This window comes from Oncorhynchus nerka, linkage group LG5 (genome assembly GCF_034236695.1).
Source record: "Oncorhynchus nerka isolate Pitt River linkage group LG5, Oner_Uvic_2.0, whole genome shotgun sequence".
Lineage (NCBI taxonomy): Eukaryota > Metazoa > Chordata > Actinopteri > Salmoniformes > Salmonidae > Oncorhynchus > Oncorhynchus nerka.
Genome location: NC_088400.1, coordinates 16,260,433 through 16,404,611, shown reverse-complemented (window position 1 = coordinate 16,404,611; position 144,179 = coordinate 16,260,433). Strand labels below are relative to the sequence as shown.

Below are 144,179 nucleotides of genomic sequence, written 5' to 3'. Positions count from 1 at the left end.
CCCAAATGGTAGCCTATTCCCTCCCTATATAGTGCACAATTTTTGATGCGATCCCTATGAGAATAGTGTTCCATTTGGGACTTAAGCCTAACAAATCTCCAATCAGTAGTTATCTACTGGCCTCTACTGCTCAGCTGTCGTCATTTTCCCAGGATGTTTCAACTCTTCTAAAACAGACATATTAATGTTAGAGCTGCAAAGTCACCTTGTTGAGGCTCGGCTCTGCACGGGTAAAATATTTAGCATATTCGTTTGCTTATTAGCATGCCTCTGACATATTAACCAACCCCAGGGGACCATATCTGCTCTTTTTGAATATATGCAAATAGAGGTTTTATTTTTGTTTGGTTCATTTTCAATGAATATTATAAACAGTGTTTGGATAATTGATAATATAATGAGTGTGTGCATGCTGATTCAGAGTTGCGGGCCCTCTTCATAAAAACATGACGATAAAGTAGATTAGCATACACATTTCAGCTGGTTGTTCAATCAACTTTCTCTTCCTCAACCTTGACCAGTTTGAACCAGCCTCTGTCTGTTCCCCTGGCCTTGACCAGTTTGAACCAGCCTCTGTCTGTTCCCCTGGCCTTGACCAGTTTGAACCAGCCTCTGTCTGTTCCCCTGGCCTTGACCAGTTTGAACCAGCCTCTGTCTGTTCCCCTGGAGAATGTAAACATTGTTCCAGCTTTTAATTGATATGACTCGATTGATATTGTCCTTCGTTCCAAAACTGGTTCCTTGTTACTTTTCAATTTGTCCTGGGTACTTTAATTAACATAACCTACTTTCTACCTCTGTCTCCTCTTTGTTTTTCACTGCCATCCCTCCTTACAGAGATCTCTCTTCATTCTGTCTTTGCACGCCACACCTGTAGCTCCAAGCCAGATAAAGTATCACCTTATTTATCTTATAAAATAGGAGAGAGAGAAAAAGAGAGAGAGATAATGAGAGGGCGACAGAGACAGAGACAAATAAAAGAGAGAGATAATGAGAGGGAGACAGAGACAGAGACAAATAAAAGAGAGAGATAATGAGTGGGAGACAGAGACAAATAAAAGAGAGATAATGAGAAGGAGACAGAGACAGAGACAAATAAAAGAGAGAGATAATGAGAGGGAGAGAGAGAGACAGAGACAAATAAAAGAGAGAGATAATGAGAGGGAGAGAGAGAGACAGAGACAAATAAAAGAGAGAGATAATGAGAGGGAGACAGAGACAGAGACAAATAAAAGAGAGAGATAATGAGAGGGAGAGAGAGACAGACACAAATAAAAGAGAGAGATAATGAGAGGGAGACAGAGACAGAGACAAATAAAAGAGAGAGATAATGAGAGGGAGACAGAGACAAATAAAAGAGAGAGATAATGAGAGGGAGACAGAGACAAATAAAAGAGAGAGATAATGAGAGGGAGACAGAGACAAATAAAAGAGAGAGATAATGAGAGGGAGAGAGAGACAGAGACAAATAAAAGAGAGAGATAATGAGAGGGAAACAGAGACAGAGACAAATAAAAGAGAGAGATAATGAGAGGGAGACAGAGACAGAGACAAATAAAAGAGAGAGATAATGAGTGGGAGACAGAGACAAATAAAAGAGAAATGAGAAGGAGACAGAGACAGAGACAAATAAAAGAGAGAGATAATGAGAGGGAGAGAGAGAGACAAACAAATAAAAGAGAGAGATAATGAGAGGGAGAGAGAGAGACAGAGACAAATAAAAGAGAGAGATAATGAGAGGGAGACAGAGACAGAGACAAATAAAAGAGAGAGATAATGAGAGGGAGAGAGAGACAGACACAAATAAAAGAGAGAGATAATGAGAGGGAGACAGAGACAGAGACAAATAAAAGAGAGAGATAATGAGAGGGAGACAGAGACAAATAAAAGAGAGAGATAATGAGAGGGAGACAGAGACAAATAAAAGAGAGAGATAATGAGAGGGAGACAGAGACAAATAAAAGAGAGAGATAATGAGAGGGAGAGAGAGACAGAGACAAATAAAAGAGAGAGATAATGAGAGGGAAACAGAGACAGAGACAAATAAAAGAGAGAGATAATGAGAGGGAAACAGAGACAGAGACAAATAAAAGAGAGATATAATGAGAGGGAGACAGAGACAGAGACAAATAAAAGAGAGAGATAATGAGAGCGAGACAGAGACAAATAAAAGAGAGAGATAATGAGAGGGAGACAGAGACAGAGACAAATAAAAGAGAGAGATAATGAGAGGGAGAGAGAGAGACAGAGACAAATAAAAGAGAGAGATAATGAGAGGGAGACAGAGAGACAGAGACAAATAAAAGAGAGAGATAATGAGAGGGAGACAGAGACAGAGACAAATAAAAGAGAGAGATAATGAGAGGGAGAGAGAGACAGAGACAAATAAAAGAGAGAGATAATGAGTGGGAGACAGAGACAAATAAAAGAGAGAGATCATGAGAGGGAGAGAGAGAGACAGAGACAAATAAAAGAGAGAGATCATGAGAGGGAGAGAGAGAGACAGAGACAAATAAAAGACAGAGATAATGAGAGGGAGACAGAGACAGAGACAAATAAAAGAGAGAGATAATGAGAGGGAGAGAGAGACAGAGACAAATAAAAGAGAGAGATAATGAGAGGGAGAGAGAGACAGAGACAAATAAAAGAGAGAGATAATGAGAGGGAGACAGAGACAGAGACAAATAAAAGATAGAGATAATGAGAGGGAGACAGAGACAAATAAAAGAGAGAGATAATGAGAGGGAGACAGAGACAAATAAAAGAGAGAGATAATGAGAGGGAGAGAGAGACAGAGACAAATAAAAGAGAGAGATAATGAGAGGGAAACAGAGACAGAGACAAATAAAAGAGAGAGATAATGAGAGGGAGAGAGAGACAGAGACAAATAAAAGAGAGAGATAATGAGAGGGAGACAGAGACAGAGACAAATAAAAGAGAGATATAATGAGAGGGAGACAGAGACAAATAAAAGAGAGAGATAATGAGAGGGAGAGAGAGAGACAGAGACAAATAAAAGAGAGAGATAATGAGAGGGAGACAGAGACAGAGACAAATAAAAGAGAGAGATAATGAGAGGGAGAGAGAGACAGAGACAAATAAAAGATAGAGATAATGAGAGGGAGAGAGACAGAGACACATAAAAGAGAGAGATAATGAGAGGGAGACAGAGACAGAGACAAATAAAAGAGAGAGATAATGAGAGGGAGAGAGACAGAGACAAATAAAAGAGAGAGATAATGAGAGGGAGACAGAGAAAAATAAAAGAGAGAGATAATGAGAGGGAGACAGAGACAAATAAAAGAGAGAGATAATGAGAGGGAGACAGAGACAAATAAAAGAGAGAGATAATGAGAGGGAGACAGAGACAGAGACAAATAAAAGAGAGATATAATGAGAGGGAGACAGAGACAAATAAAAGAGAGAGATAATGAGAGGGAGACAGAGACAGAGACAAATAAAAGAGAGAGATAATGAGAGGGAGAGAGAGAGAGACAGAGACAAATAAAAGAGAGAGATAATGAGAGGGAGACAGAGAGACAGAGACAAATAAAAGAGAGAGATAATGAGAGGGAGACAGAGACAGAGACAAATAAAAGAGAGAGATAATGAGAGGGAGAGAGAGACAGAGACAAATAAAAGAGAGAGAGATAATGAGTGGGAGACAGAGACAAATAAAAGAGAGAGATAATGAGAGGGAGACAGAGACAGAGACAAATAAAAGAGAGAGATAATGAGAGGGAGAGAGAGAGACAGAGACAAATAAAAGACAGAGATAATGAGAGGGAGAGAGAGAGACAGAGACAAATAAAAGAGAGAGATAATGAGAGGGAGACAGAGACAGAGACAAATAAAAGAGAGAGATAATGAGAGGGAGAGAGAGACAGAGACAAATAAAAGAGAGAGATAATGAGAGGGAGACAGAGACAAATAAAAGAGAGAGAGATAATGAGAGGGAGACAGAGACAAATAAAAGAGAGAGATAATGAGAGGGAGAGAGAGACAGAGACAAATAAAAGAGAGAGATAATGAGAGGGAAACAGAGACAGAGACAAATAAAAGAGAGAGATAATGAGAGGGAGACAGAGACAGAGACAAATAAAAGAGAGATATAATGAGAGGGAGACAGAGACAAATAAAAGAGAGAGATAATGAGAGGGAGACAGAGACAGAGACAAATAAAAGAGAGAGATAATGAGAGGGGGAGAGAGAGACAGAGACAAATAAAAGAGAGAGATAATGAGAGGGAGACAGAGACAGAGACAAATAAAAGAGAGAGATAATGAGAGGGAGAGAGAGACAGAGACAAATAAAAGATAGAGATAATGAGAGGGAGAGAGACAGAGACACATAACAGAGAGAGATAATGAGAGGGAGACAGAGACAGAGACAAATAAAAGAGAGAGATAATGAGAGGGAGAGAGACAGAGACAAATAAAAGAGAGAGATAATGAGAGGGAGACAGAGAAAAATAAAAGAGAGAGATAATGAGAGGGAGACAGAGACAAATAAAAGATAGAGATAATGAGAGGGAGACAGAGACAAATAAAAGAGAGAGATAATGAGAGGGAGACAGAGACCGAGACAAATAAAAGAGAGAGATAGCGCTGTAGGCCAAATGGCTAATGATAATTAGCTCCAGCTAATAGAGCTACAGGGGTAGTGCATGCAGGGTTGGGGAGTAATGGATTACATGTTATCTGTTACATGTAAGGGATTACATAAAAACGGTAACTGTAATCCGTTGCGTTACCAACAAAAATATTGTAATCAGATTACAGATACTTTTGAAAACCTATATGATTACTCCAAGGACGACTTTAATATTCAGAAAGGATGTTTGCGGGAAAAAAAATATTTGACACTTCTCAAATCAGCATTGAAAAAAGGCAGGTGTAAGTTTGTTCCACCTGAGAGAGTCTGACCACAAGTCAGAGACCACTGTGATGACACACCAAATGTGTTTGATGGATCGCGGGAAAAGAGACGAAAAAGGTTTTTGTAGGCTACAGTCCAAACTATGTCTTCCAATGGTGCGACTGCTGTCGGAATCCAAATAATATCCAACTTGAATAAACGCTTGGAGGTCAGGAAGCCAGCAATGGTGTAGTCTATGGCGATACAGATATCAATTCTCTTCAGTGGCAATTTTATCATGTAAATCTTGTTGGGACAAACAAAAAAATGTGGGATGCATGTCAGCAAAGCCACTACACAACACTAAACAATATATTAATTACACTATAACGGTGACAAACGCTGCCCACAAAGTGTTAGGGCCTACAGAAAGCTGTCCCAACAGCAGAGTCCCAACACCTTACCACTGCTACACCTGTCTATCAGCAGAGTCCCAACACTTACCACTGCTACACCTGTCTATAAGCAGAGTCCCAACACCTTACCACTGCTACACCTGGCTATCAGCAGAGTCCCAACACCTTACCACTGCTACACCTGTCTATCAGCAGAGTCCCAACACCTTACCACTGCTACACCTGGCTATCAGCAGAGTCCCAACACCTTACCACTGCTACACCTGTGTATCAGTAGAGTCCCAACACCTTACCACTGCTACACCTGTCTATCAGCAGAGTCCCATCACCTTACCACTGCTACACCTGTCTATCAGCAGAGTCCCAACACCTTACCACTGCTACACCTGGCTATCAGCAGAGTCCCATCACCTTACCACTGCTACACCTGGCTATCAGCAGAGTCCCATCACCTTACCACTGCTACACCTGTCTATCAGCAGAGTCCCAACACCTTACCACTGCTACACCTGTCTATCAGCAGAGTCCCAACACCTTACCACTGCTACACCTGTCTATAAGCAGAGTCCCAACACCTCACCACTGCTACACCTGTCTATCAGCAGAGTCCCAACACCTTACCACTGCTACACCTGTCTATAAGCAGAGTCCCAACACCTTACCACTGCTACACCTGTCTATCAGCAGAGTCCCATCACCTTACCACTGCTACACCTGTCTATCAGCAGAGTCCCATCACCTTACCACTGCTACACCTGTCTATCAGCAGAGTCCCAACACCTTACCACTGCTACACCAGTCTATCAGCAGAGTCCCAACATCTTACCACTGCTACACCTGGCTATCAGCAGAGTCCCAACACCTTACCACTGCTACACCTGTCTATCAGCAGAGTCCCAACACCTTACCACTGTTACACCTGTCTATCAGTAGAGTCCCAACACCTTACCACTGTTACACCTGTCTATCAGCAGAGTCCCATCACCTTACCACTGCTACACCTGTCTATCAGTAGAGTCCCAACACCTTACCACTGCTACACCTGTCTATCAGCAGAGTCCCAACACCTTACCACTGCTACACCTGTCTATAAGCAGAGTCCCATCACCTTACCACTGCTACACCTGTCTATCAGCAGAGTCCCATCACCTTACCACTGCTACACCTGTCTATCAGTAGATTCCCAACACCTTACCACTGTTACACCTGTCTATCAGCAGAGTCCCAACATCTTACCACTGTTACACCTGTCTATCAGCAGAGTCCCAACACCTTACCACTGCTACACCTGGATATCAGCAGAGTCCCAACACCTTACCACTGCTACACCTGTCTATCAGCAGAGTCCCAACACCTTACCACTGCTACACCTGTCTATCAGCAGAGTCCCAACACCTTACCACTGCTACACCTGTCTATCAGCAGAGTCCCAACACCTTACCACTGCTACACCTGGCTATCAGCAGAGTCCCAACACCTTACCACTGCTACACCTGTGTATCAGTAGAGTCCCAACACCTTACCACTGCTACACCTGTCTATCAGCAGAGTCCCATCACCTTACCACTGCTACACCTGTCTATCAGCAGAGTCCCAACACCTTACCACTGCTACACCTGTCTATCAGCAGAGTCCCAACACCTTACCACTGCTACACCTGTCTATCAGCAGAGTCCCAACACCTTACCACTGCTACACCTGTCTATCAGCAGAGTCCCATCACCTTACCACTGCTACACCTGGCTATCAGCAGAGTCCCATCACCTTACCACTGCTACACCTGTCTATCAGCAGAGTCCCAACACCTTACCACTGCTACACCTGTCTATCAGCAGAGTCCCAACACCTTACCACTGCTACACCTGTCTATCAGTAGAGTCCCAACACCTTACCACTGCTACACCTGTCTATCAGCAGAGTCCCAACACCTTACCACTGCTACACCTGGCTATCAGCAGAGTCCCAACACCTTACCACTGCTACACCTGTCTATAAGCAGAGTCCCATCACCTTACCACTGCTACACCTGTCTATCAGCAGAGTCCCATCACCTTACCACTGCTACACCTGTCTATCAGCAGAGTCCCAACACCTTACCACTGCTACACCTGGCTATCAGCAGAGTCCCAACACCTTACCACTGCTACACCTGTCTATCAGCAGAGTCCCAACACCTTACCACTGCTACACCTGTCTATCAGCAGAGTCCCATCACCTTACCACTGCTACACCTGGCTATCAGCAGAGTCCCATCACCTTACCACTGCTACACCTGGCTATCAGCAGAGTCCCATCACCTTACCACTGCTACACCTGGCTATCAGCAGAGTCCCATCACCTTACCACTGCTACACCTGTCTATCAGCAGAGTCCCAACACCTTACCACTGCTACACCTGTCTATCAGCAGAGTCCCAACACCTTACCACTGCTACACCTGTCTATAAGCAGAGTCCCAACACCTTACCACTGCTACACCTGTCTATCAGCAGAGTCCCATCACCTTACCACTGCTACACCTGTCTATCAGCAGAGTCCCATCACCTTACCACTGCTATACCTGTCTATCAGCAGAGTCCCAACACCTTACCACTGCTACACCAGTCTATCAGCAGAGTCCCAACATCTTACCACTGCTACACCTGGCTATCAGCAGAGTCCCAACACCTTACCACTGCTACACCTGTCTATCAGTAGAGTCCCAACACCTTACCACTGTTACACCTGTCTATCAGCAGAGTCCCAACATCTTACCACTGTTACACCTGTCTATCAGCAGAGTCCCAACACCTTACCACTGCTACACCTGGATATCAGCAGAGTCCCAACACCTTACCACTGCTACACCTGTCTATCAGCAGAGTCCCAACACCTTACCACTGCTACACCTGTCTATCAGCAGAGTCCCAACACCTTACCACTGCTACACCTGTCTATCAGCAGAGTCCCAACACCTTACCACTGCTACACCTGGCTATCAGCAGAGTCCCAACACCTTACCACTGCTACACCTGTGTATCAGTAGAGTCCCAACACCTTACCACTGCTACACCTGTCTATCAGCAGAGTCCCATCACCTTACCACTGCTACACCTGTCTATCAGCAGAGTCCCAACACCTTACCACTGCTACACCTGGCTATCAGCAGAGTCCCAACACCTTACCACTGCTACACCTGTCTATCAGCAGAGTCCCAACACCTTACCACTGCTACACCTGTCTATCAGCAGAGTCCCATCACCTTACCACTGCTACACCTGGCTATCAGCAGAGTCCCATCACCTTACCACTGCTACACCTGTCTATCAGCAGAGTCCCAACACCTTACCACTGCTACACCTGTCTATCAGCAGAGTCCCAACACCTTACCACTGCTACACCTGTCTATCAGTAGAGTCCCAACACCTTACCACTGCTACACCTGTCTATCAGCAGAGTCCCAACACCTTACCACTGCTACACCTGTCTATCAGCAGAGTCCCAACACCTTACCACTGCTACACCTGGCTATCAGCAGAGTCCCAACACCTTACCACTGCTACACCTGTCTATAAGCAGAGTCCCATCACCTTACCACTGCTACACCTGTCTATCAGCAGAGTCCCATCACCTTACCACTGCTACACCTGTCTATCAGCAGAGTCCCAACACCTTACCACTGCTACACCTGGCTATCAGCAGAGTCCCAACACCTTACCACTGCTACACCTGTCTATCAGCAGAGTCCCAACACCTTACCACTGCTACACCTGTCTATCAGCAGAGTCCCATCACCTTACCACTGCTACACCTGGCTATCAGCAGAGTCCCATCACCTTACCACTGCTACACCTGGCTATCAGCAGAGTCCCATCACCTTACCACTGCTACACCTGGCTATCAGCAGAGTCCCAACACCTTACCACACCTGGATATCAGTGGAGTCCCAACACCTTACCACTGCTACACCTGGCTATCAGAGGGGCCTTGTCTGGCAGTGAAACAGTTCATTCAGCCTCATTTGCTGCCTTTAAAACAAAACATAGCTGATATGACTGACTTGCTTAACCCTCCTGTTGTGTTAGTTTCATGTTAATTCCTTCTGTGTTCCCGGCCCAAAATGACCTCCCCATTATAGCGGATTATAAATCCATAATAATACATATATTATCACCTAATGTTGTGTTAGATCTTTTTATAACTTAAGTTCTTGTGAACATTACAAGTTTTGAACTTCTATTTGCTGTTTATGGCCTGTAGGCCTCATTGACCAGAGCTCATACAACTCATTTTTGAGTAGAAAACACATAATGTATGGATTATTTTGACTATAACAAACACTCAGATGAAACATATTGTGCTATTTATCACAGACTACTTTGTCCAAGTTTAACAAGGACTCTCCTCCTCACCACTGTCATGATCAAAGATATAATCAAGAGCCTCACATACAGTATATCATTTGATCATTGTGCTGCCACAGAATTAATTGTGAACAAGGCCTCAAAAAAGCTTTCTATACCAGAGCTGCAAGAAAAGTTCTAAATATTATTGAAACAATGGTGTGGATGTCTGTGAGAATGTGTGGTCCCCGTGGGGAAAGATTCTATTGGGGAAAGGTTCCCGTGGGGGTTGCCATGGAAGCCAAGAAGGGGAGTGAGAGGTGTGTGTGTGTGCTGTGTGTGCGTGCGTGCGTGCGTGCGTGCGTGCGTGGGGGGGTCTGGGAGAGGAAGTGTGCCTGAACTCAATGTTCTACACTAATTGTAGTCTCACCCATTCATTTGTAATGACCGGACATTTTGACCAGGAACACCACAGGTGTACAGAAGTTAAAAACACCCAACATGTAATGAAAATCATCAACATGTATTTTGTGTGTTCAGATGCCCTGTGTGGACAAAGTCATGGAACCTTATGACAATCAGATTAAATGAACTACATTTTTTAGAGAGAGAACTTGTAAATCAGTCCAATTTGACCGGAACACAGCAGGAGGGTTAAACAAATGTGGTTTCTACCAACAATTGAGATGTACAACTATGGCAAAAGGGGATGACAAGCTAATAAGAGGCAATCCGTAATTTCGATTAAGACATTAATGAGCGAGTGACAATGGACGTAGTCAATATAACTATTTGTTCAGCACTTTTGAAATGTACAGCGACAGAATTCAGAACATGGGCCGTTCTTACAGTGTACTACTATCAGTAACACTGTCAAAGCTGTACAAAAAAAAGTTTGCAAACAAGCACACACCGGCCACAAACGATGTGTTTACACTACTGCGTTGGTGAAAATAAACCAAATTATTAGGGTGAGGCACATTGGCTACTAACAGCTTACCAAAAGGAAAGCGCCGCGCACCTTCGCGGGAAAATTTTAATTTGACGTAATTTCTGTGGAAAATGACCTTGAGCCTTCTTGGAAGGGCAGTTCTAGACACTCTAATGTACTTGTCCTCTTACTCAGTTGTGCACCGGGGCATCCCACTCCTCTTTCTATTCTGGTTAGAGCCAGTTTGAGCTGTTCTGTGAAGGGAGTAGTACACAGCGTTGTACAAGATCTTCAGTTTCTTGGCAATTTCTTGGATGGAATAGCCTTCATTTCTCAGAACAAGATTAGACCGACGAGTTGCAGAAGAAAGCTCTTTGTTTCTGGCTATTTTGAGCCAGTAATCGAACCCACAAATACTGATGCTCCAGATACTCAACTAGTCTAAAGAAGGTCGTTTTATTGCTTCTTTAATACCTACTTAAGGCTGCAGGGGCAGTATTGAGTAGCTTGGATGAAAGGACACCCTACTGCCTTTATAGAGCCCTATGGTGGACACCCTACTGCCTTTATAGAGCCCTATGGTGGACACCCTACTGCCTTTATAGAGCCCTATGGTGGACACCCTACTGCCTTTATAGAGCCCTATGGTGGACACCCTACTGCCTTTATAGAGCCCTATGGTGGACACCCTACTGCCTTTATAGAGCCCTATGGTGGACACCCTACTGCCTTTATAGAGCCCTATGGTGGACACCCTACTGCCTTTATAGAACCCTATGGTGGACACCCTACTGCCTTTATAGAGTCCTATGTTGGACACCTTACTGCCTTTATAGAACCCTATGGTGGACACCCTACTGCCTTTATAGAGCCCTATGGTGGGTATTTTCTGTGTACAAAATGGTGAAATTAAAGTTTGGCATTCTATTGACACACACTCACACACAAACACACACACACACAAAGACAAACACACAAACACACAAACACTGTGAGCTTTAGTCTCCCTTCTGTCTCTCTTTCCTTTGCTCCCTCCCTCCAAGCCTCTCCCCTCTCTATCCATCCTTCTCCAGTTATCAAGGAATTTTCCACAGAAGCATTTCACAGGACCTAAACATTGTTGTCTTTACTGTTATGTATCTATCACTCTATCCTATATGTATCTATCCATCTATCCTATCCTCTATGTATCTATCCATCTATCCTATCCAATACTTATCTATCCATCTATCCTATCCTCTATGTATCTATCTCTCTATCCTATCCTCTACTTATCTATACATCTGTCCTATCCTCTACTTATCTCTCTATCCTATCCTCTATGTATCTATACCTCTTTCCTATCCTATGTATCTATCCCTCTATCCTATCCTCTACTCATCAATCCCTCTATCCTATCCTCTACTCATCAATCCCTCTATCCTATCCTCTACTTATCTCTCTATCCTATATTTATCAATCCCTCTATCCTACCCTCTTCTTATCTCTCTATCCTATCCTCTATGTATCTATCCTCCTATCCTATAATCTACTTATCTATCCCTCTATCCTATCCTCTACTCATCAATCCCCCTATCCTATCCTCTACTCATCAATCCCTCTATCCTCTATTTATCTATCCCTCTATCCTATCCTCTATGTATCTCTCTATCCTATCTATGTATCTATCCTATCCTCTATTTATCTATCCCTCTATCCTATCCTCTATGTATCTCTCTATCCTATCTATGTATCTATCCTATCCTCTACTTGTCTCTCTATCCTATCCTCTATGTATCTATCCCTCTATCCAGCCTCTATGTATCTATCCCTCTATCCTATCCTCTATGTATCTATCCCTCTATCCTATCCTCTATGTATCTATCCCTCTATCCTATCCTCTATGTATCTATCCCTCTATCCTATCCTCTACTCATCTATTCCTCTATCCTATCCTCTATGTATCTATCCCTCTATCCTATCCTCTATGTATCTATCCCTCTATCCTATCCTCTATGTATCTATCCCTCTATCCTATCCTCTATGTATCTATCCCTCTATCCTATCCTCTACTCATCTATTCCTCTATCCTATCCTCTATGTATCTATCCCTCTATCCTATCCTCTATGTATCTATCCCTCTATCCTATCCTCTACTCATCTATTCCTCTATCCTATCCTCTACTTCTCTGTCACTCTGTCCTATCCTATCCTCCTCATTTTTTCTTTTCTCATACATCCAACCATTTCCAATGCTATGACTTGCTGGTTTAAAACCTCTGGCAAACCTTCACCCAATTAGCAGATTGGACACACTGTCCTATCCTTGAGAATCTCCCTGTGGCTGATGTTCCTAATGTGCTTCCCAAATGGCACCATATACCCTATATAGTGCACTACTTTAGACCAGAGCCATATCCCATATATAGTGCACTACTTTAGACCATAGTCCAATTCCCTATACAGTGTACTACTTTAGACCAGAGCCCTATCCCCTATATAGTGTACTACTTTAAACAAGAGCCATATTCCCTATATAGTGCACTACTTTAGACCAAAGCCCTATTACCTACAGTGGGGCAAAAAAAGTATTTAGTCATCCCCCTGCTTAAGCCAGTACATGTCCAGGTCCGTCTGAAGTTTGCTAGAGAGCATTTGGATGATCCAGAAGAAGATTGGGAGAATGTCATATGGTCAGATGAAACCAAAATATAACTTTTTGGTAAAAACTCAACTCGTCGTGTTTGGAGGACAAAGAATGCTGAGTTGCATCCAAAGAACACCATACCTACTGTGAAGCATGGGGGTGGAAATATCATGCTTTGGGGCTGTTTTTCTGCAAAGGGAACAGGACGACTGATCCGTGTAAAGGAAAGAATGAATGGGGCCATGTATCGTGAGATTTTGAGTGAAAACCTCCTTCCATCAGCAAGGGTATTGAAGATGAAACGTGCATGGGTCTTTCAGCATGACAATGATCCCAAACACACCGCCCGGGCAACGAAGGAGTGGCTTCGTAAGAAGCATTTCAAGGTCCTGGAGTGGCCTAGCCAGTCTCCAGATCTCAACCCCATAGAAAATCTTTGGAAGGAGTTGAAAGTCTGTGTTGCCCAGAAACAGCCCCAAAACATCACTGCTCTAGAGGAGATCTGCATGGAGGAATGGGCCAAAATACCAGCAACAGTGTGTGAAAACCTTGTGAAGACTTACAGAAAACATTTGACCTCTGTCATTGCCAACAAAGGGTATATAACAATGTATTGAGATAAACTTTTGTTATTGACCAAATACTTATTTTCCACCATAATTTGCAAATAAATTCATTAAAAATCCTACAATGTGATTTTCTGGATTTTTTTTTCTCATTTTTGTCTGTCATAGTTGAAGTGTACCTATTATTAAAATTACAGGCCTCGCTCATCTTTTTAAGTGGGAGAACTTGCACAATTGGTGGCTGACTAAATACTTTTTTGCCCAACTGTATATAGTGTACTACTTTAGGCCAGAGCCCCTGTATAGTGCACTACTTTAGACCAGAGCCTAATCCCCTATATAATGCACTACTTTAAACCAGAGCCATATGGGGTTCATGCACCATATAAGGGATAGGCTGCCATTTGGGATGCTGTCCTATTTCCTCCTCTCTCTGATCAATCCAGTCCACTGGTAATGAGTCCAGATGTTCTGCTCTCTCTGGGTTTTACTGGTCTTACTGTAATTGATAATTGAATCTGTCTGTAAAGGAACAGATGCTTTCAGGGCCAGTGCAGACTGTGACTGGGTACACACACACATACGAAACACACACACACACACACACACACACATACGAAACACACACACACACACACACACACACACACACATAGGAAATGTTTTCACATGCATTCAAACAAACACACCCACACACACATAAACAGGGGCCTGTCATGCAGACAGGGTCAGAGAGTATGTGATGTATGAGGGGTTATATCTCCAGGGAAAAGGACCTGGGAAAAGGACCAAAAAAAGGTCTCGCTGTGGGCTGCATCGGGGCCAACAACGGCATTAATTTAACAGCAGAGACACATACACACTAATGCATGTGTGCATGCATGCACAAAATCACACACACACACACACAGGGAGAGGGGCCCAGGAACTACATGGTGGACACACAAACAGAGCATTAAGTAAGAGCCAACAACCACACATTGTTGCTGTGGATTGGAAATATATGTCCTCAGTGAAAGAATAATGTCAGGAAGAGAGAGACAGAGAGAGAGAGAGAGAGAGAGAGCCAGAGAGAGAGAGACAGAGAGAGAGAGAGCCAGAGAGAGAGAGCCAGAGAGAGAGAGAGCAAGAGTTGAATGCATTTATTTATTTCTGTATTAGTTTTTCCTTTTCAATTACAGGCCCCCTGATGATGTTCTGACCACTTTAGACCAGAGCCCTTGTCATGGAAACTTATGTGTCAACACACTCTCTCCCCTCTGTCATCAACGACACTCACACACTCAGACACACAGAAGCATGCACACACACACAGGCACGTAAGCATGCACACACACACACACACACACACACACAGCCTCATTGTTCCGTTTTATCTAGCTTTAGGCAAGTCTTCGGCTTCGCAACTATAATTTCCATCCACCTGAACAGTGACATTGCCCCCTAGTGGTAAAACTTCCCACTACATCTCTTCACTCTGCATCTATTTCTCCAGTTCAATGAAAATGTCATTCCTGAAAATGTCCCACACATTGACAGGAACGTCAGATAAGATGTTTTAAACAATCTTACAGCAGTTTTCATTCTCTGTGAAGTCTAAAAGTTATTTGTGCTCACATATCGAAGGACGTCACAGGGAGATTTGGACACATGTCCAAAAGCAGTGTTTTGGGGAACAAAGAGTCTTTTCTGAAGGAGAAACATTCTGAATGCAGATTTGACTTTGAAGGCAGTCAGGATATTTGGGCTGTTTACATTTAGAACATGGGAGCTTTGCCTTCCTTCTCTCTGTACATCAGATGTGGATCTGATTCATCCACGTCCAGGAATAATAGGAACTGGAGGGACATTAGTGTCTTCAAATGTTTTACTTGAAATGCGACACCTTAGTATATTGGGTTGATTTCTCCATTATTTTCAAAAAATATTATGTGATCAACTTTTTCAGCACATTTTTAGGATTCAATAGACCCCCCCCAACCCTAATTCCCAATACATACACGCACTCATGGGTGTGCACATACTCACACGCACACACACCCTGAACAACATCCCTTCCCACTTAGAACCTCCCAGAGGACTATAGCATGGTTTAGTGATGGTTGATCTCTCTGTCTCTTTCTCTATGTCTCTCTCTCTCACACACACCTCCCCCAGCCGTCTCCATCTCAGCCATCATTTCTCGCAGAGTTCTCCTCTTCAGACGTGAGGCGGTAATTGAGGTGGCTCCCTTGGGTGCAGTGCATTCTGGGTTGTTAAGTGCTGTCTCTTGTTTTCTCTCAAATGTGTTTTCTCTCCATTTTTTTCCTGTCTTATGGTTAGTTTTCCTTTTCTTTCATTCTTTATTTATTTTCTCCTAATAGAGAGAGAGAGAGAGAGAGAAACAGACAGAGAGAGAAAGAGAGTTGTAAGATGTTTTCTACTTTCCCAGGGGTAGGATGTCATGAAACATAGAGGGGCCTGCTGCTGCATTTTCACCCAAACAAACTTGACAGGGCAGTGCTCTTTCACAGTGCTCTCTCACAGTTCTCTCTCATAGTGCTCTCTCACAGTGCTCTCTCACAGTGCTCTCTCACAGTGCTCTCTCACAGTGCTCTCTCACAGTTCTCTCTCACAGTGCTCTTTCACAGTGCTCTCTCACAGTGCTCTCTCACAGTGCTCTCTCACAGTGCTCTCTCTCAGTGCTCTCTCACAGTGCTCTCTCACAGTGCTCTCTCACAGTTCTCTTTCACAGTGCTCTCTCACAGTGCTCTCTCACAGACACACGTGTGCACGTAATCACAAGGTTGAGGCCAGGGTTGAACCAGGATGTGGAAATGAAGCTAGGGTTAGGGTTGTGGCTTTAAAAAACATATATTTAACTAGGCAAGTCAGTTAAGAACAAATTCTTATTTACAATGATGGCCTACCCCAGCCAAACCCAGATGACGCTGGGCCAATTGTGCGCCGCCCTATGGGACTCCCAGTCACAGCCGGATGTGATGCAGCCTGTAATCAAACCAGGTACAGCAGTAATGCCTCTTGCACTGAGATGCAGTGTCTTAGACCACTGTGCCACTCAGGGCTAAACCAGGATGTGGAATGAAGCTAGGGTTAAGGTTGTGGTTGAGGCTCCTCTCCTTGTTCGGGCAACGTTCGGAGATCGAAGTCACCGGCTTTCTAGCCATCGCTGCTTCATCTTTCATATCCATTTGTCTTGTCTTGTTTCCATACACACCTGGTTTACATTTCCCTAATTAAGCTACTTGTATTTAACCCTCTGTTTCCCATCATGCTTTGTGTGTAATTGTTTTCATGTTAGGTAGTGTTAGTTCACACGCTCTACTTTTATGTTCTGTTTTTTGAGTGCGTTTGTTTCCTGTAGTGCTCTCGTCTTTGGAACTAGAATAAAAGTGCGCCTGTTCATTGTATCTGCTCTCCTGCACTTGACTTTGCCTCCAATACACCATCCTGACACAGGCACAGCCAGTCCCCTCATTAGGCCTTTTCTTGGCTAAACTGACCAAGACGCACCTCCAACAACAACACATAAAACCTCACAGAATTCTGCCCAGAAACAATGACAACTTCTCTCAACCAGTGGCATATGTTTTTTTTAGGTGAGCGCTGATGCAGCCCTGTGATAAGCAGGCAGGGGCGCAAAATATTTTGCTTGTCCATTCCTAGCGCTTCTGTCCAGGGTGCTGTCGGGGAGACGCATCTAACATAAATCATGTCGCACATACAGTATCCGGAATAAAGGTAAGACCTAAGTACAGACTGTGTAAAGTAACAATGTTTATTGTAACCACAGGGGCAGGCAAATGACATGTCAAGGCAGGCAGGGATCGATAATCCAGAGTAGTGGGGCCAAGGTACAGGACGGCAGGCTCAGGGTCAGGCAGGGATCGATAATCCAGAGTAGTGGGGCCAAGGTACAGGACGGCAGGCTCAGGGTCAGGCAGAGGTCGGTAATCCAGAGGTGGAGCAAAGGTACAGGACGGCAGGCTCAGGGTCAGGCAGAGGTCGGTAATCCAGAGTAGTGGGGCCAAGGTACAGGACGGCAGGCTCAGGGTCAGGCAGAGGTCGGTAAACCAGAGGTGGAGCAAAGGTACAGGACGGCAGGCTCAGGGTCAGGCAGAGGTCGGTAATCCAGAGTAGTGGGGCCAAGGTACAGGACGGCAGGCTCAGGGTCAGGCAGAGGTCGGTAATCCAGAGTAGTGGGGCCAAGGTACAGGACGGCAGGCTCAGGGTCAGGCAGAGGTCGGTAAACCAGAGGTGAAGAAAAGGTACAGGACGGCAGGCTCAGGGTCAGGCAGAGGTCGGTAATCCAGAGTAGTGGGGCCAAGGTACAGGACGGCAGGCTCAGGGTCAGGCAGAGGTCGGTAATCCAGAGTAGTGGGGCCAAGGTACAGGACGGCAGGCTCAGGGTCAGGCAGAGGTCGGTAATCCAGAGTAGTGGGGCCAAGGTACAGGACGGCAGGCTCAGGGTCAGGCAAAGGTCGGTAATCCAGAGTAGTGGGGACAAGGTACAGGACGGCAGGCTCAGGGTCAGGCAGAGGTCGGTAATCCAGAGTAGTGGGGCCAAGGTACAGGACGGCAGGCTCAGGGTCAGGCAGAGGTCGGTAATCCAGAGGTGGAGCAAAGGTACAGATCGGCAGGCAGGCTCAGTGTCAGGTCAGGCAGTGGTCAGGCGGGCTGGTACAGGGTCAGGACAGGCAAAGGTCAAAAAACAGGAAGACGAGATATAGAGAGACTAGGGAACACCAGGAGCTGAGTCAAAACGCTGGAAGGCTTACACAAACAAGACAAACTGGCAACAAGACAGACAGACAGAAAACAGATATAAATACACAAGGGATAATGGGGAAGATGGGCGACACCTAGAAAGGGCTGGAGACAAGCACAAGGACAGGTGAAACAGATCAAGATATAGTAGAAAGATTATGTGGCCTTTTGTGTAGCTTACAGGCTGGAGATACAATGGATGACAATGTATTGAGACAGACACTTTTTACATCATGCAGCTTCTCCAATCAAATAGCCTAACCTAAATGGCGTCCAAACAATTTTTTTTTTTTTTTCCCCCAATCAAATAAAAATGCATATCAAGTTAACATGATGTCCTAAAAACAGCACAGGTCAAAGTAAAATGGACAATATGGAATGGACAACCACAACTGTTGCCCAGGAGTTTCACCCCATTGTCATGATCAGTGGTTTCAAGTTCGTATCCATACATTTTTGACAAGCTGATCATAGTAATAAAGAAAATATTTCTGCATTTCCTGATGTGTAAAGACATTGCAAATAGGCTCACGATAACTCCTAAAAAGTTGGGTAGCTGGTATAGTCCGGCACAGTGGACCCATCATAATACCCATAAAACCTAGCGGTAAAACCCAATAATGGTTCCAATCATTCTTTCCTTATTCATATTTGCGTCTGGGATTTTCGAACTACTTCATATAAGTTTTGAGTTTTGTGTAGGCTTAGCTTGGCGTGATGTTTTGATAGCCATGTAATTCTCTCTGGGACAAGGTGAGTTTTATAGGTGGGCCTCAATTTACTAAAAAAAAGTGAAATGCTAATTAGCAACAGAGAAGACCTCAGCAAGACTACCATTTCCTGCAGGAAGCTCTTGCATGTCATCTCTAACTGACACTGTCAGCTACCGTTCACTAGTGCCATCATTGACCGATGTCCAATCCATTAACTTCCTCCATCCCCTGTCTCTGTTTTAGCTAGCGACTGACAACACTTTAGTTATCTAGTTAGCAGAGCAGATATTTTTTTATGGTTTTACTTAGCCTAGATAATTGTTAGTACAGTATGTCGACTTTGGTGTCTATTTCAGACCATATGGCATTTTTCAAGATTTGAGTATAAGAGCATTAAAAGTGGAGAAGACCACGTACGTACATATCCCAACCCGAAGCCATGGATTACAGGCAACATCCGCAAAGATTGAATCCTACTACACCGGTTCTGACGCTCGTCGGATGTGGCAGGGCTTACGGACTACAAAGGAAAACCCAGACGCGATCTGCCCAGTGACGCGAGCCTACCAGACGAGCTAAATGCCTTTTATGCTTGCTTCGAGGCAAGCAACACTGAAGCATGAACGAGAGCACCAGCTGTTTTGGATGACTGTGTGATAACGCTCTCAGTAGCCGATGTGAGCAAGACCTTTAAACAAGTCAAAATTCGCAAAGCCGCGGAGCCAGATGGATTACCAGGACTTGTACTCATGCGCAGCCCAACTGGCAAATGTCTTCACTGACATTTTCAACCTCTCCCTGCTGAGTCTGTAATAACTACATGTTTCAAGCAGACCACCATAGTCCCTGTGCCCAAGGAAGCGAAGGTAACCTGCCTAAATGATTACCGCCCCGTAGCACTCACATCGGTAGCCATGAAGTGCTTTGAAAGGATGGTCATGGCTCACATCAACAGCATCCTCCCGGATACCCTAGACCAACTCCAATTCACATACCGCACCAATAGATCCACAGGTGCCGCAATCTCAATCACACTCCACACTGCCCTTTCCCACCTGGACAAAAGGAACACCAGCGTTCAACACCATAATGCCCATGAAGCTCACCACTAAGCTAAGGGCCCTGGGACTACACGTCCTCCCACTGCAACTGGATCCTGGACTTCCTGACGGGCCTCCCCCAGGTGTTAAGGGTAGGCAACAACACATCTGCCATACTGATCTTCATCACTGGGGCCCCTCAGGGGTGTGTACTTAGTCCCTTCCTGTACTCGCTGTTCACCAACAACTGTGTGGCCAAACACGACTCCAACACTATCATTAAGTTTGCTGACGACACAATAGTGGTAGGCCTGATCACCAACAAAGATGAGGCAGCCTATAGGGTGGAGGATAGAAAACTGGCAGTGTGGTGCCAGGATAACAACCTCTCCCTCAATGTGAGCAAGACAAAGGAGCTGATTGTGGACTACAGGAATAGCTGGGTCGAACAGGCGGAGCAGGTCGAGAGTTTCAAGTTCCTTGAAACACACGAAGACAGTCGTGAAGAGGGCACGACAAAACCTTTTCTCCTTCAGGAAACTGAAAAGATTTGGCATGGGTCCTCAGATCCTCAAAAAGTTATACAGCTGCACCATTGAGAGCACCTGACCAGTTGCATCACCACCTGTTATGGCAACTGCTCGGCATCTGAACGTAAGGTGCTACAGAGTGTAGTGCGTACAACCCAGAACATCACTGGGGCCAAGCTTCCTGCCATCCAGGACCTATATAATAGGCTGTGTCAGAGGAAAGCCAATAAAATTGGCAGAGACTCCAGTCACTCAAGTTATAGACTGTTTTCTCTGCTACCGCACGGCAAGCGGTACAGGAGCGCAAAGTCTAGGACCAAAGGGCTCCTTAACAGCTTCTACCACCAAGCCATAAGACTGCTGTCAGCACCGTTTTCAGGGAAGACGATGGTCCAAAAATATTCCACATTGCTCCCAGAATAGGTTATATTACATACAAGTTTTGCTCAAAATAGCCAAATAAAGTAATGTATACTGAACAAAAATAAAAACGCAACATGCAACAATTTCAAAGACTTATATAAACTTATATAAACTGAGTTACAGTTTATATAAGGAAACCAGTCAATTAAAATAAATAAATTAGGCCCTAATCTATGAATTTCACATGACTGGGAATACAGATATATATTTTTTTAAAGGTAGAGGCGTGGATCAGAACCTGTTAGTATCTGATGTGCAGCGCAGCATCTCCTTCACATTGAGTTGATCAGGCTGTTGATTGTGGCCTGTGGAATGTTGTCCCACTCCTCCTCTTCAATGGCTGTGCAAAGTTGCTAGATATTGGCGGGAACTGGAACATGCTGTCGTAATCTTCGATCCAGAGCATCCTCAACATGCTCAATGGGTGCCATGTCTGAGCAGTAGCGTGCCGTGGTTCTGGGGCCTGGCCCTTCAGTGAAGTCCTACACAGTCCCACCCGAATTAATCCACCTCTTATTACCATCATTATGATGCCATGGCTCTAGACACTATACATTTAGACAGAAACGCAGTATAACCAGGCGTTGCGTCACCTTGAAATTGACATTTTTATTCAGAGAATTGCAGGGGAAGAGTACAATACCTTTTCATTGTGCAGCTTCGTTCCCTGCGCGCTTGTTCGTTGAGCTGTAGATCCACTCGGGTGTCCGCAAAAGTTTTCAAAAGCACCATTGCTTGTAAGTGCCCAGCCGTGTCTCATTGCTGCCTTGGTTAGACAACTCAGGTTTGCAAAGCCAGTGTGGCTCCAAACACCAAATCGATCACTTGCAAATAATAGGCATTCCCAGCAGTACAGTTTGCAGTGCTTCTCGGAGCCTGTGAGTCATTGATAGCGCCCATAGTTGAAAGTGGCGAACAAACCCCTTTCCCGCCTGTGACAGGCTTTGTAGCGTCGGCGTCTACCTCTCCTGACAATGTCTAACTTTTCTTGAAAAGTTTGTCTTGAGAATGGCGTTATAATTATATCCTCGACCAAATCGATATCTTCTCCTTCCGCCATTGTGGGTTGAAAAAACTCGTTGATCAATTTCAGTTTCCTAGTTCTGAGACCTGCCCATATAGGACCTGCCTCTCAATATTGGTAATCCAATCAAAAGACGTGCACGCACTACGCCTGCTAGCTGGCTCCTGTGTAACACTAGAGCCAGCCAGCAGGCGTACAATAGCCAACTCTAAAGCTGATTGGTTGACACTAAATTTTAATTTCCATTCACTTTAAGCTACAAGCGCCCGCACTGTCGATTCTGAAGGCCTGAGGGCAGATATTAGACCCCTGGCAACACATGATGGCTGAATATGATTGAATAAAAGATCTAACATAAAGACCAGCCCTCCAAATCTCAACCTGGGGCTGGAAGCAGTGCAACCAAGAGGAACGCTATGGAATGAAGAGTGTAACTCTTACACTGGGGAATCATTTAATACATATTTGTGGGAAAATATATATATTTTTTTAATTATATTCTGATGATGTTTAGGCCAGCAGAGAAGGCCTTGCTGGCCCTGACGGCCCACCACTGTGTCTGAGTATGCAGGCTATGGAAGAAATGGGACATTTTCAGCTTCCAGGAATTGCGTACAGATCCTTGTGACATGGGGCCAATCATTATCATGTTGAAACATGATGTGATGGTGGAGGATGAACGGCACGACAATGGGCTTCAGGATCTCATCCCAGTATCTCTGTGCATTCAAATTGCCATCAATAAAATGCAATTGTGATCATTATCCATAGCTTATGCCTGCCCATACCATAACCCCACCGCCACCATGGGGCACACAACATTAACATCAGCAAACCACTCGCCCACATGACTCCATACACATGGTCTGCATTTGTGAGGCCGGTTGGACGTACTGCCAAATTCTCTAAAACGACGTTGGAGGCGGCTTGTGGTAGAGAAATTAACATTAGATTCTCTGGCAACTGCTCTGGTGGACATTCCTGCCAATTGCATGCTGCCTCAACTTGCAATTTCTGTGGTATTGTGTTGTGTGACAACTGCACATTTTAGAATGGCCTTTTATTGTCTCCAGCACAAGGTGCACCTGTGTAATGATCATGCTGTTTGATCAGCTTCTTTATATGCCACACCTGTCAGGTGGATGGATTAGCTTGGCAAAGGAGAAATACTCACTAACAGGGATGTACACAAATTTGTACACAAAATTTGAGAGAAATAAGCTTTTTGTGCATAATGGAACATTTTGGGGATCTTTTATTTCAGCTCATGAAACATGGGACAAAAACTTTACACGTTGCATTTATATTTTTGTTTGGTATTGTTAACTTTATCATGGGCACAGTGGGAATTTATATCTGTGATGATCAAATGATTTCTTACCCCCTGTATCTTACTTGCTGAAGGCCCCAGTAATTCCTGTCTGTACCTGACATTGTTGAAAAACAAGTTAACAATGAATAAAGATCATACACAAACAATAGGCTCCTATAATAGGCTCCTATAATAGGCTATATACATCCAATCTATTCACTTTCGTTCAGTAATACAACACAATTCACATTGCATTTTATCATGGCACAGTCAGAATTTATATTTGATGTTTAAATGATGTTTTACCCCCAGAGTGAGAGAGACAGTACATCACCTCCAGCAGATCTCCTTGCTGAGGGTGGCGTGGATCATGCACGGCTTCCCATGGGGTGAGCCTGATGTTCAGGATGTCACGCCTCATGTCTAAAACATGGGAAAAAGGGGGCATAAAGTATACAAATTCAATGTTTTACACAATATTGTGTCATATTTGATGAGTTTGTTTAGTATGGGGAAAACTTTGAGCACACAAGTCCTTTGTGTTTTACACAATATTGTGTCATATTTGATGAGTTTGTTTAGTATGGGGAAAACTTTGAAAACACAAGTCCTTTGTGTTTTGCACAATATTGTGTCATATTTGATGAGTTTGTTTAGTATGGGGAAAACTTTGAGCCCGCAAGTCCTTTGTGAGCTAGCTAGCCAACGTTAGCTAATGTAGCTGTAATATATTAGCACACTGAGGCAGGGATGTGGGTAGAAGAACAATGTTTATCCGATGTCATGTGTCAAGTGCAAGTACAGATGTACACATGAAGTAATTAGTAACAGCGCCACCCTCAGGCACTCCAGGTACATACACATGACACTCCAGGTAAATACACATGACACTCCAGGTACATACATATGACACTCCAGGTAAATACACATGACACTCCAGGTACATACATATGACACTCCAGGTACATTCACATGACACTCCAGGTACATACATATGACATTCCAGGTAAATACACATGACACTCCAGGTACATACACATGACACTCCAGGTACATACACATGACACTCCAGGTACATACACATGACACTCCAGGTAAATACACATGACACTCCAGGTACATACACATGACACTCCAGGTACATACACATGACACTCCAGGTACATTCACATGACACTCCAGGTACATACATATGACACTCCAGGTACAATCACATGACACTCCAGGTAAATACACATGACACTCCAGGTAAATACACATGACACTCCAGGTACACATTTACATTTACATTTAAGTCATTTAGCAGACGCTCTTATCCAGAGCGACTTACAAATTGGTGCATTCACCTTATGACATCCAGTGGAACAGTAGTGCATCTAAATATTTTAAGGGGGGTGAGAGGGATTACTTTATCCTATCCTAGGTATTCCTTAAAGAGGTGGGGTTTCAGGTGTCTCCGGAAGGTGGTGATTGACTCCGCTGTCCTGGCGTCGTGAGGGAGTTTGTTCCACCATTGGGGGGCCAGAGCAGCGAACAGTTTTGACTGGGCTGAGCGGGAACTGTACTTCCTCAGTGGTAGGGAGGCGAGCAGGCCAGAGGTGGATGAACGCAGTGCCCTTGTTTGGGTGTAGGGCCTGATCAGAGCCTGGAGGTACTGAGGTGCCGTTCCCCTCACAGCTCCGTAGGCAAGCACCATGGTCTTGTAGCGGATGCGAGCTTCAACTGGAAGCCAGTGGAGAGAGCGGAGGAGCGGGGTGACGTGAGAGAACTTGGGAAGGTTGAACACCAGACGGGCTGCGGCGTTCTGGATGAGTTGTAGGGTTTAATGGCACAGGCAGGGAGCCCAGCCAACAGCGAGTTGCAGTAATCCAGACGGGAGATGACAAGTGCCTGGATTAGGACCTGCGCCCCTTCCTGTGTGAGGCAGGGTCGTACTCTGCGGATGTTGTAGAGCATGAACCTACAGGAACGGGCCACCGCCTTGATGTTAGTTGAGAACGACAGGGTGTTGTCCAGGATCACGCCAAGGTTCTTAGCGCTCTGGGAGGAGGACACAATGGAGTTGTCAACCGTGATGGCGAGATCATGGAACGGGCAGTCCTTCCCGGGAGGAAGAGCAGCTCCGTCTTGCCGAGGTTCAGCTTGAGGTGGTGATCCGTCATCCACACTGATATGTCTGCCAGACATGCAGAGATGCGATCGCCACCTGGTCATCAGAAGGGGGAAAGGAGAAGATCAATTGTGTGTCGTCTGCATAGCAATGATAGGAGAGACCATGTGAGGTTATGACAGAGCCAAGTGACTTGGTGTATAGCGAGAATAGGAGAGGGCCTAGAACAGAGCCCTGGGGACACCAGTGGTGAGAGCACGTGGTGTGGAGACGGATTCTCGCCACGCCACCTGGTAGGAGCGACCTGTCAGGTAGGACGCAATCAAGCGTGGGCCGCGCCGGAGATGCCCAACTCGGAGAGGGTGGAGAGGAGGATCTGATGGTTCACAGTATCGAAGGCAGCCGATAGGTCTAGAAGGATGAGAGCAGAGGAGAGAGAGTTAGCTTTAGCAGTGCGGAGCGCCTCCGTGATACAGAGAAGAGCAGTCTCAGTTGAATGACTAGTCTTGAAACCTGACTGATTTGGATCAAGAAGGTCATTCTGAGAGAGATAGCGGGAGAGCTGGCCAAGGACGGCACGTTCAAGAGTTTTGGAGAGAAAAGAAAGAAGGGATACTGGTCTGTAGTTGTTGACATCGGAGGGATCGAGTGTAGGTTTTTCAGAAGGGTGCAACTCTCGATCTCTTGAAGACGGAAGGGACGTAGCCAGCGGTCAGGGATGAGTTGATGAGCGAGGTGAGGTAAGGGAGAAGGTCTCCGGAAATGGTCTGGAGAAGAGAGGAGGGGTAGGGTCAAGCGGGCAGGTTGTTGGGCGGCCGGCCGTCACAAGACGCGAGATTTCATCTGGAGAGAGAGGGAGAAAGAGGTCAGAGCACAGGGTAGGGCAGTGTGAGCAGAACCAGCGGTGTCGTTTGACTTAGCAAACGAGGATCGGATGTCGTCGACCTTCTTTTCAAAATGGTTGGAAGTCATCTGCAGAGAGGGAGGAGGGGGGGAGGATTCAGGAGGAAGGAGAAGGTTGCAAAGAGCTTCCTAGGGTTAGAGGCAGATGCTTGGAATTTAGAGTGGTAGAAAGTGGCTTTAGCAGCAGAGAGAGAAGAGGAAAATGTAGAGAGGAGGGAGTGAAAGGATGTCAGGTCCGCAGGGAGGCGAGTTTTCCTCCATTTCCGCTCGGCTGCCCGGAGCCCTGTTCTGTGAGCTCGCAATGAGTCGTCGAGCCACGGAGCGGGAGGGAGGACCGAGCCGGCCTGGAGGATAGGGGACATAGAGAGTCAAAGGATGCAGAAAGGGAGGAGAGGAGGGTTGAGGAGGCAGAATCAGGAGATAGGTTGGAGAAGGTTTGAGCAGAGGGAAGAGATGATAGGATGGAAGAGGAGAGAGTAGCGGGGGAGAGAGAGCGAAGGTTGGGAAGGCGCGATACCATCCGAGTAGGGGCAGTGTGGGAAGTGTTGGATGAGAGCGAGAGGGAAAAGGATACAAGGTAGTGGTCGGAGACTTGGAGGGGAGTTGCAATGAGGTTAGTGGAAGAACAGCATCTAGTAAAGATGAGGTCGAGCGTATTTCCTGCCTTGTGAGTAGGGGGAAGGTGAGAGGGTGAGGTCAAAAGAGGAGAGGAGTGGAAAGAAGGAGGCAGAGAGGAATGAGTCAAAGGTAGACGTGGGGAGGTTAAAGTCGCCCAGAACTGTGAGAGGTGAGCCGTCCTCAGGAAAGGAGCTTATCAAGGCATCAAGCTCATTGATGAACTCTCCGAGGGAACCTGGAGGGCGATAAATGATAAGGATGTTAAGCTTGAAAGGGCTGGTAACTGTGACAGCATGGAATTCAAAGGAGGCGATAGACAGATGGGTAAGGGGAGAAAGAGAGAATGACCACTTGGGAGAGATGAGGATCCCGGTGCCACCACCCCGCTGACCAGAAGCTCTCGGGTGTGCGAGAACACGTGGGCAGACGAAGAGAGAGCAGTAGGAGTAGCAGTGTTGTCTGTGGTGATCCATGTTTCCGTCAGTGCCAAGAAGTCGAGGGACTGGAGGGGCGCATAGGCTGAGATGAACTCTGCCTTGTTGGCCGCAGATCGGCAGTTCCAGAGGCTACACATGACACTCCAGGTACATTCACATGACACTCCAGGTACATTCACATGACACTCCAGGTACATTCACATGACACTCCAGGTACATTCACATGACACTCCAGGTACATACATATGACATCTCCCTTTCTACCTCGTGAAACTGGTTGTGAGAATGCCAAGAGTGTGCAAAGCTGTCATCAAGGCAAAGGGTGGCAACTTTGAAGAATCTCAAATGCAACATATATTTTGATTTGTTTAACACTTTTTTGGTTACTACATGATTCCATATGTTATTTCATGGTTTTTATGTATAAAATAGTAAAAAATAAAGAAAAACCATGGAATAAGTAGGTGTGTCCAAACTTTTGACTGATACTGTAAATGTGCATTCCTAGAATTCTACTGCTGGCCTACATGACCAAATCTGAACCAATCCTATAAATGACATATTTTCAACTTTCCTTCAAGCCAGGGTTGGGTTGAACCCGGAGGTGGACATGAAGCTAGGGTTAGGATTGTGGTTGAGGCCAGGGTTGGGTTGAACCCGGAGGTGGACATGAAGCTAGGGTTAGGGTTGTGGTTGAGGCCAGGGCTGGGTTGAACCCGGAGGTGGACATGAAGCTAGGGTTAGGGTTTGTGGTTGAGGCCAGGGTTGGGTTGAACCCGGAGGTGGACATGAAGCTAGGGTTAGGATTGTGGTTGAGGCCAGGGTTGGGTTGAACCCGGAGGTGGACATGAAGCTAGGGTTAGGATTGTGGTTGAGGCCAGGGTTGGGTTGAACCCGGAGGTGGACATGAAGCTAGGGTTAGGATTGTGGTTGAGGCCAGGGTTGGGTTGAACCCGGAGGTGGACATGAAGCTAGGGTTAGGGTTGTGGTTGAGGCCAGGGCTGGGTTGAACCCGGAGGTGGACATGAAGCTAGGGTTAGGGTTGTGGTTGAGGCCAGGGCTGGGTTGAACCCGGAGGTGGACATGAAGCTAGGGTTAGGGTTGTGGTTGAGGCCAGGGTTGGGTTGAACCCGGAGGTGGACATGAAGCTAGGGTTAGGGTTGTGGTTGAGGCCAGGGTTGGGTTGAACCCGGAGGTGGACATGAAGCTAGGGTTAGGGTTGTGGTTGAGGCCAGGGCTGGGTTGAACCCGGAGGTGGACATGAAGCTAGGGTTAGGGTTGTGGTTGAGGCCAGGGTTGGGTTGAACCCGGAGGTGGACATGAAGCTAGGGTTAGGGTTGTGGTTGAGGCCAGGGCTGGGTTGAACCCGGAGGTGGACATGAAGCTAGGGTTAGGGTTGTGGTTGAGGCCAGGGTTGGGTTGAACCCGGAGGTGGACATGAAGCTAGGGTTAGGGTTTGTGGTTGAGGCCAGGGTTGGGTTGAACCCGGAGGTGGACATGAAGCTAGGGTTAGGGTTGTGGTTGAGGCCAGGGTTGGGTTGAACCCGGAGGTGGACATGAAGCTAGGGTTAGGGTTGTGGTTGAGGCCAGGGTTGGGTTGAACCCGGAGGTGGACATGAAGCTAGGGTTAGGGTTGTGGTTGAGGCCAGGGTTGGGTTGAACCCGGAGGTGGACATGAAGCTAGGGTTAGGGTTGTGGTTGAGGCCAGGGTTGGGTTGAACCCGGAGGTGGACATGAAGCTAGGGTTAGGGTTGTGGTTGAGGCCAGGGTTGGGTTGAACCCGGAGGTGGACATGAAGCTAGGGTTAGGGTTGTGGTTGAGGCCAGGGTTGGGTTAGGATTGAACCATCTCTGTACTATCGTCCCCTGTCTCTCCAGAACAGGGGGTGGTCATTCTGATCATGCAGTATCTGCTGAAGTTATGGAATGTATCAATTATGGCAATTATCTGGTCAGTTTCTGTCATTTTAAATGATTTGGGGACTAATTTAGGCTACAAATGGTGTTCCTGGGTTTAATTTGTTAGGGACAAAAATAGCAACGGTAAATGTATCTGTTTACGCAATGGAGTTGTTGGCCATACTATTGGCTGCAGAGTGGGTGGAGGTGAGGCCAGACAGAGTAGTCATCTGCTCCGACTCCTGTGCAGCACTGATGAGCTTAAAATAATGTGCGTATCAGAGCCGACAGGATGTATTGTATGAGGTTCTGCAGTGATTGTATAGGGTGAAACAGATGGAGGTATTTGTGCTGTTCCTCTGGGTACCAGCTCATATGGGAGTAGAGTGGAATGAGGAGGTGGATGTTATCACCAAGCAGCCTCTCAAACATCCTAATGTTGAGATGGAATTCATCAGTAAAGCAGAAGCCAAGGGGTTTTAATAAGAACAGTGGTTAAAAACAAATGGCAAGAGTTGTGGAACAGGGAGAGAAAGGGAAGATACACGGATAAAACCCAGGAAAAGGGAGGTCCTCAGGCCGAGAGAGAATGGAGGAACGTGTATTCTCAAGGCTGAGACTGGAACACACAAGGCTCAATAGTACATTGAAATTGGTGGGGAAACATCCGTGTGTGTGTGTGTGTGTGTGTGTGTGTGTGTGTGTGTGACTGTCAAGAGGAGATGAAGACAGTGAAACATGTTCTATTTCAGTGCCAGAAATATGTAAGAGAAAGGGGGCGATTGTTATTAGATTTGAAGAGTAATGAAGAGTCCGGATTAAGTGAACTGCTGGGAACGTCTTCAGGGGAGGTAGTATTTATGTATTTCGTTTCGTTGGGGAGACGAGAATATCGGGTAGGATTATTAGAAGCTCACTGTCTCTGGCCCACACTCCAGTCCAGTTGGTGGCGGTAATGCAGCTTTAAAATGGTTGCCAACCGCCATATAAAACCCACAGATGAAGAAATACTGTACACTGTCTTTGGTTCAAGGTTTGATTTCGGTGACAGCGCTCCGCTCTATCGGGTTTTGAGAGCTTGGAATACGGTTACTGAGGCGGACAGCCCCGCTGTAGAGAGCCAAGATGATGAACATGTGGAAAGTCCGGGAATTGGTTGATAAAGCGTAAGTATTCTCACTCTATCCGAGCTAAACTCTTGAGTGTACCTATTTGAAAGAGACACGTACCCAACACTTTGACGTCACGTAGCAGCAGGAAGCTAGTTAGCCAGTTCGCTTCAATAGAAAGTTGTGACAATCAAACACAGGACAAAATCAACTTTTTTGCCATTCGACTATATTCCCATTTTAATCTCGTCTTGAACTATTCGACGAGCGATTGATAACTCAACTTTCTAGCCGCGTTTACTGCCTTAGAAAGTTGAGATGGCTAACGTTAGCTAGTTAGCTAATTACCTAGAGTAAATTATGCTGGGTTAATACGAATTTCCATTTGTTTTTATCTCCGTCTTTTGTGTGTTCAAAACAAATGAGAACAGGGAAAAACGAGCTCCGAATGGGAAAATCGTTTAACGGGAACTCGATTAATCTCGGGCCTCTTTCTAGAGCTCCGACTTTTCGACCTGAAGATCACTGACGTCATGATTTGACCTCATATTTTCAGAGTTCCCATTGGCCAATATTTAACGTTGTCTTGGGTCTTTTTTCTTATCAGCTTGACAGCCACTTGTCAGTTGTTGTTTTTTTGGTTAGCTAACTAACTGAACTAGGTAGTTAGCCAGATCAAAAAACACACGTATACTTACGTGAGGGTACATTTGTTTGTAATTGTAGCTACTGTTAGTTGTAGCAAAAGCCTTGAAAGTTAACTCGATATATTCTGACAATCCAACTTCCGGGTGTGAAAGTATCTAGCATAACAACCAGAACATGTAGCTTTTTTCATGTCACAGGTCTATCAAAGCTGCCACAGCTCAGTTGACTTGACTATAATGTATTCGTTTTTGTTGCTGTTTTTTAGAGTATAGGATGATCCAAGTAAACCTAGAACACCTGGATAACTCATCTTCTGCCTAACTACCTGCATACTTATTATAAACTGGGTGGTTCGAGCCCTGGATGCTGATTTGGCTTACAGCTGTGGTATACCACGGGTATAATGAAACATTTATTTTTACTGCTGTAATTGCGTTGGCAACCAGTTTTATAATAGCAATAAGGCACCGTGAGGGTTTGTGATATAAGGCCAATATACCACGGTTAAGGGCTGTATCCAGGCACTCTGTGTTGCGTAGCGCTTAATTCAGACCATAGTCGTGGCATATTGACCATATACCACACCTCCTCGGGCCTCATTGCTTAAGTATACTATAGGCTAAATTATCAAAACAAGTACAATATATTTGACTGTAGTGTATGTCTGATATGGCCATATGGGCCTTTTGCATTTGCAAAATGGAGGTACCTGGCATGCAGAAGCAGAAAGGTGTAGCCCAGACCATGATCAACCACAGTGACTGTTGATACAGTACAAGACAGTGTTGTAATGTATGACTCTGTGATAAACAATGACTTGCTGAATGCAACAATAGATTGCACAATTAAGAGGCAATGTCACGCTGCATACAGTTGCGCTGTGAAGACATTGCTGTCACTGCCCTATTAGCCAGAGTATCTGGATTCAAAATAAAGTCATTATTTATTTATTTTAATTCACCTTTATTTAACCAGGTAGGCTAGTTGAGAACAAGTTCTCATTTACAACTGCGACCCGGCCAAGATAAAGCAAAGCAGTGTGACACAAACAGAGGATATGGGATAAACAAACGTACAGTCAATAATGCAATAGAAACATCTGTATACAGTGTGTGCAAATGTAGTAAGGAGGTTAGGCAATAAATAGGCCAATAGTGGCAAAGTAATTACAATTTAGACATTTTACACTGGAGTGATTTATGTGCAGATGAGGATGTGCAAATTTAAATACTGGTCGCATTTGGGACACACCCTACACTACCATGGATAGTACACCCTACACTAGCCTAAACATTAGCCTAAACCTGTACGGTCGCTGTCAGCAGAGATTGAAACTAAAGTATTGCATGAATGGCTGAATGTTTCCACCTCTGAGTGAGAGCCACACCTGGTTTAACCGGCTTATTGTCGTCTTTTGTCCTCCTCTTGTATAATTTACTGTCCTAGTCCCTGCTGAGTAATGACCTGAGAGGCCATGCAACACACACGCACACACACAGGCCTACTGTAGAGCTATGGGAAGTAGTGGGATTGCGCAATCTCCACTTCAAAGCTTTAACGGTTGGTTTGGCAAGCTGTGGCAACAGCAGGAGCACACAGTTCCTGTCCAAGAATGCATTCCTGCTAAAAGTCAAGTCCCCTCTGCTCGTCTCCCCTACTGGGTGACCTCTTCAGAGAGAGAGAGAGGGGGGCAGAGGTACAGCGAGAGGGTCAGGAAGAGAAAGACCAAGCAGGAAGAGGACTGGGCTTTGCGCTGTAATGGGTGAAGGAAGTAGAGTTGGGACTCCGTTTCCTCCCTGTTGTATTGAAGTCAGTGGTTTTAGTGTGTTGTAGAGGACCCGGGCCTTGTTTCCCAGTTGTATTGAAGTCAGTGGTTTTAGTGTGCTGCTGTGTTGTAGAGGAACTGGGCCTTGTTTCCCTGTTGTATTGAAGTCAGTGGTTTTAGTGTGTTGTAGAGGACCCGGGCCTTGTTTCCCAGTTGTATTGAAGTCAGTGGTTTTAGTGTGCTGCTGTGTTGTAGAGGAACTGGGCCTTGTTTCCCTGTTGTATTGAAGTCAGTGGTTTTAGTGTGTTGTAGAGGACCCGGGCCTTGTTTCCCTGTTGTATTGAAGTCAGTGGTTTTAGTGTGTTGTAGAGGACCCGGGCCTTGTTTCCCAGTTGTATTGAAGTCAGTGGTTTTAGTGTGCTGCTGTGTTGTAGAGGAACTGGGCCTTGTTTCCCTGTTGTATTGAAGTCAGTGGTTTTAGTGTGTTGTAGAGGACCCGGGCCTTGTTTCCCTGTTGTATTGAAGTCAGTGGTTTTAGTGTGTTGTAGAGGAACCGGGCCTTGTTTCCCAGTTGTATTAAAGTCAGTGGTTTTAGTGTGCTGCTGTGTTGTAGAGGAACCGGGCCTTGTTTCCCAGTTGTATTGAAGTCAGTGGTTTTAGTGTGCTGCTGTGTTGTAGAGGAACCGGGCCTTGTTTCCCAGTTGTATTGAAGTCAGTGGTTTTAGTGTGTTGTAGAGGAACCGGGCCTTGTTTCCCTGTTGTATTGAAGTCAGTGGTTTTAGTGTGTTGTAGAGGAACCGGGCCTTGTTTCCCTGTTGCATTGAAGTCAGTGGTTTTAGTGTGTTGTAGAGGACCCGGGCCTTGTTTCCCAGTTGCAATGTAACTTAAGCATTACAATGATGAGTCATTATTTATGAGACAACTTTTTAAGTGTTTCCCAAACACGCACATAGAGAGAACGGTCACTAAGTGTGTCGCTAAACCATGTGTTGATACTAATAGGATCCAAAGAACTGCACTTCTCTCTGATCAGATTTCTCCATTCAAATTTTACCTTAACATTCAAATTATTGCACAATACTGATGACGGATCAGCTCCTAGAGAGATATTACCACCTATGGCTGCAAATACACTATTGAGGTAACTTATTATGCTTACCCAATAATAATTAATTAAATGACAGATTGGGCACATGTTGTCACACATAACACATTGAGGCAAAATATTTGACAGTAGCTTAGTTGCAAAATGGGAACTCATTTAATTGAACATGAAATGGCCATTATAACCCCATGTAGCCTCTATCTTTTAATGAAGTCATCTTGGATTTCATTTGAAGCATCATATTATCCTTCACTTGTTTGCAAAAACAATTGCAACTTTGTAGTCAACTTTGTTCTGACCTACAGTACTTTAGGCTCTGACTCCAGAACCGCGCAGGGTGTGTCCTCTCCTCTCAGCTGTGTGGCAATGCTGCTCTGTCTGACAGTGAGGGGAAGGGGGCTGGGGGTGATGTGGCAGGGCACAGTCAGAGGAGGGGCCAGTCAGAGGAGGGGCCAGTGAGTGGAGGTGCCCCTTTACCTGCTCTATGCCTTCAGCCCTCTGCAATGCTAAGTCTATGCACCTTCTCCTAGCTCTGGGTAGAAGTTGTAGGCACAGATCTAAGATCAGCTTACCCTCTCTTAATTAAAACTTTAGACATAAGGGCGGGAAAAACTGACAGACTTTACTGCCTCCTGCGTCGTGCTCCGTGGGGTTGTCTGAGCTGAGTCGTGCTCCGTGGGGTTGTCTGAGCTGAGTCGTGCTCCGTGGGGTTGTCTGAGCTGAGTCGTGCTCCGTGGGGTTGTCTGAGCTGAGTCGTGCTCCGTGGGGTTGTCTGAGCTGAGTCGTGCTCCGTGGGGTTGTCTGAGCTGAGTCGTGCTCCGTGGGGTTGTCTGAGCTGAGTCGTGCTCCGTGGGGTTGTCTGAGCTGAGTCGTGCTCCGTGGGGTTGTCTGAGCTGAGTCGTGCTCCGTGGGGTTGTCTGAGCTGAGTCGTGCTCCGTGGGGTTGTCTGAGCTGAGTCGTGCTCCGTGGGGTTGTCTGAGCTGAGTCGTGCTCCGTGGGGTTGTCTGAGCTGAGTCGTGCTCCGTGGGGTTGTCTGAGCTGAGTCGTGCTCCGTGGGGTTGTCTGAGCTGAGTCGTGCTCCGTGGGGTTGTCTGAGCTGAGTCGTGCTCCGTGGGGTTGTCTGAGCTGAGTCGTGCTCCGTGGGGTTGTCTGAGCTGAGTCGTGCTCCGTGGGGTTGTCTGAGCTGAGTCGTGCTCCGTGGGGTTGTCTGAGCTGAGTCGTGCTCCGTGGGGTTGTCTGAGCTGAGTCGTGCTCCGTGGGGTTGTCTGAGCTGAGTCGTGCTCCGTGGGGTTGTCTGAGCTGAGTCGTGCTCCGTGGGGTTGTCTGAGCTGAGTCGTGCTCCGTGGGGTTGTCTGAGCTGAGTCGTGCTCCGTGGGGTTGTCTGAGCTGAGTCGTGCTCCGTGGGGTTGTCTGAGCTGAGTCGTGCTCCGTGGGGTTGTCTGAGCTGAGTCGTGCTCCGTGGGGTTGTCTGAGCTGAGTCGTGCTCCGTGGGGTTGTCTGAGCTGAGTCGTGCTCCGTGGGGTTGTCTGAGCTGAGTCGTGCTCCGTGGGGTTGTCTGAGCTGAGTCGTGCTCCGTGGGGTTGTCTGAGCTGAGTCGTGCTCCGTGGGGTTGTCTGAGCTGAGTCGTGCTCCGTGGGGTTGTCTGAGCTGAGTCGTGCTCCGTGGGGTTGTCTGAGCTGAGTCGTGCTCCGTGGGGTTGTCTGAGCTGAGTCGGTGCTCCGTGGGGTTGTCTGAGCTGAGTCGTGCTCCGTGGGGTTGTCTGAGCTGAGTCGTGCTCCGTGGGGTTGTCTGAGCTGAGTCGTGCTCCGTGGGGTTGTCTGAGCTGAGTCGTGCTCCGTGGGGTTGTCCGAGCTGAGTCGTGCTCCGTGGGGTTGTCCGAGCTGAGTCGTGCTCCGTGGGGTTGTCCGAGCTGAGTCGTGCTCCGTGGGGTTGTCCGAGCTGGGTCGTGCTCCGTGGGGTTGTCCGAGCTGGGTCGTGCTCCGTGGGGTTGTCCGAGCTGGGTCGTGCTCCGTGGGGTTGTCCGAGCTGGGTCGTGCTCCGTGGGGTTTGTCTCCGAGCTGGGTCGGTGCTCCGTGGGGTTTGTCTCCGAGCTGGGTCGGTGCTCCGTGGGGTTTGTCTCCGAGCTGGGTCGGTGCTCCGTGGGGTTTGTCTCCGAGCTGGGTCGGTGCTCCGTGGGGTTTGTCGCCGAGCTGGGTCGGTGCTCCGTGGGGTTTGTCGCCGAGCTGGGTCGGTGCTCCGTGGGGTTTGTCGCCGAGCTGGGTCGGTGCTCCGTGGGGTTTGTCGCCGAGCTGGGTCGGTGCTCCGTGGGGTTTGTCTCCGAGCTGGGTCGGTGCTCCGTGGGGTTTGTCTCCGAGCTGGGTCGGTGCTCCGTGGGGTTTGTCTCCGAGCTGGGTCGGTGCTCCGTGGGGTTTGTCTCCGAGCTGGGTCGGTGCTCCGTGGGGTTTGTCTCCGAGCTGGGTCGGTGCTCCGTGGGGTTTGTCTCCGAGCTGGGTCGGTGCTCCGTGGGGTTTGTGTCTGAGCTGAGAGGAAGTCAGTATATACTGTAGAGGTTGACCGATTATGATTTTTCAACGCCGATACCGATTATTGGAGGACGGAAAAACCCGATACCGATTAATCGGTCGATTTTTAAAATTTTAAAAATAAAAAATAATAATAATAATAAAAGTAATTTAAAAAACGTAAAAGTGCAATATGTGCTATGTAAGAAAGCTAACATTTCAGTTCCTTGCTCAGAACATGAGAACATATGAAAGCTGGTGGTTCCTTTTAACATGAGTCTTCAATATTCCCAGGTAAAGTTTTAGGTTGTAGTTATTATAGGACTATTTCCCTCTATACCATTTCTATTTCATTAACCTTTGACTATTGGAAGTTCTTATAGGCACTTTAGTATTGCCAGTGTAACAGTATAGCTTCCGTCCCTCTCCTCGCTCCTCCCTGGGCTCGAACCAGCAACACAAGGACAACAGCCACCACATGGAAGTAGTGTTACCCATGCAGATCAAGGGAAACAACCACTCCAAGGCTCAGAGCGAGTGAAGTTTGAAACGCTATTAGCGCGCGCTAACTAGCCAGCCATTTCACTTCGGTCACACCAGCCTCATCTCGGGAGTTGATAGGTTTGAAGTCATAAACAGCGCAATGCTTGACGCACAACGAAGAGCTGCTGGCAAAACGCACGAAAGTGCTGTTTGAATGAATGTTTACGCGCCTGCTTCTGCCTACCACCGCTCAGTCAGATACTTAGATACTTGTATGCTTGTATGCTCAGTCAGATTATATGCAACACAGGACACGCTAGATAATATCTAGTAATATCATCAACCATGTGTCGTTAACTAGTGATTATGATAAGTTTAATGCTAGCTAGCAACTTACCTTGGTTTACTGCATTCGTGTAACAGGTAGTCAGTCTCCTTGTGGAGTGCAACGAGAGAGAGGCAGGTTGTTATTGCGTTGGACTAGTTAACTGTAAGGTTGCAAGATTGAATCCCCCGAGCTGACAAGGTGAAAATCTGTCTTTCTGCCCCTGAATGAGGCAGTTAACCCACCGTTCCTAGGCAGTCATTGAAAATAAGAACATGTTCTTAACTGTTCTTGCCTCGTTAAATAAAGGTGTAAAAAAAAAAAACGGGGTCCAAAAAAACTTGAAATCGGCCCTAATTAATCGGCCATTCTGACTTAATCGGTTGACCTCTATACTGTGGATAATCTTTGTTCTGGGTAACTGTAGGCCTATTGTAGCCTATGCTAGGCCTCAGCCTGTGTTGAATATCGGTGCTCGATCTAGGCCTATTTCTCTGTGGTTTGCTTTCATAGTTAGGCTACAAAATGAACTGCGTTCCGTTGCAGCAGCTGTCCTTGATTGGTGACGCTCATGCTTAGTGGAGTTTTTCAGGTCACTAAACCTGCTTGACCTTGTTAAGTTTCTTGCGCAAGGAGGGTATTGTGGTGGGTGTGGTGGTGGGTAATAACTGATTCTGCCTGTTGCAGCTTGTGTTTGTTTACACATTTACATAGAAGCCTGGAGAACCAGTAGAACTGTATAGTATACACTATAGTCAGTCTCTATGGACCATAGGTATAGCAGAGACATTGATACGACGCTGCTTGAGGCGACCCACCCTTCATTCACCTTCATCACGACCACACCCACCACTCACTCCACCTACGTTTTCTCTGTGTCTCTGTCTGCCTGTCTGTCTGGTTAAGAGCGTTGGGCCAGTAAGCGAAAAGGTCGGTAGTGTGAATCCCTGAGCCGACCTTCAGCCAAGCACTTAACCTTCATTGCTCTCTTCTGTCCCCTCTACTCTGCTCTCTCTTCTGTCCCCTCTACTCTGCTCTCTCTTCTGTCCCCTCTACTCTGCTCTCTCTTCTGTCCCCTCTATTCTGCTCTCTCTTCTGTCCCCTCTATTCTGCTCTCTCTTCTGTCCCCTCTACTCTGCTCTCTCTTCTGTCCCCTCTACTCTGCTCTCTACTCTGCTCTCTCTTCTGTCCCCTCTATTCTGCTCTCTACTCTGCTCTCTCTTCTGTCCCCTCTATTCTGCTCTCTTCTGTCCCCTCTCTTCTGTCCCCTCTACTCTGCTCTCTACTCTGCTCTCTACTCTGCTCTCTCTTCTGTCCCCTCTACTCTGCTCTCTCTTCTGTCCCCTCTACTCTACTCTCTCTTCTGTCCACTCTACTCTCTCTTCTGTCCCCTCTACTCTACTCTGCTCTCTCTTCTGTCCCCTCTACTCTGCTCTCTACTCTGCTCTCTACTCTGCTCTCTACTCTGCTCTCTCTTCTGTCCCCTCTACTCTGCTCTCTCTTCTGTCCCCTCTACTCTGCTCTCTCTTCTGTCCCCTCTATTCTGCTCTCTCTTCTGTCCCCTCTACTCTGCTCTCTCTTCTGTCCCCTCTACTCTGCTCTCTCTTCTGTCCCCTCTACTCTGCTCTCTCTTCTGTCCCCTCTACTCTGCTCTCTCTTCTGTCCCTTCTACTCTGCTCTCTCTTCTGTCCCCTCTACTCTGCTCTCTCTTCTGTCCCCTCTACTCTGCTCTCTACTCTGCTCTCTCTTCTGTCCCCTCTACTCTGCTCTCTCTTCTGTCCCCTCTACTCTGCTCTCTCTTCTGTCCCCTCTACTCTGCTCTCTCTTCTGTCCCTTCTACTCTGCTCTCTCTTCTGTCCCCTCTACTCTGCTCTCTCTTCTGTCCCCTCTACTCTGCTCTCTACTCTGCTCTCTCTTCTGTCCCCTCTACTCTGCTCTCTCTTCTGTCCCCTCTACTCTGCTCTCTCTTCTGTCCCCTCTACTCTGCTCTCTCTTCTGTCCCCTCTACTCTGCTCTCTCTTCTGTCCCCTCTACTCTGCTCTCTCTTCTGTCCCCTCTATTCTGCTCTCTCTTCTGTCCCCTCCACTCTGCTCTCCACTCTGCTCTCTACTCTGCTCTGTCCCCTCTATTCTGCTCTCTCTTCTGTCTACTCTGCTCTCTCTTCTGTCCCCTCTACTCTGCTCTCTCTTCTGTCCCCTCTACTCTGCTCTCTCTTCTGCCCCCTCTACTCTGCTCTCTCTTCTGTCCCCTCTACTCTGCTCTCTACTCTGCTCTCTACTCTGCTCTCTCTTCTGTCCCCTCTACTCTGCTCTCTACTCTGCTCTCTCTTCTGTCCCCTGTATTCTGCTCTCTCTTCTGTCCCCTCTACTCTACTCTGCTCTCTACTCTACTCTCTCTTCTGTCCCCTCTACTCTGCTCTCTCTTCTGTCCCCTCTACTCTGCTCTCTACTCATTTACATTTACATTTAAGTCATTTAGCAGACGCTCTTATCCAGAGCGACTTACAAATTGGTGCATTCACCTTATGACATCCAGTGGAACAGCCACTTTACAATAGTGCATCTAAATCTTTTAAGGGGGTGAGAAGGATTACTTTATCCTATCCTAGGTATTCCTTAAAGAGGTGGGGTTTCAGGTGTCTCCGGAAGGTGGTGATTGACTCCGCTGTCCTGGCGTCGTGAGGAGTTTGTTCCACCATTGGGGGCCAGAGCAGCGAACAGTTTTGACTGGGCTGAGCGGGAACTGTACTTCCTCAGTGGTAGGGAGGTGAGCAGGCCAGAGGTGGATGAATGCAGTGCCCTTGTTTGGGTGTAGGGCCTGATCAGAGCCTGGAGGTACTGAGGTGCCGTTCCCCTCACAGCTCCGTAGGCAAGCACCATGGTCTTGTAGCGGATGCGAGCTACAACTGGAAGCCAGTGGAGAGAGCGGAGGAGCGGGGTGACGTGAGAGAACTTGGGAAGGTTGAACACCAGACGGGCTGCGGCGTTCTGGATGAGTTGTAGGGTTTAATGGCACAGGCAGGGAGCCCAGCCAACAGCGAGTTGCAGTAATCCAGACGGGAGATGACAAGTGCCTGGATTAGGACCTGCGCCGCTTCCTGTGTGAGGCAGGGTCGTACTCTGCGGATGTTGTAGAGCATGAACCTACAGGAACGGGCCACCGCCTTGATGTTAGTTGAGAACGACAGGGTGTTGTCCAGGATCACGCCAAGGTTCTTAGCGCTCTGGGAGGAGGACACAATGGAGTTGTCAACCGTGATGGCGAGATCATGGAACGGGCAGTCCTTCCCCGGGAGGAAGAGCAGCTCCGTCTTGCCGAGGTTCAGCTTGAGGTGGTGATCCGTCATCCACACTGATATGTCTGCCAGACATGCAGAGATGCGATTCGCCACCTGGTCATCAGAAGGGGGAAAGGAGAAGATTAATTGTGTGTCGTCTGCATAGCAATGATAGGAGAGACCATGTGAGGTTATGACAGAGCCAAGTGACTTGGTGTATAGCGAGAATAGGAGAGGGCCTAGAACAGAGCCCTGGGGGACACCAGTGGTGAGAGCACGTGGTGAGGAGACAGATTCTCGCCACGCGACCTGTCAGGTACTCTGCTCTCTACTCTGTCCCCTCTACTCTGCTCTCTCTTCTGTCCCCTCTACTCTGCTCTCTACTCTGCTCTCTACTCTGTCCCCTCTACTCTCTCTTCTGTCTACTCTGCCCCCTCTACTCTGCTCTCTACTCTGTCCCCTCTACTCTCTCTTCTGTCTACTCTGCCCCCTCTACTCTGCTCTCTCTACTCTCTCTTCTGTCCCCTCTACTCTACTCTACTCTGCTCTCTCTTCTGTCCCCTCTACTCTGCTCTCTACTCTGCTCTCTACTCTGCCCCCTACTCTGCCCCCTCTACTCTGCTGTCTCTCTGCTCTCTCTTCTTCTGTCCCCTCTACTCTTCTGTCCCCTCTACTCTGCTCTCTACTCTGCTCTCTCTTCTGTCCCCTCTACTCTGCTCTCTACTCTGCTCTCTACTCTGCTCTCTACTCTGCTCTCTCTTCTGTCCCCTCTGCTCTCTCTTCTGTCCCCTCTGCTCTCTCTTCTGTCCCCTCTGCTCTGCTCTCTCTTCTGTCCCCTCTGCTCTCTCTTCTGTCCCCTCTGCTCTGCTCTCTCTTCTGTCCCCTCTGCTCTGCTCTCTCTTCTGTCTGCTCTGCTCTCTCTTCTGTCCCCTCTGCTCTGCTCTCTCTTCTGTCCCCTCTATTCTGCTCTCTCTTCTGTCCCCTCTATTCTGCTCTCTCTTCTGTCCCCTCTACTCTGCTCTCTCTTCTGTCCCCTCTACTCTGCTCTCTCTTCTGTCCCCTCTACTCTGCTCTCTCTTCTGTCTATTCTGCTCTCTCTTCTGTCTATTCTGCTCTCTCTTCTGTCTATTCTGCTCTCTCTTCTGTCCCCTCTACTCTGCTCTCTCTTCTGTCCCCTCTATTCTGCTCTCTCTTCTGTCCCCTCTACTCTGCTCCTTCTACTCTGCCAAACAGGTTTTCCCTGACTGTGCAATGATTTTCATAGTGTACACACACACAGAGTATTTCTGTCCCGTGTCAGCGTTGTGTTGACCTTTGACTGGTTATGTTATAATCATTTAATATATGTCATTTAGAAGACAGTTTTACCCATCAACGTATGGGTGGCCCCAGCGGGCATCGAACCCACTATCCTTGGAGTAGCACGCGTCATGCTCTACCAACTGAGCCACACAGGACCACACAGGACCATGTTATATCATGAGGGTTATTTGACTCTGTGTTCCTTGAGAAACAGGAGGAATTAACAGTTTAATGTAAATAGAGGCTGTGTGTCTTGACCGTTACCATAAATAGGCTGTCCATAGCTAGGTCTGGGAGGGGGCCTCGGTCTAGGGCGCCTTTTCTGTTAAGACAATGTATTTTTCGAAAATAAATGTAACTCTTGAGTGCAAACCCTCCTTTGTGTCCTGTTTGACATCATTATTTTCATAAGAGTCATAATATCTCTTACCTTTACCTCCCCCTGTAGAACCAATGTGGTGATGAACTACTCGGAGGTGGAGACTAAGGTGAGGGAGGCCACCAACGATGACCCCTGGGGACCTTCAGGACAGCAGATGGCAGAGATTTCCAGGTAGGGGTGCTGTTCACACAGACAAGTTAGATTGCAACAACTTTTATACAGTGTCTGCAACGTTCTACTTGGATTGAATCATGTTGATTAACTCCTGTACACCTCTTGCTCCGTGTGTCTCTTTTCTTTCTCTCTCCTTTTCTTTCTCTCTTTTCTTTCTCTCTCTCTCATCTTTCTCTCTTTCTCTCTCTTTTCTTTCTCTTTCTCTCATCTTTCTCTCTTTCTCTCTCTTTTCTTTCTCTCTCTTTTCTTTCTCTTTCTCTCTCTTTTCTTTCTCTTTCTCTCTTATCTTTCTCTCTCTTTTCTTTCTCTTTCTCTCTCTTATCTTTCTCTCTTTCTCTCTCTCTCTTTCTTTCTCTCTCTCTTTCTTTCTCTCTCTTTCTCTCTCTTTTCTTTCTCTCTCTTTCTCTCTCTCTTTTCTTTCTCTCTCTTTCTCTCTCTCTCTTTCTCTCTCTCTCTCTCCCTCTCCTCAGATGTACGTTTATGTATGAGCAGTTTCCTGAGGTGATAAACATGCTTTGGAACAGGATGCTCCGGGACAACAAGAAGAACTGGAGAAGGGTCTACAAGGTCAGAGAGCAGCTATAACCTGTCACAAGCATGACAACCTGTCATCGTCTGGTAAAAGGCATGAGCTGACCCACACCCCAAAATGTTTGTAGAGCTGCTGAATAAACTGTAGAAAGACAAAGTAAGTCACTCCCTGTATATACACTTAGTGGACAACTTTAGGAACACCTTCCTAATATTGAGTTGCACTGCCCCCTTTTGCCCTCAGAACAGCCTCAATTTGTTGATGCATGGACTCTACATTGTTGACTCCAATGCTACCCACAGTTGTCAAGTTGGCTGGATGTCCTTTAGCCGGTTGACCATTCTTGATACACACAGGAAACTGTATGTATCAGCGTTGCAGTTCTTGACACACTCAAAGCGGTGCACCCGTACCGGGTGCACCGCTTTGAGTGTGTCAAGAACTGCAACGCTGATACATACAGTTCAAAGGCTCTTCAATCTTTTCTTCTTGCCCATTCACCCTCTGAATGGCACACACACACAACCCATGTCCCAAAGCTTAAACATCCTTCTGTAACCTGGCTCCTCCCCTTCATCTGTAACCTGGCTCCTCCCCTTCATCTGTAACCTGGCTCCTCCCCTTCATCTGTAACCTGGCTCCTCCCCTTCATCTGCACAGATTGAAGTGGATTTAACAAGTGACATCAATAAGGGATGATAGTTTTCACCTGGTTGGTCTTTCATGAAAAGAGCAGGTGTTCCTAATGTTTTGCTTCCAACATTGTAATGGGTAAACCTTGGTTATGGTTGGCAGCATAGTGTGACTCCCTTTCTTTTTACAACCAAGGCATAACCCATGGATATTCAACTCCAGACCTCGAGGGCTGAGGTCTGCTCTCCCAGTCTCTGTTGTTGCCCCAGATCATCAGAAACGATTGAGACTATGACCTGTCATAAAAATGACAGAGGGGCCATCATAAGCAGGTCTAACAATAGTTTTCCATCTCTTCTCCCCCAGTCTCTGCTGTTGTTGTCCCACCTCATCAGGAACGGTTCAGAGAGAGTTGTCACCAGCGCCAGAGAACACATCTACGACCTACGATCTCTAGAGAGCTACCACTTCGTAGGCAAGTAATCTCTCTGGCTGACACTATAGAAACAGAATCCCTACTCTATCTCTCTCTCTTGACTGTAGTGTAGAATCTGTGTTAAATGTTAAGGCTTGTTGCCTGTCCTCAGTACACCTCTGTACACCAGGGTGCGAGTTTGTAATGAAATGTTAGTTTAGAACCAGACAAAAGGGCCAGTGTTCAGTCGGTGTTGTAGCATTCAGGAAGAGCTGGTGCACTAAGAACCGCTTAAACCACAACCAGCTCCACCACACACTGCTCTGCCCTATAGCAGACAACGTGAAAGGTAAATCTCTCCCCTTACCACCATTTAGCCTTGTGAACCCAGACTGATAAGCTGTTTTACAAGTTTGTATTTATTTTATTCACACAGTACTGTGGACACTTCTTCTCCAAACATGTTGTCCCACCTGACATTCTGATTACACTGATCAGCTTCCTACACGTTGAGAAGACGTGTTTATAGGGGAATGGAACACTAACAGCTTGCCAATAACCTTCAGCTACCTCTCCATCTCTCTCTTTTCTCTACCTCTCCCTCTGTGTAGATGAGAACGGTAAGGACCAGGGAGTGAACGTGCGTCAGAAGGTGAAGGAGATGGTGGAGCTAATCCAGGATGATGATAGACTGAGAGAGGAGAGGAAGAAGGCAAAGAAGAACAAAGACAAATACATTGGAGTGTCCTCTGACAGTATTGGGGGAGGGTTCAGCAGATACAGTAAGTCCTCTGATGGGGAGGGTTCAGCAGATACAGTAAGTCCTCTGATGGGGAGGGTTCAGCAGATACAGTAAGTCCTCTGATGGGGAGGGTTCAGCAGATACAGTAAGTCCTCTGATGGGGAGGGTTCAGCAGATACAGTAAGTCCTCTGATAGCATTGGGGGAGGGTTCAGCAGATACACTAAGTCCTCTGACAGTATGGGGGGAGGGTTCAGCAGATACAGTATGTCCTCTGACAGTATGGGGGGAGGGTTCAGCAGATACAGTATGTCCTCTGACAGTATGGGGGGAGGGTTCAGCAGATACAGTAAGTCCTCTGACAGTATGGGGGGAGTGTTCAGCAGATACAGTAAGTCAATCTAGAACACATAAACACTCACTCACACATACAGGGCATTCGGAAAGTATTTAGCTCCCTTGACTTTTTCCACATTTTGTTAAGTTACAGCCTTATTCTAAAATTGATTAAATAGATTTTTTTTCTCATCAATCTACACACAATACCCCATAATGACAAAGCGAAAACAAGTTTTTATACACTTTTGCCAAAAAAACAACTGGAAATATCACATTTACATAAGTATTCAGACCCTTTACTCAGTACTATGTTGAAGCACATTGGGCAATTACAGCCTCGAGTGTTTTTGGGTATGACGCTACAAGCTTGGCACACCTGTATTTGGGGAGTTTTCCCCATTCTTCTCTGCAGATCCTCTCGAACTCTGTCAGGTTGGACGGGGAGCGTCGATGCACAGCCATTTTCAGGTCTCTCCAGAGATGTTGGATTGGGCTCAAGTCTGGGCCCTGGCTGGGCCACTCCAGTACATTCAGAGACTGGTCCCGAAGCCACTGCTGCGTTGTCTTGGCTGTGTATTTAGGGTTGTTGTCCTGTTGGAGGGTGAACCTTCGCCCCAGTCTGAGGTCCGGAGTGCTCTGGAGCAGGTTTTCATCAAGGATCTCTTTGTACTTTGCTCTGTTCATCTTTCCCTCGATCCTGACTTGTCTCCCAGTCCCTGCCATTGAAAAACATCCCCACAGCATGATGCTACCACCACCATGCTTCACAGCATGATGCTGCCACCACCATGCTTCACTTTATGGATGGTGCCAGGTTTCCTCCAAAAGTGACACTTGGCATTCAGGCCAAATAATTCAATATTGGTTTCATTAGACCAGAGAATCTTGTTTCTCATGGTCTGAGTCCTTTAGGTGCCTTTTGGCAAACTCCAAGCGGGCTGTCATGTACCTTTTACTGAAGAGTGGCTTCTGTCTGACCACTCTACCATAAAGGCCAGATAGGTGGAGCACTACAGAGATGATTATCCTTCTGGAAGGTTATCCCAGCTCCCATCTCCACAGAGGAACTCTAGAGCTCTGTCAGAGTGACCATCAGGTTCTTGGTCACCTCTCTGACCAAGGCCCTTCTCCCCCCTTTGCTCAGTTTGGCCGGGTGGCCAGCTCTAGGAACTTCTTAAAAATGGAGGCCACTGTGTTCTTGGGGACCTTCAAAGCTGCAGAAATATTTTGGTACCCTTCCCCAGATCTGTGCCTCGACACAATCCTGTATCGGAGCTCTACGGACAATTCCTTCGACTTCATGGCTTGGTTTTTGATCTGACATACACTGTCAACTGTAGGACCTTATATAGACAGGTGTGTGCCTTTTACAAGTCATTTCCAATCAATTGAAATTACCACAGGTGGACTCCAAGTTGTCGAAACAGTTGAATAGGGTATTGTGTATAGATTGAATGAATGATTGATAATAAAAATAAAAATGATTCAGCTGTAACAAAATGTGGAAAAAGTCAAGGGGTCTGAATTCTTTCAGAATGCCCTGTATACGTTGGAGTGTCTTCTGTTCTTATTGGCCTCTAACACAAACTCACCGTTCTCTCACTCTTTCTCTCTGTCTATTCCCCCCTCCCCCCAGCGGGTGATCGCTATGACTCCAGCAGCTCTGGCGGTAATGAGGGAAGCAGCAGAGGGAAGTGGGATGAGGACTGGAAGAGAGACCAAGGCCAGTTCCCCTTCAGTGACAAACTGGGGGAGATCAGTGATAAGATCGGCAGCACCATCGATGACACAATCAACAAGTTCAGGAAGCAGAGCAGAGATGATTCGCCAGACCGATTCAGGTTAGGAAAGAGACGACTCACCAGACATGATACAGGTTAGGAGAGAGAAGAGTTCCACTGGGTGAGATTGAGAGAAAGAGGAAGGAAATTAATGACTCAAATAGAGAGGGGGGGCAGTACTGAGGTACAGGGAGAAGTTAGAGCTACCCGCTGTCCTCGTATCACATTACAGAATGTTAGAGCTACCCGCTGTCCTCCTCATATCATATTACAGAATGTTAGAGCTACCCGCTGTCCTCCTCATATCATATTACAGAATGTTAGAGCTACCCGCTGTCCTCCTCATATCATATTACAGAATGTTAGAGCTACCCGCTGTCGTCCTCATATCATATTACAGAATGTTAGAGCTACCCGCTGTCCTCCTCATATCATATTACAGAATGTTAGAGCTACCCGCTGTCCTCGTATCATATTACAGAATGTTAGAGCTACCCGCTGTCCTCCTCATATCATATTACAGAATGTTAGAGCTACCCGCTGTCCTCCTCATATCATATTACAGAATGTTAGAGCTACCCGCTGTCGTCCTCATATCACATTACAGAATGTCAACATCCTGATGTTCTGTCATACTTTAGTCACACTATTTGAATTGAACTATCCCCAAAACAAATTGTCGTCTTTTTCACCCGGTTTGCGTCCTCTGGTCTCCGTAGTGACAACGAGGAGGAGCGAAGTCGCCCGTCACGGAACGGCCAGTCTGGGAGGTCGGTGTTCAAAGACGAGGAGGAAACCGTGACGACCAAGAGTGTCCAGATCGTTCAGGCAACAGAAACCACAGCAACCAGGAAGAGAGGCGGGATTCCATCCAAAACTGTGTCCCTGGGAGCCGCGGCCCACTACACAGGAGACAAAAGCCCTGATACCTCTGCCAAACAGGTGTGTGTGCATCCGTGCATATTCAGTCCACTCTGGCTTATTACTGCTATCTGATGTGGACAGTGCAGTCTCACTCCCTGTCTCTCTACTCGCATCTCTCCTCTCCTTCTCTCTTTTCCAGACTCTGTCCGCAGCAGCACCTCAGCCCTCCAGTAGTGGTCTGGCTGACCTATTCATGGTAGATACAGGACCCACCCCGCCTGCAGCAGCCACCGGTAACTACACACACTGAGAGGACATCATGGAGGGTTGGGGGGGGTGTGCGTGTAAGTGTAGTTACGGGACATCATGGAGGGTTGGGGGGTAGTGTAGTTACGGGACATCGTTGGGGGGGGTGGGGGTAGTGTAGTTACAGGACATCATGGAGGGTTGGGGGGTAGTGTAGTTACAGGACATCATGGAGGGTTGGGGGGGTAGTGTAGTTACAGGACATCATGGAGGGTTGGGGGGGTAGTGTAGTTACAGGACATCATGGAGGGTTGGGGGGGTAGTGTAGTTACAGGACATCTTGGGGGTAGTGTAGTTACAGGACATCTTGGGGGGTAGTGTAGTTACAGGACATCTTGGGGGGTAGTGTAGTTACGGGACATCGTGGGGAGGTAGTGTAGTTACGGGACGTCATGGAGGTTTGGGGGTGGGTAGTGTAGTTACGGGACATCATGGAGGGTTGGGGGAAGTAGTATAGTTACAGAACATCTTGGGGGGTAGTGTAGTTACGGGACATCGTGGGGAGGTAGTGTGGTTACGGGACATCATGGAGGGTTGGGGGTGGGTAGTGTAGTTACGGGACATCATGGAGGGTTGGGGGGTAGTATAGTTACAGGACATCATGGAGGGTTGGGGGGGGGGAAGTTGTATAGTTAAAATCAAATCAATCATCAAATCAAATTTTATTTGTCACATACACATGGTTAGCAGATGTTAATGCGTGTGTAGCGAAATGCTTGTGCTTCTAGTCCCGACAATGCAGTAATAACCAACAAGTAATCTAGCTAACAATTCCAAAACTACTACCTTATAGACACAAGTGTAAGGGGATAAAGAATATGTACATAAAGATATATGAATGAGTGATGGCATACGCAAAATACAGTAGATGGTATTGAGTGCAGTATATACATATGAGATGAGTATGTAAACAAAGTGGCATAGTTAAAGTGGCTGGAGTTGAGTCAGTGTGTTGGCAGCAGCCACTCAATGTTAGTGGTGGCTGTTTAACAGTCTGATGGCCTTGAGATAGAAGCTGTTTTTCAGTCTCTCGGTCCCAGCTTTGATGCACCTGTACTGACCTCGCCTTCTGGATGATAGCGGGGTGAACAGGCAGTGGCTCGGGTGGTTGATGTCCTTGATGATCTTTATGGCCTTCCTGTAACATCTGGTGGTGTAGGTGTCCTGGAGGGCAGGTAGTTTGCCCCCGGTGATGTGTTGTGCAGGCCTCACTACCCTCTGGAGAGCCTTATGGTTGTGGGCGGAGCAGTTGCCGTACCAGGCGGTGATACAGCCCGACAGGATGCTCTCGGTTGTGCATCTGTAGAAGTTTGAGTGCTTTTGGTGACAAGCCGAATTTCTTCAGCCTCCTGAGGTTGAAGAGGCACTGCTGCGCCTTCTTCACGATGCTGTCTGTGTGGGTGGACCAATTCAGTTTGTCTGTGATGTGTACGCCGAGGAACTTAAAACTTACTACCCTCTCCACTACTGTTCCATCAATGTGGATAGGGGGGTGTTCCCTCTGCTGTTTCCTGAAGTCCACAATCATCTCCTTAGTTTTGTTGACGTTGAGTGTGAGGTTATTTTCCTGACACCACACTCCGAGGGCCCTCACCTCCTCCCTGTAGGCCGTCTCGTCGTTGTTGGTAATCAAGCCTACCACTGTTGTGTCGTCCGCAAACTTGATGATTGAGTTGGAGGCGTGCGTGGCCACGCAGTCGTGGGTGAACAGGGAGTACAGGAGAGGGCTCAGAACGCACCCTTGTGGGGCCCCAGTGTTGAGGATCAGCGGGGTGGAGATGTTGTTGCCTACCCTCACCACCTGGGGGCGGCCCGTCAGGAAGTCCAGTACCCAGTTGCACAGGGTGGGGTTGAGACCCAGGGTCTCGAGCTTGAGGACGAGCTTGGAGGGCACTATGGTGTTGAATGCCGAGCTGTAGTCGATGAACAGCATTCTCACATAGGTATTCCTCTTGTCCAGATGGGTTAGGGCAGTGTGGTTGAGATTGCATCGTCTGTGGACCTATTTGGGCGGTAAGCAAATTGGAGTGGGTCTAGGGTGTCAGGTAGGGTGGAGGTGATATGGTCCTTGACTAGTCTCTTAAAGCACTTCATGATGACGGAAGTGAGTGCAAATTTAGGTAGTCTTGTTTTCAGATTAGCCTTGTTAAAATCCCCAGCTACAATGAATGCAGCCTCCGGATATATGGATTCCAGTTTGCAAAGAGTTACGGGACATCATGGAGGGAGGGGGGTAAGTGTAGTTACGGGACATCTTGGGGGTGTAGTGTAGTTACGGGACATCATGGAGGGGGTAGTGTAGCTACGGGACATCTTGGGGTGGGGGGGTAGTGTAGTTACGGGACATCATGAGAGTTGGGGAGGAAGTAGTATAGTTACGGGACATCATGGAGGGTTGGGGAGGGGAAGTAGTATAGTTACGGGACATCATGGGGGTTGGGGGAAGTAGTATAGTTACGGGACATCATGGAGGGTTGGGGGAAGTAGTGTAGTTACGGGACATCTGGGGAGGGGGTAGTGTAGTTACGGGACATCATGGAGGGGCGGTAGTGTAGTTACGGGACATCATGGAGGGTTGGGGGGGAAGTAGTGTAGTTACGGGACATCATGGAGGGTTGGGGGAAGTAGTATAGTTACGGGACATCTTGGAGGGTTGGGGGAAGTAGTGTAGGTACGGGACATCATGGAGGGTTGGGGGGAAGTAGTATAGTTACGGGACATCATGGAGGGTTGGGGGAAGTAGTATAGTTACGGGACATCTGGGGGGGGTAGTGTAGTTACGGGACATCTGGGGGGGTAGTGTAGTTACGGGACATCTGGGGGGGGTAGTGTAGTTACGGGACATCATGGAGGGTTGGGGGAAGTAGTATGGTTACGGGACATCATGGAAGGTTGGGGGGTAGTATAGTTACGGGACATCTGGGGGGGTGGGGTAGTGTAGTTACGGGACATCTGGGGGGGTAGTGTAGTTACGGGACATCTGGGGGGGTAGTGTAGTTACGGGACATCATGGAGGGTTGGGGGAAGTAGTGTAGTTATGGGACATCTTGGTGAGGGGGGTAGTGTAGTTATGGGACATCTTGGTGAGGGGGGTAGTGTAGTTACGGGACATCTGGGGAGGGGGGGTAGTGTAGTTACGGGACATCTGGGGAGGGGGTAGTGTAGTTACGGGACATCTGGGGAGGGGGGGTAGTGTAGTTACGGGACATCTGGGGAGGGGGGTAGTGTAGTTACGGGACATCTGGGGAGGGGGGGTAGTGTGTAGTTACGGGACATCTGGGGAGGGGGGTAGTGTAGCTACGGGACATCTTGGGGAGGGGGTAGTGTAGTTACCGGACATCTTGGGGAGGGGGGGTAGTGTAGCTACGGGACATCTTGGGGAGGGGGGTAGTGTAGTTACGGGACATCTGGGGAGGGGGGTAGTGTAGTTACGGGACATCTGGGGAGGGGGGTAGTGTAGCTACGGGACATCTTGGGGAGGGGGGGGTAGTGTAGTTACCGGACATCGTGGGTGGGGGGGTTCGATGTTTCATGGTCACTTTTTAAATGTTTACGTACTGTTTTACTCATTTCATATGTATATACTGTACTCTTGTCAATGCCACTCCGACATTGCTCACTCTACAATTTATATATTTCTTAGTTATATTTGACTTTTGGATTTGTTTGTGTTAGATATTACTGCACTGTTGGAGCTAGGAACACAAGCCTTTAGCTACACCTGCAATAACATCTGTTAAATATGTGACCAATACAAATCAAATGGTATGTCTCTTTCCAGACCTGATAGGAGGATTTGCTGACTTTTCTTCTCCTGCTGCCTCTGTCGGCCTCTCCACAGTACCTGGTGAGTTTAAAGCACTAGAATATTCCGAGAGATGGAGGGGAGGAGGTCTGGCCATGAGGAGCCTGCTAACGTGCGTGTGTGAGAGAGATTTAAGTCCACTATAACATTATTCCTCTCTTTGCTCCTCCTCCAGCCTCTAGTGGGAACAGTGATTTTGGGGACTGGAATGCTTTCCCTGACGGCCAGGCCCCCGTCCCCACCCCTTTCGCCCAGCCTCAGGCCCCCGTCCCGACCCCTTTCGCCCAGCCTCAGGCCCCTAGCAACACTGACCTGTTTGGGGCTCTGGCTCCCAGCTCTGCCCTGGCTCCCAGCTCTGCCCTGGCTCCAGCCTCAGCTGACCTGTTTGATCTGATGGGTCCGGTCCAGACTCAGTCTCTCTCTGCCTCTCAGAGCCTCACCTTCAATATGACCAGCACACAGAACGTGACCAGTACCATGCCACATTCCACATCACTGGTAAGAATATAGGACAGACATGGTTCACGCAAACAGTCAATTAATTCACATTGTAAATTGTCCATATTGTGCCTGCACTGTTAAGGAGAGGAGTGACTGTAACTGCTGTGGTTGAGAGGGACAAAAACACACATTGAGAAGGAACCAGTTTGAGTTAGGAAACCATTCAATCTAATACGAGGTTGTGTTTACATAGATATTTGCATGTTAAAAACCTGACCTACTTTAAAAAATACAAGCTTAGTTTTGCAGATGAATCAAACCTGCTCCTTCCCAACCTGTTCATTCTGGTTATAAGGGATGTGTTTTTATGTAGATTACTATAGAGACTGTAGTTCAACCTTCATATGTCACCATTATATAGGTACCTTCGCATTACTATCTATTGGAACTTGCTACCAAATATTCTCTCTCTCCCCTCTCTCTCTCTCTCCCCTCTCTCTCTCTCTCCCCTCTCTCTCTCTCTCCCCTCTCTCTCTCTCTCCCCTCTCTCTCTCTCTCTCTCTCTCTCCCTCTCTCTCCCCTCTCTCTCTCCCCTCTCTCTCTCCCCTCTCTCTCTCCTCTCTCTCCCTCTCTCTCCCTCTCTCTCTCTCTTCTTCTCTTCTCTCTTCTCTCTCCCTCAGCCCTTCCAGGTGATGAGTGGTCCGTTGCAGCCCCAGCAGCAGCAAGTCATGCTGGGTACCCAGGGTTCCATGGGGTCAGCGATCCCCTCCACCTGGTCTGACTCCTCGGTCAACATCAGTCTGGACTTCCTGGCACCCGGCGTGCAGCCTCCCAAACCCGCCCAGCCCACCCTCAAAACCCTCCAAGGTGAGCCTACAGGGTATAGACTGAGAGAAATAGTACTGTATTTGTCTGGAGAGGGTTCAAAACGCTGCTGAATATCTGTTGACCAAAATGTTGGTTTGAGATCCATTCAACTGTTTGTGGAGTATCCAAGATCCTCAGTGTGTGGGACTTTCTTCCTTTTAATCAGGATGGTCACAAGACAATTCAAAAGGCTTTAGGTTCAGTCAGAATGGAATAGAAGGATGCTTGGGACTACTTGTTCCGTGTGGAATAGAAGGATGCTTGGGACTACTTGTTCCGTGTGGAATAGAAGGATGCTTGGGACTACTTGTTCCGTGTGGAATAGAAGGATGCTTGGGACTACTTGTTCCGTGTGGAATAGAAGGATGCTTGGGACTACTTGTTCCGTGTGGAGTGTGTGTGAACCTGTGTGTGTGAGGTCATGCGGTCTTCTGACTCCACTTCTTCCTGTTTCTGTCTTCTAGGAGTCCAGCCCCTCCCACCTGTCAACATGCTCTCGCAGGGATTTGCCGGCATGGGCCTCGCCCCCTCCCCCATCAGAACCCCTACAACTCCCATGATGTACGCCGGTGCTGGGATGGGCATGGCCCCCAGCCAGGGCATGATGGGAATGGCCCCCAGCCAGGGCATGATGGGAATGGGCATGAACATGGGTGCTATGCCCCAGGCTAACATGACCATGGGGATGAGGATGCCAGCCATGTCTATGGGCTCTGGCATGGTACAGCAGCAGCCCAAGCAAGGAGTGGACGCCTTCGCGGATTTCGGCAACTTCAGGAAGTGAGGGAAGATGTGCCGTGAAGGAAAGGGGTGTTTCTGTTTTTCTCTCCAACAGACTGTCCATGAAGGATTGTAAAAGAGCTGCAAACAAAGAGTACTTGAATGTTGTCAAATACTGACTGCCACCCCTCCACTTCCTGTTTCTTTCCTTTAAGTGATATATAGAGACATGAATATACACGATTGTATGCATCTTTTAATCAGTTGGAACTTGCAATCAAGTACCTTTTAGAGTGTATTCAGTCCAGTAATGGTTGTGTGCTGTTCAGGTTTGAATCGGAGAGAACAACAGAGCAGAAACACTGTGCCAGAATAACGCAGAGATTTTTCACTTTAAAATGTATGCCAAACAAAAACCAATGATTGCAAAGTTAAACGACCCATACAACTCTATGCACAAGGACGGCTTGTAAACTTGTATGGTTTGTTTAACTTCTCAATAATAGTTTTTTGTTTGTATTGCTTTTTAAAGCACCATTCTGTTACCATGGAATTGTTATTGACCATTCTGTTACCATGGAATTGTCCAGGTGAAACTTCAAGAGAATGTCAGCGGGGGTTTTGCTTTACTTAACCAATTCATTGTCAGGAGTAGCAAAAATATAGTTTTATATGATAATCCCACCCCAATAACTCCCCATCCACCTCTTTTTTAGAATGTCCGGTTCTCTCGACCTGTCCCTTCCCTACAACTGTAAATATTACTGGTGCGACAGACAAATAAATTATAAGTACTTGATTATGATATGATGATGTCGTCGTGAAGAGGTGGGTGTCAATTGGACGGAACCAGATGTCAATCAAGACGTTGCTATTGCACGCTACATTGCCACGGAGCCGGTCTTTAATACCTACTTTATATAACAGCGTTCCACACTCCAAATGTGGAGTTTCTGTTCAATATTAGATTTAACAAATCAATCAATCGTTTATTGATGGATGGATTTAATAAGTGAATGAATGAGATGATTGAAAGTTGTTAATTGAAGAAGCTGTGGTAATGATAACACAGATCTCCTTTGTGGCCTTTCTTATGGGTATATCTTTTTTAAAGAACTATAATCTTTTTTTTCCTTGCATCCAAATAAGATGATCAGTAGATGTAGGAACAACCTGGTAGGCTGTGTTCTGTAAGTACAGCACATGGTGCCTGGGTTCTTTAAGTACAGCACATGGTGCCTGGGTTCTGTAAGTACAGCACATGGTGCCTGTGTTCTTTAAGTACAGCACATGGTGCCTGTGTTCTGTAAGTACAGCACATGGTGCCTGGGTTCTGTAAGTACAGCACATGGTGCCTGGGTTCTTTAAGTACAGCACATGGTGCCTGGGTTCTTTAAGTACAGCACATGGTGCCTGTGTTCTGTAAGTACAGCACATGGTGCCTGTGTTCTGTAAGTACAGCACATGGTGCCTGTGTTCTTTAAGTACAGCACATGGTGCCTGTGAGACAGAGGCCTTATTCCTTCATTATACAGGAGACAGACGGAGAGACGATACAACTATAGTGTTCATGACAGTTACTGTTAGGAGTCTACAGCACAGTATGTATGTGTGGTTCTTACTGCTCCCTCTGTCCCCTGGGACCCTTGTGGAATAGGGGGAAGAGATGTCCCTAGATGCTGATCTTGGTTCAGTTTTTCGTTTCCCTCCACTAATGGTTTAGTTTAGGATTGGGGGTGGGGAAGCTGATCCTAGCTCTGTACTTAGGGGAAAAATCACCCCGGAGTGGATCTCTGAAGGAGAGGTTTCTGACAGTGCAGGTCTAGGAGAGGATTTCTCTTGTTTGTTTTGTTTTTTTGGGGGGGGTCATACATCTTCTATGGCACCCTATACACTTTATAGTGCACTACTTCCGACCAGAGCCCATAGGACTCGGGTCAGAAGTAGTGCACTATATAGGAAATGGGTACATGTGATACAAGGTCAGCGAGTACCTCACATGTAAACTAGACTCCTGTTTCAGAGCTGTCCTCGTCCAGGAGTTCGGGTCAATTCCATTTCAATTCTGGAAGTACACTGAAATTCCAGTTTTCTTCAATGCTTTTCATGAGGAAAATGTTGAATGTAGTTTTACTTTCTAAATTGACTGAAATGGAATTGACCCCAACCCTGCACAGATGAAAACACAGTAGCCTTCTGTCTGAGCTGAGGCTTCACCTGCTGGAAATGACCAAAATGTAGCAACTCTTGTTTGTTTTTCTAAGAGATGATGTCCTTAGGGGGTTGTGTTTTATTCTTTCGTTGGTTTATTTTTTTTTTCTACTTATTACAATTGTTCTGAGATCTTCTGTAATGTGGTATTGTTACATAAAATAAAAACACTAGTTTATGCAAATGTATAAAAAGAAAAAGTGACGCATCACCAACGAAAAGAGCCTTGAGAAAATGTTTTCATTTGATTGTCCCATGATCCTTTTATCTACGGCATTAAAACAGTTGATTACAGTTTTCTAACGGCGTGTTTTTCACTTAATACCAATTTAGTGGCAACTTTTAGATGGGATTGAATAGATCAACTTTTAGATGGGATTGAATAGATCAACTTGTAGATGGCCTTGGAACCTGCTGAGACAGACACACACAGTGCAGCCCTACAGACACACACAGTGCAGCCCTACAGACACACAGTGCAGCCCTACAGAGACACACAGTGCAGCCCTACAGAGACACACAGTGCAGCCCTACAGAGACACACAGTGCAGCCCTACAGAGACACACAGTGCAGCCCTACAGACACACAGTGCAGCCCTACAGACACACAGTGCAGCCCTACAGACACACACAGTGCAGCCCTACAGACACACACAGTGCAGCCCTACAGACACACACAGTGCAGCCCTACAGAGACACACAGTGCAGCCCTACAGAGACACACAGTGCAGCCCTACAGACACACAGTGCAGCCCTACAGACACACAGTGCAGCCCTACAGACACACAGTGCAGCCCTACAGACACACACAGTGCAGCCCTACAGACACACACAGTGCAGCCCTACAGACACACACAGTGCAGCCCTACAGACACACAGTGCAGCCCTACAGAGACACACAGTGCAGCCCTACAGAGACACACAGTGCAGCCCTACAGAGACACACAGTGCAGCCCTACAGAGACACACAGTGCAGCCCTACAGAGACACACAGTGCAGCCCTACAGAGACACACAGTGCAGCCCTACAGAGACACACAGTGCAGCCCTACAGACACACAGTGCAGCCCTACAGACACACAGTGCAGCCCTACAGACACACACAGTGCAGCCCTACAGACACACACAGTGCAGCCCTACAGACACACACAGTGCAGCCCTACAGACACACACAGTGCAGCCCTACAGACACACACAGTGCAGCCCTACAGACACACAGTGCAGCCCTACAGAGACACACAGCCAGTGGGATTGTATAGATCAGATTGAGGTATAAGAAGTGCAGACTAATTAAACCCAGATACTGTAGGACAATGGCTTGTCTCAGACGAAGTTTGAGCAATTAACAGATCCTTCACGGCTCTAAAATATTATGGAAATTATTTGGTAGCCTCTGTAGTTTAGAGACAGGAAGCAGAAGCTACACAGAAGCAATGACATGCAGTTAGATCATGCTGTTTAATGTGGGCATTAAAGAATAAAACAATCTGAAATGTCTAGACAAGATTTGCAGCTTAGTGCCATCTGCAATCTGAACATTCCCCATCTCCATTATTCATAACACACATATGAGGTCTTCTGAGATCAGACCACGCTGCCATTTGTGCTCTAGCTGACAGAAGAGCAAGATAATGGGACAAACAGTAGGCTTTCCTCTTTTTAGAGGCAATGTGCCTACGTGTTATCTGGAGTTTGCAGGCTGGGCATAGCATGGATGACATTTATATGGGTTTTCTGCATTGAGATAATCTGCATATTTATAAGAAAAATGTAACGACATTCATTGGGTTAGGTGATCATTTTGATCCTCACTATATCAGGATAATGTGAAATTATACTTCTCTTTAGTTATATGAATACTTTTAGACTTGTTTTCCACAATGATTCATATACATTGTTTTTTAAATTTCAATTGACTCAAATGTCTTAGAATGCATCTACACTGCCCTCTGGTGGTTATTTACAGTGGTGCACTCCATGCCTGCATTCCAATACTGTGTTTCATATGACCCAGATGGGAAGACAGCTTGGTAATTTGTTTTATTTCTTATTGTCTGCGTAAAGCAGAGAATACATATCAATATGATATACAGTAGCAGTGAGACTTCATGGTTCACTCCGAGTTGGTCTAAACCAGTGTAGATACTGTAGTAGGTGTTGATGGGTCAGTATTGGTAAAGCTTCAGCTTGTTTCTTCTGGTCAAGTAACTTTCCTGGAGATTTGTCACTAGCCCGGGTGCCAGTCTTTCTGCTTCTGCTTGGCATGGAAACTCCACAAGGAGTCGGCAAGAGAGCAGAAACAAACTGGCTTCCAGGCTAGGTTGCCACCCCTGCTGGATGAAATACACAACCGGTTCAGAGTGGTTGTAGGTTGACTAGAAGCACGTTCTCTCCCCGTATGAAGAGCTGGTTGACATGGTGCGTGTGAACCCTCCCATCGGGCCGGGACACTACTTTCTTTTGGGACCGTCTTCTCTGGGGCCCCTCAGTCCCCGATTCCTGACCTTTAACATTTGACCCCTGGGTCTATTTTTTTTTATTTTATTTCACCTTTATTTAACCAGGTAGGCCAGTTGAGAACAAGTTCTCATTTACAACTGCGACCTGGCCAAGATAAAGCAAAGCAGTGCGACACAAACAACACAGTTACACATGGGATAAACAAACGTACAGTCAATAACACAATAGAAATATCTATACACAGTGTGTGCAAATGTATTAAGATTAGGGAGTTAAGGCAATAAAAATGCCATAGTGGCGAAATAATTACAATGTAGCATTAACACTGGAGTGTTATGTGCAGAAGATGATGTGCAAGTAGAGATACTGGGGTTCAAAGGAACAACAAGGGGGGATGAGGTAGGTAGTTGGTTGGATGGGCTATGTACAGCAGCAATGATCAGTAAGCTGCTCTGACAGCTGATGCTTCAAGTTAGTGAGGGAGATAAGTCTCCAGCTTCAGTGATTTTTGCAATTCGTTCTAGTCATTCTCAGCAGAGAACTGGCAGGAAAGGCGGACAAATTTGGGGATGACCAGTGAAATATACCTGCTGGAGCGCGTGCTATGGGTGGGTGTTACTATGGTGACGAGTGAGCTAAGATAAGGTGGGGCTTTACCGAGCAAACACTTATAGATGACCTAAAGCCAGTGGATTTGGCAACGAATATGAAGCAAGGGCCAGCCAACGAGAGCATACAGGTCGCAGTGGTGGGTGGTATATTGTGCTTTGGTGACAAAACGGATGGCACTGTGATAGCAAATTGGATGCAGTCTGAGTAGTGTTGGAGGCTATTTTATAGATGACATCACCGAAGTCGAGGATCGGTAGGATGGTCAGTTTTACGAGGGTATGTTTGGCAGCATGAGTGATGGATGCTTTGTTGCGATATAGGAAGCCGATTCTAGATTTAATTTTGGATTGGAGATGCTTAATGTGAGTCTGGAAGGAGTGTTTACAGTCTAACCAGACACCTAGGTATTTGTAGAACTTAGAAAGACAGGGTAGGATAGATATAGATCTGTAGCATTTTGGGTCTAGACTGTCTCTCCCTTTGAAGAGGGGAATGACCGCGGCAGCTTTCCAATCATTGGGAATCTCCGGCGATACGAAAGACAGGTTGAACATGCTAGTAATAGGGGTTGCAACATTTTCTGCAGATAATTTTAGAAAGAGAGGGTCCAGATTGTCTAGCCCGGCTGATTTGTTGGGGTCCAGATTTTGCCGCTCTTTCAGAACATCAGCTATCTGGATTTGGTTAAAGGAGAACTGGTGGGGGCTATGGCGGGTTGCTGTGGAGGGTGCCGGGCAGTTGACCGGGGTAGGGGTTGCCAGGTGGAAAGCATGGCCAGCCGTAGAGAAATGCTTATTGAAATTCTCAATTATAGTGGATTTATCGGTGACAGTGTTTCCTAGACTCAGAGCAGTGGGCAGCTGGGAGGAGGTGCTCTTATTCTCCATGGACTTTACAGTGTCCCAGAACTTTTTTGAGTTAGTACTACAGGATGCAAATTTCTGTTGGAAAAAGCTAGCCTTAGCTTTCCTAACTTCCCTGAAAAGTTGCATATCACGGGGGCTATTCGATACTAATGCAGAACGCCACAGGATGTTTTTGTGCTGGTCAATGGCAGACAGGTCTGGGGTGAACCAAGGACTATATCTATTCCTAGTTCTACATTTTTTGAATGGGGAATGCTTATTTAAGATGGTGAGGAAGGCACTTTTAAAGAATAGCCAGGCATCATCAACTGACGGGTTAAAGTCTATGTCATTCCAGGATACCCGGGCCAGGTCAATTAGAAAGGCCTGCTCGCAGAAGTGTTTTAGGGAGCGTTTGAAAGTGATGAGGGGTGGTCGTTTGGTCGCAGACCCATGACGGATGCAGGCAATCAGGCAGTGATCGCTGAGATCTTGGTTGAAAACAGCAGAGGTGTATTTGGAGGGCGAGTTGGTTAGGATGATATCTATGAGGGTGCCCGTGTTTACGGATTTGGAGTTGTACCTGGTAGGTTCATTGATAATTTGTGTGAGACTGAGGGCATCAAGCTTGGATTGTAGGATGGCCGGGGTGTTAAGCATGTCCCAGTTTAGGTCACCTAGTAGCACGAGCTCAGAAGATAGATGGGGAGCAATCAATTCACATATGGTATCGAGGGCACAGCTGGGGGAAGAGGGAGGTCTATAGCAAGCGGCAACAGTAAGAGACTTGTTTCTGGAAAGGTGAATTTTTAGAAGCAGAAGCTTTAATTGTTTGGGTACAGACCTGGATAGTAAGACAGAACTCTGCAGGCTATCTTTGCAGTAGATTGCAACACCGCCCCCTTTGGCAGTTCTATCTTGGCGGAAAATGTTATAGTTAGGGATGGAGATTTCAGAGTTTTTGGTGGTTTTCCTAAGTCAGGATTCAGACACGGCTAAGACATCCGGGTTGGCAGAGTGTGCTAAAGCAGTGAGTAAAACAAACTTAGGGAGTAGGCTTCTAATGTTAACATGCATGAAACCAGTTCAGTCGTGATGGATAGGCGGGGCTCCCTGTCGACAATAAAGGGTCCATGCCAATTGGCAAAAGAGCCCTAGAATTAGCTGTTATATGGGCCTAGCTCGAGGCTAGCTCAAGGCTAACTGGTGCTTGCTTCGGGACAGATGCGTTAGCTAACAGCAGCCACTCATTTGCAGCTAGCTAGCTGCGATGATCCGGTGTAATGATCCAGAGCGGCAGGAATCTGGTGATGTGGTAGAGAGAAGCAGTCCGATATGCTCTGGGTTGATATCGCGCTGTGCAGACTGGCAGGTATTGTCCAAGCTTAGGCTGGCTGGTGACCGAGCTAAAAGGTAAAGACTGCTAGCCGTGGCTAACAAAGACTAGTTGCTAGTTAGCTGGCTAGCTCCTGATGGAGGTTCCAGTTATAAGGAATAAAATAGATCTGTACCACATTGGGTGAGGCGGGTTGCAGGAAAGTATATTTAGTTTGTAGATAGAAAGTGAGAATAAGATATATATGATTTTTTTTTTAACTGCTATTTACAGGGGATAAGACAAAGACACACGTCCGACTTCTACACCATCTAGTGATGGACTCTGGCCCCGCTGTGGTCCTCTGAAGTTGGGGATCCACTGCCCTAGGGTCCCCTCTATTGGGGTCACCTCATCTGCTGTCTCTAATTTGAGTTTGGAACCCTGGGGAGGCTCAGCTTTCCTCTTGTCTATCTGCTTCTTCTTCTCACATTCTCTCAGAGCCCCACTCTCCTGGAGTTTCAGCTTGTCAGAGAGCTACAGAAGGAGAGGGGAGACAAAGGGGTCTTTGCGATAGCTAATGAGTTTGTTTTCTGATTGCAGAGAATGAAAATGGCTGTACCTTTTTTAGTGGGTGGCACATGATCTGGATATGTCATAGCCTGCATGTCATAGCCTGCATCCAAAACAACACCCTACTCTCTAGAATGAACCACTAGACTAGAGGATCAGAGCCCTTCATTGGCAGCCAGACCTACCCATGTGACAGTGAGGGCCTTCTCGTGGTAGAGAGCTTCACCCAGCATAGAGAGCTTCACCCACCATCGCCGGAGAGAAAGAGAGAGGGGAGAGAGTGAGGACAATGATGTGCGCACTGTCCTACATCAGACTACAGTCGTCTGCAAGCCACCCATTTTACATCAGACTACAGTCTAGTCTACAAGCCACCTGTCAGGAGGTGGTGGAGGGCATGGATAAAGGGTGAGGACAGGTAAGGGTAAGGGAAAGGGAAGGACGGGTGAGGGAAGGACGGGTAAGGGCGAGGGAAGGACGGGTGAGGGAAGGACGGGTAAGGGAAGGACGGGTGAGGGAAGGACGTATCATGGGAATTTAGTCTTCTTCCGCTGCATTTTTCGATTTTCACCAGAAGAGGGCGCTGAAGTACTATGAAGCAGATTTGCACATTAGTCGTGTGTAGTCTTTGTTTTTATTGTTTTTTAAATGAAATTATGTCCAGGAACCCAGCTAAAAGACAATCGACAACTACAATCAAAACAATTTATGTTCTTTAGTTGTTTTTATTTTGTGAGATCGTAGATGAGATACTGTCCCGGAATTGAAATACGCAGTATCTGTTCTAGTAGGACTTATTTGGTGGACGGACTGGGTTGCACCCACTGGCGAAAACAACATGTGTTCTGTTATTTGCCAGATACATTCTCACAGTGAAATTAAAATAACAACTTAAAGCTTTGCCTCGACAATAGCATCACTTACATAGTTTCAACTAAAGTAAACTAAGTTTTAACATCGTTTTTAGGAAGTATTCATCATGAACCGAAGATGATGCCAATAATTTGTAAGTAGCTAGCTAGCTAGCCTGTCAGCCTGGTCTTATAGACTAAACGTATCATCAGGGATGGTCAAATTAGTATGATATGTTACATAAAACAGAAGACTACTTAATGCTAAGACGGAATGAGGTCGGTCAGGGTGGATGGGTAGCAACCTAAAAAATACATGTTCGAATCTCGAATTGATCATTTTTGCTAATTGTGGTGCAGCGATCAAGGGCACTGCGTCTCATTGCTAGAGGTATCACTACAGACCCCGGTTCGATTCCAGGCTGTTCAGAACCGGTTGTGATTGGCAGTCCCATAGGGCGGCGCACAATTGGCCCAGCGTCGTTAGGGTTTGGTGGGGTAGGCCGTCATGGTAAATAAGAATTTGTTCTTAACTCACTTGCCTAGTTAAATAAAGGTTTTATATATATATATATATATACTTTGCAACTACTTACTAATTGTAACTACTTAGCATGTTAGCCCACCTTAACCCCTAGCCTGGCTATGGTTAGCCAGCTAGCTAACGTTAGCCACAACAAATTGTAATTTGTAACATATTGTATCTTTTGCAAATTCGTAGCATATTGTATTAATTGCAATTAGTAAAATATCATACGAATTGTAATTTGTAACATATGAAATGGATGATGGACAGATTAATACATACCAAACGAAACTTAACATCATAGTAAATATTGTCTTGAATTTCCTTACAGAATAATAAGAAATGCTCCAGTCTAAAAGCGAGCAGAATTTCAGACATGAAGACCACAGCCAACCTTGTGCTGCTGCTTCTTCTTTTCCAACAGAACCTACTTTGATTTGATCTGGTCTGTCCTTTCTCATAGAATCCTCATGTTGGGTCCAGTGCTGTGTAGATTACCAGGAGGCATCAAGACGCGCATCCTCCGGCCAGTAGCCAGTGTTTTCACCAGCAGCTCCAGAATGGCCAAGAGCAAGTTTGAGTACGTCCGTAACTTTGAGACAGACGACACCTGTCTGAAAAACTGTTACATCGTGGTGCGTTTGGATGGAAGGAACTTCCACAAGTAAGTAGCTCCACAGAATAGCAGGGGGTGTATCTAAATCTCCACAGAATAGCAGGGGGTGTATCTGTAGCTCCAGAGAATAGCTGGGGGTGTATCTGTAGCTCCAGCGAAGAGCTGGGGGTGTATCTGTAGCTACAGAGAATAGCTGGAGGTGTATCTGTAGCTACAGAGAATAGCTGGGGGTCTATCTGTAGCTACAGAGAATAGCTGGGGGTCTATCTGTAGCTACAGAGAATAGCTGGGGGTCTATCTGTAGCTACAGAGAATAGCTGGGGGTCTATCTGTAGCTACAGAGAATAGCTGGGGGTCTATCTGTAGCTACAGAGAATAGCTGGGGGTCTATCTGTAGCTACAGAGAATAGCTGGGGGTCTATCTGTAGCTACAGAGAATAGCTGGGGGTGTATCTGTAGCTCCAGCGAATAGCTGGGGGTGTATCTGTAGCTACAGCGAATAGCTGGGGGTGTATCTGTAGCTACAGAGAATAGCTGGGGGTGTATCTGTAGCTACAGAGAATAGCTGGGGGTGTATCTGTAGCTACAGAGAATAGCTGGGGGTGTATCTGTAGCTCCAGCGAATAGCAGGGGGTGTATCTGTAGCACCAGAGAATAGCAGGGGGTGTATCTGTAGCTACAGAGAATAGCTGGGGGTGTATCTGTAGCTACAGAGAATGGCTGGGGGTGTATCTGTAGCTACAGAGAATGGCTGGGGGTGTATCTGTAGCTACAGAGAATAGCTGGGGCTGTATCTGTAGCTCCAGCGAATAGCTGGGGGTGTATCTGTAGCTACAGCGAATAGCTGGGGGTGTATCTGTAGCTCCAGCGAATAGCTGGGGGTGTATCTGTAGCTACAGAGAATAGCTGGGGGTGTATCTGTAGCTCCAGCGAATAGCTGGGGGTGTATCTGTAGCTACAGAGAATAGCTGGGGGTCTATCTGTAGCTACAGAGAATAGCTGGGGGTCTATCTGTAGCTACAGAGAATAGCTGGGGTCTATCTGTAGCTACAGAGAATAGCTGGGGTCTATCTGTAGCTACAGAGAATAGCTGGGGGTCTATCTGTAGCTACAGAGAATAGCTGGGGTCTATCTGTAGCTACAGAGAATAGCTGGGGGTGTATCTGTAGCTCCAGCGAATAGCTGGGGGTGTATCTGTAGCTACAGCGAATAGCTGGGGTGTATCTGTAGCTACAGAGAATAGCTGGGGTGTATCTGTAGCTACAGAGAATAGCTGGGGTGTATCTGTAGCTACAGAGAATAGCTGGGGTGTATCTGTAGCTCCAGCGAATAGCAGGGGGTGTATCTGTAGCACCAGAGAATAGCAGGGGGTGTATCTGTAGCTACAGAGAATAGCTGGGGGTGTATCTGTAGCTACAGAGAATGGCTGGGGGTGTATCTGTAGCTACAGAGAATGGCTGGGGGTGTATCTGTAGCTACAGAGAATAGCTGGGGCTGTATCTGTAGCTCCAGCGAATAGCTGGGGGTGTATCTGTAGCTACAGCGAATAGCTGGGGGTGTATCTGTAGCTCCAGCGAATAGCTGGGGGTGTATCTGTAGCTACAGAGAATAGCTGGGGGTGTATCTGTAGCTCCAGCGAATAGCTGGGGGTGTATCTGTAGCTACAGAGAATAGCTGGGGGTGTATCTGTAGCTACAGAGAATAGCTGGGGGTGTATCTGTAATTACAGAGAATAGCTGGGAGTGTATCTGTAGCTCCAGAGAATAGCTGGGGGTGTATCTGTAGCTCCAGAGAATAGCTGGGGGTGTGTGTAGCTCCAGAGAATAGCTGGGGGTGTGTCTGCAGTGGCATCCTCTCCTCTCTTCTGCACTGAATGATCTGTGCAGGTCAAATATGTGGAGAAAATCGTTACCATCCTGTCACATTTCACAGTCAATTGCTTAGTGACCAAGCAGGACAGGAACCATGTATTTTATTATTGAGGCGCACCCTTGAAGTGGACTGAGGGACTGAATGAGAAGCCAGGTGACAAATTACGACTAGTGTGTTAGTATCTGTAGCTCCACTGACTGACCCACTGACTGACTGACCCACTGACTGACTGACTGACTGACTGACCCGCTGACTGACTGACCCACCGACTGACTGACTGACCCATTGACTGACTGACTGACCCACCGACCGACTGACTGACTGACTGACTGACCCACCCACTGACTGACTGACTGACTGACCCACCGACTGACTGACCCACCCACCGACTGACTGACCCACCGACTGACTGACTGACCCACCCACCGACTGACTGACCCACCGACTGACTGACTGACCCACCCACCGACTGACTGACCCACCGACTGACTGACCCACCCACCGACTGACTGACCCACCCACCGACTGACTGACCCACCGACTGACTGACTGACTGACCCACCGACTGACTGACTGACCCACCGACTGACTGACTGACCCACAGACTGACTGACTGACCCACAGACTGACTGACTGACCCACCGACTGACTGACCCATTGACTGACTGACCCACCGACTGACTGACTGACCCACTGACTGACTGACTGACTGACTGACCCACCGACCGCCTGACCCACCGACCGACCAACTGACTGACCCACTGACTGACTGACTGACCCACCCACCGACCGACTGACCCACTGACTGACTGACCCACTCACTGACTGACTCACCCACTCACTGACTGACTGACCCACTCACTGACTGACTGACCCACTGACTGACTGACTGACCGACCGACCCACTGACTGACTGACTGACTGACTGACCCGCTGACTGACTGACCCACCGACTGACTGACTGACTGACTGACTGACTGACCCACTGACTGACTGACCCACTCACTGACTGACTGACCCACTCACTGACTGACTGACTGACCCACTGACTGACTGACCGACCGACCCACTGACTGACTGACCGACTGACTGACTGACTGACCCGCTGACTGACTGACCCACCGACTGACTGACTGACTGACCCACCGACTGACTGACTGACTGACTGACCCACCGACTGACTGACTGACCCACTCACTGACTGACTGACTGACCCACTCACTGACTGACTGACCCACTCACTGACTGACTGACCCACCGACTGACCACTCCTCCCCACTGACTGACTGACCCGCTGAGCCACTCACTCACTGACTGACTGACCCATCGACTGACTGACTGTCTGACTGACTGACTGACTGAGCCACTCACTGACGGACTGGCCCAATAACACACATGTACAGAGACACACACACACCGTCACACAGACACTCACCAACCACTCCTCCCCACTGACTGACTGACTGACCGACCGACCCACTGACTGACTGACCGACCGACCCACTGACTGACTGACCGACCGACCCACTGACTGACTGACCCACTCACTGACTGACCCACCGACCGACCCACTGACCCACCGACCGACTGACCCACCCACTGACTGACTGACCTGACCCGCTGACTGACTGACCCACCCACTGACTGACTGACCCACTGACTGACCCTGTGTTGCTGTAGGTTTGCAGAGCAGCACAACTTCATGAAGCCCAACGACGACAGAGCTCTGGGCCTGATGACGTGTAGCGCCAGGTCTGTCATGGAGGACCTGGATGACATCATCATCTCGTACGGACAAAGTGACGAGTTCAGCTTCGTCTTCAAGAGGACCTCCAACTGGTTTAAGAGGAGAGCCAGGTAATAACACACATGTACAGAGACGCACACACCGTCACACAGACACTCCCCAACCACACAGACACTCCCCAACCACACAGACACTCCCCAACCACACAGACACTCCCCAACCACACAGACACACACAAGAAATGTTTATTGCATTTGAGTGACACTTTTCTGGTCTCCTCCCTCTCCCCTTCCACTCCCCCTCCAGTAAGCTGATGACCCATGTAGCGTCCCAGTTCTCCTCTTCCTATGTGTTCTACTGGAAGGACTACTTCGGAGACCAGCCCCTCCTTTACCCCCCGGGGTTTGACGGACGGGTGGTTCTGTATCCTAGCAACCGCAACCTCCGGGACTACCTCAGCTGGAGGCAGGCTGACTGTAAATATACACACAAACACACACTCCTATCCCCTAATACATTATCCTGTGTGTGTATGCTTTGACTACAGTAGATTCTCTTCCACATTTGTGGTTCTCTTTCGTAATGGTGTGTGTGTTTGCCAGGTCACGTCAACAACCTGTATAACACAGTGTTTTGGACGTTGGTGCAGAAAGGCGGACTCACCACTACACAGGCAGAGGACAGACTAAAGGTGAGAGTTACTCCAGTGAGATTAGCATAATTACAGGTGTGGGGGTGTGTCAGGCTTCAAATATCTGTTATTTCTGAGGTGTGTCATTTGCTAAGGGGCATCTGCTTGTTAGTCATAACTATAATTATGTTAATAGCTTTAGAATGGATGACTACTTCATGCTGTTTACTCTCACTGAAAACCACCTCACAGTTGACCATTCCATTTACCAAGAACCTTTAGATACATAATCAAATCTCTGTGATGTATGTCTCTCTCTCTCCCAGGGAACGTTGGCAGCAGATAAGAATGAGATCATGTTTTCTGAGTTTGATATCAATTACAACAAGGAGCCTCTGGTCCACAGGAAAGGAACCACCCTCATCTGGGAGAAGGTGAGAACTCTGGTTGTCCTTAATGCACCCTATTCCCTATATAGAGCCTCTTGTCTGAGGTAGTGCACTATATAGAAAATTGGATGCCATTTCAGATACATTCATACAAAATACAGGCTTGTGTGTGTGTGAGGGCATTAGGTAGCCTAGCGGTTAAGAGTGTTGGGCCAGTAACTGAAACGTTGCTGGTTCCAATCACCAAGATGACTAGGTGAAAATCTGTCGAAGTGGCCCTTGAGCATTGCACTTAACCCTAATTGCTCCAGGGTCACCGTCAATAATGGCTCACTCCAAGGGTGTCTGGGGGAGTGGGATATGAAAGGTTAGGGCTATACAATTCACACCTATAATACATGAATAATTAGGTAGGTGCTTACATTTTGTCCTATCCTTCGCTTCTCTCACTCTCAAATTCTTAACCCCCTTCCTTCATCCCTCTGTCCCAGCTGGAAGAAACAGTGACCAAGAGTGTGAAGCTCCCCAACGAGGCGGGGGAGGAGGTGCTAGTGACACGCACCAGGAGGCGTGTCAGTGCCCACCACTGTGACGTCATAGGGAACCAGTTCTGGGAGGAACACCCCAACATTCTAGAAGACGACAACTGCTGAGCTGACGGGGAACAGAACTTTTCCTGTCGGAGAAAAACCAGCAGACACCAGCCCTTTGTGGATAACGTTGAACATGGACAGAGTCTAGGGGGAGTTCTTCGTACTCCCAAATGCTCGTGCTGTGGGATGGAGAGGGTTGAGAGCTCTCACTCTGCATGGACAGATACTGTTAATAACCAACTCTTGATTGGAACAGACTGTCTATGGTGGCAGTAAAACAAGAGGTCTTTCATAACTCCACACCATCATTCTCTTTTTTCATGTACTGTATACAAATATTTTACTGTGATTAAATATGACCGCTCTTTTTATGTCTGGAGCCATTAAACCAAGAGAATATGTAGTTTGTTTTTCCGGTGGTGATGCTGGCATATTATATCATCTTCTCTCTCTCTACACACTAGTTTACAGTGGCTGATAAATGTATACTAGTTGGGCTGACCAGGTTATTGCTTTTGGTGGGACAGCAAAAACAAGATGGAACCTAGTTTCTCGGGTAGGTATCACCATGCACAATGCTGGTACAGTAGGCCTAAATAAACCAGATTGCTCTCCACTACAATCCCTGCCCAGAAATGGTGCCAACCCCAGCATGGTCATGGCATGCTGTACTGAACACTACCTGCTGCTCTGCCCAGAAACTACCTGTGCTGGCAATAACGATCACCCCGGGTGCCGACAGCCATATGGCCCTGTTCAAAGGCAATGCACCAGTGTTGTACTCGGTATCGAAAGCACATTTTGAATGTCTCCGTCTCAGATATTGAGGACTCGTCATTTCTTACCCAGACCAGTGGAGTAAAAAACTCATAATTATCAGCTTCCATTCAGTCAGCCATAAAAGCACTTCGCCAGGCCAAATATATACACTTCTTTTTAAAATATTAATACCCTATGACCTATTTAAACCTGGTATTCCGACTTTACTCGTAACCTTCAATTTCACTGAAATAAATCCTCAAACTTTGTCCAATATCCTTGACTCGCTGGTAGGGAAGAGTGAGGGAAATTGTTGGAAAGTTGCGCGCTCACTATTAGTAAAGGGGAGACGGTGAAATTCTAGGTCTTTATATCTGTTATAGACATTTGCGCAGTGGCGAACCTATTAAACCTAGTCCTTCAAGCTCGTGATGCTGAAAGGACAGCAACCATAGCACCAGCGCACTTTTTGTAAAGAAAGGGCCGGTGGTGTAGTGGAGGCTATATACATCCTATACCCACTTTTTGACATCGGTAGCCGGTAGGTAGGAAAGACGTTTCAACTTATGATACACTATATATACAAAATTATGTGGACATCCCTTCAAAATAGTGGATTTGGCTAATTCAGCCACAACTGACAGGTGTATAAAATCGAGCACACAGCCATCCTTAGACAAATATTGGCAGTAGAATGGCCTTACTGAAGAACTCAGTGACTTTCAACTTGGCACCATCATAGGATGCCACCTTTCCAACAAGTCAGTTTGTCAAATTCTGCCCTGCTAGAGTTGCCCCGGTCAACTGTAAGTGCTGTTATTGTGAAGTGGAAACTTCTAGGAGCAACAATGACTTAGCTGTAAAAAGGTAAGCAACACAAGCTCACCGAACTGGACTGCAGGGTGCTGAAGCGCATATAAATCGTCTGTCCTCGGATGCAACACTCACTACCGAGTTCCAAACTGCCTCTGGAAGCAATTTCAGCACAATAACTGTTAGTCGGGAGCTTAAGGAAATGGTTTCCATGGCCAAGCACCCGCACACAGCCTAAGACCACCATGCCTAAATCCAAGCGTCAGCTGGAGTGGTGTAAAGCTTGCCACCATTTGACTCTGGAGCAGTGGAAACGTGTTTTCTGGAGTGATGAATCATGTTTCACCTTCTGAATCTGGGTTTGGCGGATGCCAAGAGAACGCTACCTGCCCCAATGCATAGTGCCAACTGTAAAGTATGGTGGAGGAGGAATAATGGTCTGGGGCTGTTTTTTATGGTTCAGGCTAGGCCCCTCAGTTCCAGTGAAGGGAATCTTAACGCTACAGAATACAATGACATTCTAGACGATTCTGTGCTTCCAGCTTTGCGGCAACAGTTTGGGGAAGGCCCTTTCCTGTTTCAGCATGACAATGCCCCTGTGCACATGGTGAGGTCCATACAGAAATGGTTTGTTGAGATCGGTGTGGAAGAACTTGACTGACCTGCACAGAGTGCTGACCTCAACCACATCAAACACCTTTGGGAGGAATTGGAACACCTACTGCGAGCCAGGACTAATCACCCAACATTAGTGCCCAACCTCACTAATGCTCTTGTGGCTGAATGGAAGCAAGTCCACGCAGCAATGTCCGAACATCTAGAGTGAAAGCCTTCCAAGAAGAGTGGAGGCTGTTTTAGCAGCAAAGGGTGGACCAATTCCATATTAATGCCCATGATTTTGGAAAGAGATGTTCAACAAACAGGTGTCCACATACTTTTGGTCATGTAGGGTATCTCTAACTAAATGCTAACTTAGGCAACAATGGGTATGCACACCAGGTGGTGAAAATGTTTGGTCCCTAGTCTGTTTTTTAGGGGGTGGATCAGCTTTTCATTGCAGATAGATTGGGGCTTCCATCAATGTGATTGTCTACATAATTTCAAATCCCCCATATATATCTTTTGTACATTTTTACAGTACCAGTCAAAAATTGTACGTTGTATAATAATAGTGAAGACATCAACACTATGAAATAACACTTATGGAATCATGTAGTAACCAAAGAAGTGTTAAAAAAATCAAAATATATTTTATAGTATATTTGCCTTGATTACAGCTTTGCGCACTCTTGGCATTCTCTCAACCAGCTTCATGAGGTAGGATGGTAAGTTGGTGGTTGAAGATATCCCTCTAGTGGTGTGGGGGCTGTGCTTTGGCAAAGTGGGTGGGGTTATATCCTTCCTGTTTGGCCCTGTCCGGGGGTGTCCTCGGACGGGGCCACAGTGTCTCCTGACCCCTCCTGTCTCAGCCTCCAGTATTTATGCTGCAGTAGTTTGTGTCGGGGGGCTGGGGTCAGTTTGATATATCTGGAGTGCTTCTCCTGTCCTATTCGGTGTCCTGTGTGAATCTAAGTGTGCGTTCTCTAATTCTCTCCTTCTCTCTTTCTTTCTTTCTCTCGGAGGAACTGAGCCCTAGGACCATGCCCCAGGACTAGCTGACATGATGACTCCTTGCTGTCCCCAGTCCACCTGGCCATGCTGCTGCTCCAGTTTCAACTGACCTGAGCCCTAGGACCATGCCCCAGGACTACCTGACATGATGACTCCTTGCTGTCCCCAGTCCACCTGGCCATGCTGCTGCTCCAGTTTCAACTGACCTGAGCCCTAGGACCATGCCCCAGGACTACCTGACATGATGACTCCTTGCTGTCCCCAGTCCACCTGACTGTGCTGCTGCTCCAGTTTCAACTGTTCTGCCTTATTATTATTCGACCATGCTGGTCATTTATGAACATTTGAACATCTTGGCCATGTTCTGTTATAATCTCCACCCGGCACAGCCAGAAGAGGACTGGCCACCCCACATAGCCTGGTTCCTCTCTAGGTTTCTTCCTAGGTTTTGGCCTTTCTAGGGAGTTTTTCCTAGCCACCGTGCTTCTACACCTGCATTGCTTGCTGTTTGGGGTTTTAGGCTGGGTTTCTGTACAGCACTTTGAGATATCAGCTGATGTACGAAGGGCTATATAAATCAATTTGATTTGATTTGATATAGTCACCTGGTAAAAGTCCAAGTCCATATTATGTCAAGAACAGCTCAAATAAGCAAAGAGGAACAACATCATTACTTTAAGACTTTAAAAGTTTGAAAGTTTCTTCAAAACCATACAGGGCTGTGATGAAATAAATTGGCTCTCATGAGGACTGCCACAGGAAGGAAGACCCAGAGTTACCTCTGCTGCAGAGGATAAGCTCATTGGAGTTAACTGCACCTCAGATTGCAGCCCAAATAAATGCTTCCCAGAGTTCAAGTAACAGACACGTCAACATCAACTGTTCAGAGGAGACTGCGTGAATCAGGCCTTCATGTTCGAATTGCTGCAAAGAAACCACTACTAAAGGACACCAATAACAAGAAGAGACTTGCTTGGGCCAAGAAACATGAGCAATGGACATTAGACCGGTGGAAATCTGTCCTTTGGTCTGATGAGTCCAAGTTTGAGATGTTCGGCTCCAACCGCTGTGTCTTTGTGAGACGCAGAGCAAGTGAACGGATGATCTCCGTATGTGTGGTTCCCACCGTGAAGCATGGAGGTGGTGGTGTGATGGTGTGGGGGTGCTTTGCTGGTGACACTGTCTGTGATTTATTTAGAATTCAAGGCACACTTAACTATCATGGCTACCACAGCATTCTGCAGTGATACGCCATCCCATCTGGTTTGCGCTTAGTGGAACTACAATTTGTTTTTTAACAGGACAATGACTCAACACACCTTCAGGCTGTGTAAGGGCTATTTGACAAAGAAGGAGAGTGATGGAGGGTTGCATCAGATGTCCTGGCCTCCACAATCACCTGACCTCAACCCAATTGAGATGGTTTAGGGTGACTTATACTGCAGAGTGAAGGAAAAGCAGCCATCAAGTGCTCAGCATATGTAGGAACTCCTTAAAGACTGTTGGAAAAGGATTCCTTATGAAGCTGGTTGAGAGAATGCGAAGAGGGTGCACAGCTGTCATCAAGGCAAAGGGTGGCTACTTTGAAGAACCTCAAATATAAAATACATTCTGATTTGTTTAACACTTTTTGGTTACTACATGATTCCATATGTGTTATTTCATAGTTTTGATATCTTCACTATTATTCTACAATGTAGAAAATAGTACAAATAAAGAAAACCCCTTGAATGAGTAGGTGTTGTCCAAACTTTTGACTGGTACTCTATAGATAATATATCTTTTTTTTTTAACTAATTTTTGTTTATTATTTACCCCTAACCCTACCACCCCTCCCCTAATTGGATTAAACTAATGGACAACAACACTTGGGCTTCTACTTTATACAGACTATAAACATTTTACGGACACAGTATATTTTGTAATAATTATATTTGTTTTTAGTCCCATCTTTCAGCATCACTCAACCCCTCCCATCTATCTCTGAACACCATCCAGTTTTGATTTCTATTAGCCAAATATTTTTCAACTGTGCTGTTTCACAAACGTTCTGAACATTTCTATTATCATAGTTTCTACAGTGGCAGGTAGCCTAGTGGTTAGAGCGTTGGACTTCAAGTTCAAACCCCCGAGCTGACAAGGTACAAATCTGTTGTTCTGCCCCTGAACAGGCAGTTAACCCACTGTTCCTATGCCATCATTGAAAATTAGAATTTGTTCTTAACTGACTTGCCTAGTTAAATAAAGGTAATAAAAATCTTGGTTAGTAGGTTATTTGCGATGTGTCATCAAGCTCTGTTTGCATCAATATTTCTAAAGGCCTCCCCAAAAAAACCTTTTCAATTAAATGCTGACTGCAATGTTAGCATACCTGACAAAACTGATTTGTATCTATGGTGAGGGCATTTTGTTTAGCTCAATTGAATTAAAGGGCAACTACACCCTCCAAAAATATATATTTTTTTCCAGATCTAAAAAATGTTCTCCTGATGAGGTTTAAGAATTATTGTGGACTTTAAACATCACATTTTTGTCTTTTAATTATATATTTTTTTGAGAGGGAAAATCTGAAAATCTATGTGAAAACATAGGATTTTTCACGCAGGGCCTTTCCTTCACACAGGACCCACTTCTCCAGGCATCACTACACCACTGCATAGGGCCGATGGAAAGACAGCAGTCCATTCACTCTGACATTATAAGCCAGTAGGTCCCAATCATAAGAATACAAAAACACAATCATTAGGCTAAGCATTTTCCCATCACAATTTACAACTATTACCTCCCATTGCAAAAAAGGTTTCATGTTTAGCACACAAAGTAATGGGTGATCTAAAGTTGAAATGCAACAATGTTTCACACACATCAGTTATTTTAACTTCTTGTTGAAAGTTATTCTTGAAAAGGGAGAAGCTAACAAATTAGCCATAATATCCTCTTCGATAACACCTGCTGCAGCAGCTGCAAACTAGCCTACAATAAAAGTTAGCTCCTTAGACCATGGGAAAACTATTCCTCACTATTTCAACCGATCGCTGCCTGCACCTGCCCGCCTGTCCAACATCACTACTCTGGACGGCTCTGACTTAGAATACGTGGACAACTACAAATAGGTAAACTCTCCTTCCAGACCCACATCAAACATCTCCAATCCAAAGTTAAATCTAGAATTGGCTTCCTATTTCGCAACAAAGCATCCTTCACTCATGCTGCCAAACATACCCTTGTAAAACTGACCATCCTACCAATCCTCGACTTCGGCGATGTCATTTACAAAGTAGCCTCCAATACCCTACTCAACAAATTGGATGCAGTCTATCACAGTGCAATCCATTTTGTCACCAAAGCCCCATATATTACCCACCATTGCGACCTGTACGCTCTCGTTGGCTGGCCCTCGCTTCATACTCTTCGCCAAACCCACTGGCTCCATGTCATCTACAAGACCCTGCTAGGTAAAGTCCCCCCTTATCTCAGCTCGCTGGTCACCATAGCATCACCCACCTGTAGCACGCGCTCCAGCAGGTATATCTCTCTGGTCACCCCCAAAACCAATTCTTTCTTTGGCCGCCTTTCCTTCCTGTTCTCTGCTGCCAATGACTGGAACGAACTACAAAAATCTCTGAAACTGGAAACACTTATCTCCCTCACTAGCTTTAAGCACCAACTGTCAGAGCAGCTCACAGATTACTGCACCTGTACATAGCCCACCTATAGTTTAGCCCAAACAACTACCTCTTTCCCTACTGTATTTATTTTATTTATTTATTTTGCACTTTGCACCCCATTATTTTTATTTCTACTTTGCACATTCTTCCACTGCAAATCTACCATTCCAGTGTTTTACTTGCTATATTGTATTTACTTCGCCACCATGGCCTTTTTTTGCCTTTACCTCCCTTCTCACCTCATTTGCTCACATCGTATATAGACTTGTTTATACTGTATTATTGACTGTATGTTTGTTTTACTCCATGTGTAACTCTGTGTCGTTGTATGTGTCGAACTGCTTTGCTTTATCTTGGCCAGGTCGCAATTGTAAATGAGAACTTGTTCTCAACTTGCCTACCTGGTTAAATAAAGGTGAAATATTTTTTTTTTAAAATTGCATAGTAACCTGTCGGCCTTTGACCTGTTGGCCATTACAAGTCAATGTGATTGGTTGATTCCACCATCACTCCAAAATGTTGCCCTAATACAGTTGAATGGCAGATGCCTTCTATCAAGCTTCTGATGTCTTAGCCAATGGCTGATTTAGCTAGCTAGATTTATCTAAAAAACAAAAAATCTTCAGCGTTAACCTTATCCTCTCTATCAAAAGTTGAAGAGATTAAATCAGAACATCATTGAAAATAATAATATCATTATTATTATTTTGCTATAAATCCTTAGCCTTTTTTCTGAAACCGGAGAAGGCTCTCAAATCAAACCAAATCAAATTGTATTGGTCACATACTCATATTTAGCAGATGTTATTGTGGGTGTAGTGAAATGCTCGTGTTCCTAGCTCCTCGTTGTTCCCCACTGGGTTTGGATCAGTAATAATGTGTAGAGTGGATCTATTTGCCTTCAGCATGTATTTGTTTTACCATTCTGAATGCCAAAAGAATCCATATGTTGTTCTGAAATATGAACACAGAAATACTGGACATTTTGAACTCTAATTATGGTGACGATTTGAATTGGACTCGCATTTTTCTGGTCTCGGTCTTGACTGCTTCCCGGACCTCTCATCCCCCACCCCGGTCTTGACTCGGTCTCGCCCCCTCTCCGGTATTGGTCTTCACTTGGACTAGATTCCCTCCAGTCTTTGTCTTGAATCAGTCTCGCTTTGGGTGGTCTCGAACAAAACACTGCCGTGCACTATATAGGAAATATGGTGTCTTTGCTACAGAGCCTGAGCTGTATAACATAATTCATCTTTAGTAGAAATGTTTTACAGTAGACTATTGCCATGAGACATTCTGTATTTCAGAAATTCACATTCACCTATCATATTACATACTGTAGGAATTTTTTGAATTGTGTTAGGGCTCTCATAAAACAATCTCTAGTCTTCAAAGGTTTTCAAAATCACAGAAATCGATTGGCCAGTTATAGGGTAAATGGGAGGGGCTGAAAATGAACGTAAGAACTGGAAACAGAGAAAAGATGCGCTCTACCCCTGTGGAAGCATCCGAGGCAGACAGAGCGATAGAGTGCTATTGTTGCCTACACATTTATCCGCTTCATAGGATATGTCGACAGGCAGCTATTATTTATCCTTTGCCTATGCATTTTTTGTTGTTTGCGATTACATTGTAGGGTTTAAACTATAACCCTTTATTTTAGCATGAGTCCACGAGAACGGATAACCCGCTTTAATCGGTGTTCTGCATATTCCCTTCTGAGTCTGTGTCTGTATTTGACAGTCGTTATCTGCTGTGTTGGGTCTGTTGTATCTGGTCACGTAGATGCTGCCGGTAAGTCTGTGCATTCATTACAACAGCTAATCAGTTCATGAATGGAGTTTTTCTGGATGGCTGATAAATATTTCAAGATAATTTATTTTGAACTGTGCATAATATTGGTTCATTCAGTCCATAGCTATGTGTTTACTGGTGTTTCAAGGTTTATTTAGTCTTTCTTGGGCTATTGTGAATGTTTGAAAGAATCCATTTTCTTATTCATTCATAACATAAGCAAGTTTTCTATAAATTGCAGCCTAAATTCTTTTAAAAGCATGTGCCGAAGTCAGTTTTAAATTCAGTAATCTAAAGAACTTCCTGTTGGCTACCTCATGATAAGCTGTAGACCATACTATGTGCCAAACAAGTTTTCATCTATATTGTTCATAGATTTCTATTTACCACCACAAACCAAGACTACCCCAGCTGTATAGAGCCCCACAGTAGAGGTGTCATAATACCCATAAAGCCTAGCAGTCAAACAGGGAAACGGTTCCAATCGTTTTTTCACCATTCATTTTTCTCATAAGGAATTTTAGAAACCATTAAAATAGAGTCTGTGTTTCGTGTAGGCTTACCCTGGAGTGACGTTTTTGCTAACCATATAAATCTCTCTCGGACAAGGTGATTTTTATCAATATATTCAAATCTATTTACTCTCAAATTCGAAAATGCTAATTAGCATCAAAGTAGACATCATGCAAGACTACAAATCCCTGCAAGCTCCTGCATGTCATCTCTAGCTGACACCTTTGCTAACAGGTATTGTGTCAATTTAAAACTAGCACAAGGCAGTTCACAGAATTGTCCATTTAAAGAAATGTTGTAAATTTTTTTCATTGCTAAATTTAGATCAAATTAGATAACTAATCCAGAGATATTTACCTTTGCCTCGATTCGGCAGTCACGTCAAGATCATCATGGTATTTGTAATTCTTTGTGAAAGCCACATTAGCAGCTAATTAGCATTTCATTTTTGTGTGGTAAATACCAGCAAATATATTGACAAAAGTCACCTTGTCCTAGAGAGATTTACACGGTTCTCAAAACCTCACGCCAGGGTAAGCCTACACAAAACACAACCCTTATTTCAAGTGTTTCTAAAAATGAACAGTGAAAAATGATTGGAACCATTTCCTTGTTTGACCGCTAGGTTTTATGGGTATGATGACTCATACTGTGATATTCTATAGGGCTATAATCAAACAAGAAAATGCTCATCCACAGGCGGCGCATCTAGTGGCCTGTGATTTTAATGCAGGAATACTGAAATCTACGAGCATGTCACATATGCAACTAGAGATGAAATAACTCTAGATCACATTTACTCCACACACAGAAAACACATACAAAGCTCTCCCTCACCCTCCATTAGGCAAATCTGACCATAATTCTACCCTCCTGATTTGTGCTTACAAGCAAAACTTCAAGCAGGATGTACCATAGACACACTCAATATGGAAGTATATATATATAATATCTACATATTTCAAGCAGACCACCATAGTCCCTGTGCCAAGGTAACCTGTCTAAATGACTAGCACTCACATCTGTAGACATGAAATGCTTTGAAAGTTTCTTCATGGCTCACATCAACACCATCATCCCAGACACCCTGGACCCACTCCAATTCACATACTGCCCCAAAAGATCTACAGATGACACAATCTCTATTGCACTCCACACTGCCCTTTCCCACCTGGACAAAAGGAACATCTATGTGAGAATGCTGTTCATTAACTACAGCTCAGCATTCAACACCATAGTGCACTCCAAGCTCATCACTAAGCTACAGAGGGTAGTGCGAACATCAGTGGGGCCAAGCTCCCCACCATCCAGGACCTCTGTAGTAGGCGGTGTCAGAGGAAGGCCCTACAATTGGTCAAAGACTCCAGCCACCCAAGTCATAGACTGTTCTCTCTGCTACTGCACGGCTAGCGGTACCGATGCACCAAGTCTGGAACCAACAGGACCCGGAACAGCTTCTAGCCCCAAGCTACAAGACTACTAAATAGTTAGTTAAATAGTTAAAACTGCATTATGTAACTTTTTGGGTGACCTGACCAAATTTACATAGAAATTCTAGTTATAGAACTGTCATTTGCATTGAAAGCAAGTCTAAGAAGCGGTTAATCTGTTCTATGTGCGCTATTTCTATGCTTCTCATTTCATTTGTGTCTATTTTACTTCCGGTTTTGTACATTATTTTCAAACAGCTGAAAATACAATATGTTTGGTGTTTGAAAGTAGATTTCACAGTGGTTTAGATGGTACAATGATTATCTGCACTTGTCTATACTATTGCTTGTTTTGTCACATAAACTAGTTATATGTTCATATCTACCTCAGTTACCTCGTACCCCTGCACATCGACTTGGTACTGGTACCCATATAGCCAAGTTATCATTACTCATTGTGTATTCGTTATTACTTTTATTTTTACGTTTTACTTTTCTATTATTTCTCTATTGTCTTTCTCTCTGCACTGTTGGGAAGGGCCCGTAAGTAAGTATTTCACTGTTAGTCTATACCTGCTGTTTTACGAAGCATGTGACAGACATTTATTTGAGTTGATTTTACAATGACTACACAAGCTTGTTGTATTATATTTTATCAGGAGACCTCATATTCAAACCTGTCTACGAAAATGAAGTGCAGTGGTTTAATTGAGAAATCAATCAACCAACAAATATTTCAATAAACTGTTACCTTCTACTGTCCTCTTTGTTGACATGCTTGTAAATCCTTTGTGTAGAGGAGCAGAGCCCGAGCCCTCAGGAGAACAGTCACAGAATAGAACACCTAGAGAGCTATGAGATTACCTATCCACACTGGCTGCAGCCTGCAAGACACAGGAGGTCCGTCCATGGAGAGAAGGTGAGATCCTATCTTATCACTGACATTCCCTACTAACTCAGAGACATGATTGTCCTCTGAAATAGCACAACACATTTCACATGTTACATGTTAGAGAGGTATCATGTTAGATATAATGCTAGAGAGATACAATGCTGGAGTTATATCATGTTAGATATAATGCTAGAGAGATATAGAGTACATTCGAAAAGTATTCAGACCCCTTGACTATTTCCACATTTTGTTACATTACAGTCTTATTCTAAAGTGGATTTCTTTTTAAATCCTCCTTAATCTACACACAATACCCCATAATGAAAAAGCAAAACAGGTGGTAAATTCAATTGATTGGACATGATTTGGAAAGGTGTCAACCTTTCTATATAAGGTCCCACAGTTGACAGTGCATGTCAGAGCAAAAACCAAACCGTGAGGTCGAAGGAATTGTCTGTAGCGCTCTGAGAAAGGATTGTGTAATATTAGATATGAAGTTAGAGAGATATAATGTTAGAGAGATATAATGCTAGAGAGATATAATACTAGAGAGATATAATACTAGAGAGATATAATGCCAGAGAGATATAATGCCAGAGAGAGATAATGCCAGAGAGAGATAATGCTAGAGCGATATAATGCCAGAGAGATATGATGCTAGAGAGATACAATGCTGGAGTTATATGATGTTATATATAATGTTAGAGAGATATAACATTAGAGAGATATCATGTTAGAGAGATATAACATTAGAGAGAAATAATGTTAGAGAGATGTAATGTTAGAGAGATATAGCATTAGAGAGATATAATGTTCGAGAGATATCTTGTTAGAGAGATATAGCATTAGAGAGATATAATGTTCGAGAGATATCTTGTTAGAGAGATATCTTGTTAGATACAATGCTAGAAAGATTTAATGTTCGAGAGATATAATGTTCGAGAGATATCTTGTTGGAGAGATATAATGTTAGAGAGATATAATGTATGAGATATATAGTGCTTGAGAGATATAATGTTAAATAGATATAACATTAGAGCTATTTAATGTTAAAGAGAGAGTTAATGTTAAAGAGATATATTGTTGGATATAATGTTAGAGGGATATAATGCTAGATATATAATGTTAAAGAGATATAATCCTAGAGATATATAATGCTAGATATATAATGTTAGAGAGATATAATGTTAGAGTGATATACTGTTAAAGAGAGATAATGTTAGAGATAATGCTAGAGATATATAATGTTAGAGTGAGATAATGCCAGAGAGATACACTGCTAACGAGAGATAATGTTAGAGATCATGCTAGATATATATAATGTTAGAGTGAGATAATGCTAGAGAGATATAATGCTAGAGATATAATGTTAAAGAAATATAATGTTAGAGATAATGCTAGAGAGATATAATGTTAGAGTGATGTACTCTTAAAGAGATAATGCTAGAGCTGATTCAAATCATCCAAGCTTTTTGATGAGTTGATCATTTGAATCAGCTGTATTGCTTGGTAGAAGAAAAAAATGTTTGCCCCTTTGGGTCCCCCGGACCAGGATTGAGAACCAGTGTGCTAGAGAGATATCATTTGGCATAAAATGTTAGATATAATGATAGATACAACATTAGAGACATTTCATTTAGGAGAGATATGTTAGATGTAATGCTAGATACAACATTAGAGACATTTCATTTAGGAGAGATATGTTAGATGTAATGCTAGATACAACATTAGAGACATTTCATTTAGGAGAGATATGTTAGATGTAATGCTAGATACAACATTAGAGACATTTCATTTAGGAGAGATATGTTAGATGTAATGCTAGATACAACATTAGAGACATTTCATTTAGGAGAGATATGTTAGATGTAATGCTAGATACAACATTAAAGACATTTCATTTAGGAGAGATATGTTAGATGTAATGCTAGAGGGATGTCATTTTAGATATAATGTTCAATATAATGCTAGAAAGATATAATGCCAGACATATCATTTTAGATATAATGTTACATATAATGCTAAAGAGATATAATGTTAAATAGATATAATGCTAGAGAGATATAATGTTAGAAATATATATTGTTCGATATAATGCTAGAGATCTATAATTTTAGATATAATGTTCAATATAATGCTAGAAAGATATAATGCCAGACATATAATTTCAGATATAATGTTACATATAATGCTAAAGAGATATAATGTTAAATAGATGTAATGCCAGAGAGATATAATGCCAGAGAGAGATAATGCCAGAGAGAGATAATGCTAGAGAGATACAATGCTGGAGTTATATGATGTTAGATATAATGTTAGAGAGATATAACATTAGAGAGATATCATGTTAGAGAGATATAACATTAGAGAGATGTAATGTTAGAGATATAGCATTAGAGAGATATAATGTTCGAGAGATATCTTGTTGGAGAGATATAATGTTAGAGAGATATAATGCAGGGAGATACACCGTTAAAGAGAGATAATGTTAGAGAGATATAATGTATGAGATATATAGTGCTTGAGAGATATAATGTTAAATAGATATAACGTTAAAGCTATTTAATGTTAAAGAGAGAGTTAATGTTAAAGAGATATATTGTTGGATATAATGTTAGAGGGATATAATGCTAGATATATAATGTTAAAGAGATATAATCTTAGAGATATATAATGCTAGATATATAATGTTAGAGTGATATAATGTTAGAGAGATATAATGTTAGAGTGATATACTGTTAAAGAGAGATAATGTTAGAGATAATGCTAGAGATATATAATGTTAGAGTGAGATAATGCAGGGAGATACACCGTTAAAGAGAGATACTGTTAGAGATAATGCTAGAGATATATCATGTTAGAGTGAGATAATGCTAGATAGATATAATGCTAGAGATATAATGTTAAAGAAATATAATGTTAGAGATAATGCTAGAGAGATATAATGTTAGAGTGATGTACTGTTAAAGAGATAATGCTAGAGCTAATTCAAATCATCCAAGCTTTTTGATGAGTTGATCATTTGAATCAGCTGTATTGCTTGGTAGAAGAAAAAAATGTTTGCCCCTTTGGGTCCCCCGGACCAGGATTGAGAACCAGTGTGCTAGAGAGATATCATTTGGCATAAAATGTTAGATATAATGCTAGATACAACATTAGAGACATTTCATTTAGGAGAGATATGTTAGATATAATGCTAGATACAGCATTAGAGACATTTAATTTAGGAGAGATATGTTAGATGTAATGCTAGATACAACATTACAACGACAACACCCTGTCGTTCTCAACTAACAGCAAGGCGGTGGCCCGTTCTTGTAGGTTCATGCTCTACAACATCCGCAGAGTACGACCCTGCCTCACACAGGAAGCAGCGCAGGTCCTAATCCAGGCACTTGTCATCTCCCGTCTGGATTACTGCAACTCGCTGTTGGTTGGGCTCCCTGCCTGTGCCATTAAACCCCTACAACTCATCCAGAACGCCGCAGCCCGTCTGGTGTTCAACCTTCCCAAGTTCTCTCACGTCACCCCGCTCCTCCGCTCTCTCCACTGGCTTCCAGTTGAAGCTCGCATCCGCTACAAGACCATGGTGCTTGCCTACGGAGCTGTGAGGGGAACGGCACCTCAGTACCTCCAGGCTCTGATCAGGCCCTACACCCAAACAAGGGCACTGCGTTCATCCACCTCTGGCCTGCTCGCCTCCCTACCACTGAGGAAGTACAGTTCCCACGCAGCCCAGTCAAAACTGTTCGCTGCTCTGGCCCCCCAATGGTGGAACAAACTCCCTCACGACGCCAGGACAGCGGAGTCAATCACCACCTTCCGGAGACACCTGAAACCCCACCTCTTTCAGGAATACCTAGGATAGGATAAAGTAATCCTTCTCACCCCCCCTTAAAAGATTTAGATGCACTATTGTAAAGTGGCTGTTCCACTGGATGTCTTAAGGTGAATGCACCAATTTGTAAGTCGCTCTGGATAAGAGCGTCTGCTAAATGACTTAAATGTAAATGTAAACATTAGAGACATTTCATTTAGGAGAGATATGTTAGATATAATGCTAGAGGGATGTCATTTTAGATATAATGTTCAATATAATGCTAGAAAGATATAATGCCAGACATATCATTTCAGATATAATGTTACATATAATGCTAAAGAGATATAATGTTAAATAGATATAATGCTAGAGAGATATAATGTTAGAAATATATATTGTTCGATATAATGCTAGAGATCTATAATTTTAGATATTATGTTAGAGAGATATACCATTATTTGTACGTTTAGAGAGATACAATGTTAGAGAGAATGTTAGAGAGATATAATTTTAGATGTAATGTTAGAGAGATATACTCTTATTTATAATGTTAGAGAGATATAATGCTATAGAGATATAATGCTATAGAGATATAATGCTATAGAGATATAATGCTATAGAGATATAATGCCAGAGAGATATAATGTTAGAGAGATATAATGTTAGAGAGATATAATGTTAGAGAGATATAATGTTAGAGAGATATAATGCTATAGAGATATAATGTTAGAGAGATATAATGTTAGAGAGATATAATGCTAGAGATATATAATGTTAGAGAGATATAATGCTAGAGATATATAATGTTAGAGAGATATAATGCTAGAGAGATATAATGTTAGAGAGATATAATGCTAGAGAGATATAATGTTAGAGAGATATAATGTTAGAGAGATATAGCATTAGAGAGATATAATGTTAGAGAGATATAGCATTAGAGAGATATAATGTTAGAGAGATATAATGTTAGAGAGATATAATGCTAGAGAGATATAATGTTAGATAGAGATGATGTTAGAGAGATATAATGTTAGATATAATGCTAGAGAGATATAATGTTAGATAGAGATATAGCATTAGAGAGATATAATGTTAGAGAGATATAATGTTAGAGAGATATAGCATTAGAGAGATATAATGTTAGAGAGATATAATGTTAGAGAGATATAGCATTAGAGAGATATAATGTTAGAGAGATATAGCATTAGAGAGATATAATGTTAGAGAGATATAGCATTAGAGAGATATAATGTTAGAGATATAGCATTAGAGAGATATAATGCTAGAGAGATATAATGTTAGAGATATAGCATTAGAGAGATATAATGCTAGAGAGATATAATGTTAGAGATATAGCATTAGAGAGATATAATGCTAGAGAGATATAATGCTAGAGAGATATAATGTTAGAGAGATATAATGTTAGATAGAGATGATGCTAGAGAGATATAATGTTAGATATAATGCTAGAGAGATATAATGTTAGATAGAGATGATGTTAGAGAGATATAATGTTAGATATAATGCTAGAGAGATATCATGTTAGATAGAGATGATCCTAGAGAGATATAATGTTAGATAGAGATGATGCTAGAGAGATATAATGTTAGAGATGATGCTAGAGAGATATAATGTTAGATATAATGCTAGAGAGATATAATGTTAGACAGAGATGATGCTAGAGAGATATAATGTTAGATATAATGCTAGAGAGATATCATGTTAGATATAATGCTAGAGAGATATAATGTTAGACAGAGATGATGCTAGAGAGATATAATGTTAGATATAATGCTAGAGAGATATCATGTTAGATAGAGATGATGTTAGAGAGATATAATGTTAGATAGAGATGATGCTAGAGAGATATAATGTTAGATATAATGCTAGAGAGATATAATGTTAGATAGAGATGATGCTAGAGAGATATAATGTTAGATATAATGCTAGAGAGATATAATGTTAGATAGAGATGATGCTAGAGAGATATATTGTTAGATATAATGCTAGAGAGATATATGGTTAGATAGAGATATAATGTTAGATAGAGATGATGCTAGAGAGATATAATGTTAGATATAATGCTAGAGAGATATATGGTTAGATAGAGATATAATGTTAGATAGAGATGATGCTAGAGAGATATAATGTTAGATATAATGCTAGAGAGATATAATGTTAGAGATGATGCTAGAGAGATATTATTCTATTTCTCTGCTTTTCTACCCAGCAGCACCCGTCTGAGGCAGAGGTCCTCATCACAGCTGAGGGAGAGGAGATGACACTCCGTCTGCACAGGAATGAGTAAGAACCTTACTGTACCCTACCATAAAATACTGTTGTCGTGTCTTTGGCTATGACGGATTAAGTGATATGACATGCTATTCTTGTAAGGGTTTTCCTTAGGAGAAGTAGAAGCGGACCAAAATGCAGCGTGGTTTCTTTGATTCATGTTTAATAACAAAAGATAAACACGAACACTACAAAAACAATAAACGTGGAAAACCAAAAACAGCCCTATCTGGTGCAAAACACAGAGACAGGAACAATCACCCACAAACACACAGTGAAACCCAGGCTACCTAAGTATGATTCTCAATCAGAGACAACTAATGACACCTGCCTCTGATTGAGAACCATACTAGGCCGAAACATAGAAATACCCCAAAACATAGAAAAACAAACATAGACTGCCCACCCAACTCACGCCCTGACCATACTAAATAAATACAAGACAAAGGAAATAAAGGTCAGAACGTGACAATTCTATAAAATAATTTCTCCGTAATTAATATTACCTGATTGAGCTAATCATGTAAGTGTAATTAACTAGAGAGTCGGGAACCACAAAATAATATTTATAGAGCTGTTATCTTCCGAATAAACTCTTAAAGACCTAGTAATATTTTACATCAATAGCAGTCAATGTTAATTGTCATCTTAATTCAGTCTCATCTGAAAGTTGTAAATTCTTGGTTATCTGCACGAACCCTGGCTAACAAGTTGAATCAGCAATACAAAATTGGGTTTAATTATTTATTTACTAAATACCTAACTAATCACACAGAATTACACATACACATAATTAATCATAACTTGATTACAAATGACATCATAAAGGAAAACGTCCCTAGCGGGCGGAACAGATATGACAGCTTGTTACACAAAAGAAAAGGGCTGGGTTTGAGTGAAAGAGCGCTAAGACTGAGGAACAAAGGGCGAAGCTGTGCTATCGTAAATACAATATCTTATGCATTCTAAATTATCGCCCATTTGGAAAAGGAAAATGCAATAAATATTTACTCTGAGCTGCGCTTCAGTAGGTTGGTGGTAGATGGAAGGCCGTGTTGCCAAACCGAGTCCTTTGAAGAATGTCTCTGGTGGTCAATTAGATACTTTGTAGTAACTTCGTTGTGTGATAGATGGGATACTCTGTCTGTTCCTTCCTAACCCTCGTTTGCAGCTGCTGTTGATAACTCAACGGCTAGGAGGTATCACTTCTGTAGTGAATAAGAGTTCAGAGTTCATACCATTCGCAACCAAAGCTCATGCTGATGTCGGCTTCGTTCTGTAGTTATTATCTGAACCATTCTGACATCGGACCGTCGTCCTCACATCCTCGGAACAGGAGGTTACATTGTCGTCAAGGCTTTATATAGGAAGGGAGAGGAGGGCGTGTTTGAAAAGTTTTATAGCCCACTGATTGAGCAGAGCCCTAAACTTATAAAAACCCAATTCACACATTTTAGAAGCTAAAATCATATTTCATCCCATCACGAATAATTGAATATTCAAACATTTAAACTGAACAACAATTCCGTGTGAATCCGATAACTCTGATGTGTAGACTTTCCACTGTAGAGTTTATTTCACCTTATCATTGATGAGAATGTCTCAGATGACAACCGAACTGACATCATATTCATTAAGTACCACCGCATATGTTCAATTGGTCGGATTAGCAGAATATAGTTCATTTCCCCCCACCTTCTGATGTTCCCAGAATCTCTATATTAACCAAAGGGGTTGGCAAATGTAACATCAGTAGGGTAGAGAGAGGAAAAAGGGGGAAAGAGGTATTATGACTGTCATAAACCTACCCCCAGGCCAACGTCATGACACTGTACTATACCATACCTTACTGTACTGTTCCATAGCATACTGTACCATACCATACAATACTGTATTATACCATACATAACTGTATTATTTCATAACATACTGCATTATATCATAACATACTGTATTATACCATAAAATACTGTACTATACCATAAAATACTGTATTATACCATAAAATACTGTACTATACCATACAATACTGTACTATACCATACATTACTGTATTATTTCATAACATACTGTATTATATCATAACATACTGTATTATACCATAAAATACTGTACTATACCATAAAATACTGTACTATACCATAAAATACTGTATTATACCATAACATGCTGTACTATACCATAACATGATGTACTATACCATAACATACTGTACTATACCATAAAATACTGTACTATACCATAACATGATGTACTATACCATAACATGCTGTACTATAGCATAAAATACTGTATTATACCATAACATGATGTACTATACCATAACATGATGTACTATTCCATAACATGATGCACTATACCATAACATGATGCACTATACCATAACATGATGTACTATTCCATAACATGATGCACTATACCATAACATGATGCACTATACCATAACATGATGTACTATTCCATAACATGCTGTATCACACTGTACTATACTGTACTATACCACACACACACACACACACACACACACACACACACACACACACACACACACACACACACACACACACACACACACACACACACACACAGAGAGAAAGAGAAAGGGAGTCTCAGACCTCATCCCATATGTTTGAGTTTAGTTAGACAGATGTCAAAGTGAACATATGTTTTACATAGGGATGGAGGGAAGGAGAGGGGGATGGAGTAGAGAAAGATAGAGGGATGTCACCTGAGGGGAAACAGGAAGTGACTATCTTCTCCATCTGTTGAAAGTAGTGATGGACAGATGAATACTGGTGATGAGAGGAAAAGAAAATGACTTAGAGGAAGGATGTTTTTCTGTCAACATTGATGCTGTAATGGCTAACGACACATTGACCCGTGTCACAGTCTCTCAGTCTCTCAGATCATCTGGCTAACAACACAATGACTGAGTCCCTATGGCCACAATACAGAGGGAGGGATTACATTAACTTCCAGGGAACAGCAGACTTCCACGGAGTGTGACTCCACTGTGTCTGGCTGACTCTCCCCTCAGGGAGAAGGCCTCAGCAGGTGGTTACATTACAGGTGGGGGAGTGATTAACATCAGGGTGTGTTTGTGTGTGTGTGTGTGTGTGTGTGTGTGTGTGTGTGTGTGTGTGTGTGTGTGTGTGTGTGTGTCATTAGCAGACATTCTTTGAAATGAGATAAGAGAGGTACTATTTTACTGAGGTTGTGCTTTAGTAATCTGACTGCTCAACATCCTCAGAGGAACCTTTTAGTAATCTGACTGCTCACCATCCTCAGAGGAACCTTTAGTAATCTGATTGCTCAACATCCTCAGAGGAACCTGTAGTAATCTGATTGTTCAACATCCTCAGAGGAACCTTTAGTAATCTGACTGCTCACCCTCCTCAGAGGAACCTTTAGTAATCTGACTGCTCACCATCCTCAGAGGAACCTGTAGTAATCTGATTGCTCAACATCCTCAGAGGAACCTTTAGTAATCTGACTGCTCATCATCCTCAGAGGAACCTTTAGTAATCTGACTGCTCACCATCCTCAGAGGAACCTTTAGTAATCTGACTGCTCATCATCCTCAGAGGAACCTTTAGTAATCTGACTGCTCACCATCCTCAGAGGAACCTTTAGTAATCTGACTGCTCATCATCCTCAGAGGAACCTTTAGTAATCTGACTGCTCAACATCCTCAGAGGAACCTGTAGTAATCTGACTGCTCACCATCCTCAGAGGACCCTAGAAAAGAAAGCCTTCTCCCAGCCCAAGCCCCAGTCCCAACCCACTCTTGTACCCCTACGTCAACCCCTACCCCAGTCCTCTACCCCTCTACCCCAGCCCTCTACAGCAGTCCTCTACCCAAAGATCTCTTTACCCCAGTCCTCTACCCCTCTACCCCAGCCCTCTACAGCAGTCCTCTACCCAAAGATCTCTTTACCCCAGTCCTCTACCCCTCTACCCCAGCCCTCTACAGCAGTCCTCTACCCAAAGATCTCTTTACCCCAGTCCTTTTTACCCCAGTCCTCTTAACCCCAGTCCTCTACAGCAGTCCTCTACCCAAAGATCTCTTGACCCCAGTCCTTTACCCAGTCCTTTTTACCCCAGTCTTCTACCCCAGTCCTTTTTACCCCAGTCCTCTTTACCCCAATCTTCTACCCCAGTCCTCTTTAACCCAGTCCTGTTTAACCCAGTCCTCTTTAACCCAGTCCTCTTTACCCCAGTCCTGTTTATCCTCTTTACCCCAGTCCTGTTTAACCCAGTCCTGTTTAACCCAGTCCTCTTTAACCCAGTCCTCTTTACCCCAGTCCTGTTTAACCCAGTCCTTTTTACCCCAGTCCTCTTTACCCCAGTCTTCTACCCCAGTCCTCTTTACCCCAGTCCTGTTTAACCCAGTCCTCTTTACCCCAGTCCTGTTTAACCCAGTCCTCTTTACCCCAGTCCTGTTTAACCCAGTCCTCTTTACCCCAGTCCTGTTTAACCCAGTCCTCTTTACCCCAGTCCTGTTTAACCCAGTCCTCTTTACCCCAGTCCTGTTTAACCCAGTCCTATTTACCCCAGTCCTTTACACCAGTCCCCTACCCCAGTCCTCTTTACCCCAGTACACTGCCCAGCCCTCTACACCAGTCATCCTTGCCTCAGCTCTCTCTTTCCTTGAACTCGCCTCTACTACAGTCCTCTACCCCAGTCCTGTACACCAGTCCTCTTTGCCTCAGCTCTCTCTTTCCTTGTCCTTGAACTCTCCTCTCCAACAGTCCTCTACTGTACTCCAGCCTCATCCCCCTGCTCCAGTCCTATACCTCACCAGCCTTATCCCCCTGCTCCAGTCCTATACCTCACCAGCCTTATCCCCCTGCTCCAGTCCTATACCTCACCAGCCTCATCCCCCTGCTCCAGTCCTATACCTCACCAGCCTTATCCCCCTGCTCCAGTCATATACCTCACCAGCCTTATCCCCCTGCTCCAGTCCTATACCTCACCAGCCTTATCCCCTGCTCCAGTCCTACACCTCACCAGCCTTATCCCCTGCTCCAGTCCTATACCTCACCAGCCTTATCCCCCTGCTCCAGTCCTATACCTCACCAGCCTTATCCCCCTGCTCCAGTCCTATACCTCACCAGCCTTATCCCCCTGCTCCAGTCCTATACCTCACCAGCCTTAATCCCCTGCTCCAGTCCTATACCTCACCAGCCTTATCCCCTGCTCCAGTCCTATACCTCACCAGCCTTATCCCCTGCTCCAGTCCTATACCTCACCAGCCTTATCCCCTGCTCCAGTCCTATACCTCACCAGCCTTATCCCCCTGCTCCAGTCCTATACCTCACCAGCCTTATCCCCTGCTCCAGTCCTATACCTCACCAGCCTTATCCCCTGCTCCAGTCCTAAACCTCACCAGCCCTATCCCCTGCTCCAGTCCTATACCTCACCAGCCGTATCCCCTGCTCCAGTCCTATACCTCACCAGCCTTATCCCCTGCTCCAGTCCTAAACCTCACCAGCCCTATCCCCTGTTCCAGTCCTAAACCTCACCAGCATTATTCCCCTGCTCCAGTCCTAAACCTCACCAGCCTTATCCCCCTGCTCCAGTCCTAAACCTCACCAGCCTTATCCCCCTGCTCCAGTCCTATACCTCACCAGCCTTATCCCCCTGCTCCAGTCCTAAACCTCACCAGCCTTATCCCCTGCTCCAGTCCTATACCTCACCAGCCTTATCCCCTGCTCCAGTCCTATACCTCACCAGCCTTATCCCCTGCTCCAGTCCTATACCTCACCAGCCTTATCCCCCTGCTCCAGTCCTATACCTCACCAGCCCTATCCCCTGCTCCAGTCCTATACCTCACCAGCCTTATCCCCTGCTCCAGTCCTATACCTCACCAGCCTTATCCCCTGCTCCAGTCCTATACCTCACCAGCCTTATCCCCTGCTCCAGTCCTATACCTCACCAGCCTTATCCCCTGCTCCAGTCCTATACCTCACCAGCCTTATCCCCTGCTCCAGTCCTAAACCTCACCAGCCTTATCCCCCTGCTCCAGTCCTATACCTCACCAGCCTTATCCCCCTGCTCCAGTTCTAAACCTCACCAGCCTCATCCCCTGCTCCAGTCCTAAACCTCACCAGCCTCATCCCCCTGCTCCAGTCCTATACCTCACCAGCCTCCAGTCCTAGTCTCACCAGCCTCCAGTCAATGGATGTTTATCATCAGGTTGAGGGAATAAAGGAGATTAAGTTTTCTCTCCTTCTTTCTACCTTGATCATTATTTCCTTTCATCTCCTTTCCTGTTGTCTGGCTGTCCTTCTCTCTCTCTTCCCCTCCCGCTCTCATTCTCTCTCTCATTCTCTCTCTATCACCTTATGTCTCCTCCCTCTCTCCTTCTCTCTCTCTTCCCCTCTCTATCACCTTATGTCTCCTCCCTCTCTCCTTCTCTCTCTCTTCCCCTCTATCATCTTATGTCTCCTCCCTCTCTCCTTCTCTATTTCAGTCTGTCTCCTTTGCTCTTGTCTTTGAATCACTTAATAATAAACCTGCTGTGAATTTGCGTGTGTGTGTGTGTGTGTGTGTGTGTGAGAGAGTGTTGCAGGGCTTTTAGTCTAATGAAAGGCTGTGTTGGGGCCAGAGGGGGACGGTGATTTGGTTAAGTCAGGCGGGGCTGTGCTGCTGACTCAGAGAGAGACAGAGAGAGAAGCAGAGAGAGAGAAACGGAAAGATGGAGAGGGAGAAAGCGAGACATGGAAGGACAAGAGAAGGGTAGAGGTCAGGAAAGACTGGGGGAGTTAAGAAATGAGAGGAGACATTTGGTCGGTCGCGGGGGGAGGGTTATGTGGTTTTCAAATCTGTTTATTGTCCTGTTCCCCCCTGCACCTCGCCTCCCTCCCTATTCCATTCTTACAGTACATTAACCCTCTGCCTTGACAGTAGAACTCCTCTGTCCAACCCTCTCCTCTGTCCAACCCTCTCCTCTGTCCAACCCTCTCCTCTGTCCACCCCTCTCCTCTGTCCAGACCTCTCCTCTGTCCACCCCTCTCCTCTGTCCAGCCCTCTCCTCTGTCCAACCCTCTCCTCTGTCCAACCCTCTCCTCTGTCCAGACCTCTCCTCTGTCCACCCCTCTCCTCTGTCCAGCCCTCTCCTCTGTCCAGCCCTCTTCTCTGTCCAGCCCTCTCCTCTGTCCAGCCCTCTCCTCTGTCCACCCCTCTCCTCTGTCCAGCCCTCTCCTCTGTCCAGCCCTCTCCTCTGTCCACCCATCTCCTCTGTCCAACCCTCTCCTCTGTCCAACCCTCTCCTCTGTCCACCCCTCTCCTCTGTCCACCCCTCTCCTCTGTCCACCCCTCTCCTCTGTCCAGCCCTCTCCTCTCCTCTGTCCACCCCTCTCCTTTCCTATGTCCACCCCTCTCTTCTGTCCACCCCTCTCCTCTGTCCACTCCTCTCCTCTGTCCAGCCCTCTCCTCTCCTATGTCCACCCCTCTCCTTTCCTATGTCCACCCCTCTCCTCTGTCCACCCCTCTCCTCTGTCCACTCCTCTCCTCTGTCCAGCCCTCTCCTTTCCTCTGTCCACCCCTCTCCTCTGTCCACCCCTCTCCTATGTCCACCCCTCTCCTCTGTCCACCCCTCTCCTTTCCTATGTCCACCCCTCTCCTCTGTCCACCCCTCTCCTTTCCTCTGTCCACCCCTTTCCTCTGTCCACCCCTCTCCTCTGTCCACCCCTCTCCTCTGTCCACCCCTCTCCTTTCCTCTGTCCACCCCTCTCCTTTCCTCTGTCCACCCCTCTCCTCTGTCCACCCCTCTCCTCTGTCCACCCCTCTCCTCTGTCCAGCCCTCTCCTTTCCTCTGTCCACCCCTCTCCTCTGTCCACCCCTCTCCTATGTCCACCCCTCTCCTCTGTCCACCCCTCTCCTTTCCTCTGTCCACCCCTTTCCTCTGTCCACCCCTCTCCTCTGTCCACCCCTCTCCTCTGTCCTCCCCTTTCCTCTGTCCACCCCTCTCCTCTGTCCACCCCTCTCCTCTGTCCACCCCTTTCCTCTGTCCACCCCTCTCCTTTCCTCTGTCCACCCCTTTCCCCTGTCCACCCCTCTCCTCTGTCCACCCCTCTCCTCTGTCCACCCCTTTCCTCTGTCCACCCCTCTCCTCTGTCCACCCCTCTCCTCTGTCCACCCCTCTCCTATGTCCAGCCCTCTCCTATGTCCACCCCTCTCCTCTGTCCACCCCTCTCCTCTGTCCACCCCTCTCCTCTGTCCACCCCTCTCCTATGTCCAGCCCTCTCCTATGTCCACCCCTCTCCTCTGTCCACCCCTCTCCTATGTCCACCCCTCTCCTCTGTCCACCCCTCTCCTATGTCCACCCCTCTCCTCTGTCCACCCCTCTCCTTTCCTATGTCCACCCCTCTCCTTTCCTATGTCCACCCCTCTCCTCTGTCCACCCCTCTCCTCTGTCCACTCCTCTCCTCTGTCCAGCCCTCTCCTATGTCCACCCCTCTCCTCTGGCCAGCCCTCTCCTCTGTCCACTCCTCTCCTCTGTCCAGCCCTCTCCTTTCCTCTGTCCACCCCTCTCCTATGTCCACCCATTTCCTCTGGCCAGCCCTCTCCTTTTCTCTGTCCAACCCTCTCCTCTGTCCAACCCTCTCCTCTGTCCACCCCTCTCCTCTTTCCACTGCTCTCTGTCCATTCCTTTCCTCTCCTCTGTCCACCCCTCTCCTCTGTCCACCACTCTTCTCTGTCCACCACTCTCCTCTGTCCACTCCTTTCCACTCCTATCCTCTCCACCCCACTCCTCCATCATCCCCTCTCCTCCCTCTCCTCCCCTCTCATCTCCACTCCTCCCTCTCCACCCCTCTTCTCACCTCTCCTCTCATCCTTTTCCCAGTAGAGTAGTTTAAGCTTCAGGTCATCACAAGTCCCCCACTGTACAGTCAGGATGTAGAGAATGATGACCACACACAGAGACAGAAACCAGACAGACAGAAACCAGACCAGACAGACACCAGATAGACGCCACACCAAACAGACACCAGACGAGACAGACACCAGATAGACACCATACCAGACAGACACCAGACAGACAGACACCAGACAGAGACATTTCTTCTCTCTGTGACTTTGGTATGTTTGATATATAACAGAGACATCTCTTCTCTCCGTGACTTTGGTATGTTTGATATATAACAGAGACATCTCTTCTCTCTGTGACTTTGGTACGTTTGATATATAACAGAGACATCTCTTCTCTCTGTGACTTTGGTATGTTTGATATATAACAGAGACATCTCTTCTCTCTGTGACTTTGGTACGTTTGATATATAACAGAGACATCTCTTCTCTCTGTGACTTTGGTATGTTTGATATATAACAGAGACATCTCTTCTCTCTGTGACTTTGGTACGTTTGATATATAACAGAGACATCTCTTCTCTCTGTGACTTTGGTATGTTATATATATATACAGAGACATCTCTTCTCTCTGTGACTTTGGTATGTTTGATATATAACAGAGACATCTCTTCTCTCTGTGACTTTGGTACGTTTGCTTGTCTTTCTTTCTTTCTTTCTTTCAGTTGATGTTTAGTCTTTCACCGCTACAGATCTATGTGCTTGTGTGACTTTAGCTTGACCCCCGGCTAAGACAGTCTGACACACACACACACACACACACACACACACACACACACACACACACACACACACATCCTCCCGGCTCTGCCATTAAAAGCCCCTTCATCATTCATTTCTGAGTAGCCTCTAGTTGCGTCATCCCCTGCCCCCCCCTCCATTTAGCTCTAGTGAAGTCACACACACACACACACACACACACACACACACACACACACACACACACACACACACACACACACACACACTGAGAGACCCTGATGATGTCATCTGATACCAGGACAGATTGCGACCCACTGACCCGCCCCTTTTCCCCCTCTCTCTCTATCCACATCTATCCATCTTTCCTAATCCCCTCTCTCTCTATCCACATCTATCCATCTTTCCTAATCCCCCTCTCTCTATCCACATCTATCCATCTTTCCTAATCCCCCTCTCTCTATCCATCTTTCCTAATCCCCCTCTCTCTCTATCCACATCTATCCATCTTTCCTAATCCCCCTCTCTCTCTCTATCCACATCTATCCATCTTTCCTCATCCCCCTCTCTCTCTCTATCCATCTTTCCTAATCCCCCTCTCTCTATATCCACATCTATCCATCTTTCCTAATCCCCCTCTCTCTCTATCCACATCTATCCATCTTTCCTAATCCCCCTCTTTCTCTATCCACATCTATCCATCTTTCCTCATCCCCCTCTCTCTCTATCCACATCTATCCATCTTTCCTAATCCCCCTCTCTCTCTATCCACATCTATCCATCTTTCCTAATCCCCCTCTCTCTCTATCCACATCTATCCATCTTTCCTAATCCCCCTCTCTCTCTATCCACATCTATCCATCTTTCCTAATCCCCTTCTCTCTCTATCCACATCTATCCATCTTTCCTAATCCCCCCTCTCTCTCTATCCACATCTATCCATCTTTCCTAATCCCCCTCTCTCTCTATCCACATCTATCCATCTTTCCTAATCCCCCTCTCTCTCTATCCACATCTATCCATCTTTCCTAATCCTCCCTCTTTCTCTATCCACATCTATCCATCTTTCCTAATCCCCCTCTCTCTCTATCCACATCTATCCATCTTTCCTCATCCCCCTCTTTCTCTATCCATCTTTCCTAATCCCCCTCTCTCTCTATCCACATCTATCCATCTTTCCTCATCCCCCTCTCTCTCTATCCACATCTATCCATCTTTCCTAATCCCCCTCTCTCTCTATCCACATCTATCCATCTTTCCTAATCCCCCTCTCTCTCTATCCACATCTATCCATCTTTCCTAATCCCCCTCTCTCTCTATCCATCTTTCCTAATCCCCCTCTCTCTCTATCCACATCTATCCATCTTTCCTAATCCCCCTCTCTCTCTATCCACATCTATCCATCTTTCCTAATCCTCTTCTCTCTCTATCCATCTTTCCTAATCCCCCTCTCTCTCTATCCACATCTATCCATCTTTCCTAATCCCCTTCTCTCTCTATCCATCTTTCCTAATCCTCCCCCTCTCTCTATCCACATCTATCCATCTTTCCTCATCCCCCTCGCTCTCTATCCACATCTATCCATCTTTCCTAATCCTCCCTCTTTCTCTATCCACATCTATCCATCTTTCCTAATCCCCCTCTCTCTCTATCCACATCTATCCATCTTTCCTAATCCCCCTCTTTCTCTATCCATCTTTCCGAATCCCCCTCTCTCTCTATCCACATCTATCCATCTTTCCTAATCCCCCTCTTTCTCTATCCATCTTTCCTAATCACCCTCTCTCTCTATCCACATCTATCCATCTTTCCTAATCCCCCTCTCTCTCTATCCACATCTATCCATCTTTCCTAATCCCCCTCTCTCTCTATCCACATCTATCCATCTTTCCTCATCCCCCTCTCTCTCTATCCACATCTATCCATCTTTCCTAATCCCCCCTCTCTCTATCCACATCTATCCATCTTTCCTAATCCCCTCTCTCTCTATCCACATCTATCCATCTTTCCTAATCCCCTCTCTCTCTATCCACATCTATCCATCTTTCCTAATCCCCCTCTTTCTCTATCCACATCTATCCATCTTTCCTAATCCCCTCTCTCTCTATCCACATCTATCCATCTTTCCTAATCCCCCTCTCTCTATCCACATCTATCCATCTTTCCTAATCCCCTCTCTCTCTATCCACATCTATCCATCTTTCCTAATCCCCTTCTCTCTCTATCCATCTTTCCTAATCCTCCCCTCTCTCTATCCACATCTATCCATCTTTCCTAATCCCCCTCTCTCTCTATCCACATCTATCCATCTTTCCTAATCCCCCTTTCTCTATCCATCTTTCCTAATCCCCCTCTCTCTCTATCCACATCTATCCATCTTTCCTAATCCCCCTCTTTCTCTATCCATCTTTCCTAATCCCCTCTCTCTCTATCCACATCTATCCATCTTTCCTAATCCCCCTCTCTCTATCCACATCTATCCATCTTTCCTAATCCCCTCTCTCTCTATCCACATCTATCCATCTTTCCTCATCCCCCTCTCTCTATCCACATCTATCCATCTTTCCTAATCCCCCTCTCTCTATCCACATCTATCCATCTTTCCTAATCCCCTCTCTCTCTATCCACATCTATCCATCTTTCCTAATCCCCCTCTCTCTCTATCCACATCTATCCATCTTTCCTAATCCCCCTCTTTCTCTATCCACATCTATCCATCTTTCCTAATCCCCCTCTCTCTCTATCCACATCTATCCATCTTTCCTAATCCCCCTCTCTCTCTATCCACATCTATCCATCTTTCCTAATCCCCCTCTCTCTATCCACATCTATCCATCTTTCCTAATCCCCCTCTCTCTATCCATCTTTCCTAATCCCCCTCTTTCTCTATCCACATCTATCCATCTTTCCTAATCCCCCTCTCTCTCTATCCACATCTATCCATCTTTCCTAATCCCCCTCTCTCTCTATCCACATCTATCCATCTTTCCTAATCCCCCTCTTTCTCTATCCACATCTATCCATCTTTCCTAATCCCCCTCTCTCTCTATCCACATCTATCCATCTTTCCTAATCCCCCCTCTGTCTCTATCCACATCTATCCATCTTTCCTAATCCCCTCTCTCTCTATCCACATCTATCCATCTTTCCTAATCCCCCTCTTTCTCTATCCACATCTATCCATCTTTCCTAATCCCCCTCTCTCTCTATCCACATCTATCCATCTTTCCTAATCCCCCCTCTCTCTCTATCCACATCTATCCATCTTTCCTAATCCCCCTCTTTCTCTATCTCAGTCTCTCTCTCTTTCTTGCCCCTCCTCTCTCCCTCTTCCTCCCTCTCTTTCTCTCCCCCTCCTCTCTCTATCTCTCTCTGTCTTTCGTTCATTCGTGACTGAACCAAGTCTTTTGTCTTAGCCCTGCTCTCAGACTAGCTGGTTCTCAATCACAGCATCTGTCTGGAGCCTGGACTCCATAACCCATAACCCAAAACCCATTGTGCATACACTCAACAACAAAATAAAGGAACTCAGTCTGGCTTTCAACCTACTCTTGAAAGTTGTAATAGTAAAATGCACAAGCTGCAATTTCGAAATTGGGTATTGCATCGTCAGTTCCTCTTGTCATGTCAGTCATTGCATACATTAGAGAGCTGTTTATAACTTGTCAGAAATACGTTTTAAACCTTGTAAAAAGAGAGAGAGACAGAGAACTGTTTCCTGTACCATCTTCATTTCATGTTGTGTCTGTGTGTTTGTAACTGTAGTGTCAGGAGTCAGACCCATCACTGTCAGGCTGTAACCTCCCCTAGGACCATCACTGTGTCAGGCTGTAACCTCCCCTAGTACCATCACTGTGTCAGGCTGTAACCTCCCCTAGGACCATCACTGTGTCAGGCTGTAACCTCCCCTAGTACCATCACTGTGTCAGGCTGTAACCTCCCCTAGGACCATCACTGTGTCAGGCTGTAACCTCCCCTAGGACCATCACTGTCAGGCTGTAACCTCCCCTAGGACCATCACTGTCAGGCTGTAACCTCCCCTAGTACCATCACTGTGTCAGGCTGTAACCTCCCCTAGGACCATCACTGTGTCAGGCTGTAACCTCCCCTAGGACCATCACTGTGTCAGGCTGTAACCTCCCCTAGGACCATCACTGTCAGGCTGTAACCTCCCCTAGGACCATCACTGTGTCAGGCTGTAACCTCCCCTAGGACCATCACTGTCAGGCTGTAACCTCCCCTAGGACCATCACTGTCAGGCTGTAACCTCCCCTAGGACCATCACTGTGTCAGGCTGTAACCTCCCCTAGGACCATCACTGTGTCAGGCTGTAACCTCCCCTAGTACCATCACTGTGTCAGGCTGTAACCTCCCCTAGTACCATCACTGTGTCAGGCTGTAACCTCCCCTAGGACCATCACTGTGTCAGGCTGTAACCTCCCCTAGGACCATCACTGTGTCAGGCTGTAACCTCCCCTAGGACCATCACTGTGTCAGGCTGTAACCTCCCCTAGTACCATCACTGTGTCAGGCTGTAACCTCCCCTAGGACCATCACTGTGTCAGGCTGTAACCTCCCCTAGGACCATCACTGTGTCAAGCTGTAACCTCCCCTAGGACCATCACTGTGTCAGGCTGTAACCTCCCCTAGGACCATCACTGTGTCAAGCTGTAACCTCCCCTAGGACCATCACTGTGTCAGGCTGTAACCTCCCCTAGTACCATCACTGTGTCAGGCTGTAATCTCCCCTAGGACCATCACTGTGTCAGGCTGTAACCTCCCCTAGGATCATCACTGTGTCAGGCTGTAACCTCCCCTAGGACCATCACTCCATCCCTGTGTCAGGCTGTAACCTCCCCTAGGACCATCACTGTGTCAGGCTGTAAACTCCCCTAGGACAATCACTGTGTCAGGCTGTAACCTCCCCTAGGACCATCACTGTGTCAGGCTGTAACCTCCCCTAGTACCATCACTGTGTCAGGCTGTAATCTCCCCTAGGACCATCACTGTGTCAGGCTGTAACCTCCCCTAGGACCATCACTGTGTCAGGTTGTAAACTCCCCTAGGATCATCACTGTGTCAGGCTGTAACCTCCCCTAGGACCATCACTCCATCCCTGTGTCAGGCTGTAACCTCCCCTAGGACCATCACTGTGTCAGGCTGTAAACTCCCCTAGGACAATCACTGTGTCAGGCTGTAACCTCCCCTAGGACCATCACTGTGTCAGGCTGTAACCTCCCCTAGTACCATCACTGTGTCAGGCTGTAACCTCCCCTAGGACCATCACTGTGTCAGGCTGTAACCTCCCCTAGTACCATCACTGTGTCAGGCTGTAAACTCCACCAGGACCATCACTGTGTCAGGCTGTAAACTCCCCTAGGACCATCACTGTGTCAGGCTGTAACCTCCCCTAGTACAATCACTGTGTCAGGCTGTAAACTCCCCTAGGACCATCACTGTGTCAGGCTGTAACCTCCCCTAGTACCATCACAGTGTCAGACTGTAACCTCCCCTAGGATCATCACTGTGTCAGGCTGTAACCTCCCCTAGTACCATCACTGTGTCAGGCTGTAACCTCCCCTAGGACCATCACTGTGTCAAGCTGTAACCTCCCCTAGTACCATCACTGTGTCAGGCTGTAAACTCCCCTAGGACCATCACTGTGTCAGGCTGTAACCTCCACTAGTACCATCACTGTGTCAGGCCGTAAACTCCCCTAGGACCATCACTGTGTCAGGCTGTAACCTCCCCTAGGACCATCACTCCATCACTGTGTCAGGCTGTAAACTCCCCTAGGACCATCACTGTGACAGGCTGTAACCTCCCCTAGGACCATCACTGCGTCAGGCTGTAACCTCCCCTAGTACCATCACTGTGTCAGGCTGTAACCTCCCCTAGTACCATCACTGTGTCAGGCTGTAACCTCCCCTAGGACCATCACTGTGTCAGGCTGTAACCTCCCCTAGGACCATCACTGTGTCAGGCTGTAACCTCCCCTAGGACCATCACTGTGTCAGGCTGTAACCTCCCCTAGTACCATCACTGTGTCAGGCTGTAACCTCCCCTAGGACCATCACTGTGTCAGCCTGTAACCTCCCTAGGACCATCAGTGTCAAGCTGTACCAGGACCATCACTGTGTCAGGCTGTAACCTCCCCTAGGACCATCACTGTGTCAAGCTGTAACCTCCCCTAGGACCATCACTGTGTCAGGCTGTAACCTCCCCTAGTACCATCACTGTGTCAGGCTGTAATCTCCCCTAGGACCATCACTGTATCAGGCTGTAACCTCCCCTAGTACCATCACTGTGACAGGCTGTAACCTCCCCTAGGACCATCACTGCGTCAGGCTGTAACCTCCCCTAGTACCATCACTGTGTCAGGCTGTAACCTCCCCTAGGACCATCACTCCATCCCTGTGTCAGGCTGTAACCTCCCCTAGGACCATCACTGTGTCAGGCTGTAAACTCCCCTAGGACAATCACTGTGTCAGGCTGTAACCTCCCCTAGGACCATCACTGTGTCAGGCTGTAACCTCCCCTAGTACCATCACTGTGTCAGGCTGTAAACTCCATCAGGACCATCACTGTGTCAGGCTGTAACCTCCCCTAGGACCATCACTGTGTCAGGCTGTAAACTCCACCAGGACCATCACTGTGTCAGGCTGTAACCTCCCCTAGTACCATCACTGTGTCAGGCTGTAACCTCCACTAGTACCATCACTGTGTCAGACTGTAACCTCCCCTAGGACCATCACCGTGTCAGGCTGTAACCTCCCCTAGTACCATCACTGTGTCAGGCTGTAATCTCCCCTAGGACCATCACTGTGTCAAGCTGTAACCTCCCCTAGTACCATCACTGTGTCAGGCTGTAAACTCCCCTAGGACCATCACTGTGTCAGGCTGTAAACTCCCCTAGGACCATCACTGTGTCAGGCTGTAACCTCCCCTAGGACCATCACTCCATCCCTGTGTCATGCTGTAAACTCCCCTAGGACCATCACTGTGTCAGGCTGTAACCTCCCCTAGTACCATCACTGTGTCAGGCTGTAAACTCCCCTAGGACCATCACTGTGTCAGGCTGTAAACTCCCCTAGGACCATCACTGTGTCAGGCTGTAACCTCCCCTAGGACCATCACTCCATCCCTGTGTCATGCTGTAAACTCCCCTAGGACCATCACTGTGTCAGGCTGTAAACTCCCCTAGGACCATCACTGTGTCAGGCTGTAACCTCCCCTAGTACCATCACTGTGACAGGCTGTAACCTCCCCTAGGACCATCACTGTGTCAGGCTGTAAACTCCCCTAGGACCATCACTGTGTCAGGCTGTAACCTCCCCTAGTACCATCACTGTGTCAGGCTGTAACCTCCACTAGTACCATCACTGTGTCAGGCTGTAAACTCCCCTAGGACCATCACTGTGTCAGGCTGTAACCTCCCCTAGGACCATCACTCCATCACTGTGTCAGGCTGTAAACTCCCCTAGGACCATCACTGTGACAGGCTGTAACCTCCCCTAGGACCATCACTGTGTCAGGCTGTAACCTCCCCTAGGACCATCACTGTGTCAGGCTGTAACCTCCCCTAGGACCATCACTGTGACAGGCTGTAACCTCCCCTAGGACCATCACTGTGTCAGGCTGTAACCTCCCCTAGGATCATCACTGTGTCAGGCTGTAACCTCCCCTAGGACCATCACTCCATCCCTGTGTCAGGCTGTAACCTCCCCTAGGACCATCACTGTGTCAGGCTGTAAACTCCCCTAGGACAATCACTGTGTCAGGCTGTAACCTCCCCTAGGACCATCACTGTGTCAGGCTGTAACCTCCCCTAGTACCATCACTGTGTCAGGCTGTAAACTCCATCAGGACCATCACTGTGTCAGGCTGTAACCTCCCCTAGTACCATCACTGTGTCAGGCTGTAAACTCCACCAGGACCATCACTGTGTCAGGCTGTAATCTCCCCTAGGACCATCACTGTGTCAAGCTGTAACCTCCCCTAGTACCATCACTGTGTCAGGCTGTAAACTCCCCTAGGACCATCACTGTGTCAGGCTATAAACTCCCCTAGGACCATCACTGTGTCAGGCTGTAACCTCCCCTAGGACCATCACTCCATCCCTGTGTCATTCTGTAAACTCCCCTAGGACCATCACTGTGTCAGGCTGTAAACTCCCCTAGGACCATCACTGTGTCAGGCTGTAACCTCCCCTAGTACCATCACTGTGACAGGCTCTAACCTCCCCTAGGACCATCACTGTGTCAGGCTGTAAACTCCCCTAGGACCATCACTGTGTCAGGCTGTAACCTCCCCTAGTACCATCACTGTGTCAGGCTGTAACCTCCACTAGTATCATCACTGTGTCAGGCTGTAAACTCCCCTAGGACCATCACTGTGTCAGGCTGTAACCTCCCCTAGGACCATCACTCCATCACTGTGTCAGGCTGTAAACTCCCCTAGGACCATCACTGTGACAGGCTGTAACCTCCCCTAGGACCATCACTGTGTCAGGCTGTAACCTCCCCTAGGACCATCACTGTGTCAGGCTGTAACCTCCCCTAGGACCATCACTGTGACAGGCTGTAACCTCCCCTAGGACCATCACTGTGTCAGGCTGTAACCTCCCCTAGGATCATCACTGTGTCAGGCTGTAACCTCCCCTAGGACCATCACTCCATCCCTGTGTCAGGCTGTAACCTCCCCTAGGACCATCACTGTGTCAGGCTGTAAACTCCCCTAGGACAATCACTGTGTCAGGCTGTAACCTCCCCTAGGACCATCACTGTGTCAGGCTGTAACCTCCCCTAGTACCATCACTGTGTCAGGCTGTAACCTCCCCTAGGACCATCACTCCATCCCTGTGTCATGCTGTAAACTCCCCTAGGACCATCACTGTGTCAGGCTGTAAACTCCCCTAGGACCATCACTGTGTCAGGCTGTAACCTCCCCTAGTACCATCACTGTGACAGGCTGTAACCTCCCCTAGGACCATCACTGTGTCAGGCTGTAAACTCCCCTAGGACCATCACTGTGTCAGGCTGTAACCTCCCCTAGTACCATCACTGTGTCAGGCTGTAACCTCCACTAGTACCATCACTGTGTCAGGCTGTAAACTCCCCTAGGACCATCACTGTGTCAGGCTGTAACCTCCCCTAGGACCATCACTCCATCACTGTGTCAGGCTGTAAACTCCCCTAGGACCATCACTGTGACAGGCTGTAACCTCCCCTAGGACCATCACTGTGTCAGGCTGTAACCTCCCTAGGACCATCACTGTGTCAGGCTGTAACCTCCCTAGGACCATCACTGTGACAGGCTGTAACCTCCCCTAGGACCATCACTGTGTCAGGCTGTAACCTCCCCTAGGATCATCACTGTGTCAGGCTGTAACCTCCCCTAGGACCATCACTCCATCCCTGTGTCAGGCTGTAACCTCCCCTAGGACCATCACTGTGTCAGGCTGTAAACTCCCCTAGGACAATCACTGTGTCAGGCTGTAACCTCCCTAGGACCATCACTGTGTCAGGCTGTAACCTCCCTAGTACCATCACTGTGTCAGGCTGTAAACTCCATCAGGACCATCACTGTGTCAGGCTGTAACCTCCCCTAGTACCATCACTGTGTCAGGCTGTAAACTCCACCAGGACCATCACTGTGTCAGGCTGTAATCTCCCCTAGGACCATCACTGTGTCAAGCTGTAACCTCCCCTAGTACCATCACTGTGTCAGGCTGTAAACTCCCCTAGGACCATCACTGTGTCAGGCTATAAACTCCCCTAGGACCATCACTGTGTCAGGCTGTAACCTCCCCTAGGACCATCACTCCATCCCTGTGTCATTCTGTAAACTCCCCTAGGACCATCACTGTGTCAGGCTGTAAACTCCCCTAGGACCATCACTGTGTCAGGCTGTAACCTCCCCTAGTACCATCACTGTGACAGGCTCTAACCTCCCCTAGGACCATCACTGTGTCAGGCTGTAAACTCCCCTAGGACCATCACTGTGTCAGGCTGTAACCTCCCTAGTACCATCACTGTGTCAGGCTGTAACCTCCACTAGTATCATCACTGTGTCAGGCTGTAAACTCCCCTAGGACCATCACTGTGTCAGGCTGTAACCTCCCCTAGGACCATCACTCCATCACTGTGTCAGGCTGTAAACTCCCCTAGGACCATCACTGTGACAGGCTGTAACCTCCCCTAGGACCATCACTGTGTCAGGCTGTAACCTCCCCTAGGACCATCACTGTGTCAGGCTGTAACCTCCCTAGGACCATCACTGTGACAGGCTGTAACCTCCCCTAGGACCATCACTGTGTCAGGCTGTAACCTCCCCTAGGATCATCACTGTGTCAGGCTGTAACCTCCCCTAGGACCATCACTCCATCCCTGTGTCAGGCTGTAACCTCCCCTAGGACCATCACTGTGTCAGGCTGTAAACTCCCCTAGGACAATCACTGTGTCAGGCTGTAACCTCCCCTAGGACCATCACTGTGTCAGGCTGTAACCTCCCCTAGTACCATCACTGTGTCAGGCTGTAAACTCCATCAGGACCATCACTGTGTCAGGCTGTAACCTCCCCTAGTACCATCACTGTGTCAGGCTGTAAACTCCACCAGGACCATCACTGTGTCAGGCTGTAATCTCCCCTAGGACCATCACTGTGTCAAGCTGTAACCTCCCCTAGTACCATCACTGTGTCAGGCTGTAAACTCCCCTAGGACCATCACTGTGTCAGGCTATAAACTCCCCTAGGACCATCACTGTGTCAGGCTGTAACCTCCCCTAGGACCATCACTCCATCCCTGTGTTATTCTGTAAACTCCCCTAGGACCATCACTGTGTCAGGCTGTAAACTCCCCTAGGACCATCACTGTGTCAGGCTGTAACCTCCCCTAGTACCATCACTGTGACAGGCTCTAACCTCCCCTAGGACCATCACTGTGTCAGGCTGTAAACTCCCCTAGGACCATCACTGTGTCAGGCTGTAACCTCCCCTAGTACCATCACTGTGTCAGGCTGTAACCTCCACTAGTACAATCACTGTGTCAGACTGTAACCTCCCCTAGGACCATCCCTGTGTCAGGCTGTAACCTCCCCTAGGACCATCACTGTGTCAGGCTGTAAACTCCCCTAGGACAATCACTGTGTCAGGCTGTAACCTCCCCTAGGACCATCACTGTGTCAGGCTGTAACCTCCCCTAGTACCATCACTGTGTCAGGCTGTAAACTCCATCAGGACCATCACTGTGTCAGGCTGTAACCTCCCCTAGTACCATCACTGTGTCAGGCTGTAAACTCCACCAGGACCATCACTGTGTCAGGCTGTAATCTCCCCTAGGACCATCACTGTGTCAAGCTGTAACCTCCCCTAGTACCATCACTGTGTCAGGCTGTAAACTCCCCTAGGACCATCACTGTGTCAGGCTATAAACTCCCCTAGGACCATCACTGTGTCAGGCTGTAACCTCCCCTAGGACCATCACTCCATCCCTGTGTTATTCTGTAAACTCCCCTAGGACCATCACTGTGTCAGGCTGTAAACTCCCCTAGGACCATCACTGTGTCAGGCTGTAACCTCCCCTAGTACCATCACTGTGACAGGCTCTAACCTCCCCTAGGACCATCACTGTGTCAGGCTGTAAACTCCCCTAGGACCATCACTGTGTCAGGCTGTAACCTCCCCTAGTACCATCACTGTGTCAGGCTGTAACCTCCACTAGTACAATCACTGTGTCAGACTGTAACCTCCCCTAGGACCATCACTGTGTCAGGCTGTAACCTCCCCTAGTACCATCACTGTGTCAGGCTGTAATCTCCCCTAGGACCATCACTGTGTCAGGCTGTAAACTCCCCTAGGACCATCACTGTGTCAGGCTGTAACCTCCCCTAGTACCATCACTGTGTCAGGCTGTAACCTCCCCTAGTACCATCACTGTGTCAGGCTGTAAACTCCCCTAGGACCATCACTGTGTCAGGCTGTAAACTCCCCTAGGACCATCACTGTGTCAGGCTGTAACCTCCCCTAGGACCATCACTCCATCCCTGTGTCATGCTGTAAACTCCCCTAGGACCATCACTGTGTCAGGCTGTAAACTCCCCTAGGACCATCACTGTGTCAGGCTGTAACCTCCCCTAGTACCATCACTGTGACAGGCTGTAACCTCCCCTAGGACCATCACTGTGTCAGGCTGTAAACTCCCCTAGGACCATCACTGTGTCAGGCTGTAACCTCCCCTAGTACCATCACTGTGTCAGGCTGTAACCTCCACTAGTACCATCACTGTGTCAGACTGTAACCTCCCCTAGGACCATCACTGTGTCAGGCTGTAACCTCCCCTAGTACCATCACTGTGTCAGGCTGTAACCTCCCCTAGGACCATCACTGTGTCAGGCTGTAACCTCCCCTAGGACCATCACTGTGTCAGGCTGTAACCTCCCCTAGGACCATCACTCCATCCCTGTGTCATGCTGTAACCTCCCCTAGTACCATCACTGTGTCAGGCTGTAACCTCCCCTATGACCATCACTGTGTCATGCTTTAACCTCCCATAAGGACTGCCAAATCAGTACTGCTCAGCACGATGAAAGCTGACTGGGATTAGTATCACACAGATAAAGAGAGAGGGAGAGAAGAGAGAGAGAGGAGAGAGAGGGAGAAGTTAGAGAGCAAGAGAGAAATAATAAAAAGAGGGAGAAAGATGGAGAGAGGTAAACGAGAAAGAGAGAATGAGAGAAAAGGAGAGAGAGGAGAGAGAGAGACGGCTCTCAAAGCAGAGGTGAGAGGAGGAGGAGGAGGAAGAGGAGGGGGGAAAAGATTACATGAGAGATACGGGGGAGAGAGCGAGAAAGGTTGCAGACTCTACATAAACCTTTGCCCAGTGCAGTGGGATGTCATCCAGATACAGTGAACCCTAATGAGTATTAATGTGTTACCTGTTGTGCTGCTGGGGGCTGTGTGTGGCCTGTGCTGGAGGGAGGGAGGGAGGGAGGGAGGGAGGGAGGGAGGGAGGGAGGGAGGGAGGGAGGGAGGGAGGGAGGGAGGGAGGGAGGGAGGTTGTATCTTGATAACCATCAGAGTGGTTTGTTGGGGATGGAACAGGTCTTGTCTCCCCCTCTCTCTACTCTGCCCCAGAATTCCAAAGGAGAGAGACAAAAAATGCTCACTCATCCTCCTCCCCCCTCTTCCCCACTCCTCCTGTTTTCTCTTTTAGTACACTCCCCCTCTAAGAAATTGAATGGTGAATGGGATATCATTTACATTTTAATTTACATGATTCCATATATGTTATTTCATAGTTTTGATGTCTTCACTATTATTCTTCAGTGTAGAAAATAGTAAAAATAAGGAAAAACCCTAGAATGAGTAGGTGTGTCCAAACTTTTGACTGGTTCTGTATATTTATTTAAATATATTTTATTATTTTCCCCTAACCCTTCCACCCCTCCCCTAATTGGAGTAAACGAATGTACAACAATACTTAGGCTTCTACTTCATCTTCCAGTTCATACATACTACATACATTTCACAGACAGTATATTTTACATTAGTTATCTTTTGTTTTTTTAGTCCCAATCTTCAGCTCCCTTCATCCCCTCCCATCTATCTCTGAACACCATCCAGTCCCAGCCTTCAGCTCCCCTCAACCCCTCCCATATATCTCTGAAGACCATCCAGTCCCAGCCTTCAGCTCCCCTCAACCCCTCCCATCTATCTCTGAACACCATCCAGTCCCAGCCTTCAGCTCCCCTCAACCCCTCCCATCTATCTCTGAAGACCATCCAGTCCCAGCCTTCAGCTCCCCTCAACCCCTCCCATATATCTCTGAACACCATCCAGTCCCAGCCTTCAGCTCCCCTCAACCCCTCCCATCTATCTCTGAACACCATCCAGTCCCAGCCTTCAGCTCCCCTCAACCCCTCCCATCTATCTCTGAACACCATCCAGTCCCAGCCTTCAGCTCCCCTCAACCCCTCCCATCTATCTCTGAAGACCATACAGTTTTCTATTTGCCATATATTTTTCAACTGTGCTGTGATTTTTCACAAAAGTTCCGAACCTTCCTATTCTCACAGTTTCTACGGATTGTAAATTAAAGATTAACACCTTTGCTAAGAGTATTATTATATTATTGATCTATTGACTATGACTTATCAAATCACCCAGCAGTGCTATTTGCAGAGTTAGCTCCAAGAAATGTAAACATTTTTCAGCCATTCCTGAACCTGCGACCAAAAACTGCCATCATTCTATTGCTTGCAAGAATTTTGTATAATAATTTAAATTGAAAAACTCTATGTTTTGAATCCGGTGTCGTTTTGTGTATCAGTTCATAAACCATGTGCCATGGAATCGGTACATTTAAAATCTCTTCCCAACTATATTTGCAATCTGTATGGTGCAGCTGTACATTTTTCATCCTTAAATGAAACTGGTATACTTTTTAATTTATCACTTTAGCCAATTTTGGTCTTTAATGCAGAACCGACAGACAACTTCCTTTCCTTCTCTTCTTTCCACTTGCCTCCTCCATTTTTTCAGTAATGCTGCAGTCAGTTAGTTGTAATTTTGGATAGAGAAAACATTTCCATAGATTTGTGTTAACTGCATGTGCAACATAACTCCCCTAGTCCGATTTATAATATAATTGACAAATATTACAAATATAAAAATAAAAATTCATATTTTTTTTATCAATTATTATATTTGAGTTTAACCATAATATTTGTTATATTAGTTCTGTCTTTTCTGTTGTATTAAACTGACATTTCAACCAGCTTTCTATTGCTTGTTTTAAAAATTGCGTTATTTTGGAGATTATTTCAAATTCAAATAACCGAAAGTGAGAGTTTGTCATCTGAATTAAGGGAAATTGCCATTTCTGAACACGGGGTGAGCCATTAGTATGAATGGCTCACCCCGTGTTCAATAATAATTCATATTCATTATATAAATAGGCCTGTTTAATTTTGTCTGACTTGCCGTTCTAAATAAAGTGGAATATACAGAGACAGCAGGGGTTCAAACTGTAGAACCCAGTTCCTACATTTGAATATAAAAATGGATTTTATTAAACATAACTATGCCACATTTTATATCTGTGACCCTCAGGATGATAAATCAGAGCAGCATTACTGAATGTAAGTACATTATTTAGCTTTAGAGGTGAATGTATCAGAACCAGTTGCCGTGATAAAAGTGTTCTGTTGTTGTGCACTATCCTCAAACAACAGCATGGTATTTTTCACTGTAAACTGGACACTGCTGTTAGATTAGCAAGCATGTAAGCGTTCTGCCTATATACGACATGTCTATGTCCCGGAAAGTTCGCCGTTGTTTACAGCGTCATTCTAGTCACGTTAGCGCAAGTTAGCAACAACCGTCCCGGTTTAGGGACACCGATCCCATAGATAAGTGAACTGGGATTTGACTAAAGAATTAATCAGGGTGATATTTCCACAAATAGATAAGTGTTGTCCTTTCCATGGTTGCAAAATCTTATCTAATTTGGCTAACTTTCTATTCAAATTCATTGTATCTTTTGTGATATGAATACTGAGTTTGTCCACTTCACCGTCGGACCATTTTATTGGTAAACTACACGGTAATGTAAAAGTAGCATTTTTCAGTGATACAATACGTAATATAGGGGGCACTTATCATAATTCAGTTTTAATCTAGAGAGGTTAGAAAAAGTATATAGATCCTCTATGAGGCTGTGCAGGGAACCAAAAATAATTTAAAAGAAAACATAAATCGTCAGTGTACAATAACACCTTTGTTTTTAAGACCTGAATTTTGTAGCCTCTTGAAGTTATTTTTGGATCCAATTTTAATAGTTGACATTTCAATGGCCATAATAAAATATATATGGTGATAGTGGACAGCCTTGTTTTACTCCTATTGACAATTGAATACTTTCCGAGAAGTAGCCATTATTGACTATTTTGCACCTGGGGTTACTATACATAGTTTAAACCCATTGTATAAGAGTTTCTCTTTTTCTACTTTATCAAAGGCCTTTTCAAAGTCAGCTATGAATACCAGACCTAGTTTCCCAGATATTTCATAGTGTTCTATTGTTTCCAGTACTTGTCTTATATTATCTCCAGTCTATCGTCCATGTAAGAAACCTGTCTGATTTGAATGAATAATATCCGATAATGTAACGGGATTCTTCCTGGGAAGGAGAGGCGGACCAAAATGCAGCGTGGTTATAATTCATAGTTCTTTAATAATGAAACTATACATGAATAAACTACAAAACAAGAAACGTGAAAACCCGAAACAGTCCTGTGTGGTACAAACACTGACACAGGAGACAACCACCCACAAAACCCAACACAAAACAGGCTACCTAAATATTGCTCCCAATCAGAGACAATGACTAACACCTGCCTCTGATTGAGAACCATATCAGGCCCAAACACAGAAACAGACAAACAAGACATCCAACATAGAATGCCCACTCAGATAACACCCTGACCAAACAAAACATAGAAACATACAAAGCAAACTATGGTCAGGGTGTGACAGTAGCCCCACCCCCAAGGTGCGGACTCCGGCCGCAAAACCTGAACCTATTGGGGAGGGTCTGGGTGGGCATCTGTCCGCGGTGGCGGCTCTGGTGCTGGATGTGGCCCCCACTTCACCATAGTCTTAGTCCGCCTCATTGTCCGCTTCCGTGGCCTCCTAACCACAGCGACCCTTCTAAAATGACCCCACTGGACTGAGGGTCAGCTCGGGACAGAGGGTCAGCTCGGGACAGAGGGTCAGCTCGGGACAGAGGGGTAGCTCCGTACTGGCTGACGACTCTGGCGGATCCTGGCTGACTGGCGGCTCTGGCGGATCCTGGCTGACTGGCGGCTCTGGCGGATCCTGGCTGACTGGCGGCACTGGTGGCTCCTGGCAGACTGGCGGCACTGGCGGCTACTTGCAGACTGGCGGCACTGGCGGCTCCTTGCAGACTGGTGGCACCTTGCAGACTGGCGGCACTGGCGGCTCCTTGCAGACTGGCGGCTCTGATGGCGCTGGGCAGATGGGTAGCTCAGGCGGCACTGGGAAGACTGGAGACTCTGGCAGCGCTGGACAGGCGGCGACCCTTCTAAAATGACCCCACTGGACTGAGGGTCAGCTCGGGACAGAGGGGCAGCTCGGGACAGAGGGGCAGCTCGGGACAGAGGGGTAGCTCCGTACTGGCTGACGACTGGCAGATCCTGGCTGACTGGCGGCTCTGGCGGATCCTGGCGGACTGGCGGATCCTGGCTGACTGGCGGCTCTGGCGGATCCTGGCTGAATGGCGGATCCTGGCTGACTGGCGGCACTGGCGGATCCTGGCCGACTGGCGGCTCTGGCGGATCCTGGCTGACTGGCGGCTCTGACGGATCCTGGCTGAATGGTGGCTCTGGCGGATCCTGGCGGCACTGGCGGATCCTGGCTGACTGGCGACACTGGCAGCTCCTGGCTGACTGGCGGCACCGGCGGCTCCTGGCTGACTGGCGGCACTGGCAGCTCCTGGCTGACTGGCGGCACCGGCGGCTCCTGGCTGACTGGCGGCACTGGCGGCTCCTGGCTGACTGGCGGCTCATGGCAGACTGGCGGCACTGGCGGCTCCTGGCTGACTGGCAGCACTGGCGGCTCCTGGCAGACTGGCGGCTCCTGGCAGACTGGCAGCACTGGCGGCTCCTGGCAGACTGGCGGCACTGGCGGCTCCTGGTGGCACTGGCGGCTACTTGCAGACTGGCGGCACCTTGCAGACTGGCGGCACTGGCGGCTCCTTGCAGACTGGCGGCTCTGATGGCGCTGGGCAGACGGGTAGCTCAGGCGGCACTGGGCAGACTGGAGACTCTGGCAGCGCTGGACAGGAGGGAGACTCCGGCAGCGCTGGACAGGAGGGAGACTCCGGCAGTGCTGGACAGGCCGGGAGACTCCGGCAGCGCATGACAGGCGGGAGACTCCGGCAGCGCTGGACAGACGAGGCGCACTGTAGGCCTGGTGCGTGGTGCCGGCACTGGTGGTATTGGGCCGAGGACACGCACCTCAGGGCGAGTGCGGGGAGCTGCCACCGGAGGGCTGATGCATGGAGGTGGTACCGGATAGACCGGACCGTGCAGGCGCACTGGAGCTCTTGAGCACCGAGCCTACCCAACCTTACCTGGTCGAATGCTCCCGGTCGCCCTGCCAGTGCGGCGAGGTGGAATAGCCCGCACTGAGCTATGCAGGCGAACCGGGGACACCATGCGCAAGGCTGGTGCCATGTAAGCCAGCCCAAGGAGACGCACTGGAGACCAGATGCGTAGAGCCGGCTTCATGGCACTTGGCTCGATGCCCACTCTAGCCCGGCCGATACGCGGAGCTGGTATGTACCGCACCGGGCTATGCACCCACACTGGAGACACCGTGCACTCCACAGCATAACACGGTGCCTGCCCAGTCTCTCTCGCCCTCCGGTAAGCACAGGAAGTTGGCGCAGGTCTCCTACCTGGCTTCGCCATACTTCCTGTGTGACTCTCGGGCTTCCATCCACGCCGCCGTGCTGCCTCCTCATACCAGCGACTCTCCGCCGTGCTGCCTCCTCATACCAACTTCAGTTAGTGGAAATGGAGGAGACTGAAATGAAAGTACTTTGCTTCCTCTTTCAAAATATTGTTTTATAAATCATGGATAACACATTTCTATACATTATTTTTGTTAGAATTTCTATGTTGAAGATAAAACAATAATTTGGTGCATTTATACCCATATTCCATCCAGTTTGCTTTATGTTTTACAATATATTACACTTACACTCTTAAATAAGTCCCTCCATTTCTTTCAGTTTTCCTCTAACTTATTCTGTGCCTCTATGTTAGTTTTTATTGCTATCTATCTGTACTGTTAGTTCCTCTATTTCCATTTTTAAGATGAACTCTTTTGCCCTAAATTGTTTTGGTTTTAAAGATGAGTATTGAATTGATGATATAGATTTGATGATATAGATTTGATTATATAGATTTGAGGCGGGGGGCGGCAGGGTAGCCTAGTGATTAGAGTGTTGGACTAGTAACCGAAAGGTTGCAAGTTCAAATCCCCAAGCTGACAAGATTCAAATCTGTCGTTCTGCCCCAGAACAGGCACTTAACCCACTGTTCCTAGGCCGTCATTGAAAATAAGAATTTGTTCTTAACTGACTTGCCTAGTTAAATAAAGGTAAAATAAAAATATAAAATATTGTTGCTCGTTGCAGTTGATCGTTGCTGATGGCTCTGAGTTTGAAAATAGCCCTCAGGAGAAACTACCATCTGACCAAGATGGGTAGAGGGATAGAAAAGATGAATGGACAGAGAGATGGGTGGAGTTATAGAAAATATGGATGGATGGATAGAGATATGGATGACGATATGGATGGAGAGATGGGCGGAGGAATAGAAGAGATGGATGGATAGAGAAATAGGTGGAGGTATAGAAATGATGGATGGATAGAGAGATGGATGGAGGTATAGATAATCTTGAGTTTGTTCTAGCTATTCGTGTGAGCCCTCAGCCAAACCCAGTGATGAAGAAATATGTCTCCCAAGTGTGTGTGTGTGTTCGGCATGGTCCAACTGCATTCCTTAGTTTGATGGATCTGAGAGAGAGAGGGAGGGAGAGAGAGAGAGGGAGAGAGAGTGAGGGAGAGAGAGTGAGGGGTAGAGAAAGAGAGAGACCTATAATAGCTGGTAGTGTGGTTTAGTATTTGAATGAAAACAGGAAGAGTGGATTGAGACAGACTTGGAACCAATCAGAGCAAAAAAATAAACATCTGCACAAGACCCTGAATGTTTGTTGGTCTGTCTATAGAGCATCTGTGTGTGTTTGACCAGACTATCACATACTCCTAACTATGAGTTCACCCAGGTGTGACACTCCAAATGAAGCATGTACCCATTCAGTAAGGATGTTAGAAAAGTCCAGAAGAGTTGACTGAAAGCCCTGTCATAGTGTCGTTGGACAAACAAACAGTCACTCTATATATGTTATTATCCAAATGTCTGGGAGGGAAAATTAGCTTTTCTGACCGGACAGAAAGGTTTGGGATTGTATATGTTGTAGATAGGATTGTTTCTTTAATAGGGTTGAGTCTGGGTTGCTCTTTATCTCTGTCTCTCTCTGTGTATCTCTCCCTATATCTGTCTCTCTGTGTATATCTATCTCTGTCTCTCTCTGTGTATCTCTCTATATATCTGTCTCTCTATCAATTAATTCAATTCAAAGGGCTTTATCTCTGTCTTTCTGTGTATCTCTCTTTATATCTGTCTCTCTGTGTATCGCTCTGTCTCTCTATATCTCTCTGTATCTGTATCTCTCTGTATCTCTATCTGTCTATGTATCTCTCTGTGTATCAATTCAATTCAAGGGGCTTTAATGGCATGGGAAACAAATGCTAAAGCAGGTGAAGTAGATAATATACAAAAGTGAAATAAATAATAAAAATGAACAGTAAACATCACAAGTTCCAAAAGAATAAAGACATTACAAATGTCATATTATGTATATATACAGTGTTGTAATGATGTACACATGGTTAAAGTACAAAAGGGAAAATAAATAAGCATAAATATGGGTTATATTTACATTATATTTTGTATCTGTATCTCTCGGTGTATCTCTCTGTATCTGTATCTCTTTGTGTAACTCTCTGTGTATCTCTCTGTGTATCTCTCTGTGTATCTCTCTGTGTCTGTATCACTCTGTATCTGTATCTCTTTGTGTATCTCTCTATATCTGTATCTCTCTGTGTATCTCTCTGTGTCTGTATCTCTCTGTATCTGTATCTCTCTGTATCTGTATCTCTGTGTATCTCTCTATATCTGTATATCTCTGTGTATCTCTGTGTCTGTATCTCTCTGTATCTGTATCTCTTTGTGTATCTCTCTGTGTCTGTATCTCTGTGTATCTCTCTATATCTGTATCTCTCTGTGTATCTCTGTGTCTGTATCTCTCTGTATCTGTATCTCTCTGTGTATCTCTTTGTGTATCTCTGTGTCTGTATCTCTCTGTGTATCTCTCTGTATCTGTATCTCTTTGTGTATCTCTCTGTGTCTGTATCTCTCTGTATCTGTATCTCTCTGTGTATCTCTCTGTATCGCTGTGTATCTCTCTGTATCTGTATCTCTCTGTGTATCTCTCTGTATCTGTATCTATCTGTATCTGTATCTCTCTGTATCTGTATCTCTGTGTATCTCTCTATCTGTATCTCTCTGTGTATCTCTGTGTCTGTATCTCTCTGTATCTGTATCTCTTTGTGTATCTCTCTGTGTTTGTATCACTCTGTATCTGTATCTCTGTGTATCTCTCTGTATCTGTAACTCTCTGTGTATCTCTCTGTGTATCTCTCTGTGTCTGTATCACTCTGTATCTGTATCTCTCTGTGTATCTCTCTGTGTCTGTATCACTCTGTATCTGTATCTCTGTGTATCTCTCTGTATCTGTAACTCTCTGTGTATCTCTCTGTGTCTGTATCTCTCTGTATCTGTATCTCTTTGTGTATCTCTCTGTGTATCTCTTTGTGTATCTCTGTGTCTGTATCTCTCTGTGTATCTCTCTGTATCTGTATCTCTCTGTGTATTTCTCTGTAATGCTTTGAGGCACTCTCTTTCCCTTTGTAACTCAGAATGTCACAATTAATGTTTCATGAGCTGTGTCCCTGGAGAGGAACACAGTACTTCTTTCTCTTCTTTTCTCACTTTTCATTCTCTCTCTTCCTCGCTCACTCACTCTATCACACTCCTGTCATGTTCTCATTCCCTTTCCCTCTCTCTGTTCTCTCTGACTGAAGCACCCTGCTCCCCTTTGTTTTATGGTGACAGTGTATTCTGTTCACCAGCACTGTTTTCAGTGGGGTAATGTTCTCTCTCTCTCCCGTTCCATATGTTCCAGGCAGTTATTGGCCCCCGGATATCAGGAGATATGGTACAGTCCCAGTGGTTCCCGCCAGACCTCCAATCCACCCAGCACTGTGAGTTCAATTGGGTGTTCTAAAGCATCTCACAATAGGGGGGTAACCATGTAACCAGCCTATTTCTGATTTGTGGATGTCAAATGGCAAAAGAGTTGGCTGAATCAGAGACAGACTAACCAAGCTCTTAAATCTTAGGTGACATCATCGCAAAAAGAAAATTGCATGATGTGAGTTTGTTTAACTCTCCTCTTGTGTTGCAGGGCCACTGTTTCTACCATGGTGACGTCCATGGTGTGAAGGGGTCAAGTGCAGCACTCAGCACCTGCTCAGGTCTCAGGTAAGAGTTACCACAGGTAACATTTCTGGTGAAAGTGGTGATCACTAACGGCATTGAATAAGACATGCCTCCTAAATATTAATACATTTTATTTGAATGATAATTCAGACATATATTTGTCACACGGTCATTCTCAAACCAACACAATAGGAGAGAAGGTCAAAAGATGGTTTATTTGTTGGCCATGCACTGACTGTTGAGATATGCAGGCCAGTGTGTTTCTAGGTCATTTGGGTTCCATGTTAAGTTATTGAAGCTCCAGCAGCATCAGGGATGGAGTTTAGAGGTTGGGATCCAGCCGTGCTGTTGTTTCCTTTCTGGGTTCACAGAGGAGGCTGTTATAGGAGAATAACAGACACATACATTGACAGAACATCTGCAGGAGGAGGAGTGGTCTCACACAGACACACACACAAATACACACACACACACACACAAATACACACACACAAATACACACACAAATACACACACACACACACACACAAATACACACACAAATTCACACACACAAATACACACACAAATACACACACAGCCCCACATCTGCAGGAAAGGAATTAATGAATACATGTCCCCTAGACAGAACTCAGTATAGAGCCCAGAGCACTCACTCACGCACACGCACAAATACACACACAGCCCCACATCTGCAGGAAAGGAATTAATGAATACATGTCCCCTAGACAGAACTCAGTATAGAGCCCAGAGCACTCACTCACGCACACGCACACACACACACACGCACGCACGCACGCACGCACGCACACACACACACACACACACACACATACACACACACACACACACACACACACACACACAGGGCTGTAGAGAGCATCTGGAGAAGGGTGCTATTTGCTGGGTGTCTCCCTGATCCAATCCCCGCTGAGTCAGAATGTGATATGTGCTGGGTGTCTCCCAGATCCAATACCCATCCGGTATCAGGATTTATGTACACAGTTCAACATACAGTTCAGCCAGGATTTAGTTGTCTCAGACCTGACATGTAAATCCCAGCTGTTTCTAGTTTTACATTCTGCCATATCTAACTTCTCTCAATAGTTATTTGATGGATTCTCTCTTAAACTAGAGACTGAATAACCAATACGTTTTCCCCAGCTATAATAGTTTTAGTTTGTTTTCTAGCCTGGAACTGTTGTGATTCAGATCTCTGTTTCCCTAGGGGACTGATTACGGTGAACACCAGCGTCAGCTACCTGATAGAACCCCTGCCCGCTGTCACCATGGATACACAGCCTCCTCACGCTGTGTTCCGAGCCAAGAACCTTCGTCTGCCTAACGGAACTTGCGGGCATCACTATAGCAACCAGGGCCAGGGGGAGGGTCTGGGTGACCTCATCCGGGGAATGATGATGGCGCGGGGCGGAAGGGTGAGTGGAGGAGGGATGATTAGACTGGTATCTGATATGAGAACAACCACTATATTCTCCAGTGAATAGAGGGCTGCTTTGTATCAATGAAATATCCAAGAAATGTTAGGCATTTTAAGACTGATGAAAAATAGAGGCAAAACATACTGTGAGTTGATAATAAACCATTATGGAGGGGGGGGGGGTATATGTGTGTGTTGCACGCTCATACAAGTAATAATGCACTGTAATAGTTGTCTGTAAAGTTCTCTAATATGTCCTGATTTTCTCCAGGAGCGTAGAGACGTGGGCCAGAGTATGAAGTATGTAGAGCTGCTGCTGGTAGCCGACCATGCTGAGGTAAGAGGCCAGGCACCTTAGTCATTTTTACATGGCCATTTATTCCAGTTAGTCAGTTGAGAGGGTAGAAAGGATGCATGACCTCCATCTCCTCTTCTGACCTGTGACTCATACTCCAAGGAAAGACTGAACTAGAGACACTCCATCCCTCTGTTACATCCCCCCATCCCTTCATCTCTCTATCGTCACATCTCATCCACATCCTCCCCACTTCCCCCTAATGAGACCTGACAGGGTCTGTTCTAATGAGACCTAACAGGGTCTGTTCTAATGAGACCTAACAGGGTCTGTTCTAATGAGACCTAACAGGGTCTGTTCTAATGAGACCTAACAGGGACTGTTCTATTGAGAGCTAACAGGGTCTGTTCTATTGAGACCTAACAGGGTCTGTTCTATTGAGACCTAACAGGGTCTGTTCTAATGAGACCTAACAGGGTCTGTTCTAATGAGACCTAACAGGGTCTGTTCTAATGAGACCTAACAGGAACTGTTCTATTGAGAGCTAACAGGGTCTGTTCTATTGAGACCTAACAGGGTCTGTTCTATTGAGACCTAACAGGGTCTGTTCTAATGAGACCTAACAGGGTCTGTTCTAATGAGACCTAACAGGGTCTGTTCTAATGAGACCTAACAGGGTCTGTTCTAATGAGACCTAACAGGGACTGTTCTATTGAGAGCTAACAGGGTCTGTTCTATTGAGACCTAACAGGGTCTGTTCTATTGAGACCTAACAGGGTCTGTTCTAATGAGACCTAACAGGGTCTGTTCTAATGAGACCTAACAGGGTCTGTTCTAATGAGACCTAACAGGGTCTGTTCTAATGAGACCTAACAGGGTCTGTTCTAATGAGAGCTAACAGGGTCTGTTCTAATATCCTTTATTGCTATCTAACATGTCTGATTGGTTGAGGTCATCCTGCTGTCCTTACTCTTCCTTGGTGAAATTCTTCAAGCATGGCTGTAACTGTGTGTGTGTGTGTGTGTGTGTGTGTGTGTGTGTGTGTGTGTGTGTGTGTGTGTGTGTGTGTGTGTGTGTGTGTGTGTGTGTGTGTGTGTGTGTGTGTGTGTGTGTGTAGTTTCAGAAGCACGGCGGGGACTTAAATAGGACGAAGACGAAACTGCTGGAGGCAGCTAACTACGTAGACAAGGTAAGAAAACCACACAAATTAACACTGTGGTTCATTTGAGATTTGGGAGATTGTGGGTCCCTAGTTTAATATTTTTAGTTTATTTAACCTTTATTTAACTAGGCATCTAGTTTGGGGTGCGGTGGGGGGTATAAGACAGTAACCTAAACAATATAATACTGACAAAAGGCACATATCACAGCATACTACAGGTGGTGGAGAGACCTACACTTTTGTGGGGGAGAAGGACTGCGAGAAGGCCAGTTCAGACTTTTCATAACAACATTCTACTGCGAACTGAATGAAAATATAATTTCCCCCTCCAGAAATGAGCCCAATAACATATAGGTCCATATGATCAGGCAGGTTAGATCACACACTTTAAAGTGTAAACATAAGGCTATAATGTTGCTAGTTAGAAACATATTGATGACTTGATTGTCCCCCCCCCCCCCCCCCAAAAAAAAAACTGTTCCACTGGCACTCAGTCAAGCAAAGATCCTGTACTGTGAATATAATGTAGGCCTAGTTACACTGGCCTGTGTTACATTTAGCCCCAGTCTTCCCTATGCATTCAACGCCATTGGCGAGCACTAACTCGCATGGAACAATACCACTGCTAAACACCACTGCTAAACACCACTGCTAAACACCACTGCTAAATACCACTGCTAAACACCACTGCTAAACACCACTGCTAAACACCACTGCTAAATACCACTGCTAAATACCACTGCTAAACACCACTGCTAAACACCACTGCTAAATACCACTGCTAAACACCACTGCTAAACACCACTGCTAAACACCACTGCTAAACACCACTGCTAAATACCACTGCTGTACACCACTGCTAAATACCACTGCTAAATACCACTGCTAAACACCACTGCTAAATACCACTGCTAAACACCACTGCTAAATACCACTGCTAAACACCACTGCTAAATACCACTGCTAAATACCACTGCTAAATACCACTGCTAAACACCACTGCTAAACACCACTGCTAAATACCACTGCTAAACACCACTGCTAAACACCACTGCTAAATACCACTGCTAAATACCACTGCTAAACACCACTGCTAAACACCACTGCTAAATACCACTGCTAAACACCACTGCTAAACACCACTGCTAAATACCACTGCTAAATACCACTGCTAAACACCACTGCTAAATACCACTGCTAAATACCACTGCTAAACACCACTGCTAAACACCACTGCTAAACACCACTGCTGTACACTCTGGTTCTAAAATGGTGCAGTTTAGGCCTACTCATTTCTTGGATTTGAGAATTAAGTATAGCCTGTTAACTCTAGAAAGCTCAGTTATCCTCCACTTTTAACAGTGGCCATCAAATGATTTCAAATATGTATTTTCCTCTGGACTGCATTAAGAATGTTGTACAATGACTGAGCATGTATATTTCTCTCCCTTTCTCTTGGAATTTGAATGCGCCTTAAGAGCAATATTATTTTCTCTCATAGAATGCGACAGGTTGAACAATTTAATAGGTCAACTATTCTACTATGGAGTTGTCTGATTTTGCTGTTGTTTACTCGTGGTTTTGGCTGTGGAAAATTCAATGGGGACAACAATTTTTCATTCGATAATTCAAATAACCAAAGGTACCGGGTCTCAGCTCCGTCTGGCTCTCATTTGGATCGTAGGTGCTGGGTCTCGTACTCATCACTGCCTGGTAGAACTAAGAACAGATATAGCCCTTGGTTCACTCCAGACCTGTCTGCCCTTGACCAGCACAAAAACATCCTGTGACGTTCTGCATTAGCATCGAATAGCCCCGGCGATATGCAACTTTTCAGGGAAGTCAGGAACCAATATACACAGTCAGTTAGGAAAGCAAGGACTAGCTTTTTCAAACAGAAATTTGTCCCCTTTAGCAATAATTGCAAAACGTTTTGGGACACTGTAAAGTCCATGGAGAATAATAGCACCTGCTCCCAGCTGCCCACTGCACTGAGGCTGGGAAACACTGTCACCACCGATAAATCTATGATAATCAAGAATTTCAATAAGCAACAGCTATGCACCCCGCAGCAACTTACCACCCAAATCCAGATAGCAGATGTTCTGAAAGAGCTGCAAAATCTGGACCCCTACAAATCAGCCGGCCTAGACAATCTGGACCCCTACAAATCAGCCGGGCTAGACAATCTGGACCCCTACAAATCAGCCGGGCTAGACAATCTGGACCCCTATAAAGCTGGGCTAGACAATCTGGACCCTCTCTTTCAAAAATGATCTGCCGCAATCGTTGCAACCCCTATTACTAGCCTGTTCAACCTCTCTTTCGTATCATCTGAGATCCCTAAAGATTGGAAAGCTGCCGCGGTCATCCTGCCCTGCCTTTCTAAAGTCTTCGAAAGCCAAGTTAACAAACAGATCCTCGACCATTTCGAATCCCACCGTACCTTCTCCGGTATGCAATCTGGTACCTCTCAGATAGAGTTCAGTGTGTCAAATCGGAGGGCCTGTTGTCCGGACCTCTGTCAGTCTCTATGGGGGTGCCACAGGGTTCAATTCTCGGGCCGACTCTTTTCTCTGTATATATCAACGATGTCGCTCTTGCTGCTGGTGATTCTCTGATCCACCTCTACGCAGATGACACCATTCTGTATACATCTGGCCCTTCTTTGGACACTGTGTTAACAAACCTCCAAATGAGCTTCAATGCCATACAACTCTCCTTCCGTGGCCTCCAACTGCTCTTAAATGCTAGTAAAACTAAATGCATGCTCTTCAACTGATCGCTGCCCGCACCCACCCGCCCGACTAGCATCACTACTCTGGATGGTTCTGACTTAGAATATGTGGACAACTACAAATACCTAGGTGTCGGGTTAGACTGTAAACTCTCCTTCCAAACTCACATTAAGCATCTCCAATCCAAAATTAAATCTAGAATCGGCTTCCTTTTTCGCAACAAAGCCTCCTTCACTCATGCTGCCAAACATAGCCTGGTATGCCAAACCCACTGGCTCCAGGTCATCTTTAAGTCTTTGCTAGGTAAAGCCCCGCCTTATCTCAGCTCACTGGTCACCATAGCAACACCCACCTGTAGCACGCACTCCCGCAGGTATATTTCACTGGTCATCTCCAAAGCCAACACTTCCTTTGACTACCTTTTCTTCCAGTTCTCTGCTGCCAATGGCTGGAACGTATTATAAAAACCACTGAAGCTGGAGACATATATCTCCCTCAATAACTTTAAGCATCAGCTGTCAGAGCAGCTTACCGAGCACTGCACCTGTACACAGCCCATCTGTAAATAGCCCACCCAACTACCTCATCCCCATATTGTTATTCTTTTGCACCCCAGTATCTCTACTTGCACATCATCATCTGCACATCTATCACTCCAGTGTTATTGCTAAATTGTCATTATTTCGCCACTATGGCCTTTTTATTGCCTTACCTCCCTAATCTTACTACATTTGCACACACTGTATATAGATTTTTCTATTGTGTTATTGGCTGTATGTTTGTTTATGTGTAACTCTGTGTTGTTGTTTTTGTCGCACTGCTTTGCTTTATCTTGGTAAATGAGAACTTGTTCTCAACTTGCCTACCTGGTTAATTAAAGTTTAAATAAAACGTGTTAGTCAAATTGTGTGTGTGTGTGTGTGTGTGTGTGTGTGTGTGTGTGTGTGTGTGTGTGTGTGTGTGTGTGTGTCTGTGTGTGTGTTTGTGCAGTACTACAAGTCTCTAAGTATTCGTGTGGCAGTGATCGGTCTGGAGGTGTGGTCTGATCAGGACAGGATCAGTGTGTCTGGTAACCCCTACAGTACCCTGGGAGCGTTCCTGGCTTGGAGACGCAAACAGCTACACACACTACCTAACGACAACGCTCAACTCATCACGTTAGTGTGACACACACACACTACCTAACAACAACGCTCAACTCATCACGTTAGTGTGACACACACACACACACTACCTAACGACAACACTCAACTCATCACGTTAGTGTGACACACACACACACACACACACACTACCTAACGACAACGCTCAACTCATCACGTTAGTGTGACACACACACACACTACCTAACGACAACACTCAACTCATCACGTTAGTGTGACACACACACACACACTACCTAACGACAACACTCAACTCATCACGTTAGTGTAACACACACACACACACACACTACCTAACGACAACACTCAACTCATCACGTTAGTGTAACACACACACTACCTAACGACAACACTCAACTCATCACGTTAGTGTGACACACACACACACACTACCTAACAACAACGCTCAACTCATCGCGTTAGTGTGACACACACACACACACTACCTAACGACAACACTCAACTCATCACGTTAGTGTAACACACACACACACACTACCTAACAACAACGCTCAACTCATCACGTTAGTGTGACACACACATACACACTACCTAACGACAACGCTCAACTCATCACGTTAGTGTGACACATACACACACACACACACACTACCTAAGGACAACACTCAACTCATCACGTTAGTGTAACACACACACACACTACCTAACGACAACACTCAACTCATCACGTTAGTGTAACACACACACACACTACCTAACGACAACGCTCAACTCATCACGTTAGTGTGACACACACACACACTACCTAACGACAACACTCAACTCATCACGTTAGTGTAACACACACACACACTACCTAACAACAACGCTCAACTCATCGCGTTAGTGTGACACACACACACACTACCTAACGACAACGCTCAACTCATCACGTTAGTGTGACACACACTCCTTACTGTACTCTAGATCTCTTTAATCCATCCATCCTTAATCCAGCTCTCTTTCCTTCCATTAAAACCATTCAGTGGAACTACACAGCTGTGTTTTTTGTTCCCACAGGGGCGTGGCGTTTCAGGGCACCACCATTGGGCTGGCCCCTCTCAGAGCCATGTGCTCAGAGTACCAGTCAGGGGGAATCAACTCAGTAAGACTACAACAGAACTCTGTCGTTTGAGATTTGACCATAGCCAATAGCAGCCCAGTAAATCTTTCTCTAACGTTGTCATGAAGTTGTGATGTATTTGTAATAGCACACATAGATCTAGAACCAAGCTAACATGAGATGTATGTCCTTTTGACTTTCAATACGGGAATCCACCTCTACCCCCCTACAGGACCACTCTGACAGTGCTGTGGGCGTGGCAGCGACCATGGCCCACGAGATGGGGCATAACTTTGGCATGAGCCATGACAGCCCTGGGTGCTGCCAGGCCAAGGCTGATGATGGAGGCTGCATCATGGCTGCTGCCACTGGGTGAGAGAATCTATCTATGTTGAAAATATCTTTCTTATTAAAGAGATTTTATCTTAATGAGAATAAACCTGTATAAATAAAGGTTAAATAATGATATAATGATTGATCCTGCTTTGTAAAAGACATTCCCGGGACACATTCAGCTGAGCAAAATGTAGTGGATTATTAATGTCTGTATAGAAATATATAACTTAGAACAGAATTTCCTCTCTGACACGTAGAGTAGAAGGAATAATGTAAAGTCTAGTGATGGCATTTCTATCTGCAATGCGTTGCACCTTACCGAATACACCCCTGGTGTGTGTGTTACAGCCACCCGTTCCCCCGTGTGTTTAATGGCTGTAACCATCGGGAGCTGAGCAGGTACCTGAGCTCCGGAGGGGGGAAGTGTTTGTTCAACCTCCCCAACACCAGAGCCATGCACGGGGGACAGCGCTGTGGGAACGGGTACCTGGAGGATGGAGAGGAGTGTGACTGTGGAGACGAGAAGGTGAGGGGGGGAAGTGTGCGTGTGTGATTGTCAGTGATGGGCAGTGCCGCTATTGACTTGGCCTTACTTCTATTACAGCATGTTAGATGACTGTCATTCATATTTCTTTCACCCTGTTATATAATATAACATTGAGGTTTAGACTATTACATGATATTCACATTTTCCCTAAATCAGTCATGAGGTTGCTAAAACCTAGCCTATGAATGGAAGTTTACACTTAGGTCGAGAGAAAGACAATGAGATGACAGACAGTGACACATTCAATACTGCCTTGCACACTCTTAACTGCATGTAGCTTATGGTGTAATCCTTAGTCTAACAGTTGCAAATGAGAGTTTCAATTGGACAAATTCAGGTATTTTTTAGTTCTGTTTTGTTTGCTTCCGTTTAAGAAACGTTTGTCAACAGAATCTGCGGAATGTACACAACAGTGATTAGCATAAACACAGTTCACTTTCATAGCAGCCACGTTGGATTCCTTCTCACCTCTATGCACTCTCCTCCTCTCACCGTTTCCCTTTGTTCGTGGGCTTCAATTAACAATACATCAGCTGTTTGTGACCAGGCGAAAAAACCTTTTCATGCCAAACCATGTCATAACCGCTACACACAGCCTACATCGTTGTCCCCATATTAGCTAAAGTAACATCCTAGTCAACATAGCTAATATAACTAATTCATTGGTATACCGGCTACAATCATGCAGTAACGTTACAGTGTACAGTCAGTAAGCAGTTACATCCGTGGGCCACAGTGGCAATAAATGAATAAAACCAAAAGCTTACCTTGAATTGGAAGAGTTCCAGTGTTGTGTTGGATAGTAATAGTTCAGCTTGCTAACATAGCATCCCTCTGTTTGAGTAACTAAACTAGCCAGCTGCATTTTCTAGCTAAATAAGTGAATAAATGAATAAGTGTGTTTTAATCAATTATTTGGTGATGTGAATATATTTAGTATAGTTTTATCTAAAAACTTTTTCAATGTTTTACCATTTAAAAAAAATTTATATTCACTGAGGAGGATGGTCCTCCCCTTCCTCATCTGAAGAGCCTCCACTGGTGTGTGTGTGTGTGTGTGTATACTGATTATTCATCCTCTCTCTACAGGAGTGTTCCAGTCCCTGCTGTAATGCCAACAATTGTACTCTCAAGGCTGGAGCAGAATGTGCCCACGGAGTCTGCTGTCACAACTGTAAGGTACTGTACACTGTACTCTCTCTCTCTCGCTCTTTTTCTATCTTTCTCTCTTTCTGGTTGTCGTCTCTCTCTTTCTGGATGTCCTTTCTCTCTCTCTCTCTTTCTATATTTCTCTCTCTCTCTCTTTCTATTTCTCTCTCTCTCTCTAGCTTTCTGGTTGTCCGCTCTCTCTCTCTTTCCCCACCCTCTCTCTCTCTCTCTTTCCCCCACCTTCTCCCTCTCTTTCCCCCACCCTCTCTCTCTCTCTCTAGTTGAAGAGTCGAGGTGTGTTGGATCATTTAATAGTCTCCTTCTATCTCTCTCTCTCTCCCTCTATCTCTTTATCTCTCTCTCTCTCTCTCTCTCTCTCTAGTTGAAGAGTCGAGGTGTGTTGGATCATTTAATAGTCTCCTTCTATCTCTCTCTCTCTCCCTCTCTCTCTTTATCTCTCTCTCTCTCTCTCTCTCTCTCTAGTTGAAGAGTCCAGGTGTGTTGTGTCGTACTCCAGCAGGGTCATGTGACCTACCCGAGTACTGTGATGGGAAGGCGGAGTCTTGTCCTGCTAACTTATACCTGGTGGATGGTACTTCCTGTGATGGGGGGCGGGCCTACTGCTACACCGGCATGTGTCTCACCCTGGAGCAGCAGTGTCAATCACTTTGGGGGCGGGGTTAGTACCTATCAATCATTCTGGGGCGGAGTTAGTAGGCATGTTATTGCATGCTGTTATAAAGTAATGGATTGCTTTTATAGCACTTTTCAATGTAATGCTCCCCTATTGAAATCCATTGTCTGGTCTGCGGCTTCCACAATATTGCTCACACCTATCTGGGTCCTTGGCTCCAAGGGAGAAGGATTAGGGCTTGTTACTGGACTGGGCTCTGTTCGGTGTTATTTCTGTTTTCACTATCAGAAATCTTCACAGGACAGGCTTTACCTGACCACAGGAACATTTGTGTGCTTGCAGGAGGTCATATAACACTGTGTGTGTTCGGTCCTCTCTAGATGGCCGTCCTGCTCTAGACCTGTGCTTTAAGAAGGTGAACGAGGCAGGAGACACCTTTGGGAACTGTGGCAAAGACCTGTTGGGGAAATACAAAGGATGCAGGGACAGGTGAGGAGTCACACAGTCACCACCAAATGTGTGATCCTTTGTATAGAAGTCTCTCTTCCTTCAACTACCATTTAACATTTCTTTCACACCTACTAAACAATCCCTTCATGTCTGAATCCATGTGACCGTTCTGTTGCTTTAGGGATGCTAGATGTGGTAAGATCCAGTGTGTGAGTTCAGCCTCCAAGCCCCTGGAGACTAACGCTGTTCCCATTGACACCACGGTCCGGGTGGGAGGCAAGAAGGTCCTCTGTAGGGGGACACATGTTTACCGACCAGGCCAGGGGGACGAGGAACAGGGGGACACACTGGACCCAGGACTGGTCATGACCGGGACCAAGTGTGGAGAGGACTCAGTGAGGAGGGGAGAGGAGGAGTGGGGGTAGTGTGGGTGGAGGGTGTGGTGTGGTTTGTGTGTGTGTGTGTGTGTGTGTGTGTGTGTGTGTCTGTGTGTGTGTGTGTGCTGTGTATCTTTTAGTCTATGAGCTCTCTGTTGTGGAAGGATGCCATTTACTGGACTATCTACTTATGATAATGACTCTCTCTTTCTCGCTCACTCGCTCTCTTGCTCTCTTATCCCTCTCCTTTCTCTCTCTCTCTCTCTTTCTCGCTCTCTCATCCCTCTCATTTCTCTCTTATCCCTCTCCTTTCTCTCTCTTTCTCGCTCACTCACTCACTCGTTCTCTCTCTCTCGCTCTCTCATCCCTCTAATTTCTCTCTCATCCCTCTCCTTTCTCTCTCTCTTTCTCGCTCACTCGCTCTCCCTCGCCCTCTCTCTCATCCCTCTTTCTCTCTCACTCTCTGTAACAGATCTGTTTCGGTGGAGAGTGTCGCAACGCGTCTTTCCTGAGGGCGGATGAGTGCAATGCCAAGTGCCATGGCCATGGGGTATGGGAGGGGCTGGGTGTGTGATAGGGGAAGGGTATGGGAGGGGCTGGGTGTGTGATAGGGGAAGGGTATGGGAGGGGCTGGGTGTGTGATAGGGGAAGAGTATGGGAGGGGCTGGGTGTGTGATAGGGGAAGGGTATGGGAGTGATGTGGGAGGGGTAGGTAGGCGTATGGGCTACTGCAGAATAAGGGAAGGTGCTGGGTCTGAGGTAATGGACACAAAGGTTTAATAAAGCTGTTATAACACATGTTGTCAGTGTTGAAACCGTCTCTCTCTTTCTCTCTCTCTCTCTCTCTCTCACTTTCGTTTTCCCTTCCTTTTCTCTCTCTCTCTCTCTCTCTCTCTCTCTCTCTCTCTCTCTCTCTCTCTCTCTCTCTCTCTCTAGCTGTGTAACAACAACCACCACTGCCATTGTGACTCAGGCTGGGCTCCTCCCCTGTGTGACCAGGAGGGGACAGGAGGGAGTGTCGATAGTGGACCTGTCATCAACCACAGTATGTTATCAACCAACCAGTCACTCAAATAATGATTCAGGCAGTCTAATAACTGATTAAATCTAATAACTGATTAAATCTAATAACTGATGTGGTGTTGAAAAAGACTACTAGGTTAAACCACATATATTTGATTGTTGGTTTTCAAGTCATATCTTCCAGGTTAATGTTTGATCTGACCTTTGTTGTTGATGTTGTTTGTGTTTCTAGGCAGTTTACTTCCTGTCCTGTTGCTCCTCCCCATGGTTCTCTTTGTCCTATTGGCTGCTGTGGGACTGTGGTGCTGCTACAGTCATAAACTACATAAAAACCTTCCTCTGAAGACCTCGGTCCCACCACCCAAGACAATGTGTGTAGCTCAGTATTTCAGTTGTTTTTACATCTTTTACTGTTTGAATTTATCTTATTTTATTAAAGGAAAATATGCACCATAGACATTTCACAGTAATCAACATCTCAGATTTAACTTCTAGAATGAAAAACACTGTGTTTGACTCCTTAGTTGCCCAGTCAGTTGGCCAGTCCCTGCTGAAGCCAAACATCTACAAGCCAACAGTCTTGAAAACTGTCACCTTGACAACAGCCATGCCAACTGTCACCTTGACAACAGCCATGCCAACGGCCATGCCAACCCTGCCTTCCTACTGAAGAGACAGGGCTCAGACAGACTGGTGAGGGGATCTGTTCATTCACCTTACACCACAGTACATTCTATGTACAGTAAAGTCAATGCTAAAAATCTTACTCTTGACAGGTAAATAACAAAATAATAATTAAAAAACTATTCTGACAGCAGTGCTGTGAGTGCTTGTGTTTGTCTGCCACAGAGTCAGTCCAGTCCTCGTCCCAGCCCCTCCACCAGAACCAGGCACGCTATCTTCCGTCCGACTGTGAAACCCCCTCCTATACCTGCTTACGCAGCCCAGCAGAGACAGGCTCAACCCCAGCTCCAGCCTCAATCCCAGCCCCAGTCTCAACCCCAGCCCCAGTCTCAACCCCAGCCCCAGTCTCAACCCCAGCCCCAGTCTCAACCCCAGCCCCAGTCTCAACCTCAGCCCCAGTCTCAACCTCAGCCCCAGTCTCAATCCCAGCCCCAGTCTCAACCTCAGCCCCAATCTCAACCCCAGCCCCAGTCTCAACCTCAGCCCAAGTCTCAACCTCAGCCCCAGTCTCAATCCCAGCCCCAGTCTCAACCTCAGCCCCAATCTCAACCCCAGCCCCAGTCTCAACCCCAGCCCCAGTCTCAACCTCAGCCCCAGTCTCAATCCCAGCCCCAGTCTCAGCCCCAGCCTCAACCCTCCCTCCACCCCAAGCCCCAACCCTCCTTCCAGCCCAAGCCCCAACCCTCTCTCCCAGCCCCTGCCACAGCCCAAGCATAAACCTCCCATCCCCAGCTACCTTGCCCAGCAGAAAGGACCCCTTCCTCCAGCCATCCTGCCCCCAAGCCCCACTCAACACCTTACTCACACAGATCTGACCCCCCAACAGACCCCAACCCCCCTGCCCGCTCACCAAACCCAAAATACCATCAGACGTGTTACAGAGAGGAAAGTCCAATCTGGCGCCACCTGGTGGACATAAGAAACCCAGCAGGTAAGAACAGAATATACTGCAGCGCAGAACCTCAAGAACATCACAAAGTGTTTGCTACGCTATGTCCCAAATGGCACCCTTTGTCCTATAAAGTGCACTAGTTTTGACTCATCTGTTCTGTTCTAGACGTTCATTACAAAAATATCAGTTATTTTCACTCAATTTCATGACGTTCCACTTTCTTTTCTAGATCCCAAAACAACATCTCAGGGAGGAGACGAGGACCAACACTGGACAACGGAGCTCAGTGAGATTACTGAGACATCTAACTGGAAATCTCTTCTCTCTGTGAGCTGCGTCTTTCCCCAAGGTTGTCCAAGGAGGAACATCACCGTCAGCCTTTATGAAGAAAATGACACTGTAGGAAAGGAGAGAGGAGGGCCACGGCTGGACACACAGGGTCCAAAATGGCACCCTAAAAGTAGTGCACGATATTGGAAATAGGGTTCCGTTTCAGATCTGTCCAGGGATGCCATTACTATAGAATGATACTAATGCTAGCCTGGTAGCCTCTGTTTGCCAGGCTCAGTGTTTGTATTTCATTCCAACAACAAAGACAAAGGAGTTGCCTGATGAACAAACATCTCTAGCTACTAGGCTAGCTGCCAGGCTATGTCTTGCCTTAACACTTGAAACCAGGCGTCCTGTATACTTGTAATATTTAAGAATGGACTTTATCGACTGATTTAGTTCTTGTAGATGGTACCTTATACCATGGGTTAACAGTATCATGTGTTGATATGCTGTTTCAGGTCTATTTATTTGCAACGCTTCAGAGCAAAGAGACTAGTGTTTAAAGTGGATGTACTGTACATTGTTTCTACAAGAGCACGAGTCTTAAGGGAACATCTTATGTGAAGAAAACGCCATGTATGGAATGATGCTTAATGCTTCTAGTATGTGAATAAACGATAGACTGGAATTATAAGGACACAAACATGCATGTTATTATTGCTACATGCCTAAGATGAAGGACATCTCAAATGTAGCAATAACTATTTGAAAATAGCATTGTTTTGTTATGACTGTTTTTAAATGTATTTCCTGTATATTGCACTGTTCTTGTTGTGTTGGGTTCTAAATTCAGGTTTTCTGACTGAATGGATGAATGGATATTTGGACACCTGGAAGGTTTTTGTTCCTGTGTAACATACAGTATGTTATCTTTTGAAATGTGATGCACAGGACAGCAGAGGCAACACAATTATAGTCAGGCCCATAAAATGAATTTATATCAAATAATCTGCTTTTCCTTGATTGTTGAAATTCACCATCCACCATGAGACCTATGCAAACAGTGTGCCTTCTGTTTGATTTTAAATAAAGTGTTTAGAAACAGGACTACGTCGTTCAGTTTGGTTTTAAATAAAGTGTTTAGAAACAGGACTATGTCGTTCAGTTTGATTTTAAATAAAGTGTTTAGAAACAGGACTACGTCGTTCAGTTTGATTTTAAATAAAGTGTTTAGAAACAGGAATACGTCGTTCAGTTTGATTTTAAATAAAGTGTTTAGAAACAGGACTACGTCGTTCAGTTTGGTTTTAAATAAAGTGTTTAGAAACAGGACTATGTCGTTCAGTTTGATTTTAAATAAAGTGTTTAGAAACAGGACTATGTCGTTCAGTTTGATTTTAAATAAAGTGTTTAGAAACAGGAATACGTCGTTCAGTTTGATTTTAAATAAAGAGCTTAGAAACAGGACTACGTCGTTCAGTTTGATTTTAAATAAAGTGTTTAGAAACAGGACTACGTCGTTCAGTTTGATTTTAAATAAAGAGCTTAGAAACAGGAATACGTCGTTCAGTTTGATTTTAAATAAAGAGCTTAGAAAATCATTCCGATGTACACTATCTCTACATGTTGCCTTTTCCACTTGATGAGAGACGACGCTTAACAAAAATAGAGATGCAAAATGCAACTATCTCTAAGACTACTGAATCACAGTTCACATAAGGAAATCAGTCGATTTATATAAATAAATTAGGCCCTAATTTATGAATTTCACATGACTGGAAAAACAGATATGCATCTCTTGGTCATAGATGCCTTTAAAAAAAGTAGGGGCATGGATCAGAAAACCAGTGATTATCTAGTGTGACCACCATTTGCCTCATACAGCGCGACATCTCCTTCACATAGAAGTGATCAGGCTGTTGATTGTAACCTGTGGAATGTTGTCCCAATGGCTGTGCGAAGTTGCTGGATATTGGCGGGAACTGGAACATGCTGTCATACACATCGTTCCAGAGCATTCCAAACATGCTCAATGGGTGACATGTCTGGCAAGTATGCAGGCCATGGAAGAACTGGGACATTGTCAGATTCCAGGAACTGTGTACAGATCCTTGTGACATGGGGCTGTGTATTATCATGCTGAAACATGAGGTGGTGGTGGATGAATGGCACAACAATGGGCCTCAGGATCTCGTCATGGTATCATTAAAATTGCCATTGATAAAATGCAAATTGTGTTTGTTGTCCGTAGCTTATGCCTGCCCATACCATAACCCCACCGCCATCATGGGGCACTCTGTTCACAACGTTGACATCAGGAAACACCATACCATAACCCCACCGCCACCATGTGGCACTCTGTTCACAACGTTGACATCAGGAAACACCATACCATAACCCCACCGCCACCATGGGGCACTCTGTTCACAACGTTGACATCAGGAAACACCATACCATAACCCCAACGCCACCATGGGGCACTCTGTTCACAACGTTGACATCAGGAAACACCATACCATAACCCCACCGCCACCATGTGGCACTCTGTTCACAATGTTGACATCAGGAAACACCATACCATAACCCCACCGCCACCATGTGGCACTCTGTTCACAACGTTGACATCAGGAAACACCATACCATAACCCCACCGCCACCATGTGGCACTCTGTTCACAATGTTGACATCAGCAAACCGTTCGCCAACATGACGCCATAACACTGTCTGCCATCTTCCCGGTACAGTTGAAACCGGGAGTCATCCATGAAGAGCACACTTCTCCAGCATACCAGTGGCCATGGAAAGTGAGCATTTTGCCCAATGAAGTCGTTTACGACGCTGAACTGCAGTCACGTCAAGACCCTGGTGAGGACGACGAGCAGATGAGCTTCCCTGAGATGGTTTCTGACAGTTTGTGAAGAAATGATTTGGTTATGCAAACCCACAGTTCCATCAGCTGTCCGGTTGGCTGGTCCCACAGTTCCATCAGCTGTCCGGGTGGCTGGTCCCACAGTTCCATCAGCTGTCCGGGTGGCTGGTCCCACAGTTCCATCAGCTGTCCGGGTGGCTGGTCCCACAGTTCCATCAGCTGTCCGGTTGGCTGGTCCCACAGTTCCATCAGCTGTCCGGTTGGCTGGTCCCACAGTTCCATCAGCTGTCCGGGTGGCTGGTCCCACAGTTCCATCAGCTGTCCGGGTGGCTGGTCCCACAGTTCCATCAGCTGTCCGGGTGGCTGGTCCCACAGTTCCATCAGCTGTCCGGTTGGCTGGTCTCAGATGATCCCACAGGGGAAGAAGCCAGATGTGGAGGTCCTGGGCTGGCGTGGTCTGCGGATGTGAGGCCAGTTGGACATACTGACAAATTCTCTAAAATGACATTGGAGGCGGCTTATGGTAGAGAAATTAACATTCAATTCTCTGGCAAGAGCTCTGGTGTATATTCCTGCAGTCAGTATGCTAATTGCACGATCCCTCAAAACTTGAGACATCTGTGGCATCGTGTTGTGTGAAAAAACTGCACATTTTAGAGCGGCCTTTTATTGACCTCAGCACAAGGTGCTTCGGTGTATTGATTGTTCTGTTAAATCAGCTGCTTGATATGCCACACCTGTCAAGTGGATGGGTTATCTTGGCAAAGGAGAAATGCTCTCTAACAGGGATGTAAACAAATTTGTGCACAACATTTGAGAGAAATAAGCTTGATCTACAGATGGCAGTACTGTCCAAGAATGCTCTACAGATGGCAGTACTGTCCAAGAATGATCTAGAGATGGCAGTACTGTCTTAGAATGATCTAGAGATGGCAGTAATGTCCAATAATGATCTACAGATGGCAGTACTGTCTTAGAAGGATCTAGAGATGGCAGTAATGTCCAATAATGATCTACAGATGGCAGTACTGTCTTAGAATGATCTAGAGATGGCAGTAATGTCCAATAATGATCTACAGATGGCAGTACTGTCCAAGAATGATCTACAGATGGCAGTAATGTCCAATAATGATCTACAGATGGCAGTACTGTCCAATAATGATCTACAGATGGCAGTACTGTCTTACATAAACTAACTGCCTTTAGTGTCATCAGATCACTTATTCTCTCTACTGGCATGAATTGGCATTACATTCCAAATATAATAAACATTGTTCTGCTGGTCGTAGTAGCTAGAAGGCCTAGATTCAATCCGTAGCGGGGAAGATTCACGCTATAGCGAGATAAACATTTAAGGTCAATGTTCAATGTTCAGCTGTGCCCTGGACACCATATGTGAACTGATTGCCCCCCATCTATCTTCAGAGCTCGTGCTGCTAGGTGACCTAAACTGGGACATGCTTAACACCCCGGCCATCCTACAATCTAAGCTAGATGCCCTCAATCTCTCACAAATTATCAATGAACCCACCAGGTACAATACCAAATCCGTAAAACATGGGCACCCTCATAGATATCATCCTAACCAACTTGCCCTCCAAATACACATCTGCTGTTTTCAACTAAGATCTCAGCGATCACTGCCTCATTGCCTTCATCCGTAACAGGTCTGCGGTCACCCCTCATCACTATCAAACGCTCCCTAAAACACTTCAGCGAGCAGGCCTTCCTAATTGACCTGGCCTGGGTATCCTGGAAGGATATTGACCTCATCCCGTCAGTAGAGGATGCCTGGTCATTCTTTAAAAGTGTCTTGCCATGCTTTTCACCTGGCTATCCCTACCCCGGTCAACAGCCCTGCACTCCCCACAGCAACTCGCCCAAGCCTCCCCCATTTCTCCTTCACCCAAATCCAGATAGCTGATGTTCTTAAAGAACGGCAAAATCTGGACCCCTACAAATCAGCCGGGCTAGACAATCTGGACCCTCTCTTTTAAATTATCTGCTGAAATTGTTGCAACCCCTATTACTAGCCTTTTCAACCTCTCTTTCGGCTGCCAATGACTGGAACGAACTGCAAAAATCTCTGAAGCTGGAGACTCTTACCTCCCTCACTAGCTTTAAGCACCAGCTGTCAGAGCAGCTCACAGATCACTACACCTGTACATAGCTCATCTGTAATTAGCCCATCCAATCTACCTCATCCCCATACTGTATTTATTTATTTATCTTGCTCCTTTGCACCCCAGTATCACTACTTGCACATTCATCTTCTGTACATCTACCATTCCAGTGTTTAATTGCTATATTGTAATTACTTTGCCACCATGGCCTATTTATTGCCTTACCTTTCTTATCCTACCTCATTTGCACTCACTGTATATAGACTTTTCTATTGTATTTTTGATTGTATGTTTGTTTATTCCATGTGTAACTCTGTGTTGTAGTCTGTGTCAAACAGCTTTGCTTTATCTTGGCCAGGTCACAGTTGCAAATGAGAACTTTTTCTCAACTAGCCTACCTGGTTAAATAAAGGTGTTCTCAACTAGCCTACCTGGTTAAATAAAGGTGTTCTCAACTGGCCTACCTGGTTAAATAAAGGTGTTCTCAACTAGCCCACCTGGTTAAATAAAGGTGTTCTCAACTAGCCTACCTGGTTAAATAAAGGTGTTCTCAACTAGCCTACCTGGTTAAATAAAGGTGTTCTCAACTAGCCTACCTGGTTAAATAAAGGTGAAATAACATTAATTTTGCAGAGACTACATTCACAGTAAACCTGTGTTTTTTTTAACCTTTATTTAACTAGGCAGACCAGTTAAGAACAAATTCTTATTTTCAATGATGGCCTAGAAACAGTGGGTAAACTGCCTTGTTCAGGGGTAGAATGACAGATTTTTACCTTGTCAGCTCGGGGATTTGATCTTTCAACCTTTTGGTTACTAGTCGAACGCTTTAACCACTAGGCTTCCTTTACATTTGACTCATGCTATAACGCTGCATCTTCTTCGCTACGGATTGAATCTAGCACAGGAGGTTGGTTGCACCTTAATGGGGGAGGATGGGCTATTTGTAATGGCTGGAGCGGTATAAGTGGAATGGTATCAAATACATCAAACATGGTTTCCATGGTTTCCATGTGTTTGGTGCCATTCCATTCGCTCCATTCCAGCCATTATTATGAGCCGTCTTCCCCTCAGCAGCCTCTTCTCTAGCCCCATGTTGGCCTACGTCTCTGTCTGTATGACTACGTCTGTCTGTATGACTACGTCTCTGTCTGTATGACTGTACCCGTTCAGAAGACGTGTCATGACTACCAGCTGCTGCTGCTGTTGTTGTTGACTACTAGAATATACCAGCCGAATATACAGACAGCTCATCATCCCTCTCCCTGCTCATCCCTCTTCCTCCCTCTATCTTCCTCTTCTTCATCTTCCTCTCTCTCCAAACTCCTCCCTCTTCATCTTATTTTTTCCATCCTCTCAGTCAGAAACGGCCGACAACCCCTCAAATCTAGCGATTGTCTTGTTGCTTCACGGTCTTAATTAGCAACTGGGCAATGTTACAAAAACTTCACTGTAAGAGCTATATACTTTTTGGGATTACATTTGATCGTGGGTTCTCAACTATGTGGCTTTTAAAGGCAATGTTCCCGTGTTTGAAGAGATCGCATTCACAGTAGTCACTGCAGATGTCGGATCAATCAGAAATTGTCTTTAAAAGCTGCATTGTTGACAACCTGAGATCAGAATGAATCCCAGCCTATCACAGTGGTTTGAGATAAACAAAACAAACGTTTTTAGCAAATGTTTATTTGCTTTTAATGATTGATTTCAGATCAGTGAATAAAGCAGAGAGTTAAAAAGAGACCCCCTATAAGTTCACACAGAGGGCCTGAAAGGTTCCTGTCCTTTGGATCTTCACTGAGATGAAAGACAGATTTACTCCAATCAAAAGACCACAAACATCAAGGCCCCCATAACCCCCTCCACACACACACACATAAATACATACATACACAAACACACACTCTCTATGAAGTTGTAGAGGTCTTCGGATAGGTAGGTTTGGGGGGGTATTGGTGCCGTAAGGGTGAGGTAGGGAGGTTTGAGATGAAGGGGGGGTTATGGGTGATGTAAGGGTGAGGTAGGAAGGTTTGAGGTGAAGGGGGGGTTATGGGTGATGTAAGGGTGAGGTAGGGAGGTTTGAGGTGAAGGGGGTATGGGTGATGTATGGGTGAGGTAGGGAGGTTTGAGGTGAAGGGGGTTATGGGTGATGTAAGGGTGAGGTAGGGAGGTTTGAGGTGAAGGGGGGTTATGGGTGATGTTTGGGTGAGGTAGGGAGTTTTGAGGTGAAGGGGGGGGTTATGGGTGATGTAAGGGTGAGGTAGGAAGGTTTGAGGTGAAGGGGGTTATGGGTGATGTAAGGGTGAGGTAGGGAGGTTTGAGGTGAAGGGGGTTATGGGTGATGTTTGGGTGAGGTAGAGAGGTTTGAGGTGAAGGGAGGGGGTTGTGGGTGATGTAAGGGTGAGGTAGGGAGGTTTGAGGTGAAGGGGGGTTATGGGTGATGTTTGGGTGAGGTAGGGAGGTTTGAGGTGAAGGGGGGTTATGGGTGATGTAAGGGTGAGGTAGGGAGGTTTGAGGTGAAAGGGGGTTATGGGTGATGTTTGGGTGAGGTAGGGAGGTTTGAGGTGAAGGGGGAATGGGTGATGTATGGGTGAGGTAGGGAGGTTTGAGGTGAAGGGAGGGGTTGTGGGTGATGTAAGGGTGAGGTAGGGAGGTTTGAGGTGAAGGGGGTTATGGGTGATGTTTGGGTGAGGTAGGGAGGTTTGAGGTGAAGGGGGGTTGTGGGTGATGTAAGGGTGAGGTAGGGAGGTTTGAGGTGAAGGGGGTTATGGGTGATGTTTGGGTGAGGTAGGGAGGTTTGAGGTGAAGGGGGTTATGGGTGATGTAAGGGTGAGGTAGGGAGGTTTGAGGTGAAGGGGGTTATGGGTGATGTTTGGGTGAGGTAGGGAGGTTTGAGGTGAAGGGGGAATGGGTGATGTATGGGTGAGGTAGGGAGGTTTGAGGTGAAGGGGGGTTATGGGTGATGTAAGGGTGAGGTAGGAAGGTTTGAGGTGAAGGGGGGTTATGGGTGATGTAAGGGTGAGGTAGGGAGGTTTGAGGTGAAGGGGGTTATGGGTGATGTTTGGGTGAGGTAGGGAGGTTTGAGGTGAAGGGGGGTTATGGGTGATGTAAGGGTGAGGTAGGAAGGTTTGAGGTGAATGGGGGGTTATGGGTGATGTAAGGGTGAGGTAGGGAGGTTTGAGGTGAAGGGGGTTATGGGTGATGTTTGGGTGAGGTAGGGAGGTTTGAGGTGAAGGAGGGGGTTGTGGGTGATGTAAGGGTGAGGTAGGGAGGTTTGAGGTGAAGGGGGTTATGGGTGATGTTTGGGTGAGGTAGGGAGGTTTGAGGTGAAGGGGGTTATGGGTGATGTAAGGGTGAGGTAGGGAGGTTTGAGGTGAAAGGGGTTATGGGTGATGTTTGGGTGAGGTAGGGAGGTTTGAGGTGAAGGGGAATGGGTGATGTATGGGTGAGGTAGGGAGGTTTGAGGTGAAGGGAGGGGGTTGTGGGTGATGTAAGGGTGAGGTAGGGAGGTTTGAGGTGAAGGGGGTTATGGGTGATGTTTGGGTGAGGTAGGGAGGTTTGAGGTGAAGGGGGGTTATGGGTGATGTAAGGGTGAGGTAGGGAGGTTTGAGGTGAAGGGGGTTATGGGTGATGTTTGGGTGAGGTAGGGAGGTTTGAGGTGAAGGGGGTTATGGGTGATGTTTGGGTGAGGTAGGGAGGTTTGAGGTGAAGGGAGGGGGTTGTGGGTGATGTAAGGGTGAGGTAGGGAGGTTTGAGGTGAAGGGGGTTATGGGTGATGTAAGGGTGAGGTAGGGAGGTTTGAGGTGAAAGGGGGTTATGGGTGATGTTTGGGTGAGGTAGGGAGGTTTGAGGTGAAGGGGGAATGGGTGATGTATGGGTGAGGTAGGGAGGTTTGAGGTGAAGGGAGGGGTTGTGGGTGATGTAAGGGTGAGGTAGGGAGGTTTGAGGTGAAGGGGGGTTATGGGTGATGTTTGGGTGAGGTAGGGAGGTTTGAGGTGAAGGGAGGGGTTGTGGGTGATGTAAGGGTGAGGTAGGGAGGTTTGAGGTGAAGGGGGGTTATGGGTGATGTTTGGGTGAGGTAGGGAGGTTTGAGGTGAAGGGGGGTTATGGGTGATGTAAGGGTGAGGTAGGGAGGTTTGAGGTGAAGGGGGTTATGGGTGATGTTTGGGTGAGGTAGGGAGGTTTGAGGTGAAGGGGGAATGGGTGATGTATGGGTGAGGTAGGGAGGTTTGAGGTGAAGGGGGGTTATGGGTGATGTAAGGGTGAGGTAGGAAGGTTTGAGGTGAAGGGGGGTTATGGGTGATGTAAGGGTGAGGTAGGGAGGTTTGAGGTGAAGGGGGGTATGGGTGATGTATGGGTGAGGTAGGGAGGTTTGAGGTGAAGGGGGGTATGGGTGACGTAAGGGTGAGGTAGTGGAGCAGGGGGCGATGTTTGTTTATATTAATTACCCCCCTACTGCACTGTGAGCTAATTAACGTTAGCATGTTGTGAGCTCCACTGCGAACCATGTGGCGCATCATCCATTAGAGATGACTGGCTCTGGGATGAAACGCACGCCAGTGACACCCCCGACTTCCCGCACACAGTGGGGAAGTAAGAGAGAGGGGGGGCATGGAATAAGGGTGAGGGGCACAGTGATGAACTCACCTGCTGACACCTCTACCAGCATGATCCCTGTTATATAATAAACTAATTAAGCCTGGGCTTGTTTCTCCTGTAAATGCAGATTTGTATTTTCCTTCTGTCTAAAACTCTCTCTCTCTCTCTCTCTCTCTCTCTCTCTCTCTCTCTCTCTCTTATTTCTTTCTGTCTCTGTCCCTGGCTTTCTCTATATTAGAAAACCTCTCTCCATCTCATGGTCTGCTATTCCAGGTGCTAGGCCAATCAATCAGCCATTTCAGATGACAACCTCCAGGTCAACATAAATGACTGTTGGATTTTTGCTATTTTAACTAAAGGATGGCCATTAGTCACTGCCTCTAATGTTATACAAGACAGAGCCAACATCACACTTTAGTTTAGTGCTATATTTCTCTCAGGGGCTTCCATCATAGAGTACAGGTCCATGCAGGACATAGCCCAGAGACCTAGTGGGATGGAGGGTTAGCTTAGCATTAGCCCAGGGGCTAGTGGAATGGTATTGGACCTAGCCTAGCGATAGCCCAGGGGCTAGTGGAATTAAGGGTTAAGTGTGTTAGCCTAGTGTTAACCCAGGAGCTAGTAGGAAGGGAGGGTTAGATTTATTAAGTGTTCCTGTGATTGAGTTTGGTGCCTCTGGTAAAGAAAGGTCACCATCAATGATTAATGAGAGAGAAATGTCGTCTGGGAGGATGGGAGAAAGGGAGTGGGGGAGGGAGTGAGACCACCAACTCCTCTGCCTCCACCATCCCTCTCAACTCATCTCCTCCCTCTACTCTTCCTCCTTCTCTCCTATTTCCCTAACCCTCTCCCTCCTGGGTATCTGGGTCCCATTACATAGCTGGGTAGCTGGGTCCACATTACATAGCAGGGTAGCTGGGTCCCCACTACATAGCCGGGTAGCTGGGTCCCCATTACATAGCAGGGTAGCTGGGTCCCCAGTTCATAGCAGGGTAGCTGAGTCCCCATTACATAGCTGGGTCCCCATTACATAGCTGGGTCCCCAATACATAGCTGGGTAGCTGGGTCCCCATTACATAGCTGGGTAGCTGGGTCCCCATTACATAGCAGGGTAGCTGGGTCCACATTACATAGCTGGGTCCCCATTACATAGCAGGGTAGCTGGGTCCACATTACATAGCTGGGTCCCCACTACATAGCTGGGTAGCTGGGTCCCCATTACATAGCTGGGTCCCCATTACATAGCTGAGTAGCTGGGTCCCCACTACATAGCTGGGTCCCCATTACATAGCTGGGTAGCTGGGTCCCCATTACATAGCTGGATAGCTGGGTCCCCATTACATAGCTGGATAGCTGGGTCCCCATTACATAGCAGGGTAGCTGGGTCCCCATTACATAGCTGAGTAGCTGGGTCCCCACTACATAGCTGGGTCCCCATTACATAGCTGGGTAGCTGGGTCCCCATTACATAGCTGGATAGCTGGGTCCCCATTACATAGCTGGATAGCTGGGTCCCCATTACATAGCAGGGTAGCTGGGTCCCCATTACATAGCTGGGTCCCCATTACATAGCTGGGTCCCCATTACATAGCTGAGTAGCTGGGTCCCCATTACATAGCTGGGTTCCCATTACATAGCTGGGTAACTGGGTCCCCATTACATAGCAGGGTAGCTGGGTCCCCATTACATAGCTGGGTCCCCATTACATAGCTGGGTCCCAATTACATAGCTGAGTAGC

The 144,179-nt window shown here is 46.1% G+C and overlaps 3 protein-coding genes across 4 annotated transcripts; all 3 read left to right on the top strand.

Moving 5' to 3' along the window:
* Positions 1 to 30,494: 30,494 nt before the first annotated feature.
* On the top strand, positions 30,495 to 56,515 carry LOC115120569 (clathrin interactor 1-like). Its single transcript, XM_029649531.2, has 12 exons — positions 30,495 to 30,658; positions 42,456 to 42,560; positions 43,034 to 43,130; positions 44,095 to 44,203; positions 44,755 to 44,925; positions 46,860 to 47,064; positions 47,724 to 47,946; positions 48,068 to 48,161; positions 51,956 to 52,021; positions 52,155 to 52,477; positions 53,101 to 53,287; positions 53,752 to 56,515. The coding sequence occupies exons 1-12, from the start codon at positions 30,618 to 30,620 to the stop codon at positions 54,069 to 54,071; spliced, it is 1,941 nt and encodes a 646-aa protein (XP_029505391.1). The 5' UTR covers positions 30,495 to 30,617; the 3' UTR covers positions 54,072 to 56,515.
* Positions 56,516 to 62,811: 6,296 nt separating this feature from the next.
* On the top strand, positions 62,812 to 69,650 carry thg1l (tRNA-histidine guanylyltransferase 1-like). Of its 2 annotated transcripts, none has more exons than XM_029649530.2 (7): positions 62,812 to 63,028; positions 63,863 to 64,063; positions 67,568 to 67,744; positions 67,941 to 68,110; positions 68,237 to 68,325; positions 68,592 to 68,699; positions 69,146 to 69,650. In XM_029649530.2, exons 2-7 carry the CDS (start codon positions 63,870 to 63,872, stop codon positions 69,305 to 69,307), a joined length of 900 nt encoding a protein of 299 aa, XP_029505390.1. In that variant the 5' UTR covers positions 62,812 to 63,028; positions 63,863 to 63,869; the 3' UTR covers positions 69,308 to 69,650. The 2 variants fall into 2 exon arrangements, with proteins under 2 accessions (XP_029505390.1, XP_064874481.1); XM_065018409.1 differs by lacking the exon at positions 62,812 to 63,028 and adding an exon at positions 63,106 to 63,384.
* Positions 69,651 to 77,606: 7,956 nt separating this feature from the next.
* Positions 77,607 to 134,047, top strand: LOC115124902 (disintegrin and metalloproteinase domain-containing protein 19-like). The gene is given in 25 exon segments (XM_065018408.1): positions 77,607 to 77,892; positions 80,633 to 80,754; positions 86,781 to 86,851; positions 118,310 to 118,388; positions 118,592 to 118,668; positions 119,855 to 120,062; positions 120,336 to 120,401; positions 121,477 to 121,548; positions 125,250 to 125,416; positions 126,443 to 126,527; positions 126,718 to 126,857; positions 127,170 to 127,347; positions 128,458 to 128,547; positions 129,001 to 129,196; positions 129,532 to 129,640; positions 129,783 to 129,996; positions 130,451 to 130,528; positions 130,915 to 131,023; positions 131,234 to 131,372; positions 131,526 to 131,694; positions 131,851 to 132,375; positions 132,377 to 132,464; positions 132,467 to 132,496; positions 132,499 to 132,616; positions 132,807 to 134,047. Coding segments are annotated over 25 exon segments (3,321 nt in total). The 5' UTR covers positions 77,607 to 77,762; the 3' UTR covers positions 132,868 to 134,047.
* The last annotated feature ends 10,132 nt before the right edge of the window (positions 134,048 to 144,179 follow it).

Bases quoted from the DNA above. Each gene is read 5' to 3' on its own strand.
- thg1l (XM_029649530.2), top strand. From the start codon at position 63,870: ATGTTGGGTCCAGTGCTGTGTAGATTACCAGGAGGCATCAAGACGCGC. The intron at 64,064-67,567 runs GTAAGTAGCTCC...GTGTTGCTGTAG, and splicing joins GATGGAAGGAACTTCCACAA to GTTTGCAGAGCAGCACAACT. The intron at 68,111-68,236 runs GTAAATATACAC...TGTGTTTGCCAG, and splicing joins CAGCTGGAGGCAGGCTGACT to GTCACGTCAACAACCTGTAT.
- LOC115120569 (XM_029649531.2), top strand. From the start codon at position 30,618: ATGATGAACATGTGGAAAGTCCGGGAATTGGTTGATAAAGC. The intron at 30,659-42,455 runs GTAAGTATTCTC...CTCCCCCTGTAG, and splicing joins CGGGAATTGGTTGATAAAGC to AACCAATGTGGTGATGAACT. The intron at 53,288-53,751 runs GTGAGCCTACAG...TCTGTCTTCTAG, and splicing joins CACCCTCAAAACCCTCCAAG to GAGTCCAGCCCCTCCCACCT.